General features: G+C 42.4%; 2 protein-coding genes and 1 pseudogene across 2 annotated transcripts; 2 read left to right on the top strand and 1 right to left on the bottom strand.

The window, feature by feature from the left end:
* Positions 1-32,369: 32,369 nt before the first annotated feature.
* BCL2A1 (BCL2 related protein A1) lies at positions 32,370-41,302 on the top strand. Its single transcript, XM_029236396.1, has 2 exons — positions 32,370-33,043; positions 41,018-41,302. Exons 1-2 carry the CDS (start codon positions 32,624-32,626, stop codon positions 41,123-41,125), a joined length of 528 nt encoding a protein of 175 aa, XP_029092229.1. The 5' UTR covers positions 32,370-32,623; the 3' UTR covers positions 41,126-41,302.
* A 5,479-nt stretch (positions 41,303-46,781) lies between these two features.
* Positions 46,782-97,744, top strand: MTHFS (methenyltetrahydrofolate synthetase). The gene is made up of 3 exons (XM_029237830.1): positions 46,782-46,937; positions 54,641-54,902; positions 97,352-97,744. The coding sequence occupies exons 1-3, from the start codon at positions 46,821-46,823 to the stop codon at positions 97,582-97,584; spliced, it is 612 nt and encodes a 203-aa protein (XP_029093663.1). The 5' UTR covers positions 46,782-46,820; the 3' UTR covers positions 97,585-97,744.
* An 8,377-nt stretch (positions 97,745-106,121) lies between these two features.
* LOC114903801 lies at positions 106,122-113,805 on the bottom strand (annotated as a pseudogene).
* Positions 113,806-144,179: the final 30,374 nt, after the last annotated feature.

Here is a 144,179-nt window from a genome sequence, read left to right as displayed (position 1 = left end):
TCAAAATCTTTTCCCATTTAGGTTGTTACGTAACATTGAGCAGAGTTCCCTGTGCTATACAGTAGGTCCTTGTTGGTTATCCATTTTAAATATAGCAGTGTGTACATGTCACTCCCAAACTCCGTAACTATCCCTTCCCCCCACCCTTCCCCCCTGGTAACCATAAGTTCATTCTCTAAGTCTGTTCCTGTTTTGTAAGTTCCTTTGTATCATTTCTTTTTAGATTCCACTTATAAGTGATATCATATGCTATTTCTCTTTCTCTGACTTACTTCACTCAGTATGACAATCTCTAGGTCCGTCCATGTTGCTGCAAATGGCATTATTTCATTCTTTTTAATGGCTGAGTCATATTCCATTGTATGTATGTACCACATCTTCTTTATCCATTCCTCTGTTGATGGACATTTAGGTTGCTTCCATGTCTTGGCTATTGTAAATAGTGCTGCAATGAACATAGGGGTGCATGTAACCTTTTGGACCATGTTTTTCTTTTTTGTTTCTTTTATTTCAGCCATTCTAGAGGATATTGAGAGGTAATCTCTCAATGTGTTTTATTTTCATTTTTCTTCTAATTTTATTGAGGTACAGTGGACAAATTAGTAATATATTTAAAGTGTACAATGTGATGATTTGATATACATATATCTTGTGAAATAAATGAGTCCCACAATCAAGTTGATTAGCACCTCCATCACCTCACAGAGTTGTCTTTTTTTTTTTTTCTTTTTTGGTGAGAATGCTTAAAATCTACTTTCAGCAACTTGCAAGTATAAAATATTGTAGTATTAACTGTAGTCACCTTGTTATACGTTAGATCCCCAGAACTTATTCTTCTTATAACTGGAAGTTTGTAACCTTTGACAAACAAGTTTATCTCCCTGTTTTCCCCAGCTCCTGGCAACCACCAATCTACTCTCTGTTTCTATGAATTTGATTTTTTTTTTTAGATTCCACATATAAGTGAGATCATACATTATTTGTTTTTCTCTGACTTATTTTACTTAGAATAATGCCCTCAAGACCTGTTCATGTGGTTGCAAAAGGCAGGATTTCCTTCCTTTTTTATGGCTGAATAACATTCGATTGTATGTATGTACCACATTTTCTTTATCTCTCAATGGACATTTCGATTGTTTCCGTGTCTTAGCGTTTGTGAATAAATAGTACAATGAACATGGGAGTGCGGATGTCTCTTCTACATAGTGATATCATTCCCTTTGGATATATACCCAGAAGTAGGATTGCTGGATCATATGGCAGTTCTATTTTTAAACTTTTTGAGGAACCTCCATACTGTTTTCCATAGTGGCTGCACTAGTTTACATTCCCAGCAACAGTGTATGAGGGTTCCCTTTTCTCTGCATCCTTGCCAACTCTCTCAATGTGGTTTTAATTTGCATTTCCATACCAATTAATGATGTTGAGCTTCTGTTCATGTGCTAATTGGCCATTTATCCATTGTGAAATGCCTTTTTAAATCTTGTGCTCATTTTTAAAAGTTGTGCTGTCATTTTATGAGTTCTTTGTATATTCTGGATACAAGTCCTTTGTCAGATACATGTATTCTGTTTACTTTTTCTCCCAGTCTGCTATTTGTCATCTCATTTTCTTAATAATGTCCTTTGAAAATTTTAATTTTGGTGAAGCCCAGTTTATCATTTTTTTTCTATGTTTATGTGACTGGACGGCTTCCTTGTGAAGCAATCAGGATCTGCCTGATAGGAACTCTAGGCCTCTTGTAAGAAAAAAATGAGAGAAAAAGGACTTTTGGTCTACAGGGATAAAGAAATGTGGGTGGGAATTCGGAGGATTCTGGGGGAGGAAGGAAGAATTATGAGGGAGGTTTCAGACGCCAGGACCTTGAACCAAGATAGAGGAAACAATAATAATAGTAGCTAGTATTTATTGAGTGTTTACTATGTTCCAGACCCTGTTGTAGGAACTTGTTTTAAAATTAATTTTGATTGGGGTATAGTTGCCTTACAATGTTGTGTTAGTTTCTGCTGTACAGCAAAGTGACTCAGCTCTATGTATACACATATATCCCCTCTTTTTTGGATTTCCTTCCCATTTAGGTCACCACAGAGCACTGAGTAGAGTTCCCTGTGCTATACAGCAGGTTCTCATTAGTTATCTGTTTTATACATATTAGTGTATGTATGTCAATCCCAATCTCCCAGTTCATCCCACCCCCTCTCCCGCCTTGGTATCCTTAAGTTTGTTCTCTACATCTGTGTCTCTGTTTCTGTTTTGCAAATAAGTTCACCTGTACAATTTTTCTAGATTCCACATATAAGCGATATTGTATGATATTTGTTTTTCTCTTTCTGACTTACTTCACATAATAATAGTACCTAGTATTTATTGAGTGCTTGCTGTGTTCCAGGCCCTGTTGTAAGATCTTCATGTGTATTAATCATGAAATCTTTACAACAACCCTGTAGAATACGTACTAGTATTATCCCTATTTTACAGATAGATAGGGAAATTGAGTCACAAGGTAATTAAGTAACTTGCCCAGGATCGTGCAGCTAATAAGTAGCAGAGCCAGGATTTGAACCCATCCAGACTGGCCCGTGGCTCTTAACCACCATGCTTTCCTATGACTGCTCAAGCAGGGCTGGTATAAGGCAAGTAGGCTGAAAAATTCTGCCACAGTGGTACTGTTTGAGTGTTCGTTGGTATCCTCACCAGAGTACCACCCAGGGTTCTGTATCAATGAGCTACTCAGTCATCACATAAGGGAGGGAGCTGACCTAAATTTCTGGTTCCCCCAGATTCAAGGCAACATTTGGTGCCACACAAAAATAGAGGGTGGGGAGACCAAAGCCCTCTGATCCTGCTTGTTGACCTGCCCCCCAGGAGTGTTCTTGTGGGATTTTACCTCTCACCTCCCACATTCCGAAGTCCATTCCCATCCTTGCTGGGGATCTCCCTCAGTCCCAGATATCCCCCCTCTGTTTGCATCTCCCATCTCTACCTTCACCTCCAGCCTTTTTATACCATTTGGTCCATTGGCCCCATTTGTTCTCCAGTTCTGAGGGACCTCCTCCAGAATCCCACTACCCCCTGCTCACCCCCCACTGACTGGGGGCTGGGAGGAGTGGGGGAATGCGGGATATATTCTGTGCTTCCACTTCTGCAGGTGGAGTTGCTGGCCACTCTTTATAAATATGTGAGAACATACAGTGTAAACATATTTTAAAAGATTACTTGAAGGACTTCCCTGGTGGCACAGTGGCTAAGAATCCGCCTGCCAACGCAGGGGACACGGGTTCAATCCGTGGTCTGGGAAGATCCCACATGCCGCGGAGCAACTAAGCCTGTGCACCGCAACTACTGAGCCTGCGTTCTAGAGCCCACGAGCCACAACTACTGAGCCCACATGCCGCAACTTCTGAAGCCTGCATACTCTAGGGCTTGTGCTCTGCAACAAGAGAAGCCACTGCAGTGAGAAGCCTGCGCACTGCAATGCAGAGTAGCCCCCGCTCGCCGCAACTAGAGGAAGCCTGTGTGCAGTAATGAAGACCCAAGGCAGCCAAAAAAAAAAGATTACTTGAAGAGACACAACTTTTTCCCCACACTTTTTTTTTTTTTTTTTTTTTTTTGCGGTACGCGGGCCGCTCACTGTTGTGGCCTCTCCCGTTGCGGAGCACAGGCTCCGGACGCGCAGGCTCAGCGGCCATGGCTCACGGGCCCAGCCACTCTACGGCATGTGGGATCTTCCCGGACCGGGGCGCGAACCCGTGTCCCCTGCATCGGCAGGTGGACTCTCAACCACTGCGCCACCAGGGAAGCCCTCCCCACACTTTTTTAAGCCGTGGGAAAAACCTGTATAGTTTGAGATTCTTATAGTATGAGGATAGTTTCTGGCTTCTTCAACCTAGAAAGAATAGCTGTGTCTAAGCATTTGCCGATAAATAGTTGACAATAACAGAGACTAGAAAATGGGAACTGAAAGATTATACTGTATAATTAAAATATGGCTCTGTCCAAAGACCTGGGTTTAAAAAAAAAAAGACTTTAAGAGGTCCAAATCCAGCAAACAGTTAGATATAATGGAGCCTGAAGGGCTTAAAATGAGAGAGATGAGCTATTGAAAATATTAATGAATTCAAGGCTTTGATAAAGTTTGAAGCTAAGATGAACTTTTAATTGAACTCACCTTTGGTGAGGTTTAAGCGGGACCCCTAGGCCACTATAAGCCGTATGTTTCATGAAGATTTATTCTTAATGGAAGAACTCTAACTCTCAATGCAGACACTTGTTTTTAATTTAATAGTTTTAAATTATATTCTTTTCATTACATGGTGATTATACATGACCGAGTTTCATTTTGAGCCACGTAACGCCTCATCTTCCTGTCATGCAAAAGGTATTAGTGCATCAAATTAGGATGGCCAGCTTTCGAACTATAGTTACCTCACCTCCGGGTTTTTTTTTTTTTTTGGTGACGTGGTTGAATATGGAGCAATTAACTCCAGCTAGATGAAGTAGGTCAAAAGGGCCAAGAACCTGCAACTAGATGTGCCCATTGGGCTCTTGGTGTGGAAACCAGAGAGCATGTTGTCAAGAAGTGTGGATGGGTCCAGGTGAATGGTTGGCCTCTAGGAACAAGGGTATAGCATGGATGGAGGGATTCATATCCCTGTGTACATAATAACATGCCTCTCTCCCAACATTTCAATATCATTTACTCATGTCACCCCAATATCCTGACTTTCCAGAGCACGGAAGGAATGTATTGGCAAAATAATATAATTGGACATAAAGCAAGATAGAGTATGTTATCGGCTATGAAGCTGGATTCCCATGTTTTCTTCTGCTATAAGGTGAACGTCCCATTTTTGCTATTCAATCAGTATAAAGACTAAAAGCAAAGATGCACTCGTGAGTATTAGCTTTTGCCCAGGAGGTCCTGCAAGAAGTGGCGGGAGGGGACTTCCCTGGTGGTCCAGTGGTTAAGACTACACACTCCCAATGCAGGGGGCCTGGGTTCCATCCCTAGTCAGGGAACTAGATCCCACCTGCATGCTGCAACTAAGAGCCCTCATGCTGCAACTAAATACCCCGTGTGCTGCAACTAAGACCTGGCGCAGCCTAAATAAATAAATAAAAGAAATGGCAGGACTCCTCACCTCAGCACAGGGAATGGGACAGGAATGGGAAAGTAGGAGACGGCACGAGCTGGAGACCCAGGCAGAATCCACAGCTTCTTGGAGAGCTGAGGCCCAGGCAGAGATTCAGGTCCCTGTGACACGGGGACTCTGGGTTATATGATCAGCAGCCAGACTGCCTTGTTGCTGAAGGCCCTCAATGCCCCTGGGGCCCCCTAAGTCTTGTCTAGGAGCCTGGGGCAGATGGGAGTCAGAGAGCCACAGAGAGGAAAGGAGGACAGCAGGGAGCATGACAGGTGCTGATGTGCTCACGAGGGACAGTCAACATGACATGGCTTCCTAGCCATCTTCCTTAGCTCACCTTCAGCTGGCTTGAAGAATGTTTGTTTATACTTAGTTTCCTTACCCGTCTAATGATGGGGAGAGGAGGCTTTCCAAGATTTCAGCCAATACAAGAACTTTGTAGCAAGGAGCTGGAAGTGCAAGAGAGTGCTGAGGGAGGAGGGATTGAGGAAGTTCACCTGCATGGCCGCAGGCCATGGGCACCTCTGTAAGACTCTTCACTGGTCCTTTTGACACCACCATCCACAGAGTAAAATCTCTGCAAACAGTCTGGCCTTCGCGTATTTTGTATTTTGTAGCAGCTGGGACCCGCCCCCCACCCCCACCCCGTGAGATCGCCTCATTCCACTAATGATTATGGTGGCTTAATTCTTCTGCCATCCTTGGGGCCCAGCCTCCGTAATGATGGGAAGTGGAGGCGTGGAGCCCTTCAGTCGGCGAAGTCTGCCGTGTTTGAGGAACACGTACCAGACGCAGAGTGCTCTCTAGGTTGTCGGGAACGGCAGGGGCCGGGGTGGCAAAGAAGCCAAAGTCTCCTCTTCGGGAGCCCCCTCCTTGGACCACAAAGCAAGCGTGGCACAGACTTGAGGTGTCTGATGTTGGTGCGTGGTGCACGTTATCATGCGCCGTGCCTCCTGAGTAAAGTTCCATGTCCTTACCATATTAAAAAAAATAGCTTCACACTTACAGGAGAAGATAATGGAAGGAGATACTGTGTCCTCCAGGAGGTGGAGCTTTGTGCAGAATAGAGTCCCCTCCTTCCGGCAGCACACGCCAGGCTGGACCCCTTGCCCTCTTGGGTGAGTGGAGCACAGCCTCACAGGCTTACGTGGCGGCAGTATTCAGGGTCCTTCATCGTCTGGTCTCGAATTGTCCTTCTGGCTTCATCTGCCATTGCTCCCTTCTTTGTTGTGGGACCACCAGACAACCCTATTGCCCCACTATGGCGTGGGCTCTGCGGGCCCGTATCTTTCCGATGCTCTTCTCCCTTCTCTGCCTGGTGAAGTCCTCTATACTCTTTTTTCCCCGCAGTAATTTTTGTCTCATCTTAAAAAATATTGTGAAATGTGGCACACACAGAAAAGTGTAAAAAACATAAATTCACAGCTCTGTGAATTATTATAAAGCAAATATCCAAGTAACAACACCCAGATCAAGAAAGAGAACGTTCTCAGTCCGCCAGCGTCGCCTCCTCCCACTTCTACTCCCCTCCGCCAAAGGCTCTTCTAATTACAATCCTCTCTCTCCATCATTCTGATGTTTATGCAAACGTCCCTGCGTTTTCTTTTTTTCTTTTCACCGCATAGGAATGCAACCCCAAATTCTACCGTTTAGTTTTGCCTTTTTTGAACGCTATATAAATGGAATCATACAGAATGTACTCTTGGTGTTTTGTTTCTTTGCCTCAATTTTGTCCTTGTGAAATTCATCCAGGTTGCTGTGTGTAGCTGTAGGTAGTTCACTTACAATGTTGTATAGATTTCCTTTGTATAAATACACCACAAATCATTTATCCACTGTGCTGTGATAGACATTTGGATTATTTCTAATTTTTGGTGATTATGAATAATGCTGCTGTGAACATTCTTTTGCATCTCTCCTGTTCTATATAGGCCTTCATTTCTGCTGGATACAAACCTTGGAGGGAATTTTTGGATCTTAGGCTATATGCATATTGTCAACTTTAACAAATCCAGCAAACTGGTGATTGTATCAATTTATGTTCCCATCAGCAGTGTATGAGAGCAGTGGCTGCTTCATATCTGTACCAACACTTGGTATTGTTGGTCTTTTAAACTTTAGCCATTCTGGTGGGGTAAATGGTTTTAATGTGCATTTCTCTGAAGATTAGTGAGATTGAACACCTTTATATCTATTTATTGGCCATTTAGTGTTTTCTATTGCAAAGTTCTTATTCAAGTCTTTCACTAATTTTTTTACTGTGTACTCTTTCTTTCCTTATTCTGGAGATATACATATATATATGTATATGTATGTATGTATACATATATATTTAAACTATACATGTATGTATATATGTGCCTTCATATACACATACATATACATAAAATAAACACATAATAGAATACATGTATATTTTATTCACATACGTATGTATATACGTACATATATAAATGTATATAGTACATATATAAATGTATGTTAAATTATCTCTATATAATATGTACACATATACATATATGTATATATAATCAGTTCTTTATGTAACGTGAATGTGATGCTTTTTGTCTGTTACATGTATTGCAAATCTCTCTACCACTCAGAGGCTTGTCATTCTCTTAACAGAATCCTTTGATAAAGAGAAGTTTTTAAATTTTATGTGGTCAAATTTATCAGTCTTTTCCTTACTGTTAGTGCTTTAAGTTTCTACTTAGGAAATACTTGTCATGAATATATTTTTTCTAGTATCTAGTAGGAACTTTAAACTATTTTAAATTGAGATATAACATGCATAAAGTGTATAAAGTACTGGAGCTTAAGTGTACAGCTCAATGAATTTTTACAGATGTATATACCCATGTAACCACCACTCAGATCAGGATAGAAATTTACAGCAAACCAAAAGACTTTCCAGCGCCTTTTCCAGTCACTTATAACCTCCTCCCTAAGAGAGCCACTGTTCTAAATCTGTTTATCTTTTCTCCTGTTGTTGGATATCTGAGTTGTTTCAGTTTTTGACTATTATAAATAAGTTGCTATGAACATTCTTATACACATTTTTTGTGGACATAGCACAGATTTCTCTTATATATAGATAGATAGATACACACACACACGCGCACACACACACTTAGGAAAAGAATAGTCAGGTCATGGTGTTGACATATGTGTAGATATCACCAGACCTCTTCCAAAGCGATACACCAGCTTACACCCACAAAAGCAATGTAAGAGAGTACCAGTTGCTCCACATCCTCACCAACACTTGGTATTGTCATTCATTTTAATTTTAGCCATTCTTCTTCATGGCTAGTAGTATCATATTATAGTTGAATTCACATTTCCTTAACAAGTAACGATGTGGAATGCCTTTTTATATATTTATTGGTCATTTGTATATCCTCTTTTATGAAGTTCCTTATCAAATCCTTTGTCTATTAAAAAAAATTGGGTTGATTTTTTTTCTTATTGATTTGTGGAAGTTCTTTATATACTGTAGTTACGAGTCCTCTGTTGGGTATATGCTTTGCAAATATTTTTTTCCAGTCCATGGTTTGTCTTTCACTCTCTTAATAGTGCCTTTTAATTCAGAGAAGTTTTAAATTTTAATGAAGTATAATTTATCAATTATTTATTATGAATAGAGCTTTTTGTGTCCTGTTTAAGAACTATTTGCCTACCCTGAGGTCTTGAAAATATTCTCCTGTGTTTTCTTCTAGAAGCTTTATTATTTTACCTTTCACACTTAGGTTCATGATTCAGCTCAAATTACTTTTGTGTGTGATATGAGGTAAGAGTTAAAATTCTCTTTTTCCCCCCCATGTACAGTATCCACTTTACCCACTACTATTTAATGAAAAGATCATCTGTTCCCTCATTGAATTGTAAGTCAAGAGATTATATGTATGGGTTAATTTTTTCCAACTTTATTGAGGCATAATTGACAAATAAAAATTGCATGTATTTACAGTGTTCAATGTGATGTCTTGATATATGTGTACATTGTGAAGTGATTACCACAATCAAGCTAATTAACATATCCATTACCTTCCATATTTAATCTTTTTTGTGGTAAGAACATTTAAGATCTACTCTCAGTAAATTTCAAGTATACAATACAATATTATTATTAACTATAGTCATTATGCCTACACTAGAACTTCAGAACTTAATCCTGCACATTGAAACTTCGTACACTTTGATGAGCGTCTCCCCATTTCCCCCACCTACCCCAGCCCCTGGCAACAATCATTCTACTCTTTGTTTCTTATCTAAAAGACAGAACATAGCAAGTGTTGGTAAGGATGTGGAGAAAAGGGAACTCTTGTACACTGTTGGTGGGAATGTAAATTGGTACAGCCATTATGGAAAACAGTATGGAGGCTCCTCAAAAAATTAAAAATAAAACTACCTTATGATCCAGCAATCCCACTTCTGGGGGGAATTTATATCCAAAGGAAATGAAATCAATATCTTGAAGAGATATCTGCACTCCCATGTTTATTGTAGCATTATTTACAATAGCCAAGACATGGAAACAACCTAAGTGTCCATCAGTGATGAATGGATAAGGAAAATATGGCATACGCATACAGTGGAATATTATTCAGCCTTATAAAAGTAGGAAATCCTGTCATTTGTGACAACATGGATGAACCTGGAGGACATTATGCTAAATGAAATAAGCCAAGCACACAGAGATAAATACTGCATGAACTCACTTATATGCAGAATCTAAAAAAGTCAAACTCATAGAAGCATATGGACCTACTTCTAGACTCTATTCTGTTCTGTTGGTCTATTTCCCTATCCTTGTCCTAAAATCACACTGTCCTAAACTAATGTAGCTTTATAGTAAGGGTTGAAATGTGGTGATTCAAGTTTTCCAGCTTTTCTTTTTCAACATTGTCTTGGCTATTTAGGTCCTTTACATGTCCATACAAACATTTTGGAATCAACTTGTCAATTACTACAATAACCAGTTGAAATTTTTTTTTCAAGATTACATGGAACAGACTCTTTAACAGATAGTCTTCCAATCCATAAACACATTGTATCTCTCCATTTATTTAAGTTTTCTTCAGTTTCTCCTAAAAATGTTTAATAGTTTTCTGCAGAGGTTTTGTACATCTTTGCTTAAATTATTGCTATATTGATATTTTTGAACGCTAATGCAGATCGTGTCTTTTTAAGTCTCTTATTATGGAAATAATTTCAACATATGCAAAATAAACAGCACAGTTTAATGAACTCCCATCATACAGCTTTAATGCGACTCAACATCCTGCCTTTCTTGTTTCAAGTATACCTCTGCTCACCACCCACCTCCACTCAATTATCATTTTATTATAGTTTTTTATTGCTGATGTAAAATGTATATACATTGAAATGCACATGTCTCAGCAGTACAAATTTTACAAATGGATATTCTTGTGTAAAACAGAGCCACGTCTAAATGTAGAACATTTCTACCCCAGAAAATTCCCTCATACCCCCTCCCAGTCAATCTTCCCCAGACTCCAGAGCAACCACTCTTGTGATATCTTTTTCACTTTAGAGTAGATCTGCCCATGTTAGAATCCCATATAAATGAAATTATACACTACAAACTCTTTTGTGTCCAGCTTCCTTCTCTCAGCAAATATCTGTTAAATTCCTCCACTTTGTTGCGTGTACCAGTAGTTCATTACTTATTGCTGATTAGTTTTACATTGTATGTACGGATAAACACTCTGTTTATACATTCTTCTGTTGATGGACATTTGGGTTGTTTCCCTTGTTTGGTTAGAATGGATAAAGCTGCTATGAACATTCTTGCACCAGCCTGTTATGTGGACATATGCTTTCATTTTTCTTGTGTCAATACCTGGGCGTGGAATTCCTGGGTCAAAGGGTTTCCCCTCCCTAACATTTTATTATGAAAAGTTTCAAGCATATGCAAAAATCAAAAGTCTTTTATAGTCAGTGAAAACTTGTGTACCCATCGAAACTTATATACCTATTCTACCATTAACTTTGTACTCTACCGGCTTTATCACATAACAATCCATCTTTTCATCACTCTATCCATTGATTAACCTATTTTATTTTAGTCAATTTTCAAGTTAACTGCAGACATCAGTACAGTCCTTCCGGATAGTTCAGCGTACACATTACTAACTAGAATTTAATATTTGCTTATAGTTTTTCATTTGGATGTAAAATTTACAGTCAGTTAAGGACACACGAGATTCTTCATGATGCATGTACACTTGCTCAATTTTGATAATGCATATGTCACCCGAACCCCTATCGAGATATAGAATATTGCCATCACCCCAGAATGTTCTCTTACAACCTTTGCATTCAGTCCCCACTTTTGTCCCTTAGAGACAACCACTTTTTTTTCCCACTGTACCTTAGTTTTGACTGTTCTAGAATTTCATATAAATGGGATGATACAGTATTTACTTTTTTGTAAGGTTTTTTTTCACTTAGCATAACGTTTCTGAAATCCATCCCTCTTGTTGCCCGTGTCAGTAGTTCATTCTTTTTTTTTTATTATTATTACTGAGTAGTATTCCATTTATGTATGTACTACAGTTCGTTTTTTCAGCGTTCTGTTGATGGGCAACTGATCTGTTTCCAGATTGGGGCTATTATGTAAAAATCTGCTAAGAATATTCTTTATAAAACTTTGTATAGAGCATGTATTTTCATTTTTCTTGAGTAAATTCCTGAGTAGAATTGGATGTCATATGGCAAGTGTACTTTTAACCCTAAAAGAAAATGCCAAACTGTTTTCCGAAGTGATTGTACCATTTTACATTTCTACCAGCAAGTCATGAGAATTCCGGTTGCTTCACCTCCTCACCAACATTTGGTAAATGCTATGGTGTGTGTGTGTGGTAAAATATACATAACATAAAATTTATTATGAGTTATATTTAATATATTCACAGTGCTGTGCAACCATCACTACTATTAAGTTCGAGAACATTTTCGTTACCCCAAAAGGAAATCCTGTACCCACGAAGCAGTCACTTTCCGTTCTCCCCTCCCTCCAGTCCCTGGCAATCGCTAAAATGGACATACAATACGTGGCCCTTTTGTGCCTGACTTCTTTCACTCAGCATAATGTCTTCAAGGTTCATCATGTTGTAGCCCGTATCAATGCTTCGTTCCTTTGTGTGACTGAATAATATTCCATTATATGGATATACCACACGTTGTTTATCCATTCATCAGCTGGTGGATGTTTGGATTGTTTCCACCCTTTGGCTATTGTGAATAGTGCTGCTATGTCCACATTTTTGTTTGCACACCTGTTTTCAGTTCTTTCAAGTATATACCTAGAAGTGGAATTGCTTGGTCATGTAATAATTCTGTGTCAGCTGCAGGTATTTTTTTGTAGATATTCTTTATTAGATCAAGGAAATTCTATTACTAGTGTGTTACCTTTTTAAAATTCAAAATACATATTGTGTTTTATCGAAAGTTTTTCTACACTTCCTGACTTGATCCTACCATTTCCCTTTTTAGGTCAATTTGGGAAATTATACTGAATAACTTTAAAAATACTAAACAACTTTGAATTCTGGAGTCAGCCCAACTTTGTCATGACGTGTATACATCAGAAGAGCTTGTAGCGTCTCAGCAGTACCACTGAGAATCAGTAGCTGGCCCTCTGGGAGAAATGGTCCCAAATGCTGTCTTCCTATCTCACTCCTGCCTCGCTCCTGGTGAGCAGGTGTTCAGGTCGGCCTCAGGAGAGCTGGTCTAAATCACTTAGTGCACCGTCACTGGACGTGGAGATCCTACTCCTATATATTCTTCAAAGTGTAGTGCAAATGCCATTGTAACAGGGAAGAGCCAAATCCCACTACATGTTGGATCTGTTTCTTCTACTTTAACCTTTGCTTTCTGCTGCTTTTGTTCACTAAAAGGATACATAATGGCCTGCCTCTGGGAACCCTGCCCCTCTGCCTGAATGTTAAACCAAAGTGCCTTTGTTCAGGGAAGCATCCTGACCCTGTCCACCTGTGGATGGCTGCAAGAAAGAAGAAATTAACACATCCTCTCCGGGAGGCTGGCCATTCCAGGGTATATTTCAAAAACTTATGGCCTTTTTACTTTACTTCCTCATCTCCTCCCACTCTCTTTGCTGTAAAAGAAACTGGCATCCAAACCCCGAATAAAGTCGTACTCCTTTGCCTCAACAGCTCGTCTCCGATTAATTGGGCTGTCATGCGGCGATCAGAGCGAGCTTGGACTGGGTAACACCATCTCCTCTTTAAAATCCTTCCCTACTTCATGTTCTGTGTGATCGCCCCTTCCCCTACTGTCTCCTTTGCCAGATTCTAGGCCCTTTGAACGGAGGGGCACATCGTGGTTATCTTCAGGTTTATAGTTCCTGTCATTATATAGTATGTGTTCCATGCATGTCTAGGGAATGAGTGAATAAATCTTTCAAGAGAAACATAAAGCAGAACAGAAAAAGCCCTAGAGGTCACTAGGTCTTGCAGTGAGCTTTTTTTTTTTTTTTTTAAAGCAACAGAACCCTTTTTCCAATTGAACTCCTATGCAGGGCCCACCACTAAGACATACAAATGGAGGTGCTCTGATGGAGGCGGGGGGCGTTGGGGGAAAGCATAGAGCTCAGATCCTTTATTTATTTATTTTTAAAATTTTATATTTTGGCTGTGCAGCATACGGGCTCTTAGTTCCCCGACCAGGGGGATTGAATCCGCCCCCACCCCCCCTCCTCGCACTGGAAGCATGGAGTCTTAACTACTGGACAGCCAGGGTAGTCCCAGAGCCCGGATCCTGTAACTCGCCCTCTCCCCACCAGGAGTCCTCCAGGCACATCTCTCCTGAGCTGTAGACCCGCTGGACCACCTCCCTTGAATATTCCGTCGGTGCCTCCAGCATGTCCTGGGCGGGTCTCATCCTTTCCACCGAACATGCCCTCCTTCTTGGGTTTCTTACCTCAGCAAGTGTGTCCTTGACCTCCTTAACGCCTCCAGCTTCCTCACTGTCTTGTTGCTAGTCACTGTGGGTCTGCTTCTTGAATGTCTCTCATTCATCTTTTCCTCTCCATCCTCATGATCTCTACCTTAATTTGGGTCCCAAGCATGTCTCTCCTAGTTACACAAGCATTGCAGAATTACAAAAGCATCCTCCCCAGCCTGTATCATTTCCAATCCTCTCCCAGCCAAACTCTCCTCTGTTCCTGAAATGTTCTTTCTCAAATGCAAATCTGACTGAGTCAGTGCCTTGCTTTAAGCCCCACTATCCACAGGGTAAGTACTACTCCTGTTAGCCCCTGACCACGGCTCACCTTTCTTCCCCTGGTTGTTGGGCTCTGGTTTATATTGAAGTTGCAGTTACCCCGAACTTCTGTTCCCTTTCCCGCCCCATCTCTCCATGCCTCCTTCTCAGCCTGGCAAACTCCTACACATGCCAAAGTGTCAGCTCTGTTGTCATCTCGTCGGGAGGCTTTCCTTCTTACCCTGTGTTCCCCTGTATCAGAGCACTTGGCCCAGGGGATTACGATCATCGTGCACTTGGCTGTATCCTTCACTAGACTGGGAACAGCTCAAGGGCCAACATCTTCCCTGCCAAATCTCCGGTGCCTACCAAAGGGCTGTCACAGACAAGGGATTTCTTAAAATACAAGGGACGTGTATTGCAAACAAAACAGACGTAGCCACACTGACTTGCAGGTGCTTCGCCATGAGGAGTTGCTATTGCCGCTTGCCAGGGGCCTCTGAGTTTTCTCAGTCCAGGCCAAACCTTTGGTAACAGGGACAGCAGCGCTTTCCACTCCGATATTAAACAGAGAGGCAAAGGCTTCTGTTCCTCTGCTGCAGTCCTACCTGGAAACACGAGGTGGCGCTCTGCGGAGGCCTACGGAGGTAGGTTCTGGGTGATCAGCCTGCCCAGCCCAGCAACAGGGGAGCCCTGATAATCCAGAATCAGTGGCAAGACTGACATTTCACCTGTTATGATGAATAGAGCTAACAGATGTTTGCATATATTCATCTATGTGCATATATGAATTTAAGAAAAACTTATAAGTAGCATTTTATCTACGTATGTTGGAATCAGTGCTGGGTTTTACTCCTGGCTCTGCTGCTTCTAGCTGGGTGAACTGTCAAGTTCTGGGTGTCAGATTCCTCCCCTGTGGAATAGAGATAATACTCTGTGAGCTTGAAACGAAATGACGTTTGCAAGGTTCCTGGCATCATTCCTGGCACATGCTAGATGGTTGAGGAATATTCATTTTCCCTTTTAAACGTTTTTGTATCACCTTCTATGCCTCCTTGACACTGATTGCTTTCTTTCTTTTTTTTTTTTTTAATAGCTTCTATACCTGTCTTGTTGCTACTTATTCTGGTCTGGGAACTCCCTGAGGGCAGGACTTGTCTGATTTTTCTTTAACTTCAGCACCCAGCTCAGAGCTAGGTACCTAGCGGGTATTCAGTAAATATTCCATGAAAGGACGATGACTAAATACAGCAGTCCTCTCCTCATGCCCCCACCCCAGGGTCCTCCTCCTGGGCCAGCTAAAAACTTAAGTTATTTAGGTCTAGGGTGGTGGCTGTTTTTGCATAAAACACACAATTGAGAAAATCTGGTAAAATCTGAGCTGGTACTTCTGCTGCCAGTGATCCCAGAGGCTTGTCTGCCGGCACGCGCCATCTGGAGAGTCTGGAAAGCCTGCCTGCAATCCTGTTAGAGAAGCGGCCCTCCTGGGCTGTGAAGGGGCGTGCAGCTCCTCAAGGTAGACACAGGATCACCTGTTGTGGGCAGAGCCAGCAGGCGGCACTTGCCACCCTGGCTTGGCAGGCAGAGAGGACACAGAGCCAGAGACGGTGGGTAGGCCCGGGTTCCTCTCCTTCTGTTTGGGGTTCTGTTTGAGTCCCAGTAATCCTGCCAGCCCTTCTATTCCTGGGGGAATAGGTCAGGCATCTCCCTGGGAGTCGTTTCCTAGGCCTGGGAGGAGCAGTACATTCCTTGGGGCTTGCCAGCCCAGCCAGGTTGGCAAAGGAGAGAGACCCCAAGTTCCTTCTGGCTGAGGGAAGAACTGAGCAGGTGACCCTGAACTACAAACAGTTGAGCAGGGAGGAGCTTCACTGGGAGCCTTCCTTAAAATCCCTAACTTGGCCAAGGATTTGAATTTTCCCCTGTTTGTGACTTTTTTCTTTATGTATGTGATGGTTCATCTCTTAAGAAATGGGAAGTGGGAATAGAAGATTCTGGAAATTCCCCAAGCTTTTCTAACCCTGGAGCAGTATGGCTGTTGAAGCTCTCTGTTGCAGGGATGGAGATGGGGACAACAAAGATGACAATGGGAGGGAGTTTCCTTTGGAAGGTACCTTTTGTTAGGAATGGTTACTTCTTGAGGGTGCCAGAAAATAAAGGTCATAAAGACCCTCAAATGCGACGGAGCTTCTATTAAAAAACAGAAAAACCCTTTTTTCAGCATGGAAAAAAAATGGTTTTTTTTTGTTTTTTAGGCCACACCATGTGGGATGCGGGATCTTAGTTCCCCATCCAGGGATTGAACCCGTGCCCCCTGCATTGGAAGCACAGAGTCTTAACCACTGGATCGCCAAGGAAGTTCCAGGATGGAAAAACTTTAACATACACAAGATAAAGAGAATAGAGACCCCCGACGTGCCCCTCACCCAGCTTCACAAATTTCCAACATTTTGCCCAGCTTGTTTCATCCTTTCCCAACTTTTTTTTCCTTTATGTTAGAGTAGAAGCTACTCAACTTATTTAAGGAGGCTAATAAGCCCTTATAAAGATCTAAGATAAGGATCGAAGGACTTATGGAGCTGGGAGGGAATCTGGAAATGTTTTGGGGACTTCCCTGGTGGTCCAGTGGTTAAGACTCCGTGCTTCCAGTGCAGGGGGCACGGGTTCTATCCCTGGTCACAGAACTAAGAGCCCGCAACCCGCATGCCGCATGGCATGGCCAAAAAAAAAAAAAAAAAGTTTTGGTCCAACTTTCTTAGGTTACAGGTGGAAAAACTGAAGCCGAATGAGGAAAATGGGACAAGAAACCAGGCCTCAGAACTCCCAGCATCATAGACTCTTCCAGCTCCAAGCAATGAAAGGCCACAGAACATTGCAGCAAAATCTCTTGTGTAGGAGGGAAAATGTTAGGAGAACTCCGAAAGACCCCACGCTCCTTAGAAGCGCAGTGAAGCGGCTCACACTGATATGGCGCTTCTGAGTTCGTGAAACACCTTCATTCTGGTTAGTGCATTTGATCCCCCCAACATCTATGACGGTAGGTATTATCATTGTAAACCCATAGGAAATTCTGGAAGGTAAAGGGATTTAAGTTAGTGGCAGAGCCAGGACTAGCACCCAGGTCTCAGAATGTCTTTTCCTGCCCAGGGCCTTTCTCTCAGCTGGGCTGTGTCCCCGCTGGAAGGGGGTGTGCTTTACTGCTGGGCCCCCTGCTCTCTGGACCCCGATGGCCTTGGGCCTCCAAGCGCTAATTACAGCCTCACCCTGAAGAAGAAAAACCACAGAGATGGTGGCTTTTGAAGGGAGGGATCTGTTCTCCTTTATAAGATCCGCTCATGGCTGGTGCCACTGTGGCTTCTGACTCAGACCAGGGTGCAGGGAGTTCCCCGTCAAGCAGGAGCATCTTCCTGCTTCCTGGTTTGCCTCAAGGTGATATAAGCAGAGCAAGGGGAAGAGCATTCCAGAAGGCTTTGGGCATGTGAGACTACAGGTTTGATCTGGAGTGAGTCTTCTCCCTCACTGCCAGTTGGGCAGCATCTTGAGGGGCAGGGGAGGGGTAGCGCCATAGCCCTTCAGGTAAAGGGAGGACCCTTTCTGGGGGCTGAAAAAGCCAAGCCAGCCCTGTCTATACTGTCCTGCAAAAATATTGGGCTGGCCAAAAAGTTCGTTCAGGTGTTTCCGTAACCTCTTAAGGAAAACCCGAACAAACTTTTAGGCCAAGCAAATACTATAGTACATTCACATGTGCTCTAAGCCCCAAATGCCTACCTTTCAAAGTCTTGGGGCACAAGCAGAGCCAGCAGAGGAGGACCTTTAGGGGGTGGAGGAGCCCTGTGCTGACTGAGGGCTTCCTGAGGGCAAAGTCCTGCGCAAAGTCCTTTCATGCTGCTCTTTGCAGACGGGGACGGCGAATGATCCTCAGAACACACCTGTCACTGCTAGTATTCAGTTAGGAGATGTCTCCGAGATCACAGAGTTGGAGAGTGGCCGAGCTGGGATCAGAGCTCTGTTCTCTCTGGCTCTTCCCACCCTTGCCACCTGGCCCCCGAAGGCAGAACGTAGATCCCCCTCCCTGTCTGCCTCAGCTCCCGGGGAACAAGGCTTTGCCACCACTGCTGCTTGAACATGTGCCCAGGGCTGCCGTCCTTGTCTGTCTCCTCCTGATGCTGTCTCCCGGGGCCCCGCCAGCACTCACACGGCCCTCTTGGCCCACCTGTCTCTACCTCTGACCTCCATCACCACTTCTCTTAGGACAGCTTCTTCTCTGTTTGTTTAGTGAGTTAGTTATTTTCTTTTGCAAAAGCTCTTTATGAACCACGTGGCTCTGATTAACCCACTGAGATTCTTTAGGCCTCATTCCCTCTCTCACCTGTAAAATGAGACGTTTGGACCTAAGGACACCTTCTCCAGTTCCCTTCCCTCTCTGCCATTCTGTGATTCTCAGAGAGAAGCCCCTCGCCTCTTCTCTGTTACTTTAGCCCAAAGTTTCACGTATATTTGCCAAGACTTTTAAATTACCAAGCGACAGATGCTCACTGAACGTGATAAATTGGATTATCGTTGCCAATTGTTCACTCCTTCCCTGTGATGAAGTCATAAATCCACACCTTTTTTCCAGAAGGCTTTACAAAACTTCCCACTAGAGTAGGCAGAGTATATTTCCCTGCCTCGTTGGGATTTGGCTAAGCTAACAGAACGTTAGCAGATGTGACATGAGTAGAGGTTTTATTTTATTTTATTTTTTAATTTTTATTGGAGTTTAGTTGCTTTACAATGTTGTGTTGGTTTCTGCTGTACAGCAAAAGTGAATGTCATACATATACATATATCCCCTTTTTTTAAGATTTCCTTCCCATTTAGGTCACCACAGAGCACTGAGTAGAGTTTCCTGTGCTATACAGCAGGTTCTCATTAGTTATCTATTTTATACATAGTAGTGTATATATGTCAATCCCATTCTCCCAATTCATTGCACTCCCCCTTACCCCCTCGGTATCCATACATTTCTTCTCTATACCTGTGACTCTATTTCTGCTTTGCTAATAAGTTCATCTGTACCATTTTTCTAGATTCCACATATATGTGTTAATATACAATATTTGTTTTTCTCTTTCTGACTTACTTCACTCTGTATGACAATCTCTAGGTCCATCCATGTCTCTGCAAATGAGACCGTTTCATTCCTTTTTATGCCTGAGTAATATTCCATTGTATATATGTACCACATCTTCATCCATTCATCTGTCAGTGGACATTTAGGTTGCTTCCATATCCTGGCCACAGCTATATAGAACACACTTTTCTCATGACAGATAGCAGAAGCCCAAGAGGCCACACCAAACTCCGAAGCACGTTTAAAACCTCTACTCGCTACAGCACTATTTACGATAGTATGTAGCTGCTGGTCCCAGAATAAGAGGCATGTGGAGCTAACGGGCATGTGAACTCCCCCCCCAACACCTTGATGACACCATTTGAGCCCCCGAATCCACCTATACCTGCACTAGATATATCAATAAAATTCTCTGTTTTGTTTAAGTCAGTGTTTAGTCAGCCATTGCTGTAATAATGCTGTGTAACAAACAATTCCCACATCTTAATGGCCAAAAAAGAGAATTCTGTTGGTTGATGTAACTGAAAAGTCCAGCAGGGTATCTGGCACAGGTCTGGCTGGATGCAGGGGCTGAAATGGTGTCATTGAGGCTCTGTCACTCTCCAGATCTCAAACAGGCTTTCTCCACTCATTCGTGGATTCAATCAACAAATACTGATGGAGTGCCCACTATGTTCCAGATGCTGAGGTTACAGTGGTGAAAAGAGAGGCCTCTGCCCTCGAGATGCTTATGTTTTAGTGGGAGAGACAGACAATAAAAACGGAAGCAAACAAATAAGTAATCTAGTGCCAGGTAGTGATAAGAGCTATAAAGTAAATAAGGTGAGGAAGAAAACCATGCAAATACCTGGAGGGGAGGATTCCAAGTAGCACGGGACCATGAGTGCAAGGGCCCTGAGGGGCAGGATGTGCACAGTGTGTACCAGGTGTGGTCGGAGTGAGCTGAGCAGTCGGAAGGGAGACAGGAACTAGGCAGGAAGGGGAGTGGCCAGATGGCCTGGACTATTGGAGGTATGGTACAGAGTTTGGAATCTTGTTCCGGTGTTAAAGGAAGCCATAACAGGGTTTCAAACAGGAGAGTGTCATAAATTATAATACATGTGTATTTTAAACCTTGACCCTACATAAAACGTGTTAAAGTGCCAGTTGTTTTTTTTTTTTTCAATACAAACTATTTAGTAAATAGACTTTAAAGTCTGCTTTGAAGTAATGAGGTCGATATCTTAAAATTCAATATGGTTTCATTTGCCTAATGGTAATCAGGTATTTAATCTTTAGTTTGGGGGTTAATCAAACTAGGTTATGGGTCTCCCCTTTTATAGCCAGGATTGCTGATGGTACAGTTACAGAAAAGTCATCAAAAGTCAGCCTGCTTGCAAAAGCCAAACACTGTCAACACTTTCCCAAAGTTTCATAACAATCTAGCTTTTGCCTTAGATACCTCACGTCCTAAGTGACACCACTAGTAACACCACAGGACTGGTTTCGAGGTAGTTTCAGAGATGCCAATAATGGACATTTTTCCCATTATGGTCAATTCATGGTCTAGCTTCTTAAAACATTTAAAGTAGCTCTGTGTATGTGTGTGTGTGCATGCATGTGAGAGGGAGCGGGGAAGGAAAAAGAGAGAGAATCAGTGAAATAAGAGCATGTCTTCTGTTATTTTATAAGGTAAAAGAATTATCTGTTGAACTTGACATCATTTTCACCTGCTCTTACTTTCCTACACCCCAAAAAGTTGGTCTTCTTTTCCAATGAACATATTCTTCATAAAATCAAATGACTATGATCCAGTAATTCCACTTATGGATATACTATATCCAAAAGATTTGAAAGCAAGGATTCAAACAAATATTTAAACACCAATATTCATAGCAGCATTATTGACAATAGCCAGAAAGTGGAAGCAACCTAACTGTCCATTGACAAGTGAATAAACAAAATGTGGTATGTACACGCAATGGCATACTGAGCCCTAAAAAGAAAAGACATTCTGACACATGCAACAACATGGGTGAAACTTGAGGACATTACAGTAAGTGAAATAAGCCAGTCACAAAAGGACAAATATTGCATGATTTCACTTAGATGAGGCACTTCAAATTCATAGAAACAGGAAGTAGAGTTGTGGTTGCCAGGGTCTGGGCGGGGAGGGAAGACGGGTGTGGGGTTTTAGTTGGGATGATGGAAACATTCTGGTAACAATTGCACAATAATGTGAATGTTGTTCATACCACTGAACTGGATTCTTAAATATGGTTAAGATGATAAATTTTACGTTATGCATGTTTTACCACACACACATACACACGAAAGTCAACCGGATTTTCTGCTCCAAAATCTTTCTAAAACCCAGGTCTACCATAAGTCTGTCTGCTACAGACGCCAGCTACTGCCTCATTAAAGTGCAGTTCATTCCAATAAACCTCAAGGCAAGGCCTCAGGAGCTCTCATTCCATCTTTTTTTTTCTTTTTTTTTGCGCTACGCGGGCCTCTCACTGTTGTGGCCTCTCCCGTTGCGGAGCACAGGCTCCGGACGCACAGGCTCAGCGGCCATGGCTCACGGGCCCAGCCGCTCCGCGGCATGTGGGATCTTCCCGGACCGGGGCACGAACCCGCGTCCCCTGCATCGGCAGGCGGACTCTCAACCACTGCGCCACCAGGGATGCCCCTCTCATTCCATCTTAATAGCGCTGACAATTATTTCTTTGTATAAACAAGTGTTTAAATATTAGGTAAGCAAAGTCACTTGTGTAAACCTCATTGCTGCTAGGAAATTCACTGGAAGATGTGATCGCAGGCATGGATCCTCATTTCTTGAGGCACAATGTTAGTGCAGAAGCTCCTCCACAGTCACAAAGGTACAACCCATTCTCCATGGCAGCTTCTTTGTCCCCAGCCAGGCCCAGACAGCCTTTTTACACAGGGCATCATTTCAGTAGCCTTGAAGAGCAAGGCCTCCTCTTTCCAATCTTTAATGCGAGTGTCAATAAGGAAAATCTACGTGTCAGAATGCAAGTTGTCCATGTCACTTTAAAAGCCATAGAAACACCACACTTCTGTAATTCATACTTTTGGTCTAAATCAGCACACCACATTTTTATATCCAGCTCCATCACTTGCTGCAATGAAAGCTGGGAACTCTGATACAAAAATCTCTCTCCACAGGCTTCAAGGTTTCTGGTGCTAAATGTCCTTGTAGAGAGCTACCTCCTCAAGGAGGTGTCTAAGAGGATGCCTCGGCCTTCTGGTACCCTTGCCAGGTGCCGTGCTATTCGATGGGAAAGATGGTGCACAGCTGTGATTTTCTCTCGGAAGAAGTTCATCTTCCACACAGGTGGCAGGCACTTTTGTTTCAGTGAACTCAAAAAACTCCTGGAAGATCTTCCTCTTGTTCTCACTTCTTATCTGCCAGGCTGAGCCTCTTCAAGGGAGAAAGGTGACCTGCTATAGCTGGTGGTTAAGTGATAGTGGCAAGCCTGGTGTGGACAGAGAGAGTGATGACTTGAGAGATGGTGGGGAGGGTGAGTGCAAAGTGAGTGAAGGGAACTGGTGGTCCTGAGAAGTATAGACTGCAGGGCAAGAGTGGAAGCAGAGACATCAGTTGGGGGACTGCTGTGCTTTTTAGGCAAGAAATGATGGAGGTTTGCACTAGGTTTTGTGGCAGTGGACGTGGTGAGACATGGTCAGATTGGGGAGATACTTTGAAGGTAGAGTTCTGAGGCTGTGCTGATACATTGGACGTGGCGTGTGTGGTTGAAAGAGAAGATAAGCATGGTCCCAAGTGTTCTGGACTGAGTGGATGGTGAGGCCGTTTGCTGAGATGAGGACTACAGCAGGAGGGGTAGGTTAGGGGGCATGTGGGAAACTCAAAACTTGATTCCAACATGATGATGTGAAATGCCTATTAGATATTCAAGGGCAGATGTTAGGTAGGCAGTTGGGTATATGAGCCTGCAGTTCAGAGGAAAGGCATGCTGGAGAGATAGACTGGGTGGGAAGAAGAAGTCCCAGAACTCTACTTTCTGGGTCAGACCACACCACTCCGCCCCTGCCACACCTACACTGAGAGGTGTGAAAGAGAGAGTCTGGAAGGCTCTTTGGTGCCCTCCACTTCCGCACTGGCCGGAGGGAAGACGGTCATGCCTCAACAAGGACAGTTGGGGTGGAATCGTGAGGATAAAGGGCTAGTTGGAGTGGGTTCAAGGGAGAACAGGATGGGAGGAAATGGAGACAGAAAGTATAGAAAATTCTTTTGAGGAGGAGAAAAATGTGGTAGTAATTGTAGGTAGACGGGAGTCAAGGGGGGCTTTTTTCTTTTTCCTTTAAGATGAGAGGAATTTCTAAATGTTGATCTTGCTGATGAGAATGATCCAGTAGGGAGGAACAGATTTGCCGGTTCAGGAGACTGTGGAGGTAACTGAGGGAGCAAATCCTAGGCAAGAAGGGGCAGGATCTAGTGCCTTCACTGTCAGGGGGCAGAGGAAACAGGAGGAGAAGGCCAAGGACAGTCCTACCCAGACCACATGGAATCGTACCTCCAGCAAAGTGCAGTCCCATGAACTTCAAGAATGGAGGTCATGAGACCACCGTCCCATGCTGGGAAGGGAGAAACCCCTGACACTCACTATGCATCCACCTCATGGCAGCCACTGTTCACCCCACTCTACTATGAACAGAGTTTCTCAGGAAACTTTAATCCTGACCGTTTTTCAAGAATGTTCTCAGTCGAGCCAAAGCCTGTTCTGCTCCTGATGGCACTGTGTTGGGGAAATACATTTGTTTTGAAGCCCTTCCATGAAACAACTCTAACTTTGACAAAAAGAGGAATTTACTGGAAGCATTCTGAGAGTCTCAGATACCTAAACATGGGATGGAACGATTGCAACCAAGGACTGGAAGGCACTAGGACCCTCTCCCCACTTGTCAGCTCCCCTCCTTTCTGCACAGGGACTTCATTCACTTTTACCAACTGCCTTTCCAAAGAGAGAAGCATGGCCACTTCCCAGCCTCCTCTGGGAAGTCCTTTCTTTCTTCTCCAGACTGAACTTTGATGTCATTTAGTCTTGTGGCACTTATTTTGCATTTGAATTTTCCGGTGGTTTGTGTCATATCCCCTTACACCTGTGTTAATGAAACAAAACCCCTGCATACGCATCCCCGGACCCAGCGCGGGGCCAGGCATGTGGTGGGCACTCAGTAAAGTTTGTTGAGCAGTTGGCCGAGTGAGCGGCTGTTGGCCGTCTGCACTTTGCTCTTTGGGGAAATCTGAATTCTTGCGTCTCCAACAGAGAATTGCCCTTAAGGGGCCCAGTTTCACTTGCTCTTATCGAGCACACTTCTGCTTCCTTCATTTGCCTTGTGTCTTATTGCCATTCCATTTAGGGCAGTGGAAAGTCCAAGGTCCTCTGCCCAAGTCACTTGAAGGTCCTATTCAAATAGGGTTTTCTCTTGTACTTCCCCCAAGATGACATTTGGGGAAAGAAGAGATAATTTTACTTTCGCTTTGCCAAGTAGAACTTAACTGAAATACTAATATAGCTTCAGCCACAGTATCAGTCTAATTGTGAAGTAGGCCATTTGTCAAGTACTCGACATTACTGGCCATGATAATAATAGGATCCAGTCCACATGTGTCTTGCATGTGTCAGTCCCTGTGCTGGGCCTTCTGAAGAAATCAAAGATGAATAGACAGCTCTCTTCCTAGGAGAGCTGCCAGCCAAGGGCACCAGACAGCACCATAGCCGCCGTATAAGACACGCCAGATGTGTTATTGCTCGGGCGCAGGGTCCTGTGGGAACACACACTGAGATCTCTCTCGGCTCAGGTGAGTAGGGAAGGTTTGGTCTGACTGGGCCTTGAAGATGGAGAAGGTTCGGCAACACACGGATGAAAGAGGAAAGCCGCTGCCGTTGGAGACAGCAGGAAGAACAAATTCCCGGAGCAAGGAGAGCACCCCACAGAGTCAGGGCAGGGGGTAGGACTGGGGTGAGGTGAGATCGAGTCAGAGAACGAAGACCCTTTGAGGAGTTTGGGCTCCTCTTCAGAGACAGCAGGAAGCCCTTGGAGGATCCTGATCTGGGGAGCGGAATGAGCAGTGGGTATTCAAGTGAGATCCAGAGAGGGTGAGGAAAGATGGTCTGAGCACACACCTGTCCACACAGGTGTGCAGAAGGGATGAGGGACAAATCAGTGCAGGAGGACATGTTGCACTCAGACATTCTGTCTTATGTGGGCCCATTTATAATTGCCACCTCCCCCTGGCTTCAGCCCCCCCTACTCTTATTCCTCCTCCATCTCCTTTGTGGCCTCTATAACCTTAGTCAAAACCCCACCCCACAAGCCGCATCTGGCGACACCTCTCATCTTCCCTTCCTGCCTCTCAGCTCCCTTGGTCCACCGCTGGTCGTTCTCTCCAGGGCCCGGTTTCAGCCTTGTTCCCAAAGACAACAGGAGAACTGGGGGAAGTCCCACCTGCTTATATTGCTCCTAGGACTTCCTGGAAATTCGTCTCCTCCGATAGGAACCAAGCTCCCACCCGGAGCCCTGTCGCGCTGGGCTACTGGCTTTTCGTGACAGGGAGGGGACTTGCCTCCACTGTGTTTTCTGATTATCGAGTCTTGGCTCCACCAGAGCAAGGGAGATGACGGGGCGGGGTGGGGGGGGCACCCAGGTGGCTTCTATTTTCCCCCCTCCCTTTTGTGTTACGATGGTGTTCCCACTGAAGACCATTGCTCTCTGCAGAGAATTTGCCCCGGCCGGAGCCTTGGAAAAGGGAAGCAGTCATGATAAGCTCAGAGGAGCTAAAGAGTAAACCACAGTGGGAGTTCCCCTGGGCCACCTCCTCTGAAGCAGCCAAAAGCCAAGCAAGTTTCCGCACAAGGTCTGCCTTTGGGGAAAAGAGAAGTTGACCTCGGCAGCCTCTCCCTGAGGTCATGCACGCAGGACCCTTAGTCCTCGAGCCAGTCATCAGCCAGGGTGGCCTCAGGCTTCTTGCCTCATATTCCCCATCAAAACTTAACCTTTGTCAGTCATTGCTTTCTGCTTCCTGGTCAGAGCAGGAGGTGGGCTCATGGCATGATGAGATCTCTGCCATCAGGAAGGAGATTAAATGAGGTCTTCTCCAGGCAATCGTGCCTCAACCCACTTAGAAGACTTCTGGCTTCCGAGGATCTAATCCAGAGGATTCTCAGCCCTGCAGTAACCTGATGGTTGTAGAGGTGGGCAGGATCACCCCAAAATTAGAATTGCCTCCCTGATTTTCCAATCCAAAGGACTGTGCGAGGATGATATTGGTTACGTTGTACACGAACATGATTGTGTCTATAAGTGACTTTGTGTGTGAGTTGCACATTGTGGCAGTTTTAAAACATGTCTGCAAATTCTTGACACTCTTCCTATCAATAAAAGTGTCTGTGTTTCCTTTCCTTGAATTTGAGCAGGCATGTAATGGCTTCTACCACTAGAATATGATAGAAATGATACTCTGTGAGTTCTAAACTGGGTCGTAAGAGACCACTCGGCTCCTACATTTGTCACTGGAATGCTTGCTCTTAGGATCTTCAGCCACCATGTGAGAAGTATGACCAATTTGAGATTGCCACACTGGAGAGACCACGCAGAGAGATCCTGAGACTACGCCAAGAGAGCTGCCCGGCCAAACCCAGCTGTTCTACCCGCAGCTGTTGAGACATTCCAGCTAAAGCCCAGACACCGTGGGGCAGAGACCGGCCATCCATCCTGAGCCCGGCCCACGTTTCACATTCATGAGCAAAAGAGATGATTACTGTTTGAAGCCACTAAGTGTTGGAAGCCGATTTGTTAGAAAGCATTTAGAAAGCAGTAGACAACATATGTGCATAGATGTGGCAATTCATGTAAACACCATGGCTAGATACGAGGTTGTAGTTCACATACATGTTGGTGATAATAATTGCAACATTGCAGCCCCCAGTACTTTACAACTGGAAGAAGTTGTTAATTAGTTATTAGGAGGCTTCATACTCTTCCTATTCTTATTTTCATGACAAACACTAGTAATTCCCTCAGCCCTAGCCAAGACGCCATGCTTCTTCAGTAGAAACTTCTGGCAAAATGAGTGCAGTATGGAGAACACTTTCATCAGGCCATAGGTGTGCACAGATTTGGGAAATCATATTCTACCGTCAAGCCCCCTCCCCCATCCATCTGCACCCCTCAGTCCACAGTAGATCAGTGTCATACATGTGTACTTCCAGACTCTCAGAAGCCTGGCTCCATGGCCTTAGGATGGGTTCCAGGAAGGATCCCCATATTTGAAGCTATACCTCTGCAACTTCCTCTAATTATTCACTCTGCAGTTCCTTTGATGCAGTTCCCTATAATGTGGCACAGTTTCTTCTAGATTAAAAACTCTTTAGGGGCAGAAAGTTTTCTCCGGCGTTTAACACAAACCCCGGTACTCAGGAGCAGCTTAGTGTGTGTTTATGGAATAATTAAGTACACATATGGTAGAGACATGGTTGGACACAGAGTCATGGTTGGACCTAGAGACTGTCATACAGAGTGAATTAACCCAGAAAGAGAAAAACAAATATCATATAATACCACTTATATGTGGAATGTAGAGAAATGGCACAGATGAACCGGTTTGCAAGGCAGAAACAGAGGCACAGATGTAGAGAACAAGCAGATGGACACCAAGGGGAGAAAGGGAGGGGGTGGGATGAATTGGGAGATTGGGACTGACATATATACACTAATATGTATAAAATAGATAACTAATGAGAACCTGCTGTATGCACAGGGAACTCCACTTTGCTGTACAGTAGAAACTAACACAACATTGTAAAACAACTATACCTCAAAAAAAAAAAAATGTACACATATGGTTTCCAGACCCCACCCATTCTGGCTGACTCCCTCAGACTGTACTCAGGTGAACCCCTGATTTCATACAAAGCTCCTCATGGGGACAGAGCTGCTCAGGAGATAGGGAACCATGTGCTGGTCCTTAATGGCCTAGATACAGGACCCTGGTGAACGCAGACTCAGGTGACAGTGGCATTGAGAAAGGATACCTCCCTTTGTCCCCCGCCTGGTTCCTGGTCAGCTACTTGTCTCTGTCCCACACTTTGCTCCACCGCAACACACCCCCACTCCAGTCTCTTTGCACTTTATATACAAATAATTCTTTCTGGAAAAGACTTTGTCTTCCACCTATCCTTGAAAAGTGAGTATTTGGAAATGCTCCAAGATAAAACTAAAGCAGGCTACCATACTTAAGAATTTTTTAAATAATTCCTTTTCAGATCCAGAAGGTCAGGAATATAGAGCCTTTAATGTAGTTGGCCCCAGTTGTGACATCAGTGCGTTTCATTTGTTCAACAAAGATCAACTACCTGGCTTCCCTGGGTCCAGGCTTCGACACTGGCAAGAGAGAGAAAAAAGGCAGACCCTGACCTTGGAAGGCTTAATTGCCGCTCTTAAACCACATGCTTATACTACTTTTCCGGAAATGCTCATCACCATGGGAATGTAATGGTGGGAGAAAATAAATTTTCCCATCCCTGTGGTGGTTCTTACGGTGCTTGGAGGAGAGAAAGCCGCCTGCCCTTGGCTTCCTGTGAACCCACAGGCATCCTCTAGGAGGGGAGGGGGCAACTTCCCCAGGGGACATCCTGGAGAAGTGGCTTGACCACGTGTCTGTACGCTCCCTTGTTCTATACAGGTCCCGTGTCAGTTTAGAACTCCATGGAGAAAATGCCAAGAGAGGATTAGATGTGTGAGAGATTTAGTGGGGGGAAATGCCTGTGCGGGGAAAGCGGGGAGGGAGGTGGAAGAGGCTGGGAGAGCTGTCAGACCACAGCGCAGGGCTGACCTGGCAGAAGAAGAGCCAGGAGGAAGGAAGATTGGGCAAGAAGAGCCTCAGGCTGGAGTGCAGTCTAAGCAAGGCTTCACAAAGCTGATGGCAAGTCACTGAATCAAAGTCACCTTTCGAAGGAGGCTGACCTACAGGAATCGCTCTTCCTATTCCTGCCTTGCCCAGTCATTGACCTGGGACAGCCTGTGGGTAGCGCGGCCTCAGTGCAGAGGCGGGTAGGCAGTAGATTCAGGGCCCGGCACCTGGGGCCCTTAGTCAATTACATTCTCGTGGTATGAGGTCTGAGAGGTGCGTTTTCATGGCCCACAAGTTCCTATGAACCAGTACCCTAAGCACCATCTCTCCCTTCCTTCTCTGGAGATAATTCAGAGCTACAAGTTAAATGGACTTTTTTTTTTCCTGTTTGCAGCTCTTCAGAGACACTGATGCAAAGAATCAAAGTTACTCCATAAGTGGATAGAAAACAAAAAAGTGAATTCCGTTTCTCAAGGGACCCTGCATTATCTCCTCTTTCTCCCACCCACTACTCCTGCCTACTAGCGAGACTGGCTCCTCAGTCGACAGTAAGACGCAGCCAGCAGACAGGGATATGGTTCCCTAACTGCCTTAATTGCCAGGTACTCTGGTGAAGAGACTTGAAATCCACCCCCAGTGCTCTTCTTAGCCAGTAATTTCACCACGTCTGCCAGCTGTTTCCCAGAATTGGTGCCAAAGCTAAATAAATGGCAGATTTGCATTTCACTTGAAACTGTGCACTTAGGGAGTAATGCCTTTCCCGGGAAGCCCGACTTCTCATTAGTCCGTAAAAGAATGATGGGGAACCAGGGCTGATTAGGTCCCCACATTGTACCAGGTGTGGTTGTAGGCGCTACAGGGGTCATCTGTTTCATACCTCACCCCTCTGAGGTCAATGTGTATGGTCGCATTTTACAAACCCGGGGCACATAGTAAGGGAGCAGGGATTTGGGGAGGACTGAGGCTGGGTCCTCTGACTCCAAGTCTAGTGTTCTTTCTGGCTCCTAATTTCTATCCATACATTGGACAATTTGGCTGACTTAAGAGGAATTAGAGGGGGACTTCCCTGGTGGTCCAGTGGGTAAGACTCTGAGCTCCCAATGCAGGGAGCCCAGGTTCGATCCCTGGTCCGGGAACTAGATCCTCCGTGCATTCCGCCAACTAAGAGTGTGCATGTCACAACTAAAGATCCCACGAGCCGCAGCTAAGAAGTCCACATGCCGCATCTAAGACCCAGTGCAGCCTAAATAAATAATTTTTTTTTAAAAAAAAGAGGAATTAGAGGTATTGGCTTATAGCAGGATTTTGTCTTCTATCAGAAGTTCTTGGGTTGTAAAGATTAACGTATTTGAATTACTGTGAGTAAAATGCTGTTAAGAGAGCTTGGAACACCGTGATCACACATTTAGGGGCTGTGACCACAACTGCCACGAGGATGATGATCCACCTGAAGGTCTAGATCAGGGAATCTATCCTAGGAAAATTCCTTTGGGTTAAGGAGTCCTTTCTAATCAACCTCTTTTATAATCCTGGTGCTCAGGAGTAAAATATCAAGCTACTAATTTCCTAGTGTGACTTTTTAGAGGCTCTCTTACATTTAGGGCAGCCATAGATACTAGACTGTTTTGACAGGAGACTGGACTTAGGAAATGAATAACAGAAAGGAAAGGGACGGAGAAGCTTGAACCCCTTTAGTTTTTTTTAATAAATTTATTTATTTTATTTATTCATTTTTGGCTGCGTTGGGTCTTCATTGCTGAGTGGGGGCTTTCTCTAGTTGTGGTGAGTGGAGTCTACTCTTTTTTGCGGTTCGCCGGCTCTAGGTGTGTGGGCTTCAGTAGTTGCAGCACGCGGGCTCAGCAGTTGTGGCTCGCAGGCTTGGTTGCTCTGTGGCATGTGGGATCTTCCCGGACCGGGGATCAAACCCCTGTCCCCTGCATTGGCAGGCGTATTCTTAACCACTGCACCACCAGGGAAGTCCCTAAAATGACCCATTTTAAAGTGAACAATTTAGTGACGTTTAGTATCTTCACAGTGGTGTGCAGCCACCACCTCTATGTGGTTCCAAAACGTTTTCATCACAAAATAAAAGCCTGTACCTACTACGCAGTTACTCCCCTCTCCCCTTAGCCTCCGGCAATCACCAAGTTGCTTTCTGTCTCTGGATTTACTTATTCTGGATATTTCACATAAATGGAATCATACAATATGTGACCTCTTACGTTTGGCTTCTTTCACTTGGCATCATGATTCTGAGGTTCATCCATGCTGTAACATGTATCCGCACTTCCTTTCTATGGCGGAATAATCTTCCACAATTTGTTTATCTCACCATCTGCAGATGGACATTTGGGTTGTTTCCACCTTTTGGCTATTTTAAGTGATGCTGCTGTGAACATTCGTGTGTAAGGATTTGTGTGAGCCCCTGTTTTCAGTTCTTTTGGGCATATACTTATAAGTGGAATTTCTGGGTCATAAGGTAATTCTACATTTACTTTTTTTTTTTTTTTTTTTGGCCGCGCTGCACAGCATGTGGGATCTTAGTTCCCCGGCCAGGGGTGGAACCCGTGCCCCCAGCAGTGGAAGCGGAATCCTAACCACTCGAGTGCCAGGAAAGTCCCTATAGTATTTAACTTCTTGAGGAACTGCTAAACTTTTCACAGGGGTTGCACTCTTTTACAATCCTGCTAGCAGTGTATAAGGGTTCTAATTTCTCCACATCCTTGAATTTAAAACTTTAAATACTGCATTAGGGCTTCCCTGGTGGCGCAGTGGTTGAGAGTCCGCCTGCCGATGCAGGGGATACGGGTTCGTGCCCCGGTCCGGGAAGATCCCACATGCCGCGGAGTGGCTGGGCCCGTGAGCCATGGCCGCTGAGCCTGCGCGTCCGGAGCCTGTGCTCCACGACGGGAGAGGCCACAACAGTGAGAGGCCCGCGTACCGCCCCCCCCCCCAAAAAAAAACCAACAAAAAAAAAAACTGCATTAATCACTTACAGGATGAGGAAGTGGCCTCTCTTTGAAACATTTTCTTCTTTCACATGTTAAACTTTCTCTTTCACACAGAGCCTACGTATGAAAGTGACAAGGAGGAAGGATACTATCAAGTGATGCAAGCAGAAATTCCACCAGCCTCCAGATACCATGTGTCATATTACGCCAAGCTGCGTGAGTTTGTGCTTCAGACTGCCTTGGTCACTTCCAGGTGAACAAGCTCAAGACTTTGCTCTCCAGCAGGAAGAAGATGACCGACAGCGAGTTTGGCTATATTCACATGCTGGCCCAGGACTACCTGAAGTACGTCTTGCAGATACCGCAACCTGGATCTGGTCCAAGCAAAACATCCAGGGTGTTACAAGACGTTGCCTTCTCAGTCCAAAACGAAGTTGAAAAGAATTTGAAACCATGCTTGGACAATATTGATGTTGTGTCCATAGACACCGCCAGAACAATATTCAACCAAGTGATGGAAAGGGAATTTGAAGATGGCATCGTTAACTGGGGAAGGATTGTGACCATATTTGCATTTGAAGGCATTCTCATCAAGAAACTTCTAGGAGGGCGAATTGCCCCAGATGTGGACACTTACAAGGAGATTTCCTACTTTGTTGCAGAGTTCATAACCAAAAACACAGGAGAATGGATAAGGCAGAATGGAGGCTGGGTATGTGTGATGGAAATATTCTTCGTTGTTCTTTACTTTGAAATAGGAATTGACAGTTTCCTTGCTGATTAAAAAAAAAAAGAAACTACGTAAGGATTATATTTTCCTTGGGTAGTTTGTTTTAAAAGTTTTAAATTTTTAAAATAAAATTTCTAGCTCATTTCCAATGAATCTTAAAACTTTATAGTTGGAAAACTCTTGTGGTTTCAGTTTTTATTCCTAACCGTGTAAATTGCAGGAGTGAGTTTTGGGGATTAATAAAAGATGCACCTCCCTAATGCATCTTTAGAGTCAGAGTCTAGTCTGAGACTTAGCTCTTGTTAGCGTTGTCATGACAATGTAGAATTAGTACAGAAAGAGTTGGTATTAGATGCGGTTATATTTAGATATTATGTTACAAAAGACAGGTGTAAATTTTTGCAGGTTCATTGCTTACACATTGATTTTTTTTTTCAGTTTTCTAATATGACAAATTCTGGCTGGTAAAGCTTGGTGACTAAAAAAAAAATAATGTACTGCACCACCAGCAAGAAACTGTTCAAGAATCTCCAAATAAAAATTCACTTTATTATCATTGTCTCAAAAAGCTAAGATCGTGCAGGGAGCCTATATTACGACTCATATTGATAAGGGGCCTTTCCCAGCTGGACCTATATGCTTTTCTTTATATCGCAATACACTGAATACTTACTTTTTTACAGCACTTATGTCCTCTCTTCAACACAAACCCTGGCCTCCCCTCTTCCCAGAGCTATCCACTGGTATCAGTTCTTTTACATGCAAAGCATGCCTGTTGAACGTATCCATAGAAAATATACTCAGCACTTCTTTGTAAAAACAATTGTTATAAATTATTAAATACTATGTAACAATACTAATATAATACTAAATAATTTATAGTATCTATAAATTATTTGTATAAATAGTACATGGTATTCTTTTTTTTTCATCCAAGGGCATTTTATTTTTTAAAATTTATTTATTTTTATTTATTTTTGGCTGTGTTAGGTCTCTGTTGCTGTGTGCAGGCCTTCTCTAGTTGGGGTGAGCGGGGGCTACTCTTCGTTGTGGTGTGTGGGCTTCTCATTGCAGTGGCTTCTCTTGTTTCAGAGCACGGACTCTAGGTGCATGGGCTTCACCAGTTGTGGCACACGGGTTCAGTAGTTGTGGCTCGCGGACTCTAGAGCGCAGGCTCAGTAGCTGTGGTGCATGGGCTTAGATGTTCCACGTTAATAAGTATTTAAAAGAGTACTACAGGGACTTCCCTGGCGGTCCAAGGGTTAATTAAGACTCCGAGCTTCCACTGCAGGGGGCTCAGTCGCAGCATATTCAAAAAAAAAAAAAAAAGTACTACATATACGCTGTTGTATGTAAATGCTGTTGAATGTTTGGTTATTTCTAGCTGATGGATATTTATTTATTTCCAGAGCTATCACAAACAATACTTCATTGAATATCTTTAATCATGTCTTCCCTTGTGTGTGTGTTTTTCTAGGATGGATATTGGGACATAGAATTGCTAGGTCATGGTGTAAACACTTTTTAAAATTTACTAGATTCTTGTCCTCCAAAGTGGTTCTACCAAGTCATGCTCCCGTCACAGCTTGTTCAAATATCCCACATTTCCTCCCATCCCGGCTGACTAACATTAGGTTATAGTAGTCTGTCATAGTTTCCTTATTCCGCTGGCTTAAATATATATACCTAATTTATCTTGTTTTAATTCTTGTTTCCTTGATTACTAGTGAGGTTAAACATCTTTTCATATTGAGCGTCTTTACATGTGTTTATTGACCATTTGTAATTCTTATTCAGAGAACTGCCTATTTATATCCTTTGCTGTTTTCCTATTATTTTGTCTTTTTCTCACTGATTTGTAGGAATTCTTGGAATATTCTGGACACAAATTATTTTTATATATGTGGTAGATATCTTCTAATTTGTTGTCTTTTAAAACTATAGATATCTTCGGTGCTTATGTCTTAAACGTTGATGAAATCTTTTACTTGATGTTTTTTGCATTTTGTTGAGGTCTTCCTGCATAACGTTAGGGCTTACTGCAGCCACTCCCCTTTCTCCATCACTTTTTCTTCCTGGAACTCAGCCTGACTTGGGGCTAGACAAAGCATGTGAGATATTTGGTCGTGTTTTTTTCTGGTTGCTGTGGAAAGCTATACTGAAGGATGGGTGGAAATTTCAGCTATTACGCTGTGTAGGTTTCAAGTGAAGGCAGGAGTTTGTTAGCACAGAGGCCCATGTATGAGCATACTAGTTTACAAGCTCTGCATGAGTTTGCACTGTATTTGGAACACCCAGAAAATGAATAAACGTTACTGAAAATTTTACCTTCTTAACAATAAATTTTGTAAGCTCCTGGAACTCATAATTAGTGGAGGGTGTGGAATTGTCTCTGAGAAAGTCTAGAAGTGTGCTCATCTTTTGGGGGTGGTACAGGTGTAAGTGTGAGTGAGTATGGCAGGATATAAACACACATGTGCGCCCCCCCACACACATCAGCCTTCACCAAGTCCTTATGTAGGTTTTAAGCTCTTGACTTTTACACTTGAACAGCTTAGACAGAATAGAAATGCCCTTTAAGATGTCATTTCAAAGCAACCTCAATATTCCTTTCCCAGCTCATAGGAGACACTGAATCTGTTCAAGACGGGCAGTGCTTTTTTGAATCAGTACAAACCAGCATGGCAAACCAGTATCTTCTTTGCATACTGATGTTTACAAATCTGCTCAAATGAATGAACCTACACTTGAATGACTCACTTCCAGGGAAAGGGTACAATCCCGTGCCTGTGCTAGTCGAGTCAGGTGGCCCATAGGAAGAGAGGAAGATGAGGCATTTTACAACTTCATCAAGAAGGAAGCACCAACTTCTGACTTTCTACCGTCCTGGAAAAATCTCCAAAAAAACCAACTGATCTCTTGTCCTGTCCACAGTCATTCATATGTGCTCGTCATTGGCTCCAGATTAAAGATGCATGCCTATAATGAGAGATGAGAGGGGCATTTCACCTACAACTAGAGAGTACCCATATTTAATTAAATTTTAAGTGTGCCCAGAGATTTTATGAAAACTTTTGGATCAAGAATGTGGTATGTGAGGACAGCAGAGATAATAAGAGCACCAACTCTGAATCAGACGGACCTGAGTTCATTTCATGCTTACTACCTGTGTGACATAAACAAGTTATTTAACTTCCCTAAACCTCATGTGTAAAATGGGGAGACTATTGCCGTCTATCTCCCAGGACTGGTGTAAGGATTAAATCAGTTAATATTATATATAAAGCACCCAGAACACAGTTTCTACAAATAAGAACTCAATACAAGCTTAGGGCTATTGTTATTATTAGTAGTAGTATTGCCTAACTTCCCTGAATAGATTTAATCTCCAGAAATTATATCAACTATAGTTAGATATTAGCCACCATCTAAAACAGACGCCCTAAAGGTTAAAAAATAAGACCAGTGTATGAAAAATGGGGTCATAATCTCATAAATTAGATTATTTATGAGATTAAGTGAGTTACTTTCCTTCCTTTCTTCCTCCCCTTTTTCCTTCCCTCCCTCCCTCTTTCTCCCTTCTTTTCTTTCTTTCCTTTTTTTCTTTGCTGCTTCTCATCTCGCTTTCTAGTCCTCTTCCACATTTACCGTTATTTCCTCCTTGTCCCTCTGCCAATTTGACGTGCTGAAAACGAATAGGCTCTCATAGATCTCACAGGAGAGCTAGTGCTGTTTGTTTTTATCAGTCTTTGGCATTCATGAGGAAAGGCTCGTTCTTAAAAACCATTAGAATGTGCCTGAGATGAAATTCATCTCACCCCTTGGGATTGCCTTTCCTTTGCAGCTAGGTGGCTTTCTTACTTTTGCCCTCTTCAGTTAAGCATTCTCCAGGGCCTGTGCTGGTTGAGTGGAAAGGACACTCAGCCCTCAGCTCCACACGGGAGGAATCATGTCTACCTAATGCACCACCGCATACTGCATGCTTGGCCCAGGGCCTATGGTATAGAAGGTAGCCAACAAATATTTGTTGATGGAGTGATTGAATGAACTAGCATAGAAACTGAGATTTGAACTCTGGTTTTCCCATTCACTAGAAGTGTGATCTTGAGTGAGTTTCAGAAGTAACTTGAAACTCAAATTCCTAATATAATAAATATAATAAATATTATATTATATGTAATATATAATGAAGACAGTAATACGTACCTTAGAAGGGAAGTTAAAAGATTAAAGGACATTTCTGTAAGAGTGCTTTGTAAACTGTCAGATATTAATACAACTATGAAGGTTATATGGGAAATTCCAGGAAGTTTAAATATGTAATTCTTAAAACTACTCTAATACCCAAAGAAAGCCCCTTTTGAAAGTAGGGATGTACAGGCAGAACTGGTGCTTTCCAAGCGACCAGTATATTAAAGCCTGAGTCATAAGAGTTAGGCAAAGTAGGTTGTATTTTTTTATGATCGTCTTGCTTTAAGTAATGGTCTGGTGAAGGCAAATAAAAGGACATACACAGGCATGTAGATGACTGACTAAGTATTCAATCCGGCAAAGGCATCTCCAAAAGGCGTAAAGATCTAGCAGCAATGTAATACAATCTCAAGAATTCTTACATATCCTTTGATTAAATAGATTTGGGGGCCAGATTCGTCTTGTATTTCAACTTGAGATTTAAAAATCATTTAATGAAAAGTAAGGTGAAACATAGTTCAAGTCTTCCTGTGGGTCCTTCAGGAAACCTAAGTTCAGCTCTCTAACTTTGGGAGTCACCCATGACCCCTTTCCCTCATACCCTCCGTTCAACTCGTCAGCAAATTCTGTTGGGGGCACCTTTGAAATACTGCGTATCCAGGGCCTCCAGGCAACTTTCCTCTCTCACTTGACTATGTCAAGAGCCTCCTACCGGTGTCCCTACTTCCATGCTTGCCCTGCGATGGTCTGTTCTCCACATAGCAGTCAGAGTGATTTTTTAAACAACTTGCCTCACTTATTCCATGTTAACACTTTCAGTGTCTACAGAAGATCCCTCCAGTTTTATGCATCATGATTTACTTAAGCCACTCCCAACTGTTAGACATTTGGGTTGGCTTCTGTGTTCCCTTCTTAGAAATAATGCTTCAATACTGAACATGAAGATGGTTTCCCCCCCACATTTTAGAAGACCACCTCATGATCACTTTCTAACACTAGAATGATTGGTTCACATATGAGTATAATTACACTACTTATACATATTGGAATACATATTGCTTTCAGAAGGTTTGTATCAATGGGACAATGTCACAACTTTACCAGCATTGGGCGGAACCATTAGATATAATTTTGAGGGTTTAATAGGCTTAAGATAACAAGGTCAATTTAATAGGTCTAAAAAACAATAACATATATTAAAATGTGAATTTATTTAACTGCTAGTAATGTGGAATTTTTCCCCATATACTTTTTTAAAGACAATTCTATTTTTTTATACAGCAGGTTCTTATTAGTTATCTATTTTATACACATTAGTGTATATATGGCAATCCCAACCTCCCAATTCATCCCACCCATTCTTCCCCCCATATACTTGTTAATCATTTATATTTCTCTATATTTCTCTTTTTAACAGCCTTTGCTTTATTTATTTATTTTTTTTTTGGTACGCGGGCCTCTCACCGCTGTGGCCTCTCCCGCTGCGGAGCACAGGCTCCGGACGCGCAGGCCCAGCGGCCACGGCCCACGGGCCCAGCCGCTCCGCAGCATGCGGGACCCTCCTGGACTGGGGCACGAACCCACGTCCCTTGCACCGGCAGGCGGACCCCCAACCACCGCGCCACCAGGGAAGCCCAGCCTTTGCCTTTTTTAACTATTAAGGGCTTGATGATTTTTCTCTTACATTTCAACGAACTCTTTCATGGCAAATGTAAATAGTCTCCTGGTCTGTTGTTCTTATTTTAGTTTCTTATCGTTTTAAAAAAACTTTCATCTTCGTATTGCTGAATTTGTCAGTTTTTTCCTTTGTTCACGCTTTAATATTTATTCATTTATTTATTTATTTTGGCTGCGCCCGGTCTTAGTTGTCGCATGCGGGTTTCTTAGTTGTGACATGCATGCGGGATCTAGTTCCCCGACCAGGGATCGAACCCGGGCCCCCTGCATTGAGAGCACGGAGTCTTACCACTGGACCACCAGGGAAGTCCCTCCTTTGTTCATGCTTTAGTTTAGAACTTTAATATATATGAGGATGACATATTAACTGCCTAATTGTAATAGATGGTGATCATTGTAACAATAATAAAAATCATTTTAGAGTGCCCCATTAACACGGGGTTTGTGAAAATTCTAGGAAGGCGAGCACTGAAGTGCATGCACACCTAGAATGTACGGGAAATGTGTGAGTGTGTAAGGGCAGGGGACAGAGGAAGAAGAGAAGGGGCAGTCTGTCTCCTCTGTTAGCATGTGACAGCATGCATCTCCCAGCATGACTCCACACTTCACACAGAGGGTTAGTGGACGCTGGCTTTCTTGCTCAGTCTTTTCAATGGAAAATCCACCTGACTGGTGTTTGTCTGCGCTGCCAGTGATGCTCAAAAAGACAATTCCAAGGCACTACAGGGTTCTCTGTCAAAGAAATATGCTTGGTTTACATTTTGATGTTAGTCACACTAGGCTGTGAACTACTTGAAGGCATTTGTAACCCCCAGAAATGGAACTTGCTGGAGGCAGAGCAAATGTTTACAGGACGAACATTAAAAAAATATTATTTTAACTATTTTCTAATCTTCTTGGTGGTGGTTTGAAAATTTACGGAGTGAAAAGAACGGTGTCTGCATCCCAGTAGAGGTCCAAGCACTAAGAAGTCAGGTAACCTTATGTAACTTATTTTTTTCTGGACCTCAGTTTCCCCATTTGTGAAAATAAGAGAGGGCATTAGGCCGGGTGATCTCAGAGGTACTTTTCAGTGAGGATGCTCTATAAGAATAGATTATAAATTAATTACATACAGTGTCCGGTTTATACTCTTATTTTTTTTTAAAAGAACATGTCTGATCAAAAAGAGAATGAACTGTAATGGAAACCACAACATTCTCACAGGCTCAGAGGCACTGATTTAATCTCGCTTTACTGTTGAGTCCTTATGACTCTCAGCACAATGGGGTTTACAAATATAAATGCATATTTCAATACCAGACATTTGAAAGAGAAAGAGGGGGAAAAAAAGATAGATTTTCTGTCCTCTAGAGCTATGCCATCCAATATAGCAGCCACTTGTCACTTGTGACCCTTGAACAGTTGCAGTGTGGCTGGTCTGAATTAAGAGATGCCCTAAGTACAAACACACATTGGGTTTTAAAGATTCAGTACAAAAAAAAGTAAAATATCTTGTTTCCATATTGAAATCATAACAGTTTATTTATTTACTCATTCATTCATTCATTTATTTTTGGCTGTGAGGCAGGCATGCGGGATCCTAGTTCAGCAAGCAGGGATCGAACCCACACCCCCTGCAGTGGAAGTGCAGAGTCTTAACCACTAGACTGCTAGGGAACTCCCAAAATCACAACATTTTAGATGAACTAAATATATTTGAAAAATTAATTTTGCCTCTTTTTACTTTTAAAAATGTGGCTACTGGGAATTCCCTGGCGACCCGGTGGTTAGGACTCTGCGCTTTCACTGCAGAAGGTGTGGGTTCAATCCCTGGTTGGGGAACTAAGATCCTGCAAAAAAAAAAAAAAATGTGGCTACTAAAAAAAATTACATAGCAAGCTCGCACTATATTTTTATTGGACAGCGCTGCTCTAGAGCAGTCTGCAATGGGAGATAGAGAATGATAATAGGATGAATAGAAAAGAACTGGTGAAAGTACAGAGAAGATTGACTACCTGCATTATTTAAATGAAAGTTTCTTTGCTTTTCATTCCAGAAAACTTAGTCTCCACTAATTGTTAAAATGTTAAATTTGTTCTCTCATAGGAAAATGGCTTTGTAAAGAAGTTTGAACCCAAGTCTGGCTGGCTGACTTTTCTGGAAGTTACAGGAAAGATCTGTGAAATATTATGTCTCCTGAAGCAGTACTATTGACCAAAAAGGACACTCCATATTGTGAAATCTGCATTATTTTCTTGAATTGTACAAGAAGCACTTGCCAACACTTACTTCTACTTCTAAACAAATAACTTTGATGATATAACTTGACATTCCAGAGTTATGGGAATTTTGTCCCCATTTTAATGAATAAATTGTATGTATTTGTTTCTATACGTAATTTGTGTCCTGCCTGCGGGTCCAACAAAAGGGTAAAGCTCAATACAGGGTACAGAGATTGAATTAAGAGAATGATGACCAGGAAGGTGATGTCTTTGGCAGATTTTCTTAAGGGTGTGTCCATTACCCCAAAATCATTTTTGGTGTCACCAGTCTAGACTGATGACGGGTGAGGTCTGCTTCCCATGTACCTCTGGGCTCCAAGCTTTCTGGAGTCCCCAGTGCCCCTAGATGCTTACGTAGGGTTTTCCACCAATGCCCTCTCTGCCACACTTTAGAGTTGCCATGTAAAGTTGATGAATATGGCAACCAGATATGGAGGAGACTCCGGGATAGTCTGAACAAAGACAGGTAAACGATTCAACATTGGGCCACTGTTAAACTCTCTATTTAAAAATTTCACAAAGTAGAAAATTATGTCATTTATTAGCCCCTGTGTTCTGATTTTTAGGTCAGCAAATCTGGTCGCGATATGGGAGCACGGTACCTTGTTCTCGACTTTCCCACTCTTCCTTTTCCTCCCTCAATACAACATCTGCCCCACTGGGGCTTGCTTTTCCTTTCCTAGGAAGTTGTTGATTGATCCAATAAAGAAACCAGAGCCTTCCCTCCCCAGCAACCCCCTTCAGGCTATGGGCATTTTCACAGGGGCTTTCAGTTAATTCATGCTTTACCTCTCATAGTGATTCTTAACGGTGGGGATTAGGACTTTGGGGCAAGTCAGCAGGGAAATATTTTTGACAAAAGTAGCTTTGGTTACTTATCAAATCACATCGGAGAGGCAACTACCTAGGCCACCTGGGCTTGTGTCTGCAGGAGACAGGGAGCATTTTCTTCTTCCTCCTTCAGCCAAGTGCCTCCCCTCCCCCTTCTGAAATGTGTTCCGTTTTAATTCTTTTTTGCATTAATCAGAGCTAAGTGGTGGGAATGAATAGTCATGAACGGACATAAACAGGAAGCATGTGTAAGGGTACTGCTACCTGGAATACACTTGCACAAGAAACCACAAACCCTGGCTTTTACACTGCCATGATCTATGTAACAAAGTGACACTGGGATATCACTGACCGTTTCTGGCTTGGTGGGTGACCTGGTCTTTCAAAGTGCAGCTCACTGTGTGTTCTGTTTAGCACTTTGCTTAAAAGAAAAAAGACTTTTATGAACCTCAACTCCTACCTCAAGCCAAACACAAAAATGAAAGTGAAAACAGATCACAGACCTAAATGTTAACTATAAAACTCCAAGAGGAAAACACAGGAGAAAATCTTCACAACCTTGGAGTAGGCAAAGATTTCTTAGCTACAACACACAAAACCTGAACCAGAAAAGAAAAAAAATGGTAATTTAGAAATCACCAAAATTTTAAAATTCTTTTAAAAAGACACAGTTAAGCACTCAAAGAGAGGGTATGTGAATTATATTTCAATAAAGCTGTTTAAAAAAAATCTCAAAGCAAGCCATGGAATGAGAGATAATATATGTCACATTATTATCTGACAAAGGACTTGTATCCAGAATGAATATAATACTCGTACAATTCGATAACAACAAGACCATCAACCTAATTCAAAAATTGGCAAAAGGGCTTCCCTGGTGGCGCAGTGGTTGAGAGTCCGCCTGCCGATGCAGGGGACACGGGTTCGTGCCCCGGTCCGGGAAGATCCCACATGCCGTGGAGTGGCTGGGCCCGTGAGCCATGGCCGCTGAGCCTGAGCGTCCGGAGCCTGTGCTCCGCAACGGGAGAGGCCACAACAGTGAGAGGCCCGTGTACCGCAAAAAAAAAATTGGCACAAAAGTAGATGGTCAACAGACATGGAAAAGATGCTGGACACCATTAATCATGAGGGAGATGCAAATTAAAACCACAATGAGACCACTGCACATCCTCCAGGATGGCTAAAATAAAAAAGACTAATAATACCACCCTTGAGGAAGATGTGGAATAACTGGAACTCTCATCCACCACTGGTGATAATGGTAAACTGTACAACTGCTTTGGAAAACAGATCGGCAACTTCTCATATAGTTAAACACATACTTGCTGTAGGACCCAGCAACTCCACTCTTAGGTATTTATTCAAAAGAAATAAAAACGTAGGGACTATGTGGTGGAGCAGTGGTTAAGAAGCCACCTGCCAATGCAGGGGACATGGGTTTGAGCCTTGGTCCAGGAAGATCCCACGTGCCACGGAGCAACTAAGCCCATGCACCACAACTACTGAGCCTGCGCTCCTGAGCCCGCGAGCCACAACTACTGAAGCCCGTGCGCCTAGAGCCTGTGCTCTGCAACAAGAGAAGCCACTGCAATGAGAAGCTAGCGCACCGCAACGAAGAGTAGCCCCTGTTCACTGCAATTAAAGAAAGCCCGCATGCAGCAATGAAGACCCAACACAGCCAAAAATAAATAAATTTATTTTTTAAAAAATCACTTCCTTACTCTATGGCCCTACAATTTGTTCCAGGCCCATCTTGTTCCTGCCTCAACTCTAGAATCAAGAAGCCCTGGTTGTTTATCAGAGAATATTTAGAAATCAAGATCTGGATGCTAGATTTCATTGCTACTGCAGTGTCACTGCTTCTGGCCCTCTCCCGAACAGAGCTAGGAAATATATGTGTGCTTTTAACATACATGTCTCTATTTATTTCTGTATCTATCCATTTGTTTATATATTTAAAATCATGGGTTCATACTGACACTTCATTTGTTTTTTGGAGTATAGTTGATTTACAATGTTGTGTTAGTTTCAATACTGACACTTCTAATTATCCAGCACCACAGGGTTCATTCCCCGATTCCCTCTTTCTTTACGTGTAACTTGTTTTTCCAACAAGGAGAAACCTGACTCATTATCCATAATATCTTTCCTTATTTGTTCAATTCTAGAATAAAGTCGCTTCACAATTGTTAATATACACCCCTGTGAAAAATAAACGTACTAACTAGAGTGCAATATCTGTATAAAGTTATTTTTGTCTTTGGCCTTACAGTATACAGTCAAAATACTGTTTTCCAAACTTACTTAACTTAGTTTTTTTTCTTCTCCACCCACTTGTTGTGGTTATGCTAATCACTGACAATACAGTTCAGTTTGTTCGTCCCTGCTTGTACTCTATTTTGGCTTCTCTCCACACCCTTCTTGTATGTATATGTAGAACATTATAAGGGTTCCCATTTCTCCACACCCTTGTCAACATTTATCTCTTGTTTTTTTGACTATAGCCACCCTAGTAAGAAGTGGTACCTCTCTGTGGTTTTGATTTGGATTTCTCTAATGACTAATGGTGATCTTTTTAAGTGCTTATTGGTCATTTGGATATCTGATGTGGAGAAATGTCTATTCAAGTCCTTTGCGCATTTTAAAATTGGATTATATATATATATTTTTTTAATTGTTGAGTTTGAGTTCTTTATATATTTTAGATACAAGTCCCTTGTCAGATATATGACTTGTGTGAATATTCTGTCCCAGTCTGTAGGCTGTCTTTTCATTTTCTTGATAGTGTCCTTTGATGCACAAATGTTTTTAATTTTGATGAAGTCCAATTTACTTTTCCTTTCTTGCTTGTGGTTTTGGTGTTATAAGAAACCACTGCCGAAGCCAAGGTGATGAAGATTTATGCCTATGTTTTCTTCCAAGAGTTTCATTTTAGCTCTTATATTTAGGTCTTTGATCTACTTAGAGTTAACTTTTGCATGTAGACATTTAGTTGTCCCAGCATCATTTGTTAGAAAAGACTATTCTTTACCTATAGAATTATCTTGGTACTTTTGTCAAAAAAAAAAAAATCGACTATAAATGTAAAGGCTTATTTCTGGACTCTCAATTCTATGACATTTTCCTATCTATCTTTAAGCAATTACCATACTGTCTTGATTACTGTAACTTTGTAGTAACTTTTGAAGTTGGGAAGTGTGAGTTTTCCAACTCTGTTCTTCTTTTTCAAGGTTGCTGTGAATATTCTGGGTTCCTTGCATTTCCATATGAATTTTAGGATTGGCTTATTGATTTCTGCAAAAAGGCCAAATTTGATAGGGGCTGCATTGATTCTATAATTTGTGGAGTACTGCATATCTTAAAAATACTAAGTCTTCCGATCTATAAACATGAGCTGTCCTTTCACTTATACAGGTTTTCTTTCTTTCAACAATGCTATGTTGCTTTCAGAAGTTTAACTCTCCCTTTGTTAAATTTATTCCTAAGTATTTTATTTTTCTAATGCTCTTGTAAATGGAATTGTTTTTTAAATGTCAGATTATTCATTGTTAGCGTATAGAAATCTGTATTAGAGTTCTTCAGAGAAACTGAACCAATAGGATATATATCTTATATCTTATTATATATACCTGATAATATATCTATTATTTCCTGATATATGTGTGTGTGTATATATATATATATATATGTATTGATACAGAATAGACAATATCTATCTATAAAGAGAATATAAAGAATTGGCTTATGTGATTATGGAGGCTAGGAAGTCTGTTCTATGTCTCCTTCTGTTCTTTCTATCCTATTCCACTGGTCCACTGTATATTCAAGTGGCAGTACCACACTGTTTATTTTCTCTAAATTTCCAACAATTTCAGTTTATTTTCTTTACCCACCGAATTATTAACTTTCTCACCTTTTCATCAGATTACTGAGCCTTTCTCCACGCCTAGTTATTCCCTTGAGCTACTATCCTCTCTCCTCCCAATCCAGGTCACATGCCCTGCAAGAGAAAAAAAATCTTGGTGTCTCCACTTCCTCAAGTCTTCAGTTTCTGAAGGAACAGAACTTTCTTTTTTTAAAAATTTCATTTTATTTTTTTGGCCATGCGGCATGTGGGGGGTCTCAGTTCCCCCACCAGGGATGAACCCGCACCCCCTGCTTTGGAAGCGTTGTCTTAACCACTGGACCGCCAGGGAAGTCCCGGAACAGAACTTTTATAGTAGGAGCAAGTTCCAGTTATTCTACAGTGAAAATATTGTTGGACCTTGAGCCTGTAATGAACTAAATTTCAGTCCTGAGTTCTCCAGAGGTGAACAGAAGAGACATGCTGATAGTAAAAAAAAATCACTTGCTTCATCAAGCATCTGTCCCGCCCATCGGCAGTAAACCAGCTCCCTCCCAGCTACCGGAAAAGAAAAAGAGGAAGGCGTTATTACAGACAAAAAAAAGTCATCTTCCCTTTAGCTAACAGGTCTGTGTATCATGCAGATTTCTCTATTCGGCCTGCCTTTGCCTTTTCAGGCCCCAGAGAGCCCCAGTACTACACGACACGTGGCACCCAGGGAATCCTGAGTCTTTATAGAACTCCTTCCAGTAGTACCGCCGGCCCAGGGAGGTCAGGCGTGCAGATCTGTCACGCCTGCCCTCGACTTGCTGGGGGAGGGGCGTACATTGACCGCGAAGGCTGCACGTAGTTCGGGTACCAAGGGCGGGAGGCGTGGTGCGCCCGGCGACCCGGAAGCGGGGGGCCAGCGGACCCAGCGGCCTGCGGACGGGACACGGATCGCACCCGCGAGATGGCGGCGGCGGCCGTGAGCAGCGCCAAGCGGAGCCTGCGGGCCGAGCTGAAGCGGCGTCTGCGGGCGCTGAGCGCCGAGGAGCGGCTGCGCCAGTCCCGCCTCTTGGCCCAGAAGGTGGGAGAACGCGACAACAGCCACCGTAACGCCGGACCCGGCAGCCTCCAGGCCTGCGGATCTGCGCAGGCGCAAGCCTCAGGCGCGCGCACGTCCGCCCGGCGCGCGCACGTCCTCTGAGGGCGCGCAGTGTTCCCCTCAGCGCGCGGAAGTCCTGTTGTGGGTGTTGGAACGCTGTTGGGCTCAGTGTTCGCGCCGTGGAGAGTTATGGGGTTTGTGAGGGAGAGGATGGAAGTGGGTGACAGAGTGCTGAGGTAAGAGCAGCGTGAGAGCAGAAAGATCTGGAGGGGGAGACGGGCGGACACCTGAGCGCCAGTGTGTCTTCAGTGAGTCTTAGAGTCTTAATGAATTACAGGGGACTTCCCCCCGGCGGTCCGGTGGTTAGGACTCAGCGCTCCCACTGCAGGGGGCGCGGGTTGGCTCCCTGGTCGGGGAACTAAGATCGCACATGCCACGCAGCGCGACCAAAAAAAAAAAAAATTAGAGTCCAGTCATAGCAGTAAAATGAACAGAGAAAGATGCAATTACTTCAGACGAGGGAGCCCAAAATGGGGTGCAGAGATGCTCAAGGATGGAAGCCTTTCACTGAGCCTGTGGAGGGCAGAGCCCTGTCTCCGTAGCCTCAGGGCCTAGCCTTCTCCTATCACTTAGTAGATGAACATTAAATGCTTTTTTGAATTAATGAAAGAACTGATTCTCATACTTAGGCTGCCCAAGAAGATAGGAAGCAGAAGAGAGAAATTAGGGGAATGCGTCCAGTTTTGTGCCTGTTGGTTATAATACCTCGATTTTGTTAACTTTCGCAGACTGACTTGTTATATACTACCTTGTAGTATAATACAAGTTCATGTAATGCCAGTTTTCGTATCAGTAAAATGGCGGACAGATCCTGTCCTGAAGGCACGTGTGTGGGAGACTGGTTTTTGTTGGACGCCCGAAGGAAAAAAAATTGATGTCCCGTGAATAAGTAAATGTTAGTAATTCTAAGTCAAACTAATGATCCCTCTTCCCCAGCATCCTGTCTCTGACATAGATACCAATGTTATATTCGGAAATTAGCATGGGAGTTCTTTTCCTTGATGTCCCTTGAAATTAGATATGCCGTAAGAATTTCTTAATTATCCTTCACTAGTCTATCATCCATTAGTTTCTCAAATTCAAGATTCCTATGGGTTAAAGCAGTAAAGCAAATACAAGCATTTCATTCCCCTCTCCATATACATAGGTGTGCAGGAGGGGATCTATGCAGATGTTAGCTTATTTATTCAAACTCAGTACTTTTAGCTATATGAGGAAGGCATTAGTTGCTTTAGTAGATGTAGAGAACTATAGGATCTTATCCTTACTCTCTAGGTGCTTAAAGTTTAGCTAATTAATTCACATATATTGAACTCATACTGTGGGCCATACTTGGCTATGTAGTGGGTTGTAGGAATGAAAAAGATAGGCTTGTTGGACTTCCCTCGTGGTCCAGTGGTTAAGACTCTGCGCTCCCAATGCAGGGGGCCCGGGTTCGATCACTGGTCAGGGAACTAGATCCTGCATGCTGCAACTAAGAGCCCGTATGCTGCAACTAAAAGATCCCACGTGCTGCAACTAAAGACCCAGCGCAGCCAAATAAATAAATATTAGGGTAGAATTGTTAACTCTGAGAGAGCAGAGAGTCTTCAAGAGGAAACAGACATGTGAATAAAGAATTGCAGTGCTTTGAGGTATAGGGTAAAGGTAAACACCAAAGCTGTAGAAACCTAGCTTAGGGGAGGGGGAATCAGAAGGCTTTCTTTCTATAGGGAGAAGTTTGAGAAATATTTTGTAATACAAGATGAATTTTGTCAGGTGAAGGGAAGATAGGGTGGGTGAACATGTGCAGGAATATTTTGGCAAGAGAAGGAAAGACAATTTAACATGGGTTTTGGAACTCTTTAGCTCTGGATTTAATCTGGCTCCACTGTGTTTTAGCTGCATATGGCCTTGGACAAGTCCTCTAATCTTTCTGAGCCTCTGGTTCCTTATCTGTAAAAGGATAATGTCATCCTTGAAGACCTATTGTGAAGGTTAAAGCAGTGTGTTAAGGGATGCATTGAGTGCTTCACATATTTTTGATATATCCTTTAGGAAGAGAATATTGGCAGCATTTTTGGAAAATGGGTTGGGGGTGGAAGAATGAGAAAAAAATACATGGAGACCAGTAAGGGGCTGTTGTGATAATTTGGGTGAGAGGTAATAAAGATGTAAACGAGGGCATGGGCAATGAAAGTGAGGGGGAAAAGCAGGTGAATGGGAGACTATGTAGTGAGAATCAGCGGGACTTGGCAATTAACTGGATGGAGATCAGAGAGTACTGGAAAAGGGGAGCCACCTATGATTCCAAACTTTAGAGCTGCGGATAAAGGGTTTTGAACGTTACTAGGCACAAGGAAGGTAAGAGTTGGAGCAGATTTTGGAGGGGCATGGGGACAATAAAGATGAGTTCAGTTTGGTTTGTCTATAGTAGATTAGAATTAAAAAAAACTCCAGGTGGGAATAGTAGCCATATAGAGACAGAACCACTGATATCAGTAGATTGACAACTGAGAGCTGGCATCAGAGAGAGAAAAATTCAAAAGCAGACCCATGACTCCCAGTAATAAACACATTTTACTCCATACAAATAAATGTACTTATATAAAAAATCTGTTTCACAACCAGGTGTTTGACAACTCTTACTATATACAACGAACTTTAATATTTTCTATTTCATTTGCTGATTGTAACCCACTGTTGACTTCATGACCAACCAATGGATCAAGGCCCAAAATATCAACATACTGGGACTAGAACAATGTTTTGCCATAGTACATGTTCAATACAGTAAAGGTATTAAATGATGCCTTTCTCCCAATAATTAAAAAAAAGGCAAATTTATTCTTATTGACACAGCACTTTTTTAATAATTTACAAGTTTATCAGAAAAGTAATGTATGGTAAAGAAATTATACTTTATGCCATATCTTGACTCCTCAACAAATAAGTTGAGGAAATTAGTGCCAAGTACTCATTTTGTTTTCCATTCTATCTGCCAATTTGTGACACCTTTATCGTTATATTTACATTGCCAAGTTTTTATAATATTTGTGCTCTGTTCTGTAACTGTAATGAGTCTACTGAGCATTTTCTGTGCCTTATTTCCAAACTTGAAATTCAAGTAAATAGTATTTACAGTATTGTGGTTATATATATAGTGTTCACTACAGAACCAAATTGTATCATTGAATGTGTAAGAAAAGGATATACAATTCAATGTCACTAGACGTGTGTGGCTAGGAGGGGAATATTTCAAGTGTTAATATCAAATACTTTCTTTTTTCTTATGCTTTATAATTGCTCGAAATTATGGCATTCTTAATTTTCCTATTTGGAGTATAAATTTCTAATTTAGCTCTCTGTTCAAGTTTCCGATTGCCTTTGTTTTTCCTTTTTGGCAAAATAAGAATATGCCTTATCAATAGATTCTTTTTCATTTTGTTTGTTAAAATAAATCCACTTTCTTCCGGAAAGCACTCTAGTCCACTGCTCCCTCTGGTCTGGTCGACTTTGAGTCTGTGCTATAGCCATTGCCCTGGGGTTCCTCTTTCTCTGCTTTTAAGTTAGGGCTGTTTTTTGAACCTAGTATCTTCTCTCTTAGACCTCGTCCTTCCTTCTTCTTTTTCTTTATTTTCTTTCTTTATTTTTGGCTGCGTTGGGTCTTCGTTGCTGTGTGCAGGCTTTATCTAGTTGTGGTGAGCGGGGGCTACTCTTTGTTGGGGTGCACGGGCTTCTCATTGTGGGGGCTTCTCTTGTTTCAGAGCACGGGCACTAGGCGCGTGGGCTTCAGTAGTTGTGGCTCGCGAGCTCTAGAGCGCAGGCTCAGTAGCTGTGCGCATGGGCTTAGTTGCTCTGTGGCATGTGGGATTTTCCCGGACCAGGGCTCGAACCTGTGTCCCCTGCTTTGGCAGGCAGATTCTTAACCACTGAGCCACCAGGGAAGCCCCTTTTGTTGTTGTTGTTATCTTATTAGATTGTATTCTCAAGTAACTTTTGGGGAGAAAATATCTATGAGGGTAAACTCTTTAATACTTTATACATTAGGAAATGTTTTTACCTGATTGAGAGTTTGAATTTCAAGTTTAAAATTATTTTTCCTTTTTCTGCTCAGCATCCATGACCTCCATTCAATCTGAAGACTGATATCTTTACCTATTATGTCTTTGATTACTTCTTTTCCTTTCTGCAATTCCTGTTAATCAAATAGTAAAAATCCTAGATTGATCTTCTATGTCTCTTAATATTTTTTCTTATTTTCCCCACGTCTTTGTCTTTTTCCCCTACTTGAGGCTTTCTCCTGAATTGTTTTAATTTTGGTAATGTTAATTTTAATTTCCAGGTATTTTTTAATTCTCCGATTGCTTTCTTTCCAAAGCAGCCTGTTGTTGTTTTATAGATGCATCTGTCTTCTTGAACTTGTCTGAGAAAACTAATTAGAATTTTTAAAAATCCATGTTCTCTGAATTATAATGATCTCACTTTCCTGCTGGATCACTCCACCCAACTTCTCTTTTATTTTCATTTATTTATTTATTTATTTCTATTGGAGTATAGTTGCTTTACACTGCTGTGTCAGTTTCTGCTGTACAGCAAAGTGAATCAGCCATGCTTATACATGTATCCTCTTTTTTGGATTTTCTTCCCATTTAGGTCACTACAGAGCACTGAGTAAAGTTCCCTGTGCTATATAGTAGGTTCTCCTTAGTTATCTGTTGCATACATAGTAGTGTATATATGTCAAACCCAATCTCCCAATTCCTCCCACCCCCTCCCCCTTTCCCCCTTGGTATCCATATGTTTGTTCTCTACATCTGTGTCTCTGTTTCTGCTTTGCAAATAGTTCATCTGTACCATTTTTATAGATTCCACATATATGCATTAATTTGTTTTTCTCTTTTTGCCTTACTTTGTATGATAGTCTCTAGGTCCATCCACGTCTCTGCAAATGGCACAATTTCGTTCCTTTTTACGGTTGAGTAATATTCCATTGTATATATGTACCACATCTTCTTTATCCATTCCTCTGTTGATGGACATTTAGGTTGCTTCCATGTCCTGGCTCTTGTAAATAGTGCTGCAATGAACATTGGGGTGCATGTGTCTTTTTGAATTATGGTTTTCTCTGGGTATATGCCCAGGAGTGGGATTGCTGGGTCATATGGTAGTTTTATTTTTAGTTTTTTAAGGTACTCTTCTCCATAGTGGCTGTATCAATTCCCCTTTTAAAAAATCCTTCTAATTTGTGTTTTGGCTTTCTAAAATGTTTGATGAACCATTACTGTCTGTACATATTTATGAAGGAAGGTGTGATAGCTAATGGGGATTTCCTTTGCTTTTTTAGTCACTTTGGAATTCCATGGGAAGAATGGATTCTGTCTGACCTACACCCATGTTCCCCAAGTGTTGTGATCTGCTACTCTTTTGTCTGTAAATACTGTCCCATCCACTCTGTCTTGCAGAAACTAGTCAAATCTCTATCCTCTTGTTATCAGGGCTATCATGGCTTTCTTTTTTGTGTGCTTTTTTACTGTCATATAAGTGCGATTTGAGGAAGAAAGAAAGATAAGTGTGTATACATAGTCTCACACTGAATTTTAACTGATGTTTATTACTGCTTATTCAGCTTCTGATTTACTGTGTTCTGCTTTAAACAGAACAAGATAGACATTTAACTTTCCCAGAAAGTACTTGGGTGCCAAAAGCCTCAGATCTGCCCAACATCTGGGTTTCACAGTTCCATTTGCTTTGCCCACTTCAGGCCTGATAATAGCTATGTAACTGCTTGGAAAGGTAGAGTTAACTTCCTTCATTAGCACTGGTTTGGTGTGCTCTGTTTACTTAACTTCTGTGTCCCTTTTTATTAGGAATAACTTGACTTTCTGTGCCTGTGTCTTTCTGGCACTCGTATTTATGTCACTTAAAAAAAATAAATTTATTTATTTACTTTTGGCTGCGTTGGGTCTTCATTGCTGCATGCGGGCTTTCTCTAGTTGTGGCGAGCTGGGACTACTCTTTGTTGTGGTGCGTCAGCTTCTCATTGTGGTGGCTTCTCTTATTGCAGAGCACAGGCTCTAGGCACACGGGCTTCAGTAGTTGTGGCACATGGGCTCAGTTGTTGTGGCTCGCGGGCTCTAGAGCGCAGGCTCAGTAGTTGTGGTGCACAGGCTTAGTTGCTCTGTGGCATGTGGGATCTTCCCGGACCAGGACTCGAACCCGTGTCCCCTGCATTGGCAGGTGGATTCTTAACCACTGCACCACCAGGAAAGCCCTATAAGTCACTTCTGCAGTAACTTTTCCTTCTTAGCTCGGAGAACGGGGAAGAACAGAAAAGGAAGAAAAAAAAAAAGGGAACTAAGAGCTAACTTCTGAGACTGGGGAAGTTCTGAGATTATTAAAATTTCTAATGTGAGCAAAGCTCAGCCCGTTTCTTCTGCCTCATGAATGATTAAACTGAGTACAAAGGGAGTACTTTCCCTGGCGGTCCAGTGGTTAAGACTCCGTGCTTCCACTGCAGGGGTCACGGGTCCAGTCCCTAGGCGGGGAACTAAGATCACGCACGCCAGCACAGCCAAAAAATTAATTAATTAATTAATTAAACTGAGTACAAAGGGATGCTTTCCCCCAGGTGCACCTTCTTTACAACATGGCACTTGCTTTTAGAGGGCCTTTGCCTCTCCAGGATCCCCCTACCTTCCATCTTTGTGAACATTTTAACATTCATTTGAACAGAAGAGCTTATAGCAGATGGGACGGAGGTGGGTAGAGCTAAGAGAACTGTATGGCATGTTGTCCGCCACAGGGAGTTTGCAGACTGGCCAGGATGCTACATTTAGGGCACACCAAACAATTAATAATCAAATTATGACAACACATAATTGTTAGGTTGTATAGTGACTCTAAACATAGTAAGGGTTCTCCAGGAGTCAGGAAAAGTTAGGCCTTGAGTTGGGCTTAAATGGGTAGAATTTGGCAGGAGAGAAGGCTGACCATCCAGGGAGTAAAGAAGCTTGTGAGAGCTTCAGAGTTAAAATAAAGAAGAGACTCTCGGGGAAGTGGGTGACAGGATTGAAGTCTGCTAGAACGGGTAGATGGGGTTCAAGCTTGGAATTCCTGATGTAGACAGCAGGGCCTCACAGTGAATTTTTTCTTTTTTTTTGCGGTACGCGGACCTCTCACTGCTGTGGCCTCTCCCGTTGCGGAGCACAGGCTCCAGACGTGCAGGCTCAGCGGCCATGGCTCACCGGGCCAGCTGCTCTGCGGCATGTGGGATCTTCCCGGACCGGGGCACGAACCGGCGTCCCATGCATCGGCAGGCGGACTCTCAACCACTGTGCCACCAGGGAAGCCCCTCACAGTGACTTTTTAATGAATTGTCACACCTGCCAGAGTAGGTGTGCCAGAGAAGTGTAAAGGGATCAGAGAAATAAGTGTTGTGTCCAGAAGTTCAAGTCAGCCTTCAGGATGCGTATTATTTGACCTATTATTATATACTAGTCTGCTGTTTTTGTTTGTTTGTTTTTGGATAAAGAGGTTGGAGAAGGCTGAGAGAAAAGGGAGAAAGCGTTAAAACTGTTAAGGGGAGCCACTAGTTTTTAAAAGTATAACCTTGGAAATTATAACTGCCATCATTTCCCATTTAGGTGTTTACCCATAGTCAATATCAAAAGTCCAAAAGAATCTCCATCTTTCTGAGCATGCAAGATGAAATTGAGACAGAAGAGATCATCAAGGACATTTTCCAACAAGGCAAAACCTGCTTTATCCCACGGTACCAGTTCCAGAGCAATCACATGGATATGGTGAAATTAGCATCGCCTGAGGAAATCTCTTCACTTCCCAAAACATCCTGGAATATTCATCAGCCCAGTGAGGTCGAGGTTCGGGAGGAGGCCTTGTCCACAGGTGAGTGTTATGGTATTAGAATCCGCACCTTAGGATGCTCTCAGGCTGTGATGGGTTGTTAGACCTCTGATCCGCTTGTTATGGTTGGGTCAGTGGGGGTCACTTTTCCTACAGGGATGAATTTGTATTTCACTTATATTCCAAGACACCGACCTAACCTAGTTCAGGGTGCGATGCTCTCTGTAAGCTGTGAAGTGTCAACTGTAATAGTAAGGTATTAAGGTATTGTTGCCTTTTCACAGACTCCTGCGCTGACCTTGTGTGTTGGATTATACATTTTCTCTGAATAATATTGCATTTCCCATGGTTTCAGTTATGGTCTGTATGGTAATGAGTACCTTATTATTAATGCTATAAGCATTTATATCTCCAGCTCAGACCTGTCAACTACTTGGGTATCACGTTGTCATCTCCAACACAACATGTTCCAGACTGAATCATATTCCCTCATGCCCACTATCCTGTGTTTCTCTTAGTGTATAGTACCATCACCACCCAATTCACCATGCCAGAAATCTCAAGATCATCCTTGACTCTTCTCTTTCCCTCATGTTCCATGTGTGCCCATTGCCGAGCCCTGGTGATTTTACTTACTGAGTTATTTATTGAACCTGTCCACTCCTCTCTAATTCCACTGCTACCACTGCAATCTAAGCCACCATCTTCCCTTGCTTGGGTTATTATAACAGCCTCCTAACTCTTCTTCCTCTCCTCCCTCTCAATCTATTATCTATGTAGTAATTGAAACAAGATGTCTTAAATGCAAAGCTGACCATTTCTCTCCCCTGTTTAAAGTCTTTCAGTGACTTTCTGCTGCCCTTAGTTTGAATCAAACATTCCTTAACAAGGCTCTTCCTGATTTGGCCTTGCTATTCTTTCCATTTTTACATCTTTCTACTCACTTTGTAGTCTGAGTTTCAGCCACTCTGAATCTCTCCCAGTTTCCCAACCCCATTTTTAAAAAATTGAAATATAGTTGATTGACAATACTGTGTTAGCTTCAGGTGTATAGCGAAATGATTCAATCATATATATATGTATATTTTCCATTATAGGTTATTATAAGATATTAAATATAGTTCCCTGTGCTGTACAGTAAGTCCTCGTTGCTTATCTATTTTATACATTGTAATTTGTGTCTGTTAATCCCATACTCCTAATTTATCCGCCTTGGTAACCGTAAGTTTGTTTTCTATGTCTGTGAGTCTGTTTCTGTTTTGTATATAGATTCATTTGTATTATTTTTTTAGATTCCACATACAAGTGACATCATATAATATTTGATATTATATCCATCCATGTTGCCACAAATAGCAATGTTTCATCCTTTTTTATGGCCAAGTAGTATTCCATTGTGTGTGTGTGTGTGTGTGTGTGTGTGTGTGTGTGTGTGTGTACACACACACATACACCACATCTTCTTAAACCAATCACCTGTTGATGGACCCTTGGGTTGTTTCTATGTCTTGGCTATTGCAGATAGCTTCTGTGAACACTGGAGTGTATGTATCTTTTCAAATTAGGCCAACCCCATTTTGCTTTTTCTACTGCTGGACCTTTATATGTGCTATTCCCTGGCCAACAGCCACTTGGGAGATTTAATGATTATCAAGCAGTCAAAGAGCTGGAAGCAAAACAAGCTGAGGTACTATTTTGTACTACAATGCCTCAAACCTGTCTTAGAGGTATGTATTTTTGATTAAGACTTAAACAGTTGCAAAGAAATCCCAGTGAAGCTTTATGCAATCTTCTCTCAATTTCTGTTCCTTTTCATTGTTACAACATAACCTATAAAATCAATATGACAGCATGGGAAGGGACAGAGTCAAGGTCTCATGGTAGTAGGGGGATTATTTACTTTGCTACTTTTTCTCCTATATTATACAGTCCTGTGCTTTGCTAGATGTTTAGACACCAAAAGTACACTCAGATCTACCTCCTAGACCAGATGAATGCCAGCATTACAAAAATTTTAAGACAATGAAACATAAGGGAATGTAGTGTATCTTGGGAGGTAGCCCAGGCTTATAGATAAGGAAAGATAGGAATTGTAGGCTCTGGCATTGCTCACACTTCATCAGCTACTTCTCCAGACTCACGGGCTTATGGGTGGAGCCCAGGGCACTTTCCTAATTCTGGTTGACCATATTAACATCTCTTTCCATGCTTGCATCACTCTGTGATGTCCCGGCTAATTGAAATGCTACTTGGTATCCTCCAGTAACCAGTTTCTCCAGAGGCAGCCCATTGTCTTTGTAGAACAGCTCTGCTCCTTGTAGAATATATTCCTTTGGTTGAGCTAAAATGTGTCACCCTGAACCTTCATGCATTAGTTCTATTTCTGTTTAAGTACGATAGTGGGGAAGAGTAAGGAAGAAGCATGATCTTTCCTCTTAATTTAGCTGTACTTCCTGGTTAGGATAAACTCAGTTCAAACAAGTGAGGTAAATCATTTATATATAGGTTTTAGCACATCATTTGGCACATAGGAGCTATTCAGTAAATGGTAACTATTATTAATTTTAAAAAAGGAAGGCAGGATTATTCATTATACAGTCAACTCAATGCTACCTGAGTGTTTAACATTTTAATAATTTCCAACAAACATTTTCTGAACATCTACTTTGTATCAGACACTGTATTAGCTCTGGAAAGATAAGGTCCTGGACTTCAAGGCGCTCACACTCTAGCTGGGGAGACAGAAAACATATGTAAGTAGAATGACTATCCCAACCTGTTGTATATATCAAATATAAGTCAAATGAAAAGAATATTAAGAACATAGAAGTTCAGGGCTTGGCCCTGAATGGAAAAACGTTCACTCACAAAACCGCTTGCTCATTTTCCCTCCTCCATGCCATTTATTCGCGCTGTATCGGTGGGACGGGTTGCTTTTCCCCCCATGTGCTTTTCTCTGCAGGTGCTTGCAGTTGGCATTGCAAAGGGTTAGGGAATTATACCTGTGGTTTCTTGCAATTGCAGCCTGGGAGCTAATGCTCTTTGCTGTTGTTTATAGAATGTTCGATTTGCAGTCTCTGCTGTTTGTTATCTCCCAGCATCACATTCTGCACCGTGGATTTTTGTTCACATCAGCAGTTTAGAATGTGGCATCTTCAGTGCGACAGCATAAATCTAGCTTCACCGTGTTTGTGACAAGCTGACTAGAGCTCAGGTTGTCCCCAGTATAGCTTATGTAGCCTGCTTATCTTTCTGGTTCGCTCACATTATGGCAGGTTAGAAAAAAGTGAGCTCTGGTGTCCTCAGTTGCAAATATAAGTTCGTAAGCAAAAATTTCACACGGGCTATTTTTGTATTATGTATATAGCAAAATAACAGAAGGGTAGAAGAATGACAGAAGCAAAATAACAGAAGGCTGCCTCTTTACCGCATTTGTTCTCAGAGTGAGGGCTGCTTGGGCAATTAGATTAGCCAGCAATCCTTCCACTGAAAGGACATAATCTAATTCAACATGGCTTAAGCAAAAGTAGGATTTTATTGGCCCAGAGACTGAAAAATCCACAGAAGGGCTAGCTTTAGATATGGCCAGATCAGAGTCATTAGGATCTACTCTATCTCTGCCTTTTCACTCCACTTTCATCTATACTGGCTTCATTTCTTGGTGCCACAGGTGGCCGTGGTAGTTCCAGGTTCCACAGCATCCTTACTGCTAGCAGTCCCAGCAGAAAAGAGCAAGTCTGTTTTCTAACGGTCCCAGTAAAGTCCTGGTCTTAACTCTTACTGACCCGAATTGGGTCAAGTGGCCATCCTGAAATCAATCACTGTGGCCAAGGACATGGACGAGGCTGAGTGACCTAGGCCTGGGTCTTACTTGTCCATCCCTGAGCCACGCACTGTAACCAGGGAGAAAGGATGTGTTGACTGACTGGACACGGTCCTGTGCCCACCTGTGCGGCCCTACCCAAACCACTGAGCTGAGAGTGGGCTGGGAGCGATTCACCACAGGAAAACGAAGTACTGTTTCCAGAACAAGGGCAATGGATACTGGACAATCCAAAATCAAATTCACCTATGCTGTCAATCATTTCTGAAATTCTATAGAATATAACAGGCTCTTTGCAGTCATAACTTTGTCAGAGCTGATTTTTTATTTTTGATCTTTCTGGAAGCTCTTTAGGAATTCATACCTATGTGTGGGTACCTGACACATAACTCAAATAAATAAATGATCATAATGAAGACTTTCTAGTCCTCAACCAAAACATTTTAAAGTGACTGAATGGGGCAGTGTCAAGGACAGAATCTTTGAACCTGACATGTGTAACATCCCTCTAGGTTGTTCATGATCAGTACTTTTGGGAGGGTTAGGATTGGTATATTGAAGTCATTCCCATTAAATTGAGCTCCTTTCTTTCTTCAGTAGGGTTGCATGGCACCTGCAAGAATATAGTAAAGAGAGTGGGTATGAATTTCATCAAGGCATTTGGCAGAGTCGTGATATCCTTGACCATAGGGTGGAGAAATTTGGGTTGGATAGTAATACTTTATTCAGAAGATATTTCGTGAGTGCTCGTCTGTGGGAGGAGTAATGGGGGATGCAGCGGGGAACAGGGTGGACCTGGTCCCTGCAGTTGTGGAGTTAACCAACCTGTTGTCCTCTGGAGGCAGGTTTGTGCCAGCATATCACAGGGCCCTCTCCTTTGTGCTGTCCTGTTCAGCTTTTTGTTGCCACTTAGATGTCCCACTGTCCCTGGATTTCAGCATGTCAGAATTCATTCTTATCGTTCTCTTTGTGTTTTTCACATTTCTGTTAGTAGCCAGTTTGTAAACATAGACTTATTCTTGTCTCTTTTCTACCCATCCAGTTATCAAGTATTACCAGATTTTTCTTTGTAATATTTTTATCACCTGTCTTTCTCTAATTCCAGTTTTAGAGGATCCTTTGTCTACAGTTTTGATTCTTCATATCTGTTCCATTGGAATACACTTCCAGTTGGTTTTCTGGCCATATTGCCTTTCCTAAAGTACCTCTTTTTGTACAGGCCATCTACCCTGTTCAAGCTTTTCCTGGTACCCAGCATAGATCTGTGTGCCTAAGCAGACTGAGGTCCCTGCTAGCTAACTGTTGCCAAGAGAAGGGATACTGGATAAAATGTAAACATTCAGGCCACTGTCTGGGCCGCTCTGTCTTTGTACCTTGACTCCTTCTTCCGCCTGGTGCAGTTCCTCTGCTTCAGCCAAAGTAGTCTGCTGGAAGGCAGTATTTCGTAGCAATCGAGAACCCAGACTTGGGAATCAGGTAAGCCTGGATGTGAGTTCTACTTTTGCTACTTTCTAACTATGTGACTTTGGGGAGGTTGTTGAACTCCTCTGAGTGTCAGTCTTGTCACCTGTGAGTGGATGAAGCTACCCCACAGGTCTGTTATGAAGCTTGAATGAAAGTGCTTGGCATATAGTAGGTGCCCAGTAAAGGGGCTCTTGTTGCTGATGTGGATTCTGTTGTTTTTGCAGTGGTTGAGTTGTCATCTGAGAACACACTATGTGCATTACTGTGAAATTTGGTTACACCTACTGTTTTTCAACAGAAATGTTTTTCAACAGAAACTGTTTTTCAACATTTAGAATGTCTTTGGTGTTCCTTCCAGGTGGTATCTTTTAGTCTAGCGCTTAATGTCATTGCCTTTTGAGTCAGACTGATCTGAATTTGAATCTAGGCTTTACCACTTGGGGAAATTACTCAACATCACAAAGTACACATTTTTCCCTGTGAAATCAGGGATAGTTGCAGTGGCCACTCATTGTGCTGTTTAGAGGATAAAGTAAGATGATGTAGGTGAAGTGCCTTGTAGTGAACTGGCTCATGTAGTGAGGGATCAAAAATGGCAGTTACTGTCAACAATAAGCTGTTCTCACCTTCTCTAACCCTTCCTTGACTGCCTCCAGTCCTCAAGTCCCTTTCTTCTCTAATTCTTACTCACCCAGCACTTAACATATATCCACCTGTTGTACAAATTCTCCTAGGGGGTATATTTCTTTTCTTTGCTGAGAGACTTTGTGGTATTGTGATTTATAATAAGAAATACATATTTGGTCTTCATCCCAGTTTCTGGCAGAACTCCTAAAATCTTTGGAATTTCCCAAGTAATAAGAGCCATAAAGGTGTCTTGATATTCATAGCACACCCCTTTCAACCAGACCTGAGTTTATGTGGATGTGGTGACTTTGGAAAGCAACCTGGGGAATCAACTTTTGATTAGAGGGTTGGAATTTTCAGTCTCCCCACCTCACTGACTTCTGGAGAGGGGAGAGGGGCTGGATGTTGAATCAGTCACCAGTGACCAATGATTTATTTAATCAATCATCCTTTGCAGTGAAGCCTCCATAAAAACCCAAAGGATGGGGTTTGGACAGCTTCCTGGCTGGCAAGCCTGTGGAGCTGCTGGATGCTGTGCTCCCTTTCCCTGTACCTTGCCTTGTATATCTCCTCCTGAGCTGTATCCTTGTACAGTCAACTGGTAATCTAGTTAGTAAAATGTTTCTCTGAGTCCTGTGAGCTGCTCTAGCAAATTAATCAAGTTAATCCAACCCAAGGAGGGAACCTCCGATGTATAGCCTGTAAGTCAGAAGTACAGGTAGCAACCTGGACTTGCCATCGGCATCTGGCATGGGAGTTGCAGGTAGGGCAGGCAGTCTTGTGGGACTGAGCCCTTACCCTGTAGGATCTGACACTGTCCCCAGGTAGATTGTGTCAGAATTGAGTTGAATTGTAGGACACCCAGCTGGATGTCAGAGAATTGCTTGGTGGCCCAGGAAAAAAGCATTGGAGACTTGGATTCTTTATTTATTTTTTCAATTAATTAATTAATTTTTATTTATTTATTTTTGGCTGCATTGGGTCTTCATTGCTGCACGCGGGCGCTCTCTAGTTGCAGCAAGCGGAGCACAGGGCTCTAGGCGCTCAGGCTTCAGCGGTTGTGGCTTATGGGCTCTAGAGCATAGGCTCAGTAGTTGTGGCTTGCGGGCTGTAGAGCACAGGCTCACTAGTTGTGGCGCATGGGCTTAGTTGCTCCACGGCATGTGGGATCCTCCTAGACTAGGGCTCGAACCCGTGTACCCTGCATTGGCAGGCAGATTCTTAACCACTGTGCCATCAGGGAAGCCCCGACTCGGACTCTTTAAGAGCAGAGCCCTTCTCTTAAATCACCTGTACTCTTGGTGCCAGCATCATGTTTTTTTTGTTTGTTTTCTTATTTTTTAAAAAATATTTTATTTATTTATTTATTTGGTTGCGCCAGGTCTCAGTTGCAGCCGGCGGGCTCTTTTGTTGTGGCTTCATGCAAACTCTTACTTGCGGCATGCATGTGGGATCTAGTTCCCTGACCAGGGATCAAACCCGGGCCCCCTGCATTGGGAGTGCAGAGTCTTAACCACTGCGCCACCAGGGAAGTCCCCCAGCATCATGTTGTTCACATCAGACTTTCAGTGAAAGTGTCTTGAGGTAAAGCCAACACTATTATGAATTCAAAGAATGCTTATATAAATTTATGGATGATCAATATTTTATAGTCATTAAAGGAAAGCTGGATTTAAAAAATAATAAGCATCTACCTAGGGGCACTTTAAAAAGTATATCAGAAGTAGTTGTTTTATAAGATGCTGTGACACTTTTATTTGGTATTTGGGAATAAAGGGTTCATGTTAGACCTGGGCTGGAATAACCTTGCAGTTGATCTTCTCCCAGCACTCACTTTGGGGAAGCTGTAGAGTTAAGATCCAGGTGAAATGTTGTACCTGCCGTGTCTGCTGTGTGCCGTTGCACCTGGGTTGGGAGCTATGAGTTGGTGCCTAGGCCTTGGGTCTCTGAGTCTTGATCCATGTAAAAACCTGGTAGGAACTCACAGGTCTCAAGGGGACCTGCACACACCTTGGCTCTTGATGCACCCCATGTGGATGAGGGAGCAAAAGAAGCTGCATGCTGGGGTAGCTCCTGGGCCCAGGAGGAGGTGGAGATGCTGCTCTGTGTCCTTCTATAATGCCAAGTATGCACAGTCATACCTAGACTGAAGTCTGTTGCGTCTCCTGAGTCAGAGTGCCCGGTGAAATGTGTAACAGCCTCTGGGTCCCTGCTGCGTTCATAATCCAGTCTGTGGGCATTAATGTACCATGTTCTTCTGCACACTCCACAGGCCTTCGCAGGAGTTTTGGGTGACCTCTCCCTCAGGACAGTTGAGAACGTTGCCTTCAGAGTTAGGCACTGGGGGAGGTGGAACAAACACTAATGGTCCTCGTTCCATCTTCCTTGTGTTCAGAGGGGATCATTGAAGCCCACGGAGGTCAAGTGACTTCCCCAAGTTCAATACAGGCAGTTAATAACAATGCAGTGGTCACCCAGTTCTCCTGTTTTCCACTCCAGTGCCCTTTGAAGTGCCATTTCTTTTCTTAACACCTCATTCATTAATGTTGCTTTACCACCTGGATTTTCCTTCTCTCCTGACAGTATACTGCACCAGAATGATTATTCACGGAACAGGTACTGTTGGTAATTGTATGCATGGCAACATCGTCATATTTTCCCAAGGAAGAACTTGCGCTAAGTCACATGTATCTAAAAGTACACTGGTTGTGAAGTTAAGCTTTTTTTTCAGTCATTTTATATTCAAGTAAATGCACAGGAAGAACAGCCTAGGCTTTCACTTGTAACAGGGCCTTTCATATGAATGATAAGTGTATACATGGTAGGCTTCCTTGGAGCTGTTCCAGGATTTTCTATTTTATCTTTTGCAGCAGCAACTTCAGACTATATTCTCATTTCCGAGAGTGGTGGTTTACTTTTTGTTAACTCCCAGCCCATTAAGATGAAAAGATACTTCCTTAGGGATTATGGCCTGTTATTCTTGCCAAGATGCGTTAGCCTGCCAAATGTTCTGTTCAAACATAGTGATGCATTGAATGTACTGTGGAACACTTAAGTGTCATTAAAAGGGCTAACCTATGTGACTTAAAACTCTCTACCTATAGAACTTCAGGTTTTTAAACTCCTTTTCCAATTCAGTTTTTATTTTATTACCTTTAATCAAGACATTAAAATGTCTATTAGGTTTATGTATGTTTCTGTATATGTTAAATTGAGAAAAGAGGCAGAATTTTAAAAATTATTTATTTATTTATTTGGTTATGCTAGGTCTTAGTTGCGGCACATGGGCTCCTTAGGTGTGGCAGGCGGGCTCCTCAGTTGCAGCTCACAGGCTCCTTAGTTGCAGCTCGTGGGCTCCTTAGTTGTGGCTCGCAGGCTCCTTAGTTGTAGCATGTGAACTCTCAGTTGCAGCATGCATGTGGGATCTAGTTCCCTGACCAGGGATCGAACCCGGGCCCCCTGCATTGAGAGCATGGAGTCTTATCCACTGTGCCACCAAGGAAGTCCCGAGGCAGAATTTTTAAGAGGAGTTTGAATTAGAAAAAAATAAGTTGTTTTTAGTTTCGTCTTCTGATCCTTAAACCTCAAGTCGGAGTGGTGAAAACTGGTTTGTAAATAAATACCACCACGGGTGTCCGTGCCCCACTCCTGCTCTCTTCATTGGCAAGTCCTCTCTCCTTTTCTCTCACTCCGTCCTCAAGGGTTAATGGAACAGTTTTGGGGCTGTTGATGTCCTTTTTTTTTTTTTTTAATATAAATTTATTTATTTATTTATTTATTTTTGGCTGTGTTGGGTCTTCATTGCAGCACACAGGCTTTCTCTAGTTGCGGCGAGCGGGTGAAAACAAAGTTTTCAAGTGCTGGAGTGATACAATCCAGGTGAGTTTTAAGGTCACTTTGGCAGGAGCGTGAGACAGAGAAGTCAAGCGTTTGGACAGGGGTGGCCACATAGGAGGTCACCACAATAACCTAAGATAGAGAATTCAGCCCTGACATTTGCCAAGTGGACAAAGGCAGAACTTCATTTCACTTTACTGGCCCAGCTTCCTTGAAATCATCTCTTGTCCTCATTTTTCAATGGAGAAAATTCCCTAAGTCACTTCCCTGGAAAGAAGAACAGGTTATAATTCATCATAAAGAAACATCCCAGTCTTGTGGCCTTTCAAAATGCTTTTTTATTTTTTTTGATGTGGACCATTTTTAAAGTCTTTATTGAATTTGTTACACTATTGCTTCTGTTTTATGTTTTGGTTTTTTTGGCCACAAGGCATGTGGGATCTTAGCTCCCCAACCAGGGATCAAACCCACAGCCCCTGCACTGGAAGGCGAAGTCTTAACCACTGGACCGCCAGGGAAGTCCCCTCAGAATGCTTTAATGAAGAATTTTAAAGGGCTGTTTTCACTGCTGAAGGCATTTGAGGAAATAGATCCTCTGGGCTCCTGCCCATAAAACGGATAAGATGGAGGCTATCCCTAACCTGTGGTTAGACATTCTCTAAGACATCAACAGCCCCACGCTTCCCTGGTGGCGCAGTGGTTAAGAATCCGCCTGCCAATGCAGGGGACACAGGTTCGATCCCTGGTCCGGGAAAATCCCACATGCTGCAGAGCAACTAAGCCCGTGCACCACAACCACTGGAGCCTGCCCGCTTTAAGGCCTGTGTGCCACAACTACTGAGCCTGTGTGCTGCCATTACTGAAGCCTGCACGCCTAGAGCCCGTGCTCCGCAACAAGAGAATCCACTGCAATGAGAAGCCCACATGCTGCAACGAAGAGTAGACCCTGCTCGTTGCAACTAGAGAAAGCCTGCGCGGAGCAACGAAGACCCAATGCAGCCAAAAAAAAAAAAAAAGAAAAAAAAATTCTATAAGCCTAATAATTGTATGTTGAATGAATGATTGATAGTAGCTGCAAAGAAATGCGAACATAATCTACCAATGTTTATTTTTTTATCCTCCTCATCATCTATAAAATCAGATATGTATTAACTAATTATCCACAAATAAGCAAGCAGAAAAAGCCAATATTACTATTGGATGAAGTGGGCAGGGAGCTATGAGATGGAAATTGAACAGAAACAAAAAATGTCTTCCTAACTGCCCATCTCATTACTTTGGTTTAAAGCAAATACACATAATAATTTAAGTGTTCTTTGGGTGTAGTGATGCTGGAAGCCAGAATCACTTGTAAGAAGTCCTGGGATGAATTAATTTATCCGATTGTCTAGACCAGTTGTTTTCACACTTCAAGCCTGACTCATTGGGGCTTTTAAATTCAGTTTAGTAGCATTAAAAAACAAACAAACAAGAAAGACATAGAAAAAAATCTTTTATTTAAGTAAAGATTTGCATGTGTGTATGTGTATCTGTGTATGTGTACATGCATGTGTATATGTCTGTGTCTATGTGTATATAAAATGGGTCACGGTGTTTTTCTTACTGTAGGTTCCAGAAAGTTTGAAAGCCACTGGTTTATGCATCTACTTCTCAAAAGGGCGTGTATCTTTTAGTTGGCCCCTGGTGGAATATCAGTGGACTCACTGAGCAATAGGACAAACAGTACATTTTCTTCAAGTGTTAATTTCACTTAAACATTTTGGTGAAAACAAATGCAAGGTTTGTTAATTTCTCTAACTTTTAACATGTTTTATATGCTTCAACACTGTGTTTCTTAGCACTGAAGATTTAACTATTGTGTTTAATTGTGGATTTTGCTAATGGATATAAACCAACCTTTTTCCATGTAAAGCTCTATGTCTCGAATTCTACCTTATTATCAATTTTGCTACCTCTTTGTGTTTGAATATGCCTTTGACTTTCTCCTGAATCTTTGGTGCCATTGTCTGTGGGCATGCCTCTTGTAAATAGCATACAATTGGATTTTTGTTTTTGCACCCAACTGGGAGTCGTCTTGTATCAGAAGGGTTCAGCCTGTCCTCTTTTTGGTGATAACTGGTGTGTTTGGCGTTCCCTTCTGTTACTTGTTATCTTGGTTTCTGTTTTTGGAAAAAGAATTTTTTTTGCCATTTCTTTTTCCTTTGTATCCTTTTTTCTCTTTAGTACTTCATAGTCAGGTATCCATTTCTTTTACTGGTTACATTAACATGTTTTTGAACCTCAAATTCTCATTAGCATTATCAATATAGTATTGATTGACTTTTTTACTCCTGTAAAAGATAAGAAAGTGAATGTGCTTTTTTGTCCTAGATTTTAATAAACATAAACTGGGATTTAAAATCAATAATAATAATTTTTAAATGTCTATTCTTTAAGGAATTTTTTGACATTTGATTATTTTCTTACTATATTTATAAGGAACAGTCATTTAAAGTCAACTCTAAATTTTCCTAGGTTCATGGTTCATTGCTTCTGCTTTTTAAATCATGTCTTCCTCATCCTTGACATGTATTTTTATTAATTTCTTGGTCAGATGGAGTATTCCTTTAAGTAATTTTTTTCAGTATGATCTGTGGGTGGCATATTTTTGGAATGCTTTTATTTTATTTATTTTATTTTTATTTATTTATTTATTTTGCGGTACGTGGGCCTCTCACTGTTGTGGCCTCTCCCATTGCGGAGCACAGGCTCCAGACGCGCAGGCTCAGCGGCCATGGCTCACGGGCCTAGCCGCTCTGCAGCATGTGGGATCTTCCCGGACTGGGGCACGAACCCGTGTCCCCTGCATCGGTAAGCGGACTCTCAACCACTGTGCCACCAGGGAAGCCCTGGAATGCTTTTATTTTTGAGCCTGTGTTTGTATATGCAGTGAATTCTTGAATGGAGTAAGAATTCTTGGGTCACACTTTGTTTTTTCACTCAAAATTCTAGACCAGGGGTTGGCAAACATTTTTTGTCAGGTGCCAGATAGTAAATATGTAGGCCGTGGGATCTCTGTAACAACAATTCAGCTGTGCTGTTGTAATATAAAACAGATGATATTTATATAGGGTATGGCAATGTTTCAGTAATACTTTATTTACAAAAACAGACAGCAGGCCAGATTTGGCCCTGGGGCTGTAATTTCTTGACCTGTTCCAGACAATTGATCCATTCTCTTCTGGCATTTAGCGCTGTAGATGAGAAGTCTTGTGTCATATCCATTTTTTCCTTAGTAAGAAACTTGCTTTTTTGTTGCTTGGGTTCTTTTAGGAATTTTTATTATCTTTGAAATTTACAAATTTCATACTCATTAATTTTATGAATTCATTGATACTTAGTGGAATTCCCTGGTGGTCCAGTAGTTAGGACTCAGTGCTTTGATATTTATATTACCAAATAAACCAGCAACACTCACCATTCTTTCATTTTTCATGAAAAGTTCTACATTTTGAAAAACATACCTAGAAATATCTCTCTCCAAAGCCTTCAAAATACAAGTTATATTTCACTTTGAATCTAAGAAGATTATCTTCTGTGAAGAAAGTGTCTGCTCTATTCAGAAACCCAATAAAGAGCTCCTTCAATGATGACTCATTTTCACATCATAAAATTATAACTGGCAGAAAATTTATTATAACATATTGAAATGGGAGAGAAAAAGTTAATATAAAGTACAAACTATTACATATTTTGCCTTCCTCTCTAATCTCTTTTATTCAATTGAATTGAATACAGTTTCAGTGGAAATTCCTATTTAAGTTTAGAGTGCTTAAAAACAAGCTAGATACTTCGTTCTGCATGCAGCGCCTTGCTTATTGCTTTTATGTCTCCTGGCACTGTGCTACAAATCACAAAGCATTTAGGGAACATTCAGACCTCACTGAAATCATAAATCAAAAATTCCAGAGCGCCCCGTACTGACCTTGGATAGCTGATTACTGGGGCAGCTCGGAACACACACACACACTCTGTCTCTCTGTCTCTCCTCTCCTCCCCTCTTCTCTGTCCTGCATACACTTATACCAAAGCTTCAACATGTCTTCTCCTATGTTCTCACTAAATTGTAGGTCTGTGTGTTAACTGGAGATACCTCTCCAAGTTGAAGAGTTTGAAGACTTCTATGGATTTAAAATTTTGCCTCTTTAGTGCTGGTTCTTAATCTTCTTATTTAGAAACATAATTTTTAGATTGGACAAGTTACAAGTTTCATAGTTGTGATAGAAGCTTTCATTAGAAAAAGTTCTTAGAACTTTCATTAGGTATGCCCCTCTCCCCACACTTGTTCTAGTTGCTCACTGGTAACTAGGTGTCTTTAATAAATGTGGTTGGAAAACTTCTGTTGGTTTTTCTGACCATCTTACTTTTTCCTACTCATACTTTTCACTAATCCGCATTAAAAAAACTAAAGAAATATTTCTGAATTTGATGGTTATAACAAGCTTCAAGGGAAAAAGAGACTTAGCTGCAGTATAAATGTAAAAAATTAATAAACAGAAGCCTCAGTTAAATAGTCAGGAGACCAGAAACGGGGAGCGCTCATGCCTTGGGGTGATAGCAGAGCCCATTGGGAAGAATAGACTCCTTTCCTGGCAAGGACTCAGCCAATGAAAGGCATGGACTCTTTGTTCCCTATAGTTCCCCACTTCCAGCTTCCTTTTCCCCTTCCATAAAAGTGTTCTCTTTCCCTTGCCGTGGGGAGACTTGCATGTGGCTCACCATGGTTGCAGACCCCTAATTGCAATTCTCTGCAGATCCTGAATAAACCCGCCTTTGCTGGAGAAATATCGCAGTCTATTTATTTTGGGTCACCATAAGAAAAATATCTATCAAAATAATGAATGAAAATGATATTATATATTTGGCATATGTGACATATGGAAATGTACATAAAGAGGCACACAGGAAACCTGTGTCCCTTCACCATTTTTAAAAACGTGGTTTTTTGCTATGCAATCTTATGTCTTTGGAAAGAGCATATTGATTTTACTCCATTGAGAATTTGGCTTTCTACAATCACCTCAACAGTTAATTGATGATGGGAATCAATCAAGAATTGTACTTCATTTGCATAGTTTGCTAACTTTTACGTTTCTATTGAGTTGGGAGAGTTAGTGAGGAGAGTGGTGATGATATACCTGCACTACCTTTAATAGAAATATTTAACATTGTCTTAAGCTGTTTCAGAGGAGAGGTGAATTAGACGGAGGCTGGGGAGTGGGGGAAACTGTGGGAAGTAAAATAAATAGTTGATGCACGTGGTTTTGCAGGTTTGCCTTTTTGATACTAAAGGAGTATGTTTTTTTTAAAATAAATAAATTTATTTATTTTTTGGCTGCGTTGGGTCTTTGTTGCTGCGCGCAGGCTTTCTCTAGTTGCGGCGAGCGGGGGCTACTCTTTGTTGTGGTGTGCGGGCTTCTTGTTGCTGTGGCTTCTCTTGTTGCGGAGCACGGGCTCTAGAGCGCAGGCTCAGTAGTTCTGGCACATGGGCTTAGTTGTTCTGTGGCATGTGGGATGTTCCTGGACCAGGGCTCAAACCCGTGTCCCCTGCATTGGCAGGTGGATTCTTAACCATTGCACCACCAGGGAAGTCCCAGGAGTATGTTTTTATTATTAGAAGTTCTTGCAGAAAAATGTCCTGGAGGTTGTATGTTTGCATTCACGCCCCTGTGTATGCACGCTCACTGAATAGATCACGTAGCCCCAGAGTGTTGCCACTGCATAGACCCTGCACACCTAGAGTGCAGTGCTTTATATGGCCTGCGTATCTGTTTTATCAAGCTGCTGTCTGTCACCCCACCACACTGTAGACATATCCACATCAGCTCCCCTTTTGTTTTTGGGTTCTGCCCAGATCCTAACTTCCGACAAGAGGTTTTTTCATTCTGCTGTATCCAGGACTCTTTCTCAGTGCTCTTTTTAAATGCCATTGGGTAACCTCTGGGAAGTGTAGATTCAGACTCTTCTGTCAAGGTAAATGTTTGGACAGTATACCTTACAGGTAAAGCTAATATTTACATAAAGAGGCAATCATGAGAGACAACGAAGGGAGAACTTAGAGGCTGAAAGGAAACTGTGGAACTCAAAGCAGTGGTCTTCTAGACCTATGATCAGGGCCTCCCTTGGACAAAAACACAAATCCTTTTATTCATGAGGTCTGCCTATATTCCTTCCACTGTATTTATCCTCAGGCATTAGCCTCTCAAAAGCCACCATAGCTGTCACACAGGCAAAAAGGTGTCCCTGTTCCTTCTCTTCTTTTTAATTAAACTTCCAAAACTTCAGACTGCAGTGATTTTTCCTTCTTCACTCCTCTGAAAGAAGTTTAGGTGTGTCCCATATTGGTACTTCTGATGGGCTCTGTTAGAGATTATGTGCCTGAATATTCAGGCCCAGATAGAGAAAGAAGGGAAAAGTTTAGATGTGCTAGTTTATTTTCCTTGATTAGAGATGTAATAAAGTGAGGGGAGCAGGGAGCAAGTGTGTTGTAGGCAACTGCTGGAGAGAACTTTGCCAGTGTATGAAGTTTGTTTTAATTTCCAGTTACAAAATGAATAAGTCACAGGGATGTGATATACAGCATGGTGATTATAGTTAATAATACTGAACTGTATATTCGAAAATAGGTAGGAGAATGGATCTTAGAAGTTCTCCACAAGAAAAAATATTTTGTAACTATGTATGGTAACAGATATTTTTATAATTAATTTTTATTGGAGTATAGTTGCTTTACAATGTTGTGTTAGTTTCTGCTGTACAGCAAAGTGAATCAGCTATAAGTATACATATATCCCCTCTTTTTTGGATTTCCTTTCCATTTAGGTCACCATAGAGCACTGAATAGAGTTCCCTGTGCTATACAGTAGGTTCTCATTAGTTATCTGTCTTATACATAATAGTGTATATATGTCAATCCCAATCTCCCAACTCATCCCACCCCTCCCTTCTCCCCCAGTATCCGTTCTCTACGTCTACGTCTCTTTTTCTGCTTTGCAAATAAGTTCATCTGTACCATTTTTCTAGATTCAATATATAAGCAATATTAAACGGTATTTGTTTTTCTCTTTCTGACTTACTTCACTCTGTATGACAGTCTCTAGGTCCATCCACATCTCTGCAAATGGCACAATTTCGTTCCTTTTTATGGCTGAGTAATGGTGACAGATATTCACTGGACTTATGGTGGTGACCATCTTGCAGTATATACGAGCATTGAATCATTACATTTTACATCTGAAACGAATACAATGCTATGCCAATTATACCTAAACTTAAAAAAAAAAGAGTTTGTTTTCTGCATTGTAGTGACAGCCCTAGATTTGAAGGGACAGAAACTCTATGTCTTGGAGCCTTTGTTAGGAGCTGTGGCTGTACCTACACTTCGCTCAGCACACTGCACCAAGTGTAAGCTGGGATGAGGACCCAGGCATCTTTCTTATTAAATTGACTTTGCACTGGGTGTCCAAGGCCCTAGAAGGGTCAAAGTTTGCTTCCTGGATGCTTGCTGCCCAGAGATCTACCATTACATAACATACCTGCTCTTCCTGGCCTGTGACTTGACTGAGGTTCTGCTGTGGTTTCTTCCAGCTGTTCCCAAGGCAGGCTTTTCTTTAATAGGTGATTCATTATCATCTTCTTTTTTTCCTAAATTTTACCTTGTAAAAATACCTCAAAGTTTCTGACATAGACATGGCATCATTTCCTGGTTTCTAATACTAATAGATATTTTCTCCCAAGTTTATTTTCCTTTGTTCATTTCACTGGAAGAATAGAAAGTCAGATAGGTGTGCTGAGGTCCTTATCTTGAATTTTAAGACTTATTTCTTAATAATGATAATTTGACAAGTTCAGATCCGTTTCTACTTTGTCTCCTTGTAGTAGAAATTGTGTATCTTTTGCAAATCAAGATTTTTCTTTGTGAACTGTGGCAGTTATATTACTGATAACATTTTGGATTTATCCATAAAAGTTGCTGCAGGATTTTTTTTTATGAACCCCTCCCTTGAAGCAAACAAAAACCATATCACAATATTTGGAAATCTGCGTGGACTGAACAAAATTTTTTTGTGTTTTTTTTTTAGCTCTAAGAAACTGTAAGTGCCAGCCATAAAGACATTCTCTGAATGTCCAAAAGAAGTCAGAATTAGGCAAGTAAAAATCACAAATGGAGCCCAGTGATCAATTATATAACTTTGCCCTTTTCTTTTTCTTTCTAAAATGTTTTATTTGCTCAATCATTTATGCAGCACATATTTTCTGCGCCTTCTATGTGCCAGGCTTTGTGCCAGGAATGAGAGTACTAAGTTGGCATAGCCCGAGGCCTGCTTATAAGAGTCAAGTATCTTAGACTCTACAGGAGGAAACACCATGAGGTGTGTAAAGGACTCTGAGAGCTCAGATTCTGGAGATTTAATCGTAGTGGGCACAGAAGGTGAGGCAGCAGTCTCGCAAGGAACTTGTTCAGAAGCAGAGATACTGGTAAATTATGAGTAGCTACCCTTTGAGTGTCTTCGTACATACTAAGCATTATGCTAACTGCTTTTATATATGGAACCTCATTATTCATCATGACCACAATATTGTCAGTTTCACAGATGAGGAAAATGAGTCTCAGAAAGGCCATTATTTATAGACACGCTGCAGTTAAGAGGCAGAGCCAGGAGTTCCTGCCAGGGCTGCTTTCCCCAAAGGCACCCTCTTTGTGACACAGCACAGTGCCCTTCCTTGCTGCCATTGTGTGCATGGCTGAGAATAAGAGGAGGGCATGTTGAACCTATCAGTTAGAATTAGGTTTGGCTGTATATGGCAGAAAACCCTAAAGTGACAGTGGGTTACTTGGAAAAGAAGTCTGGGAGTAGTGTTAGAAGTCTGTGGCTGCCGTGGAAGCCCCACAGTCATCAGGGACAAGTCTTGTTTCATCTGCCACATGGTCCAGCATGGCATCTCAAGCTTTTGCTGTCAACTCTGCATTCCAGGCACCAGGAGGAAAAAGAGGGTGGTGTGGGAAAAAGAGCACCCCTTGTGTCATCAACCCCATTTGTTAGAGCTTGGGCACGAGGCCGTATGTGGCTGCCAAGGAAGCTGAGAAATACAGTCTTACAGTGGGATTCATGGCCTCCTGAATAAAGTCCTAGTTCTGCCACTAAGGAGGAAGGGGAGAATGGATGTTTAGGTGGGCCCCCAGCAGCCTGTACCATGCTCAGCCCGAGGTGGGTTGTGACTCGGTTGGTGGTCGTGGGCTGACCCGAGGCTGGAGGAGCCTGGCAGGTCCACATCACAGAGGGTGTTGTATGTCATACCTAAGGGTTTGAACTTTATTCTGTCGGTGCTGGGGAGTTGTTGAAGGACTTCAGTCAGGGGAGTGACATGACCAGTTCTGTGTTTCGGAAAGATTGCTCTGCCAGCTGTAAGGAGGACAGGCTGGGGAGATGAAGGCCAAAGGAATGAGGCATCAGATGGAATCTGATGGAATAGAATGGATGAGAAATGATGACCACCTGATTGAAGAGGAGGGGTACATGCAGGTACAGGCGGGATGTAGAGCCTGCTGGCCTTGGTGACTGACCGTCTGAGGACATTGAGGGACAGTCTGGCTTTGCCATCTGCGTGTGAGGCTATTAACTGAGGCAGAGGGAATGCAGGAGGGAGAGCAGGTTTGGTGGGGTTCAGGTAGCAGAGAATGAATCCCAGTTGAGGTTTCTCTGGGGCCTCAGGGAGTTTCTGGGAGATAGCTAGTTGGATGTATAGATCTGGAGGTTAGGAAACAGGAGATACTGATTCAGGAGTCATCAGAGTATGGTTATGGGGTGAATCCTGAGATTACAGACAGGAGCCTGGTAGCTAGAAGATGAGGCTATGACAAATAGGGCCAGACTAATATTAATTCCTCATTCTAGATGAGGTTTCTAGGTCACATGATTTTGAAATTATTCCTTAGACTAGGATAATTGTAAAAGTGGAGAGAAACTGTAAATATAAATTTGGGAAGGGTTAGTTGAAAGGAGAAAACAGCAATCCTTAAGTATATGGAAATGGGTATGAATTATGGGCTAGAATTAAGAGACTACAGTTAAAGGTAGTTTTTTTTTGGTACCTCTGCTTTTGCTGTAGAAAGGGAAGGATAAAATGATAGAGGGATCAGGACTTTCCTGGTGGTGCAGTGGTTAGGAATCCGCCTGCCAATGCAGGGGACACGGGTTCGAGCCCTGGTCCGGGAAGATCCCACATGTCGCGGAGCAACTAAGCTCGTGCGCCACAACTACTGAGCCTGCGCTCTAGAGCCCGAGAGCCACAACTACTGAAGCCCAAGTTCTCTAGGGCCCATGTGACTCAACTACTGAAGCCCGTGTGCTCTAGGGCCCGTGCTCTGCAACAAGAGAAGCCACCACAGTGAGAAGCCTGCCCACCGCAACAAAGAGTAGCCCCTGCTCGCCACAACTAGAGAAAGCCCGTGTGCAGCAACAAAGACCCAACAGAGCCAAAAAAAAAAAAAAAAAAAAAAAAAGAGTGGGGTTTTGGTCTCAGATGGAGCTGGGTTTGTTTACTGGTCCTGTTGTGTGCTAGCCAAATGGACATGAGTAAACCCCCTCTTCTTTCTAAGTCTCTGTTCCTTCATTTGAAAATGGGTATCCGTTTCACTGCATTGTTATGAAGACGAAATAAAATTTGTATAAAGCTTTTAGTACAATGCCTAGTACATAGTTAGTGCTTGATGATGAGGAGGATCACTACTCTTTTACATGAAATAGCGATTTCAGTCCTGATTGTAAGGATCACTGGGGGTGGTATGCGCCCAGAGTGCTCTGGGGACCCAGGACAGGGTTCTCTTTGCCCGGAAGTGTTTGGGAAGAGAAGTACTATCGGAGCCGAGTCTTTAAGTGTGAATGGTAGTTTGTTATGAGGTTTTATTGGGAGGAAATATATCCTTTTTAATAAGTTTCTCAAAAAAGTGCATTGCCACAGGAAACCTGACTAGTATATTGAAAGTATACTCAATGTATAAATAGATTGAAAAAGTTGGTTAACAGTCTCTGAAGAAATTCATTTGGGTCATCTTATGAGCCCTACTGCTTGAGTTTTTTCAACCTTAGAAATATCTTAGTTTTGATTTATCAATGTTTCTGGTTTTGTTTTGAAGAATTAATCAAAAAAGTAATCCTCAATTTTATTTTAATTTCCTCCTTCAGAAAATTAACAGTGGTTAATATGTGTTCATTATGGAAAATGTCAAAATATATAATAAGCTTTTGTATGTTTTTTTATTGAAGTATAGTTGATTTACAATATTATATTAGTTTCAGGTATACAGCATTGTGAATCAGTATTTTTACAGATTATACTCTATGGAAAGTTATTACAAGATAATGTCTATAATCCCCTGTGTTATATAAAATATTCTGTTGCTTATCTATTTTATACATAGTGGTTGGTATGTCTTAATCCCATACCCCTAATTTGCCCCTCCCCCCTTTCCATTCCCCTTTGGTAACTACAAGTTTGTTCTCTATATCTGGAATCTGTTTCTGTTTTGCACATACATTCATTTGTATTATCTTTTGGATCCCATGTATGAGTGACATCATATAATATTTGTCTTTCTCTGACTTATTTCACTAAGCATAATGTTCTCTAGGTCCATCCACGTTGCTGCAAATGGCAGAATTTCATTCCTTTTTATGGCTGAGTAATATTCCATTATATATATATATATATATATAAATACACACACACACACACACACACACACACACCCCACATCTTCTTTATCCATTCATCTGTTGATGGGCACTTGGGTTGCTTCCATATCTTGGCTATTGTAAATGTGCTGCTATGAATATTGGTGTGCAAGTATCTTTTCGAATTAGTATTTTCATTTTTTCTGGATCTATACCCAGGAGTGGAGCTGGATCGTATGGTAGCTCTATTTTTAGTTTTTCGAGAAACCTCCATACTGTTTTCCCTAGTGGCTGTACCAATTTACATTCCCACTAACAGTGTACAAAAGTTCTCTTTTCTCTATATGTTCTTTAACCCTTCCTAATTAGTCTTTTATAAAGTGCTTTTTTGGCCCCATTTCTTTTGGAGAATTTATCTTTTTTTTTTTTTTGTATTCATCATTTTCTTTCTGGTTGGTAACAATTATTTATATATTAATTTTAATCATTAGTCTGTAATGTATGCTGCAAATATTTTTATCCATTTTATTATTTTCTTTTAAATTTTGTATATGTTTTTATTTTGGGGGGGATACAGATATTTTAAAATTTTATTAGTGAAATCTAATATTTACTATCTAAATTTACTATCTAAATATCTAAGTTTACTATCTTTACCTTTGGCTTCTTTTTAGGGAATCTTTATTCTTGAGAATCTGTAAATTTTCATTTTATCCTATTTCATGTTTTTTAATATTAAAGTCTTAATCCTTTTTGAATGTGCGTTAATGTATAGAGAAGGAACCTAACTTTTTATTTAAAAAATAGCCAGGTGTCCTAACACCATTTAGTGAATGATATACCCCTTTCTTGCTGGTATGAAATGGCACCATTTTCATGTATAAATTCTTGTATATGTTTGGGTCTGTTTTTGGACATTTTAGTTCTTTTCCAGTGATCTGTTTGCTTATTCTGGCACTAGTGCTATGGTGTTTTGATTAACATAGCTGTATAAAGGTTGTTTAATGTATTTTAATACCTGGTAGAATAGGTCCTAATTATTCTTATTTTTAAAAAACTTAGCTGACTATTCTTAACATTCATTTTTGAGATTAACTTTAAAATTACTTTGTCAGTTTCTCCCCTCAGATCCTCTAGAGACCTTGGTTGGAATTGTGTCAGATTTTTAGATTAGTTTGGAGAAAATGGATTTCTTTACATTAGCCTTCTCCTGGAATATGGCATGCTTCCCTAACCAAGACTTTTTCTTTGCTCCTTTATAGATGTTTTTGCTTTTAATCATGTTGTTTCTGCACATTTCTTCATAAGTGTATTCCTAATCAATTAATATTTGGTGTTGTGAATGGAATTTTTTTCCATTATATATTTTTTTAAATTTTTTTTTTTTTTTTTTTTGCGGTGCGCGGGCCTCTCACTGGTGTGGCCTCTCCCGCAGGCTCTGGACGCGCAGGCTCAGCGGCCATGGCTCACGGACCCAGCCGCTCTGCGGCATGTGGGATCTTCCCAGACCAGGGCATGAACCCGTGTCCCCTGCATTGGCAGGTGGACTCTCAACCACTGCGCCACCAGGGAAGCCGTATTTTTTTTAATTTTTGAATTTTATTTTATTTATTTTTTCATACAGCAGGTTCTTATTAGTCATCAGTTGTATACACATCAGTGTATACATGTCAATACCAATCACGCAATTCATCACACCACCACCACCACCCCCCTGCCACTTTCCCCCGTTGGTGTCCATATGTTTGTTCTCTACATCTGTGTCTCAATTTCTGCCCTGCAAACCAGTTCATCTGTACTATTTTTCTAGGTTCCACATATATGCGTTAATATACGATATTTGCTTTTCTCTTTCTGACTTACTTCACTCTGTAAGGCAGTCTCTAGATCCATCCACGTCTTTACAAATGACCCAATTTCATTCCTTTCTATGGCTGCGTAATATTCCATTGTGTATATGTACCATATCTTCTTTATCCATTCATCTGTCAGTGGGCATTTAGGTTGCTTCCATGCCCTGGCTATTGTAAATAGTGCTGCAGTGAACATTGGGGTGCATGTGTCTTTTTGAATTATAGTTTTCTCTGGGTATATGCCCAGGAGTGGGATTGCTGGGTCATATGGTAATTCTATTTTTAGTTTTTTAAGGAACCTCCATACTGTTCTCCATAGTGCCTGTATCAATTTACATTCCCACCAGAAGTGCAAGAGGGTTCCCTTTTCTCCACACGCTCTCCAGCATTTGTTGTTTATAGATTTTCTGATGAAGCCCATTCTAAGTGGTGTGAGGTGATACCTCATTGTAGTTTTGATTTGCAGTTCTCTAATAATTAGTGATGTTGATCAGCTTTTCATGTGCTTCTTGGCCATCTGTATGTTTTCTTTGGAGAAATGTCTATATAGATCTTCTGCCCATTTTTGGATTGGGTTGTTTTTTTTTTAATATTGAGCTGCATGAGCTGTTTATATATTTTGGAGCTTAATCTTTTGTCCGTTGATTCGTTTGCAAATATTTTCTCCCATTCTGAGGGTTGTCTTTTCGTCTTGTTTATGGTTTCCTTTGCTGTGCAAAAGCTCTGAAGTTTCACTAGGTCCCTTTTGTTTATTTTTGTTTTTATTTCCATTACTCTAGGAGGTGGATGAAAAAAGATCTTGCTGTGATTTATGTCAAAGAGTGTTCTTCCTATGTTTTCCTCTAAGAGTTTTAGAGTGTCTGGTCTTACATTTAGGTCTTTAATCCATTTTTGAGTTTATTTTTGTGTATGGTGTTAGGGAGTGTTCTGATTTCATTCTTTTACATGTAGCTGTCCAGTTTTCCCAGCACCACGTATCGAAGAGACTGTCTTTTCTCCATTGTATATCCTAGCCTCCTTTGTCATAGATTAGTTGACCAGAGGTACGTGGGTTTATCTCTGGGCTTTCTATCTTGTTCCATTGATCTATGTTTCTGTTTTTGTGCCAGTACCATATTGTCTTGATTACTGTAGCTTTGTAGTATAGTCTGAAGTCAGGGAGTCTGATTCCTCCAGCTCCGTTTTTTTCCCTAAAGACTGCTTTGGCTATTCAGGGTATTTTTTGTCTCCAATAAATTTTAAGATTTTTTGTTCTAGTTCTGTAAAAAATGCCATTGGTAATTTGATAGGGATTGCATTGAATCTGTAGATTGCTTTGGTCAGTACAGTCATTTTCACAATGTTGATTCTTCCAATCCAAGAGCATGGTATATCTCTCCATCTGTTGGTATCATCTTTAATTTCTTTCATCAGTGTCTTATAGTTTTCTGCATACAGGTCTTTTTTCTCCCTAGGTGGGTTTATTCCTAGGTTATTTTATTCTTTTTGTTGCAATGGTAAATGGAAGTGTTTCCTTAATTTCTCTTTCATATTTTTCATCATTAGTGTATAGGAATGCAAGAGATTTCTCTGCATTAATTTTGTATCCTGCAACTTTACCAAATTCATTGATTAGCTCTAGTAGTTTTCTGGTGGCATCTTTAGGATTCTCTATGTATAGTATCATGTCCTCTGCAAACAGTGACAGTTTTACTTATTCTTTTCCAATTTGTATTCCTTTTATTTCTTTTTCTTCCCTGATTGCCGTGGCTAGGACTTCCAAAACTATGTTGAATAATAGTGGTGAGAGTGGACATCCTTGTCTTGTTTCTGATCTTAGAGGAAATGCTTTCGGCTTTTCACCATTGAGAATGATGTTTGCTTTGGGTTTGTCGTATATGGCCTTTATTATGTTGAGGTAGGTTCCTTCTATGCCCACTTTCTGGAGAGTTTTTATCATAAATGGGTGTTGAATTTTGTCGAAAGCTTTTTCTGCATCTATTGAGATGATCATATGGTTTTTATTCTTCAATTTGTTAATATGGTGTATCACATTGATTTGCGTATATTGAAGAATCCTTGCATCCCTGGGATAAATCCCACTTGATCATGGTGTATGATCCTTTTAATGTGTTGTTGGATTCTGTTTGCTAGTATTTTGTTGAGGATTTTTGCATCTATATTTATCAGTGATATTGGTCTGTAATTTTCTTTTTTTGTAGTATCTTTGTCTGGTTTTGGTATCAGGGTGATGGTGGCCTCATAGAATGAGTTTGGGAGTGTTTCTTCCTCTGCAATTTTTTGGAACAGTTTGAGAAGGATGGTTTTAGCTCTTCTCTAAATGTATGATAGAATTCACCTGTGAAGCCATCTGGTCCTGGACTTTCGTTTGCTGGAAGATTTTTAATCACAGTTTCAATTTTATTACTTGTGACTGGTCTGTTCATATTTTCTGTTTCTTCCTGGTTCAGTCTTGGAAGGTTATACCTTTCTAAGAATTTGTCCATTTTATTGGCATAGAGTTGCTTGTAGTAGTCTCTTGGGATGCTTTGTATTTCTGCGGTGTCTGTTGTAACTTCTCCTTTTTCATTTCTAATTTTATTGATTTGCGTCCTCTCCCTCTTTTTCTTGATGAGTCTGGCTAATGGTTTATCAATTTTGTTTATCTTCTCAAAGAACCAGCTTTTAGTTTTATTTATCTTTGCTCTTGTTTTCTTTGTTTCTATTTCATTTATTTCTGCTCTGATCTTTATGATTTCTTTCCTTCTACTAACTTTGGGATTTGTTTGTTCTTCTTTCTCTAGTTCCTTTAGGTGTAAGGTTAGATTGTTGATTAGAGATTTTTCTTGTTTCTTGAGGTAGGCTTGTATAGCTATAAACTTCCCTCTTAGAACTGCTTTTGCTGCATCCCATAGGTTTTGGATCATCGTGTTTTCATTGTCATTTGTCTGTAGGTATTTTTTGATTTCCTCTTTGATTTCTTCAGTGATCTCTTGGTTATTTAGTAACGTATTGTTTATCTTCCATGTATTTGTGTTTTTTACGTTTTTTTTTTTTCCCTGTAATTGATTTCTAATTTCATAGCATTGGGGTCAGAAAAGATGCCTGATATGGTTTCAATTTTCTTAAATTTACTCAGGCTTGACTTGTCACCCAAGATGTGATCTATCCTGGAGAATGTTCCATGCGCACTTGAGAAGAAAGTGTAATCTGCTGTTCTTGGATGGAATGTCCTGTAAATATCAATTACATCTATCTGGTCTATTGTGTCATTTAAAGCTTGTGTTTCCTTATTAATTTTCATTTTGGATGATCTGTCCATTGGTGTAAGTGAGGTGTTAAAGTCCCCCACTATTATTGTGTTACTATTGATTTTGTCTTTTATAGCTGTTAGCAGTTGCCTTATGTATTGAGGTGCTCCTATGTTGGGTGCATATATATTTATAATTGTTATTTCTTTTTCTTGGATTGATCCCTTGATCATTTTGTAGTGTCCTTCCTTGACTCTTGTGACAGTCTTTATTTTAAAGTCTATTTTACCTGATATGAGTATTGCTATTCCAGCTTTCTTTTGATTTCCATTTGCATGGAATATTTTTTTCCATCCCCTCACTTTCAGTGTGTATGTGTCCCTAGGTCTGAAGTGGGTCTCTTGTAGACAGCATATATATGGGTCTTGTTTTTGTATCCATTCAGCAAGCCTATGTCTTTTGGTTGGAGCCTTTAATCCATTCACGTTTAAGGCAATTATCGATATGTATGTTCCTATGACCATTTTCTTAATTGTTTTGGGTTTGTTTTTGTAGGTCCTTTTCTTCTCTTGTGCTTCCCACTTAGAGGAGTTCCTTTAGCATTCATTGTAGAGCAGGTTTGGTGGTGCTGAATTCTCTTCGCTTTTGCTTGTCTGTAAAGCTTTTGATTTCTCCATCGAATCTGAATGAGATCCTTGCCAGGTAGAGTAATCTTGGTTGTAGGTTCTTCTCTTTCATCACTTTAAGTATATCATGCCACTCCCTTCTGGCTTGTAGAGTTTCTGCTGAGAAATCAGCTGTTAACCTTATGGGAGTTCGCTTGTATGTTATTTGTCGTTTTTCCCTTGCTGCTTTCAATAATTTTTCTTTGTCTTTAATTTTTGCCGATTTGATTACTATGTGTCTTGGTGTGTTTCTCCTTGGGTTTATCCTGTATGGGATTCTCTGCATTTTCTGGACTTGCGTGGCTATTTCCTTTCCCATGTTAGGAAAGTTTTCTACTATAATCTCTTCAAATATTTCCTCTGGTCCTTTCTGTCTCTCTTCTCCTTCTGGGACCCCTATAATGTGAATGTTGTTGCGTTTAATGTTGTACCAGAGGTCTCTTAGGCTGTCTTCATTTCTTTTCATTCTTTTTTCTTTATTCTGTTCTGCAGCAATGAATTCCACCATTCTGTCTTCCTGGTCACTTATCTGTTCTCCTGCCTCAGTTATTCTGCTATTGATTCCTTCTCGTGTAGTTTTCATTTCAGTTATTTTATTGTTCATCTCTCTTTGTTTGTTCTTTAATTCTTCTAGGTCTTTGTTAAACATTTCTTGTATCTTCTCGATCTTTGCCTCCATTCTTTTTCCGAGGTCCTGGACCATCTTCACTATGAATTTTCTGAATTCTTTTTCTGGAAGGTTGCCTATCTCCACTTCATTTAGCTGTTTTTCTGGGGTTTTATCTTGTTCCTTCATCTGGTACATAGCCCTCTGCCTTTTTATTTTGTCTATCTTTCTGTGAATGTGGTTTTTGTTCCACAGGCTGCAGGATTGTAGTTCTTCTTGCTTCTGCTCTCTGCCCTCTGGTGGATGAGGCTATCTAAGAGGCTTGTGCAAGTTCCCTGATGGGAGGGACTGGTGGTCGGTAGAGCTGACTGTTGCTCTGGTGGGCGGAGCTCAGTAAAACTTCAATCTGCTTGACTGCTGATGGGTGGGGCTGGCTTCCATCCCTGTTGGTTGTTTGGCCTGAGGCAACCCAACGCTGGAGCCTATGCGGGCTCTTTGGTGGGGCTAATGGTGGACTCTGGGACGGCTCACGCCAAGGAGTACTTCCCAGAACTTCTGCTGCCAGTGTCCTTGTCCCCACGGTGAGCCACAGCCACCCCCCGCCTCTGCAGGAGATCCTCCAACACTAGCAGGTAGGTCTGGTTCAGTCTCTTATGGGGTCACTGCTCCTGCCTCTGGGTCCCAGTGTGCACAGACTACTTTGTGTGTGCCCTTGAAGAGTGGAGTCTCTGTTTCCCCTAGTCCTGTCGAAGTCCTGCAATCAAATCCCACTAGACTTCAAAGTCTGTTTCTCTGGGAGTTCCTCCTCCCATTGCCGGACCCCCAGGTTGGGAAGCCTGACGTGGGGCTCAGAACCTTCACTCCAGTGGGTGGACTTCTGCGGTATAAGTGTTCTCCAGTCTGTGAGTCACCCACCCAGCAGTTATGGGCTTTGATTTTACTGTGATTGTGCCCCTCCTACCGTCTCACTGTGGCTTCTCCTTTGTCTTTGGATGTGGGGTGTCTTATTTGGTGAGTTCCAGTGTTTTCCTGTCAGTGATTGTCCAGCAGCTAGTTGTGATTCTGGTGTTCTTGCAAGAGGGAGGGAGAGCACGTCCTTCTACTCCGCCATCTTGGTTCAGGGCCCCCCATGATGAAACTTTTTAAAAAGACCTTTTGGGAAGTCTGAGTTCTTCTGCCAGCACTCAGTAGGTGTTCTGCAGGGGTTGTTCCACATGTAGATGTATTTCTGATGTATTTGTGGGGAGGAAGGTGATCTCCACGTCTTACTGTTCCGCCATCTTGAAGCTCCTCCTCCATTATATTTTCAAGTTGGTTATTTTTGTCATATAGGAAGGCTTAGGAACATAGGCTCAAATTTCCAAATGGTTCTATTTGAACCAGACTTCTGGTTCCAGAAGTCTCTGAAGTAATTTTAAAGTTATTTCCTTCAAAATTTTAAGTTCTATAAAATGAAATTTTAGAAAACTTAATTTCATAAGAAACTTGCATCTTTGATAACATGTTTTCAAAGTGAGTTATCTAAGACTAGGTTTTTAAAGGCTGCTATGTTTTGGATGGACTGAGTAGTTTCACCAGTTTCCAGCAGATGTCAGTGTTTTATAAATTTATTAGTCTGAGGTGGAGGTTTTGTCTCCAGTCTCCCACATTTATATATTCTTTAGTCATTTAATTAGCATACTGGGGATTATTTGAACTGGAAGAGATTTTGGAGATCATCTAAGTCTGTCCTTTGATTTTGCAGAAGAAAGAACAGGTGTAGTAGATGGGAAATGACCTGTCCAAGGTCACACAGTCACACAGAGTGAGGCTGAAACTCAGGTGTTCCTGTTTCTGAAACACCCTCTCTCTGAAAGACTGGTAAAAGATAGTCACCAAAACCACAGAGAAGAAAATGTGTAGAGTCCAGTATAGAAGCTGTATTTGGGAGAAAGGGAAGCAGATGCTCTTCCATTTGTTTGGGTAGGTAAATATTAACACATTTTTATGAACAAGCTGTTAGATTCTTAGATTATAATAACAATTGGGTGAAATGAACAGAAAACAGTTGGCTTTTGTTACCTGAGTGTAGAATTATTGGATGTGAAAGTGACCTTTGATAGAATGTCCTGTTCTTCATACTGTGGATATAACATCAGAACTTGTATACGGCCAGTGGAATAACTCCCTGCCCACTCTCTGCACAGCCTATTTGGTTATGTTTAAGAGAAATGATATAAATCATTCAGTACCCCCTGTGTCAGAAAATATTATCCAAGAATCTATAATCTTTTCCAGTAAATACAGCAAGTAATAGAAAAATTTTTTTTTATTCTGTCTTATGAGAATTCAGGGTAAAGAAACCAGGGTAACACTTAAGGGCAGCTTTAGACAAAGTTATGAAGTAGGCAGAGGAACAGTTTCAGAGAAATAGGCTTCCTTTAATCAGCTGACTCTTCCCTATCAATTTCTGCTTATAGGAAAAATACGGGCCGTTTAACCTTCATCACAGAGGTGGAAGCTTCCAGGGTACATACGCTAAGGACCTACCCCTCTGACATCAGCGCTCACTGGGTTTTGGAGGAGTGAGAGCCCGTGTGGATTGGTGTGAAGGTGAAGGAAGTACCCATGGGCTGAGTCTTAAAGATGGGGTGGGACTTCCACAAAGTACAGAGACTCAAAACAAGGGACAAGCCTGTGAAGGCTAGAAAGTGAATCTATCAGGACACCTGGTGAAAAGGTGATTATGTTTAGAGTTTAAGGTCAATGAAACGAAGGTAAGATTGAGGGTAGATTTGGGCTGGTTTGGCTTTAGACTTTTTTTTTTTTAATTTTATTGGAGTATAGTTGATTTACAATGTTGTGTTAGTTTCAGGTGTACAGCAAAGTGATTCAGTTATACGTATACATATATTCATTCTTTTTTAGATTCTTTTCTCATATAGGGTATCGCAGAATATTGAGTAGAGTTTCCTGTGCCATACAGTAGGTCTTTGTTGATTATCTGTCAGATATAGTAGTGTGTGTGTTCATTCCAAGCTTCTGATTTATCCCTTCCCCTCCAACGTTTCCCCTGTGGTAACCATAAGTGTGTTTTTGATATCTGTAAGTCTGTTTCTGTTTTGTAAATAAATTCATTTGTATCATTTAAAAAAATTAGATATCACATATGAGAGATAATCATATGCTATTTGTCTTTCTCTCTCTGACTTACTTCACTTAGCATGATAATCTCTAGGTCCATCCATGTTGCTGCAGATGGCATTATTTCATTCTTTTTCATGGCTGAGCAATATTCCATTGTATATAAGTACCACATCTTCTTTATGCATTCATCTGTCAATGGACACTTAGGTTGCTTCCATGTCTTGGCTACTGTAAATAGTGCTGCAGTGAGCATTGGGTGCATTTATCTCTTCGGATTATGGTTTTCTCCAGATACATGCCCAGGAGTGGGATCTCTGGATCATATGGTAGTTCTATTTTTAGTTTTTTAAGGAACCTCCATACTGTTCTCCATAGTGGTTGTATCATGGTTTTAGACTTTCTGAGGTGGAAGTCACAGTATGTGATGCTTTCCTAAAGGCTTATTGTTTTGAAATAATAAGTTGAAAAAAATAGTACAGAGAGGTCCTAAGTAGCCTTCACCCATTTTCCCTTGATAATAATCTCTTACACAAGTGTAGTACAAGGTCAAAAATGGGACATTGACTTTGTACCATCTACCAACCTTATTAAGGTTTCAACATCTACTCATTTATATGTATGTGTGTGCATATTTCTATGCAGTTTTGTCACATGTATAGATTTGTGTAACCACTACAACTATCAAAATACAGAACAGTTTCTTGACTACAAAGGAATGTATTTGTTTTACCCTTTCTAAAGATTTTTAAAAGCTTCGAAGGAAATCCAATTTTCTATGGCTAGGGAGGGGTAGAACTGTGGTGTCCAGAGTCCTGGGTCTCGTTTGCAGCCCAGAGATCTGGCTGACAAGGGCCCTCTCAGGAGTCCCTTCTGACATATCGTTAGTAGTGTGTAGGAAGAGTGGGCAGTTTTGTAATAAATTTTATAAGGAACGAAACCGCTTAACTAGGAATATTCTATGTCGAGTTTTTTTAAGTGGCAGAAAAGATCTATTTGCTTTCTCCCCTGTCTGTAATCTTGAAGATACTGCCTACTTGTTCTCCGTGATTTCCCCACCTGCCAGTGGAGTTCTGATTTTCCTGAAGACTCAGCCTGGCTCTCTGAAGCCGCTGATCTTTCCTTTGTTTTCCTCTTAACCATCTTTAAGTGTATAAGTTCAGTGGTGTTAAGTATATTCACATTGTTGTAAAACAGATCTCCAGAACCTTTTCATCTTGCAAAACTGAAATTGTGTCCATTAAACAATCCCCCTTTCCCCCTCCCACCTGCCGTTCTACTTTCTGTTTCTGTGAATTTGACTATTTTAGTTACCTCATATAAGTGGAATCATTTAGCATTTGCTTTTTTGTGACTGGCTTAATTTATTTATTGATTGTGTCACACAGATATACAGGGAATTGTCCTTAAAATTCTCAGAATCACTAAGCTTTGAATCTAAAGAGATCTGGGAAATTGAAGGTTTCCATCTATCCATTTTACAGATGAGAAAAATCAGACAACCAGAGGTTGCCTGAGGTTAGTGAAAAATCGTAGGAAGTTCTATAATTTCCTCTGAGTTTTGTTGAACTTTTTAAGGTCCATCTGATTATGAACAACGGTGAAAGTATCCCACACTCAGAGCCAAAGTAAACATTTAGAAAATGCCATTTGGTTAAAGCTACTGCTGCTGTTGATCTATTTCCTGCAAAGCATTTTTGCATATCTGCAATAAAGACAGTTTAATTCTTTTTTTCCAGTAAGATTTATTTGGTCGATATCTGTGAAGATAGGATAAGCTGAAATATAGTTTTGTTTTGTTTTCTTTTCTTTTTTAACCTATGGTAGATGCTCCAAATAAGGGCTTTGCAAACTTTTTCTGTAAAGGGCCAGATAGTAAATATTTGGGGCTTTATGTGCCAAACAATGTCTGTTGCAACCATTCAGCTCTGCTTTTTTAGTGTGAAAGTAGAGCATGGCTGTGTTCCGTTGAAACTTTATTTACAAAAGTAGGCAGCAGGCCAGATTTGGCCCATAGGTCATAGTTTTCCAGCCCCTATAGTAAAGTATTGGGACCTTCATTTTCACTTTTTTGGTCTTTAGCGTCTAACTTGCTCTCTCATATAGGAGACAGTTGTAGTTGTTTATGGTGATGGTGATGATTTAGAAAATAATGTGTATCAAATTATCATTTCCTATTGACATAATTTTAGAGTTATTTCCTATATATCTTGCTAGCCTTATGATAGAATAAAAAGCACTTAAGGAAATAACTAACTTTTTTTTTTTTTTTTTTTGCGGTACACGGGCCTGTCACTGTTGTGGCCTCTCCCGTTGCAGAGCACAGGCTCCGGACGCGCAGGCTCAGCGGCCATGGCTCACGGGCCTGGCCGCTCCGCGGCATGTGGGATCCTTGCGGACCGGGGCACGAACCCGTGTCCCCTGCATCGGCAGGCGGACTCTCAACCACTGCGCCACCAGGGAAGCCCCATAACTAACTTTTTTAAAAAAAATAAATTTATTTATTTTTGGCTGCATTGGGTCTTTGTTGCTGCGTGAGGGCTTTCACTGGTTGAGGCGAGCGGCGACTACTCTTCGTTGCGGAGCGTGGGCTTCTCATTGTGGTGGCTTCTCTTGTTGCGGAGCATGGGCTCTAGGCGCATGGGCTTCAGTAGTTGCAGCATGTGGGCTCAGTAGTTGTGGCAGATGGACTCTAGAGCGCAGGCTCAGTAGTTGTGGCACACAGGCTTAGTTGCTCCGCAGCATGTGGGATCTTCCCGGACCAGGGCTGGAACCCGTGTCCCCTGCATTGGCAGGCAGATTCCTAACCACTGCGCCACCAGGGAAGTCCCAACAGCTTCTTTTCAAAGGATCTCTGTAAAGGGAAAGGCCATTTGTAACAGGCGGGATCCTTTCCATGACATCTATTTCAGAGACTTCGTGTTTCAGAGAGTCCACGTGGCCCCCTGCTTTGCTCAGGGCTCGGGCACTCACCTGTGGATATCTCTGGCCTGCACACAGTTGGCAATAGTCTACCCACCATTACAGGTGGTTTGGGCTATGTACTGTAACTGTTGGAGTATTAGTGCTGGGACTGTTTTGATTATTCAACAAGAGCTAACTTTCAGAGTTCACAGAAAGAGAATAAGTATTATTCATACCCTAAGTATAATAACAGCTAACACTTATTGAACATTTACTAGAGCTTTTACATACCTGCCTTTATTTATTTATTTAGTCACTCTATCAAAGTAGCTAGTAGTATCATTTCCGTCTTAAGGAGAAGAAACTGAGAATTAAGAGAGAGTAAGTAACTTGATTAATGTTTCTTAGCTAGTAAGTGGTAGTTAGGGGATTCAAACCCAGGCAGTCTCTCTAGAAGCCGGCACACTCAATTGCTGTGCTATATAGCCTCCAAGGCTCTTGTCCTTGAAACACTAGAAGGCTCATGTTTTAGAAGGTTTTAGCAGAATTTGGTTATATAGGCACATGGTAAAAAATACAAACTGTCCAAAGGATAGAGTGAAAGTGTAAAGTGTCCTTCCCACCCAAGTAAGTCGTCCTGTTCCCTGATTCCTTTCTCCAGAGCCAACCACTGTTACTGTTTTTTTTTCGGATCCTTCCTGAGATATTCTTATAGGGGTTTACCAATATTTATTATAGGTAAAAGGGTGATCGGTCTTTATAATCCATCTTAGCTCAAATTCTGTCCTGTTGTCCTCGATATTTTTCAGGGCTCTCTGGGTTAGGAGGAGGAGGATGTTGTTGGTAAGATACTCAGCCGCTAAGTCACCAAATACTATTCATGTTTCTTATTTCTTTGCTCTCAGCTTTACCTAGAAGAATCTAAATTTCTGTCATCTCCTACTTCCTTCATTTAAACACATAGTCAGTGTTTGCAGGGTTTACAAGCTTGAACGTGGAAACACTTAGATTTTAAATATAAGACACACAGAGATTGTCTTACATTCTGAATCCCTCGTTAGCTGGTTAGTGGAGTGACCTGTCATACCTGGGGATCCTAGGGGAACAGATGCCTCACATGGTGTTGGGTGCTTGTCCCAGTGCTCTGTGACAAATACAGTCCCTGTATTTTGACATGAATGTTAGGACCTGTGCTAAAAGAAAGGATCTTATAATAACAACACAGAAATATCAATCATATGATAATCGTGTCTTTAATAGATGGTTTTTACTATAGTGTGTTTGATTCTATATGGAGATTCCCAAGTGGGTAGAATACATTGTGACCAAACATAGCAAAAAGAGTGGAGCTGCATTTACAATGAGATTTTTTAAAATAGCTGTCTGCGTTAGGTGGTTTCATTGAATACTCTTTAAGAGCATTATGGATTTGCAGGGAAAGACATTTTTTGAAAACCCAATTTTTATATATAATCAGAACTTGAGTATATTTTATGACTATGAGCACATAAATGGTTTTGTTTACTAGCTTGTATGCTCTCAACTGTTTTACTATGAAGAGTGTGTTGACTTAAAACAAAATGCACAATGTGAGAGTTGCGAGTTAGGTTGTATTTGGGGCAAAATGAGGACTGCAGCCCAGGAGGCAGCATCTCAGATAGCTCTTAGAAACTGCTCCGAGGGGGTGAGGGAGGAGCCAGGATATATAGGAATTTTTCAACAAAGGCGCAGGTAGTCGGGAATGTCAAAAGATTATTGTTAAACAAAGAAAGCCAGATATCTCAAATTAAGAAAATTAGCGCTTTTTTGTGTATGGGAAGATGCAAGAGTCTGGGCTCACTGAAATCATTCCTTTGATGTGCACCTCAGCTATCTGGGGGCTGTATCCTGTATTTTCACATCCTGAGTTTCCTCAGGGCTCACCGCAGGGAGTGGCTGCAGTCTGATGGCTGCTAGATGGCTTGTATTCTTTTCAGCCCTGGCTCACCAGCTCACGCTGGAGGGCTGCAATCATTGGTGACTGTGACATCCTTTGTTTATTGATATGGCAGGAAATATTCCATTTATAAATTTTCCATTTATCAAGTGATTCAAGGGGGTCGTGCTTCAATCTGTTCTTTCCGAGGCAGGCATTAATGAATTCAAAGCATATGGTATTGATTTTTGAGAGTTCTACCATAAGAGCTATTAAGAATGATTGATTCTGTATTTTATTTTCGGGTTTCAGCTTCTTCATGTTTGAGCAGCCTGTTTAACGGAAGCGCCCGTGTCTCCACATGGCCTAAGGAGTATGCATGCAGCAAGTGACTAAGTTGACATTTGGTATTAATAGCTTAGAGACTCTTTACAGCATAGTATGCTTATCCATTTTAGGTGAAGGCAATTTTGACTGATGTTTCATAGCTAATAAGTGGTAGTGCTGGGATTCAGACCCAGGTAGCCTGTCTCCAAGTCTGCACGCGCCACCCCTCTGCTCCACTGTCTCTGAGGCGCTTGCCCTGGTCATGTTTCCTCTGTGCCTTTGCCTAAGGCCACTTGTACTTTTGGCAGTAGGAGCACTGTGTGCTGTCAAATCGTGATCCACCTGGGCAGCCGGCCCTCAGCTTCATTTCTTATAAGCTGAATGCCTTTAAGGAGCAATTTGACCTCTCTGAGCACTGTGTATGTTTCTTCACCTGTGAAGTTTCAGGGGAGAGTAGTAACCCTTGCCCTCCTGCCTCACCAGGTAGATGTACTGAGCAGCTGATTTAATTCATCCTTCTATCCCTGGGGCATAGAATAGCGTCTGACAAATTGTAGACTTAACAAGTGTTAGCTTCTCTGCTTTCTTCTCCTCTTCCAGAAGCTGGATTTTGGATGAGAGTTAGATGCTGCGTAGGATGGTCTGAACAGGTAACTTCTTTTTTTCTTTTCATGCAAGGATATTTAATTGAAGTGCTCTCTTCTTGCATTTTTGCATTAAGCTCAATTAGTATTTTTATAGATTACTGCTCCTGCTCTGCCTTCATATAATCTATTTGTTCTTTTTTTTTTAACATCTTTATTGGAGTATAATTGCTTTACAGTGTTGTGTCAGTTTCTGCTGTACAACAAAGTGAATCAGCTATATGTATACATATATCCCCATATCCCCTCCCTCTTGCACCTCCCTCCTGCCCTCCCTATCCCACCCCTCTAGGTCGTCCCAGAGCATCAAGCTGATCTCCCTGTGCTATGCAGCAGCTTCCCACTAACATCTGTTTTACATTTGGTCGTGTATATATGTCAACGCTATTCTCTCACTTCGTCCCAGCTTCCCCTTCCCCTCCTGTGTCCTCAAGTCCGTCCTCTACGTCTGCATCTTTACTCTTGCCCTGCCACTAGGTTCATCAGTACCATTTTTTTAGATTCCATATACATGCATTAGCGTATGGTATTTGTTTTTCTCTTTCTGACTTACTTCACTCTGTATGACAGACTCCAGGTCCATCTACCTCACTACAAGTAACTCAGTTTCATTTCTTTTTATGGTTGAGTAATACTCCATTGTATATATGTGCCACATCTTCCTTATCCATTCATCTGTCGATGGACATTTAGGTTGCTTCCACATCCTGGCTATTGTAAATAGTGCTGCAGTGAACATTGTGGTACACGTATCTTTTTGAATTATGGTTTTCTCAGGGTATATGCCCAGTAGTGGGATTGGTAACTTATTATTTTTTAATAAATTTACTTATTTTATTTATTTTTTTGGTGCACTGGGTCTTCGTTGCTACACGCAGGCTTTCTCTAGTTGCGGTGAGTGGGGGCTACTCTTTTTTGTGGTGCGCGGTCTTCTCATTGTGGTGGGTTCTCTTGTTGCGGAGCATGAGCTCTAGGTGCATGGGCTTCAGTAGTTGCAGCACATGGGCTCAGTAGTTGTGGCTCTCGGGCTCTAGAGCGCAGGCTCAGTAGTTGTGGCGTACGGGCTTAGTTGCTCCACGGCATGTGGGATCTTCCCGGACCAGGGCTCGAACCCGTGTCCCCTGCACTGGCAGGCAGATTCTTAACCACTGTGCCACCAGGGAAGCCCTGGGATTGGTAACTTCTTGAATATAGTCAGGGAACTAAGATAAATATGGTCACAAGACATCTCATTCTGTCTTTTACTTTCATTCTTCCCTTCATAGTAAATAGAACTGAGCTCAGCATCTCTCTGGGGAAGCACAACAATTCTGCTCCCAGAGGTAGGGGAAAGGATTCGTCCTACTGAATGGACCATGGGCACCTCGCAGTGTAGGATAAGAGCTGGTCACACTGAACTGCATGGGCAGGGAGGACTAGATGGAAGTTTCACTGAGGTTTGTTAGGACTGTTGTGATTAGACAAATTAATAAAAAGATTAGAAGGATCTTACAGGCATGGAAAATAGCGTCACAAGAGCAAAAGCGGGAAGTTGGGGGTGGGCTTATGGGATAACGAGTCCATCCATTTAACTAGGATCTCCCAAGTATAACTGAACGGGAGGTACTGTTGGAGAGGTGACTGGGGTGAGAGTGTAGTGGGCTCCGCATACCCAGTTTGATGTTATCTTTAAGAGATCGTTAGTGACTAAAAGTTCTGGGGCATGGGGAGTCATGATAAAGGCCACGTTTTAGGATGGATTGGGACCGGCAGTGCCTGGAGGTGGGGTGAGTAGTTGGACTTCTGGGAGAAATGGCACCTTCAGAATCACAAGTGGAGCTGAGGACTCTGGCAATAGTGCAGAGAGGTGCCTGGAGAAGGAGGCCCTGAGTCATGAAGTTCCTGAGGAGGACTTTGTGGGAGACATGGCCATGACACCCGACTTAGAAAGAAGAGAAAGGAGAAAGAAATAGAAGGCTCTGCACAGGACATGTTGAAAGTAGGGTTAGAAAGCTCTGTTTAACTGCTGGGCTCTCACACTGACTGTTTTCAGCCTTGTCTTTAGTATTAGGGCAAAGATAGTCCACTGGCTGAGCTGATTATATTCTTCTGCAGAACCCAGGATGGGGAGTCTGAATTCAGAGCATCCTAAGAGGTGTCTGTGGCCCAGCTGCTGCCTCCTTGACCAGAGTTAAAAAGAATGTTTTGTGAAGGTGAACTGAATCCTCAGTGCCTAGCACAGACTTTCAGTCTCAAGAATAAATAAAGGCCTTTGTAGAATCCTCTTTCCTCATTTTTTTTTGGTCAGTGAAGATTCTGCAGCTCAGCGTCTGTCCCCATCTCCCCACTTAAAGTATCCTTGCCCTGCTTGATTCCCTTGTTGCTGAATCTAATGACATTGTCTTGTCCTTACCTTACTCCCTGGTTGGGGAGCTAAGATCCCACATGCCTCATGGCCAAAAAACCAAAAAAAACATAAAACAGAAGCAGTATTGTAACAAATTCAATAAAGACTTTAAAATGGTCCACATAAAAGAAAATCATTAAAAAAAAAATATATATATATATATATACACTCATCATTCAGGTTGGCCTAGAATTCTATTAAAATTCAAGCATGGAGGATGACTTAGAAAAAATTATGGTCCTCAAGGAAATTTTCGATCTGGTAGGGCAGCCAGAGACATATACAAACAGCTGTAGTACAAGGTAGACTTCCGGGAGAGCTATAATCGGAGTACAGAGAGGAGCAGGAATAGAGGGGGCAGCATTAATTCTAACGCGAGGGATTTGAGAACATTGTTTTCTTAGCTTTCTGTTTCCTTCCTTCATTCTCGTCTGCCAGCTGCCCACAGGTGAATGCTCTGAAATTCTACCTTCTTTTTCTCGTGTGTTGACTCTGATGGAAATTTTCCTGGCTGTCCTTTTGTTACCTTTGCCTTAAAAAAAAATTATGGTAAATAACACATAACATGAGATCCACCCTCTTAACAGATTTTAAAATATATGGTACAGGCTTGTTAATGTTGTACAGTAGATTTAACTCTTCATTTACTTCTTCCCCCAGCCCCTGGCAACCACCATTTTACTTTCTGCTTCTATGAGTTTGGCTCCTTTCGATACCTTCTGTAAGTGGAATCATGCAGTATTTGTCCTTCTGCAACTGGCTTAGTTTGCTTCACCTAATGTCCTCAAGGTACTTCTACGTTGTAGCGTATGACAGATTTTCCTTTTTTTCATGGTTGAATAATATTGCATTGTATGTACCACATTTTGTTTATCCAGTTATCTGTTGATGGACATTTATGTTATTAACAACTCTTGGCTATTGTGAATAATGCTGTAGTGAACATGGGAGTACAAGGATCTCTTCAATACCCTGACTTCAGTTCTTTTGGGTAAATACTCAGAGACGTGATTATATTCCCAGCAACAATGCACAAATATTCCAATTTCTCCACATCCTCGCCAACATTTATTGTTTTCTGTTTTTTAAAAATACAGCTGTCTTAACAGGTGTGAGGTGATGTCTCATGGAGGTGTTAACTTGCATTTCTCTGATGATTTAATGATGTTGAGCATCTTTTCATATACCTTTTGGTCATTTTTTGGTCTTCTTTGCATAAATGTCTATTCAAGTCTTTCATCCGTTTTTTTAATTGGGTTACTTGTTTTTGGGTTGTAGGGGTCTCTTTGCCTTTAACTCCTAAATCTTTTTGCCCCTACCTGATGAACTCCACATGCCTCTGCTACTCCTCAGCCTGGTCCTTCTGCCCTATTCCCTCCTCATCACTCTGCTCCTGCCATTCTTCCCTTGGTTTCTTTTTTTTTTTTTGCGGTATGCAGGCCTCTCACTGTTGTGGCCTCTCCCGTTGCGGAGCACAGGCTCCGGACGCGCAGGCTCAGCGGCCATGGTTCACGGGCCCAGCCGCTCCGCGGCATGTGGGATCTTCCCGGACTGGGGCACGAACCCGTGTCCCCTATTTGGCAGGCGGACTCTCAACCACTGTGCCACCGGGGAAGCCCCTTCGCTTGGTTTCTGAAATACACTCAGATCCAACTCTGGCACATTCTTAAAAACCTAGGTCAAGTCAAAGTTGCCCATGGATCCTTCCCTGACCACCCAGCCATGTCGCTGTCCCTCTGCTGAAGTCTCTAGGACTTCTTGTCCCTAACGCTTTCTGGGCAATTGGCAGGCACTGCTGCCTTACGTTGGAATGGATGTTACACGTGTGCATTTTTTATGTTAACTGAACTCCGTCTCCTGAAGGGCAGGGATGTATCTGTGTATCCCCCAGAGGACTTTACAAAGCACCTTTGCCGCACTGTAAAGACACAAGAAACCTAGGAAAAGCTGTGTGCGTGTGTGTTCTGGGTATAATGACGGAGCTGAACTTTAAGCCCAAGAGTGCTCTGGCAACATCAGGAGGACTTGGAGGAAGCAAAGTCAAGTGCACAAGCCACCATTATTCCCAAGAGAGATGAGCAGGGCAGGGGACAGGGAGGAAAGTTGAAAGTCAGAGACCAGGGCCTCTTAGCAAGTTGGGATTGGAGTAGGCGAGCAGGTTTCCATGAGAAGGTCAGGACTGTAATCTGAGGCGTGCTCTGCCAGATTTTTGCAGGCAAGGGATTACAGGTGTGTGCTGGGAGCCGGAGAGAAGCTGAGTTCACCTCACGGCTCTGCAGGGAGTCGTAACAGCTGCTACAGTGGGGGCCAGCCTAGCTGGCAGTCTGAATACCTCTACTCTGAACACCCTGTTCCAGAGAATTCATGGCTTCCAACCCTGGTATGTCCTTGCCAGCAATGCTGCATGAGTGGTTAGCCCTTGCTAAGCTGTAGGTCACCCAGAAGCCCCCAGGACAGCCCTCAAAAGGCCAAGGCTCAGTACAGGAAGGCTACAGACAGACTGCTGCGTCGCGTAAGCGATGTGCCTCTTGAGTAGTGCTGGTGCGTCATGCTCCCTGCCAGGGGCTGGAGGACCATTCCCTGGACCTCACAAAATCCATGGACATCCTCATGACCTTTATAGCATTCATCACACCTTTCACTGTGGTCAGCTTTTTAAAACTTTCAAGACCCTGCCTTCTACCTTGAGCCCCAGCAGCCAGCTCTGCCCTGATGATGCCATGGCCAGTTCTGGTCCCTGTGTTCCCTGGGAGAGTTCCAGCCAGAGGACCAATTATGGGTCCCCATCTTGTACCTTTGGAATGTTCCTGAGTGGGTCGAAAGTTGCTCTCACATGAATCCAGGGAAGCAGGACAACCCGGCCTTCCCTCTCCAGTAAGAGGGGAAATGAAGAGGGTAAGCTTGGTTCTCTTAACAGCTAACCCTCCTTCTGCTCATCGACTTTGAGAATAGCTCCGTCTTTTCTGGCTTCTTTCTGACCCTCTCCCACTCCTTCAGTTGTCAGTGTCCTGGGACAGTATGTAGGGTCAGCTGTATGCTTAAAGAAAGAAAATTAGAGAAAAAGGAATTCTTAGGCCCTATCCCTGGAGATTCTCTTTAACTAGGTGTGGACGGGGCCTGGGAATCTGGCATTTTTGTACAGGTATACATGAAAGAACGGCTAGGGGATGGATGACAGACTTACTAGTTGCTGAGTAATTTTTACTTCTTTCTTTGTCCAGCTCTTTACTGTTAGGATTTTTCTAGAGTGATCATGTATTTCTTTAAAAATCAGAGAAAATGATGTCATTAAAAAACAAAAACCAGATCTGGAAGCGATCAGTCTTTTCCAGACACCATTAACCTTCGTAACTTTATTCCTCGTTTCCGCAGGGGGACTTGATCTCATCTTCATGCCGGGTCTTGGGTTTGACAAACACGGCAACCGTTTGGGGCGGGGCAAGGGCTACTACGATGCCTACCTGAAGCGCTGTCTGCAGTCCCAGGATGTGAGGCCCTACACCCTGGCCTTGGCTTTCAAAGAGCAGATTTGCCTTCAGGTCCCCGTGGATGAAAATGACGTGAAGGTAGATGAAGTGCTTTACGAAGACTCCTCAGCATCTTAAATCCTGATGTGACCACAGCCAAATAATCAAGGTTTTGTGCCAGAGAAAAGCCAAACGTGTATGTTCCCTTGTCAGAAATTAGTGGAAATTGCACAATAATGTGAGTAAGGGCTGTAGTGTTTTCAGTGTAACTGTCAGATACCGAACATGAAACCATTTTAAAAAATCAATAGCAGTGTGTGTAGTAGAACATTAATTAAAACGGAGGCTATCACCATATGATTTTCAGCTTAACTTTCTGGTATTAATGTCCCAGGTTGATCTTTCTGTTTTATAGTTTAAGTTAAATATTTATGAGGCACTATGCTCCAACTCAGAGTGTGAGGGGAAAATAAACTCATCTGTAGTGGACACTTTCATTAAGTCCTGTCATGGGCCTGGGTCAGTCTGGCACGCATATGGAGATTCAGCAATTATTAAATGATTTATTGGTGTTTGCTTTGTGTACAAAGTTCTCCAAGAATATTATACCCTTTCATCATGGCTTCACTTACTCAACCTGAAATTTTATGTCTGACAGTTTGTAGCTTTTGATGGTTAAAGGACTGAAACCTTTTATGATTTAAATATTTTAATTTCGGCCGATTTGTTTCCATCTCTGCTGTTCTGTGTGTCAGTCACTTACGAGTTTAAGATCTGATATCCTGTAAGTTAGAAATTATTTCTGTTTATGGGTGGTATCTGCTTTGGAAATGAAATTTGGGCTGAAGTTTGGCAGATGCCATCACAGCCAGGGAAAGGGAATTTTGTGGGGGGAAGATTTGGTTATAACCAGAGACCCAGGGGGCTTCCTGGGTCCTGCTCTCTCACTCACACCCCACATCCTACCTCTCACCAGGTCCTGTTGATTCTGCTTCTGGAAACCCTCTTATATCTGTTCCCTTCTCTCCTCGCCCTGTCGTGCCTTTTGTCCAGTCTCTCAGCATCTCTAAGCTGAACTGGGCAAGAGCCTCAGCCGTGGCTTCCTTGCCTTCAGTCTGGTCCTCTTCATTTTATTTCTCAAACTACAGTCAAAGTGATCTTATCAAACATGAACCTGATCATGAAGGACCCCTACTTGTCTCTTTCTAGCCTCTCTTCTCCCCGTATTCTTCTTCTGTACAACTTATGCAAACGTTCACATAGCTCCCTAAACACTGCCAGCTTCTTCTGCCCTTTGTGCCTTGTAAGTGTGCTTTTCCTCTGGCTGCAGTGCTCTTTCCTGTTTTGTTCATTTGGAAGACTCCTGTTTATCCTTCAAGACTCAGCTCCAATGTCACCTCTTCTGTGACGTCTTCCTGTGTTCCTTCACTTGTTTAAGTGGCCCTGGTCATTGTCCTCCTTATCACATTGTCCTACATGTCAAATATTAATGGCCATGTCTACCCCTTCACCAGACTGTGAGTGCCAAAGAACAGGGATAATCTTTATACTTCCCACTTTCGGTAGACACACAGACAATGGTGGGTGTTAGATAATTTTTTTAAAAATCCAAGGTACTAGAATTTATTAGATTGCTAATTGTAATTTATATTGACATAAAATTATTTAGCTTAGAAATTAATACTTGTTAGTTTGGAGGAAAGACTTTACTTCTTCGGCGTTGTTTTCGACTCCAGAAACATATTTTCTAGTTTGTGAAGAAACAATTTATTTAATGACCTGTGTCTCTCCTCATTTGATACTCTCATCCACATGAACAAATCGGTTTTCTAGAACTGGCCAGCATAAGCACTACATGTGGCCGTTGAACTCTGGATGTGTGGCCAGTCTGAATGGAGAAGTGCTGATTCAGATTTTGACTATCTAGTATGACAATGAGAATTTTTTTTGAATGAGTTAGTTGAATACATTCAGATGTGTTTCATTTGAAACACGCATCCCTGTTCATAATACCATATGATTTGGTGTTTTATGCACAAAAGTAAAAACACTTAAAAAATGTCAATTGGGCTAAAATCAAACGTTCACAATATAGTATATACAGTGAGAAATGGGAGGGAGACAGAATTTCTACAAGCTGTGAAGCCACATTACTGTACTGGTGAGAAATCTTAAGGGTTACTTCAACCATAAGGTTAAGGTGAAAGTTAACATAGCTGACATGGCTGTTGGTCTGAAGTGGTTAAACAGTAAAATTCCTGGACGGCTGCAGGTCTGGAAACTTTAGAACTTTAACACGTTAGAACTTAATCTGTGTTGTTCTTCTGGCAAAGGAGAGCATTGAAAAGCCCCTCCCCAGCTCCTCAAGTGCAAACAGAACACAGAATCAACTGGCCAGAAGACCCAGGGGCTGAGATTCAGGAAAGCCCGAGGGCTGCAGGGTCCCTCGCCTGGAAAGAGGACCTTTCCCTAGTGACCATTAATGGGCAGTGGTCATTGCGCAGAGGGTATAGGAAAGGGGAAAAAGCCCCGACGGTGCAGGTGATGATGACCCAAGCAGAGGCTGAGAACAAGGCCTCGAACTCAGGAAGAGAGCCAACATGAAAGAAGAATGATGATGGTCTTAGGTGAGGGGACAGTCCAGGCAGAAGAGAAATAGCAACGAGATCTGAACAGAACAATCCTTAGTATTGGGGAATTGGAAATATATGTATGTCTATAATTGCCTATTCCATAGAACTGTGCTTAATTTAACCAGAAAGTAAACCATTAACTTTAGTTCATCTAACAGATATCAGTAAGAACAGTACACTAATTACAGAATTCTACTAAGTAAGAGATGGATAACTGTGTCTTATGTCTAGGTGTGGGTGACATGGTGCAGAAGCTTATTGGTTTCTGGTCCCAGTTCTCTTTTTGTTTTGTTTTTTTCCTTTCAGAGATCATTGAAATTCAGTTAATCACATTGCATTTAGTCATAAGTTAACATGCTTATTTCCTCCACTTGCCTGTCGCCTCCTCAAAGGAAGATTTTCTGCCAAGTTCATGGTTTACTCCAGTACCTGTCACAGTCCCTAGCACAAAATGAATGGCCAATAAATCCTTGATGAAGGAATGAACCAATGTGTTTGTTGCCCTGAGTGCGTGGTGACCTTGCCGGTTTTTACGTTGGTTGCTGTTTGCTGCTGAGATTCTCTCCTTTCAGCATCATCTCAGGGTTGGATTATTCTGGAACACATTTTCTATTACTGCAGTTGCAATTCCTTCCTTGGCCAGTCCATATGTGTGTGTTGCATTATCTGTGCTGTTTGGCCTTGTTAATACATTTCTTCTTTGCGTCTTTGTGGTCATCTTTCCTCCTATGTCCAGGCAGTCTTAGGCCTCCTGCCCTTTAAGGGTGATCTCTAATCCCTGCAAGCCCCTGCCCCAAATATGTGTTTGTTTATGTGCTTAAAAATAAGTGGAGAGATGTTCAAAATGGCGGAGGACTGAGATGTGGAGATCACCTTCCTCCTCATAAATACATCAAAAATACATCTACATGTGGAACAACTACAGAACAACTACTGAACGCTAGTAGAAGACATCAGACTTCCCAAAAGGCAAGAAAATCCCCACATACCTGGGTAGAGCAAAAGAAAAAAAACAGAGACAAAAGGATAGGGACAAGACCTGCACCAGTGGGAGGGAGCTGTGAAGGAGGAAAGGTTTCCACACACTAGGAAGCCCCTTCGCGGATGGAGACTGCGGGTGGCAGAGTGGGGAAGCTTCAGAGCCGCGGAGGAGAGCGCAGCAACAGGGGTGCAGAGGGCAAAGCGGAGAGATTCCTGCACAGAGGATCAGTGCCGGCCAGCACTCACCAGCCCGAGAGGCTTGTCGGCTCAGCCGCCGGGACGGGTGGGGCTGGGAGCTGAGGCTTGGGCTTTGGTGGATCCCAGGGAGAGGACTGGGGTTGGCTGCATGAACACAGCCTGAAGGGGGCTAGTGCGCCACAGCTAGCTGGGAGGGAGTCCGGGGAAAAAGTTTGGAACTGCCAGAGAGGCGAAAGACCTTTGTTTCGGCGTGCATGAGGAGAGGGGATTCCATCCCAGTGTGCCCACAGAAGGCAGAACACCACCTAAGCAAGCTCCAGAGATGGGCGATAGTAGAGGGAGATCAGCTCCGTGCTCTGTGACCACCTAGAGGGGTGGGATAGGGAGAGTGGGAGGGAGGCAGAAGAGGGAGGAGATATGGGGACATATGTATATGTATAGATGATTCACTTTGTTATACAGCAGAAACTAACACACCATTGTAAAGCAATTATACTCCAATAAAGATGTTAAAAAAATAAGTGGCAAATTTCTTTTTAAATAATAGTTATGTATGTTAGGAAACATACACATAAAAGGAAAAGATGAGATCATTGAAACAGTTAGATCTATAATTTATAATATAATGTACTCAATCTCTATAAAGGAGAGCAACGTGATGGACGTTTTTTGGAAATTTACTATATTTGAAAACCTTATTTTAACCCCTTTTGAATGATTCAAAAGTCTGGTTCTAATTTCAGTTTATTTTAGTATTTGGTTTTAAGGGCTTCTGTAGCTGAAAAAGATGCCTTCCAGAAATAAGCAGATCCACATGGAAGCAGTACTGCCCTTACACTAAAATTTGCAGTCCTGTCAGTTTTGCAAATTGTTTAAAAAGTTGAAATTGGGTGAGTAGGTATCCATATTCTTGAGGTGGATTATTCTTGCATGTTAATCAGAAGATGCTGCACATGTACTTTGTTAGTAAGTGGGTTTTAAACTTATTGAAACTCCTTGAAAGATTTTAAACTGAGTTAGAAAAATTCTGCCTCCAAGTTTTTCAGTTGTGCAGATACGAAAGTGTTTATAGGTGTCAAGCATAGTTTATTGCAACATAATCATATAATGATGAAAATATTTCCAAATAACCGTTTTCAGTATGCTCTCTCCATATCATGTTTCTTTCTGAAAAAAGCTCCTTTCTGTGTCTTAGATGATATATGACTTTTACCCTGAAGATTCAAATGAGATGTATTTGGTGTGGAGGTGTGGAATGCGGGGAGATATTTGCTTAGGTAGCAATTTACTGGTGGCCATTTATAATCATAGAAAAGTCAAAAAGTTTTGAACACTCAACCTTTGTGTAAAAAAAACGTGCAAAACTCATCTTTTTTTTTTTTTTAGTGTTTATTTATTTGGTTGCACCAGGTCTTAGTCCAAGCAGGCAGTCTCCTTAGTTGTCGCATCTGGGCTCCTTAGTTGTGGCTTCTGGGCTCCTTAGTTGTGGCTCGCCAGCTCCTTAGTTGTGGCACACGGGCTCCTTAGTTGTGGCATGCAAACTCTTAGTTACGGCATGCATGTGGGATCTAGTTCCCTGACCAGGAATCGAGCCCAGGCCCCCTGCAGTGGAAGTGCAGAGTCTTAACCACTGGACCACCAGGGAAGTCCCAGCAGTGCTTTCTACATGGTATCCAATAGTATATCTTGACAAATGTGCCCAGATATTTTTACCCCTAAATTGTTTTATGAGTACTTCATCCATATTTCCATGGCAGGAAGAACAAGTGTTTTCTACATGGTATGCTACATTTTGGGTTTTTACTATTAAGGAAGAAAAAAGACATAAACATTTAGGATTATATTTAGGGAACATTGTTTAAAGTATATTAGTTAGTAATTCATGATATTAAATATTACTGAAAACATTATGGAGGTTTGTCTTCATCTTCTGGACCCATAGCTTCTGCTAACCACGATGGCTTCACACTTTTCAATATATATTTGAAGAGTGAGGTTCATCATTACTATGATGAGCACAGATCCCTGATACAAAATATCTTTGTGATCATTTCAAGTTTGGCGGCTCACTTCCTGGCAAATCTCACTGTTCTTTTTCCTTGTCATATGGCTGATGAATAGCTTTTACCCGTAGCAGAAGTATATCGGCTGTTGTTGCTCACTTGTGTTTGCATTATTCGAATTATCTTTGTGCTACTGTTGCTTTGCAAGAATCTTTTAAAGCCACTTTTCCATTTTAAGAGGGTTGGTTTAGTAAAAACTACGTAATGTAACACATAAATCCATGTGCCTGGAAATATTAAAATAACACAGTACGTCTCAGTGTGCTGAAAGGAACGAAACACTTCCTTTCACAGTATCCAATAGCTATTTTCTGGCTTGCATACTAACTGGACATGGGGCCTTCTGATGTGCTGGCAGAGTGAGGGGCCGATGTCAGTCTATGTTTTAAGCTTCAGCAAAACTTAATTCCTTGTCTTTTAAAGATAAAAAATAAATATAACTAGAGATTCTAATTTCTTCCCAAGCCCCAGTTGTTCATCTTGCCCACTCCCTGGGGCGTGTCACCCTGTTTGGAGACCACTGCTCTAAGAACATGTCCTCCCAGCTGGATGGGTAGAGGGTTTGGTTCTCTGGTCCCTCCATTAAGAGGCGGCCTGAGCTGCAGGGCACTGACTTCATCCGCCCCTCCTCTCCTTGGCTCTTGTTGACCACATGTTTGTGTCTGACCTCCTATGACCCTTTCATCTCGCTGGTCCCCTGTGTCCCAATACTGGTCTCCTTGTCTTCTGAGTGCTCTTTTGGGGCTGTTCTCTTGCCCACAGTGTTTTGAGCACTAGGAGAAATAATTTCTCTAAGTTAGTCCTTGACAGAGTGCCTTAAAGAACCCTGTCACCTAGGAAACAGCAGATGCCTTTCTTTCGGTTCTTTTCCTCTCAGACTTCGCCTGGCTGACCAGTATCCACTGTTTGGGTGCATCAGAGGACTTCTGAGCCTAAATAAAAGACGAGGAGCACTTTTTAAGTCCCTCAATTCTCTTTGCATTTCATACCTCTGCCCACCCCCCAGTTGCAGCTGTTTTTCTTATATGTGTCCCGTAAATATCCTACCTATACTTTTTTTTTTCACTTGATCAAGATTTATTTCAAGGCCTGAAAACACTGACTAATCAAAAAGTGGCCCTACTGCAATTTCTTATAATATATAAACACTTAATATAAAACTTAAAAAATTGTAGACACTATTAACTAAGCCCTAAACCACACACTATAGGTTTTTCAAAAACAATAGTTATTTAACAAAATGTAAGGTGACAATATCAAAGAAATTTCACACTTAATGAGGATATAATCAGTCACAAGCTACTCAAAGAAACACATCTTTTTTACACCTTCCATGTTTGTTTTTAACTTTGTTTCATAGAACCACTGATAATTGGGGCTTCTTTCAAGTATAGGATTTCTAACGTGAAATTACATTTTCTAAGTATTTCTATAAATAAGAAATGAAAAAGACACATACTACATTGTTTGCCGTAAATTCATACACCAAAAAGTCAAAACAATCCAAATGAATTTATTCCTGCTTCCCCCTTCTCCAACATTAGCTTTAGATGTTTTTCTAAATATTATATAAACAGTTTTGTTAAAATCAGTTCTCTCATTTATGCAGATTAGGGGAAAATGGTTTTATAATGAGTTATCTTTAAAATTACCTTCTAGATAGCACTCTTTAGCCTTAAATTACATTGTGCACACACAGCTACAACAGTTTGCATTTGCTCAGGAACATATAATTACATTAAAAACAAATAACTTTGTATTTCATAGTTTAGTTGGCTCTTAAATAGTTTCCCTAGGGGGGAAACAAGTATTTTGTGTTGTTTAAGAAACTGGTATATATAAATGAACTGCTAGGTGTTCATTTAAACTTTGAGGAAACCTACAGATGAAGTTTTGGGTGTTTTTTCTAAAATGCAAGAGATATGCACTTAATCACTCTTCATATAGTGAAGGGATGGGATGGCAGATACAGACGCAGATGAAACTCTACATGTTGTAAATGTAGAGTTGGATATTCTAAATGGAAAAACTGGCACACAATTGTTTACAGAAAACAAAGGTTAAGAAAATGTTGAAGAATATCTACTCTTACAGAGGGAAGTGTTATACAACACAAAAATGAGACCTAGAGATTCGAAAAACACTCATTTTACTGTTTTAAAAGAAAAACAAAAAAACTAATAGGGAGAGAGTCTAGACCAATTAGAACTGAGGCAGCTGTAACAAAAATGGAACCCAGTACAATGATTTGAGCCCTTAAAGGAAATGACTAATTGAAATGAAATTTCACAAGTCTTTATGTCTATAATAATATATAAATGCACAAAATATCAAAAGTACGAAGTCTGGATTTTTCCCCTTAGGTTTGTAATAAACAACCCTCTGCTTAATATAGTTACTTTCATAAGCCTTCTGATTAGCAGAGCATGCTACACAGTACATGCATGCTAGAATTTTACCATGAGAATTATAGTTCTCATCTCAAACTAGTGAATTGCCTGTTACCCATATTTATATATATTTCATTTCCATTAAAAAACACTTAAGACCTTTCAAGTGTACATTTTAATCAGCATATTACATAAAAAAGAATCTTGATTTTTAAAATGAACCTTTTTAGTACTGTAACATGATGGGTTTAATTGAACAGTTGGAACATAATATGGTAACTACATTGTACTGTTTAATTCACAGCTGTAGGAAAATGTTTGATTTTTAAAATATAACCAGGATGAGGCTGTAGAGTTATGAGCAGTAAAATATTAGAAAACAGTGAATGAATAAATAAGATGCTTTTCCATCAGTGGCCATTCATTATTTTGCTTTTAGGAACCTGGAAGAAATTGTCTTCTTTGAGTTTCAAATGTTCTGGTAAATCTAGTCGTTTCTTAGCTTCCGCAGTATCACCTTGAATTGCTGAAATAAGTGACTCTAAAGAATCAAAGTTCTTTTCTGGTCTGAGGTAGCCGACGACGGCCACATTGAGAAGTTCCCCATAGAAGTCCTCTTTGAAAGTATGCATGATACGAGTTTCCATGGACTTTTTCGTATTCTTGTAGTATGGGTTCCATCCTATGCTCATCACCGTCTTATGGACGTCTCCACTTCCAACACTGACCCAACCATGGTAAATGCCAGTGGATACATCAGCTGGAAGATTATCTATTACTTGTTCAGGAAAGTTAGCTGTAGGGATGCCCAGCTGCTTGGAGCTGCGACCGAAGCCCCGCACCACCTGGCCGCGGCAGAAGTAGGGCAGGTGCCTCATGACGCCGTCAGCTCGGGGTGCGGGCTGCGGTCCAGTCTGCGCGTCCGGCGGAGCCGCCATCGAGGCGGTGCCAGGACTTCCCGGACCCGCTGGGGGACACGGGCGGGAGCTCCGCAGGCCGGCCGGCGGGGCGAGCGCACAGGCGTACGACGGGCCGAGCGGCACGGACGACATGCCCCGGCGAGACCCTCACGCAGCTGACCGAAAAGAAGGTGTTGGGCGACTCAGAGGCTGCGTCTGGGCTCCAGAACGCCGGCGACCTCGGAAGTCCCTACCTATACTTTTAGTCTTAAAATGATATGTTTAAAAAGTATACTTAAGAAGCAAACAATTGTTTCAGTGGTGAATCAGACCCCAAGGAGTTCACTATTAGAAATGGTGAACATCTGGTTTATCACTGAGAAATAATCTCTTTAGGATTGAAATGCAAAAAGTGTTTGTTATTTCCTCTCATGAAAAGAGAACGAGTACTATATTATTCTGAAGATCTGGGTTGGATATTTGTGGACGTTGATGCTGGAGAATAGATGAATCCTATAAGTCCTAAATATTTGCTGTTCCTCAAATCTAACAAGAAGGTAAGGTAGCCAATGCTACTCCCTGTAGTAATGCTTAATATTGATATAAGACCTAGTGGACAATGGAGATAGCGGTGTGGCGAGGCACATCCTCCACTCCATCCTCCATGCTTCCATGCGTTATCGTCGTAAAATATATAACTCTACTTATATCGCTTGCCTGCTTAACAGCTTTTGATGGTTCTCTGTTGCCCAAAGAATAAAATGTAAACCCCTGGCTAGCATCTAGGACCCTTTATAACTTTATTACAACCTCCCTTCTTATCTCTTTCTCCCTCTTTCTCTCTCAGCACACACACACACACACACACGCACACACACACACACACACACACACACCTCATTTCTTCTAGACCAATAATTCTAGTTACATCAGAATCCCATATTCTGGGTAAGAGCTAGATTAGATCATTATACAGTTGGCTATTAGAATGCATCTAGAATAAGAGAGCTGTGTTAACAGCACGTAGTACAGGAATGGGAGATCTCAATGAGGAACCAAACTGTTCTCGAAAGTGACTTATCGATTGCCTGTGGATCTTTTTTTTTTTTAAATTTATTTATTATTTATTTTTGGGGGCTGCACGGCGGGCAATGCGGGATCTTAGTTCCCCAACCAGGGATCGAACCTGTGCTTCATGCTATGGAAGCGTGGAGTCTTTTTTTTTTTTTTTAACATCTTTATTAGAGTATAATAGCTTTACAGTGGTGTGTCAGTTTCTGCTTTATAACAAAGTGAATCAGTTATACATATACATATGTCCCCATATCTCTTCCCTCTTGCATCTCCCTCCCTCCCACCCTCCCTATCCCACCACTCTAGGTGGTCACAAAACATCGAGCTGATCTCTCTGTGCTATGCAGCTGCTTCCCACTAGCTATCTATTTTACGTTTGGTAGTGTATATATGTCCATGCCACTCTCTCACTTTGTCCCAGCTTACCCTTCCCCCTCCCCGTGTCCTCAAGTCCATTCTCTAGCAGTTCTGCATCTTTATTCCCATCTTGCCCCTAGGTTCTTCTGACCATTTTTTTTTTAGATTCCATATATATGTGTTAGCATACGGTATTTGTTTTTCTCTTTCTGACTTACTTCACTCTGTATGACAGTCTCTAGGTCCATCCGCCTCACTACAAATAACTCAATTTCATTCCTTTATATGGCTGAGTAATATTCCATTGTATATATGTGCCACATCTTCTTTATGCATTCATCTGCTGATGGACACTTAGGTTGCTTCCGTGTCCTGGCTACTGTAAATAGAGCTGCAATGAACATTTTGGTACATGACTCTTTTTGAATTATGGTTTTCTCAGGGTATATGCCCAGTAGTGGGATTGCTGGGTCGTATGGTAGTTCTATTTTTAGTTTTTTAAGGAACCTCCATACTGTTCTCCATAGTGGCTGTATCAACTTTCATTCCCACCAACAGTGCAAGAGGGTTCCCTTTTCTCCACACCCTCTCCAGCATTTATTGTTTGTAGATTTTTTGATGATGGCCATCCTGACCGGTGTGAGATGATATCTCATTGTAGTTTTGATTTGCATTTCTCTAATGATTAATGATGTTGAGCATTCTTTTATGTGTTTGTTGGCAATCTGTATATATTCTTTGGAGAAATGTCTATTTAGGTCTTCTGCCAATTTATGGATTGGGTTGTTTGTTTGTTTTTGATATTGAGCTGCATGAGTTGCTTCTATGTTTTGGAGATTAATCCTTTGTCAGTTGCTTCATTTGCAAATATTTTCTCCCATTCTGAGGGTTGTCTTTTCGTCTTGTTTATGGTTTCCTTTTCTGTGCAAAAGCTTTTAAGTTTCATTAGGCCCCATTTGTTTATTTTTGTTTTTACTTCCATTTCTCTAGGAGGTGGGTCATAAAGGATCTTGCTGTGATTTATGTCATAGAGTGTTCTGCCTATGTTTTCCTCTAAGAGTTTGATGGTGTCTGGCCTTACATTTAGGTCTTTAATCCATTTTAGTTTATTTTTGTGTATGGTGTTAGGGAGTGTTCTGATTTCATTCCTTTACATGTAGCTGTCCAGTTTTCCCAGCACCACTTATTAAAGAGGCTGTCTTTTCTCCACTGTATATTCTTGCCTCCTTTATCAAAGATAAGGTGACCATATGTGCGTGGGTTTATCTCTGGGCTTTCTATCCTGTTCCATTGATCGATATTTCTGTTTTTGTGCCAGTACCATACTGTCTTGATTACTGTAGCTTTGTAGTATAGTGTGAAGTCAGGGAGCCTGATTCCTCCAGCTCTGTTTTTCTTTCTCAAGGTTGCTTTGGCTATTCGGGGTCTTCTGTGTTTCCATACAAACTGTGAAATTTTTTGTTCTAGATCTGTGAAAAATGCCCTTGGTAGTTTGATAGGGATTGCATTGAATCTGTAGATTGCTTTGGGTAGTAGAGTCATTTTCACAGTGTTGATTTTTCCAATCCAAGAACATGGTATATCTCTCCATCTATTTGTATCATCTTTAATTTCTTTCATCAGTGTCTTATAATTTTCTGCATACAGGTCTTTTGTCTCCTTAGGTAGGTTTATTCCTAGATATTTTATTCTTTTTGTTGCAATGGTAAATGGGATTGTTTTCTTAATTTCACTTTCAGATTTTTCATCATTAGTGTATAGGAATGCAAGAGATTTCTGTGCATTAATTTTGTATCCTGCAACTTTACCAAATTCATTGATTAGCTCTAGTAGTTTTCTGGTAGCATCTTTAGGATTTTCTATGTGTAGTATCATGTCATCTGCAAGCAGTGCCAGCTTTACTTCTTCTTTTCCAAGTTGGATTCCTTTTATTTCTTTTTCTTCTCTGATTGCTGTGGCTAAAACTTCCAAAACTATGTTGAATAATAGTGGTGAGAGTGGGCAACCCTGTCTTGTTCCTAATCTTAGTGGAAATGGTTTCAGTTTTTCACCACTGCGGACGATGTTAGCTGTGGGTTTGTCATATATGGCATTTATTATGTTGAGGAAAGTTCCCTCTATGCCTACTTTCCGGAGGGTTTTTGTCATAAATGGGTGTTGAATTTTGTTGAAAGCTTTCTCTAGATCTATTGAGATGATCATATGGTTTTTCTCCTTCAATTAATTAATATGGTGTATCACGTTGATTGATTTGCATATACTGAAGAATCCTTGCATTCTTGGGATAAACCCCACTTGATCATAGTGTATGATCCTTTTAATGTGCTGTTGGATTCTGTTTGCTAGTATTTCGTTGAGGATTTTTGCATCTATGTTCATCAGTGATATTGGCCTGTAGTTTTCTTTCTTTGTGACATCTTTGTCTGGTTTTGGTATCAGAGTGTGTGGCCTCGTAGAATGAGTTTGGGAGTATTCCTCCCTCTGCTATATTTTGGAAGTGTTTGAGAAGGATAGGTGTTAGCTCTTCTCTAAATTTTTGATAGAATTCACCTGTGAAGCCATCTGGTCCTGGGCTTTTGTTTGTTGGAAAATTTTTAATCACAGTTTCAATTTCAGTGCTTGTGATTGGTCTGTCCATATTTTCTATTTCTTCCTGGTTCAGTCTCGGAAGGTTGTGCATTTGTAAGAATTTGTCCATTTCTTCCAGGTTGTCCATTTTATTGGCATAGAGTTGCTTGTAGTGATCTCTCATGATCCTTTGTATTTCTGCAGTGTCAGTTGTTACTTCTCCTTTTTCATTTCTAATTCTATTGATTTCAGTCTTCTCCCTTTTTTTCTTGATAAGTCTGAGTAATGGTTTATCAATTTTGTTTATCTTCTCAAAGAACCAGCTTTTAGTTTTATTGATCTTTGCTATCGTTTCCTTCATTTCTTTTTCATTTATTTCTAATATGATCTTTATGATTTCTTTCCTTCTGCTAACTTTGGGCTTTTTTTGTTCTTCTTTCTCTAATTGCTTTAGGTGTAAGGTTAGGTTGTTTATTTGAGATGTTTCCTGTTTCTTAAGGTAGGCTTGTATAGCTATAAACTTCCCTCTTAGAACTGCTTTTGCTGCATCCCATAGGTTTTGGGTCACTGTGTTTTCATTGTCATTTATTTTTAGGTATTTTTTTATTTCCTCTTTCATTTCTTCAGTGATCTCTTGGTTATTAAGTAGTGTGTTGTTTAGCCTCCATGTGTTTGTATTTCTTACAGATCTTTTCCTGTAATTGATATCTAGTCTCATAGCATTGTGGTTGGAAAAGATACTTGATATGATTTCAATTTTCTTAAATTTACTGAGGCTTGATTTGTGACTCAAGATATGGTCTCTCCTGGAGAATGTTCCATGAGCACTTGTGAAGAATGTGTATTCTGTTGTTTTTGGATGGAATGTCCTATAAATATTATTTAAGTCCATCTTTTAAAATGTATCATTTAAAGCTTGTGTTTCTTTCTTTATTTTCATTTTGTGTGATTTGTCCATTGATGAAAGTGGGGTGTTAAAGTTCCCTACTATGATTGTGCTACTACTGTCGATTTCCCCTTTCATGGCTGTTAGTATTTGCCTTATGTATTGAGGTACTCCTATGTTGGGTGCATAAATATTTACAATTGTTTTACCTTCCTCTTGGATTGATCCCTTGATCATTATGTAGTGTCCTTCTTTGTTTCTTGTAATAGTCTGTGTTTTAAAGTCTATTTTGTCTAATATGAGAATTGCTACTCCAGCTTTCTTTTGATTTCCATTTGCATGGAATATCTTTTTCCATCCCCTCACTTTCAGTCTGTATGTGTCCCTAGGTCTGAAGTGGGTCTCTTGTAGACAGCATATATACAGGTCTTATTTTTGTATCCATTCAGCCAGTCTATGTCTTTTGGTTGGAGCATTTAATCCATTTACATTTAAGGTAATTATCGATATGTATGTTCCTATTGCTATTTTCTTAATTGTTTTAGGTTTATTATTGTAGGTCTTTTCCTTCTCTTATATTTCCTGCCTACAGAAGTTCCTTTAGCATTTGTTGTAAAGCTGGTTTGGTGGTGCTGAATTCTCTTAGCTTTCGCTTGTCTGTAAAGGTTTTAATTTCTCCATCAAATCTTAATGAGATCCTTGCTGGGTAAAGTAATCTTGGTTGTAGGTTTTTCTCTTTCATCACTTTAAATATGTCCTGCCACTCCCTTCTGGCTTGGAGAGTTTCTGCTGAAAGATCAGCTGTTAACCTATGGGGATTCCCTTATGTGTTACTTGTTGCTTTTCCCTTGCTCCTTTTAATATTGGTTCTTTGTATTTAATTTTTTTTTTTTTTTTGGTATGCAGGCCTTTCTCTGTTGTGGCCTCTCCCGTTGCGGAGCACAGGTTCTGGACGTGCAGGCTCAGCGGCCATGGCTCACGGGCCCAGCTGCTCCGCGGCTTGTGGGATTTTCTCAGACCGGGGCATGAACCTGTGTCCCCCACATTGGCAGGCGGACTCTCAACCACTGCGCCACCAGGGAAGCCCAGTATTTAATTTTTGATAGTTTGATTAATATATGTCTTGGTGTGTTTCTTCTTGGAGTTATCTTGTATGCGACTCTCTGTGCTTCCTGGACTTGATTAACTATTTCGTTTCCCATATTAGGGAAGTTTTCAACTATAATCTCTTCAAATATTTTCTCAGTCCCTTTCTTTTTCTCTTCTTCTTTGGGACCCCTATTATGCAGATGTTGGTGCCTTTAATGTTGTCCCAGAGGTCTCTGAGACTGTCCTCAGTTCTTTTCATTCTTTTTTCTTTATTCTCCTCTGCAATAGTTATTTCCACTATTTTATCTTCCAGGTCACTTATCTGTTCTTCTGCCTCAGTTATTCTGCTATTGATCCCTTCTGGAGAATTTTTAATTTCATTTATTGTGTTGTTCATCTCTGTTTGCTCTTTAGTTCTTCTAGGTCCTTGTTAAACGTTTCTTGTATTTTCTCCATTCTATTTCCAAGATTTTGGATCATTTTTACTATCATTATTCTGAATTCTTTTTCAGGTAGACTGTCTATTTCCTCTTCATTTGTTAGGTCTGGTGGGTTTTTGCCTTGCTCCTTTATCTGCTGTGTGTTTCTCTGTCTTCTCATTTTGCTTAATTTACTGTGTTTGGGGTCTCCTTTTCACAGGCTGCAGGTTCGTAGTTTCCATTGTTTTTGGTGTCTCTCCCCAGTGGCTAAGGTTGGTTCAGTGGGTTGTGTAGGCTTCCTGGTGGATGGGACTAGTGCCTGTGTTCTGGTGGATGAGGCTGGATCTTGTCTTTCTGGTGGGCAGGTCCATGTCTGGTGGTGTGTTTTGGGGTGTCTGTGTCCTTATGATTTTAGGCAGCCTCTGTGCTAATGGATGGGGTTGTGTTACTGTCTTGCTAGTTGTTTGGCATATGATGTCCTGTACTGTAGCTTGCTGATCATTGAGTGGAGCTGGGTCTTGGCGTTGAGATGGAGATCTCTGGGAGATTTTCGCCGTTTGATATTACGTGGAGCTGGGAGGTTTCTTGTGGACCAGTGTCCTGAACTTGGCTCTCCCACCTCAGTGGCACAGCTCTGACGCCTGGCTGGAGCACCAAGAGCGTGTCCTCCACGCAGCTTTCTGTCCTCTATTTCCACACAGGTATTGCAGCCTACTTTGATATCTGAATGTTGAGTCTGATCAAGGAAGCTGTAAGTTCCATTTGCATGAGTTCTTTGAGCAGTTTACTTACTCTGGAGCATCAATCCTTGGTGAGACAGGCAGAATCATTTGTCCATGAGCTGGAGATGGCGAAAGGGGGTGCTGGCTTCTCCCACGCTGTCCGCAACTTTGTTGGCAGGTCAGCCCTGCCCTGTGGGCAGCAGGCTGGGTGCAGCTGTGTGCGGTGCCAGTCAGCACCGCTGGGCCCGGACGGCCACCGCCAAGGGGTCTGGAGCGCAAGGTTCCTCGGTCCCGGGGTGCAGAGTCTGCTCCTCTGTGCTTTGCCTGGTGGGAGGCTCTGAGTTCTCTCGCTCCGGACGCAGGGACGGGGCGCGCGGCTGTCCCCTCCAGATGCGGGGTGCCCTGTTCACTCCTTCCTCCTCCTGCCCGGCAGGCACATGCCTGGGTCTGGTCGCGGCCGCCGCCTCTGCCGTTCGCGGGCTGGCAGAGCGTCCCCGCCCCACCGCGGGTGCAGCCGGGGGCTGGGGTGAAGCGAGATGGATTCCCCTCCGCGAGTTCGGGCTTCCCCACCCGGCGCGGACCCGGGAATCGGTCCGCTGCCGCCGCTGAGGGTGCAAGAAGCACTTAACGGCAGCGCAGCCTGTGCCACCGGCTCCGGCTGGAGGCGGTGGTGGCGACGCGGCTCGCACGGGGACTCGACGCGTGGAGTATTCACCACTGGACCGCTAGGGAAGTCCCGCCTGGGGAATCTTGTTACATGCAGATTCTGATTCAGTAGGTCCACAGTGGGACCTGAAATTCTGCGTTTCTAACAAACCTTCAGGTGTTGCTGCTGGTTTGCTGTGCACTCTGAATAGCAAAGCCCTAAGCTGTGCTGTTCAGGATGGCGGCCCTAGTCGCATGTAGTCTTTAAATTTACATTGTTTAAAACTGAATAAAATTTAAAATTCACTTCTTTGGTCACACTAGCCACATATCAAGTGTCTACTGTATTGAATAGCACAGGGATGAAACATTTCCAACCCCGTAGAATGTTCTATTAGACAGCACTGTTTTCTAGAGCACTGTTTTTCAGACTGTTTTCTACAGGTCACCTACTAAATCAGAATCTCTAGGGATAGGGGACTGGAAATTTGCATTGTAAACAAGCACCCCAGGGGGTTCTTATGCATGCTAAAGTTATAGGAAAACTTTTACAGAGTTGTAAAGTCTGATGTTTAGAGATAAGTTTAATGTGGGAATAGGTAAATATCAGAGACAGACATGGAGAAGCAGCTCAGCTTAAATTGGAATGCCCTTCTTGTCAGCCACGGGAAATATGTCCAGTTGTCTACAGGTGCAATAGGTTTCACCTGGTGGAGCTGACCTCTGACACCAAAGCCATGTAGGGTGGAAGAGGTATAAACCGCTCAAGCCAGGAGTGTTCTGCAGGTGTGCAGCCTGTCCCAGATGTGTTCTCTGATCCCACATGCCTCCTGGTCCACCGGGTGCTAACATCTGGTGCAGACTAGAGGCTGCATTCAGTTTCAGGGATGACTCTCAACCCAGGTTAGTACAATCCAGAAATAGTTCTCTTCTTTTTCTTTAGATCTTTTGGATCTCCCTTTTCTGTGCAGGAACATATTTTGGGCAGATCCTCTAGTTTTTGGATCACCTTCAGATATAAAAAGAAGTTCCATTCTCAGGTTTCAAAAAGTTCAGTCCAACCTTATATCAAAAGTTCACTTTCTCATCCAACTCCATGCTTGTGTTTCTTTCTTCCACTCGTGGGGAAGTGGGGAGAGGTCTCGGTGTGGTATTTCACTTCCCTTGCTCCTTTCTTCTGGCACAGAAAGTTCTGACAATGGAGGAAAAGGACAAAGCTCACCTGAGTGGGCGCTGGTGTAACCTGGCCATCAGTGCCTTCTGCATGCCAAATGCCCACTTACGGGCTATCTTTCATAGAGGCACTTTGTGAGAATCTCTGCTGGGACTGCGTGCACCGAACCACTCTCCCGCTGACCTCTGGTAGCCTCCTCCCAGCCCCAGCCCTCCAGAGGCACAGGGAGGGCAAGGAAAATGACACAGCCTTCTCTATAGCTGCAGAGTCCCTTATTTCAAAGAATCGTCTTAATCTCTTATCTTTTTTAATACAACCTGGAGATGGATGATTGTGGTGGCTAGTTGAAGAACCATGCTGGCTACCTTTTACCTGCTGGTAAAGCCGGCATGGATATGTGTGTTGGACACCTCTTGTGCTGCTCCTATGTCCTCTGGGGCTGTGTTTTTCTCCAGCCATTGCTGCAGCAAACTGGCTGCCTACAGGTGAAGACAGCATCTCTCCTCACCTGCAGGGCTTCCCACCCTGGAATGTCATGTCTGAGTAAGACGCTTGCAAGAGCCCTCTCAGTCACCCTGGCGCATGTGCACACCTTGCAGTGCGGGGAAGTCAGCATCCCAAGGGGCAGCGCTTGACCAGTGCAGGTCAGGAGCCCGTGGATGAACTCTCTCCACTTCCAACCTTTGGGCAGACAACTCTGAGTTCCCTTCTGCATTGCTCCTCAGAGGATCACCAGGCTAGTAGCGCTGAACTTCCGTGACCTTTCTCTGCTTCCTCTTCTCAGTCCCCCGTTCCTGTTTCTCGGGCCACTTCCCCCAATATACTTCTGCATGCATTTCCTTGTCCCAGGGTCTGATTTTCAGGGGACCAGGCTAAAACAACATGTCCATCACTTCTCTTTAGAATGTGTAGATACCTGTCACCATTGTCCCTGCCATGGAGACTGCAGAAATTCCAGGGACAAGGAAAAGCCCCATGGAACCACATTTTACACATGGTAATTGTACATGGGGAGCTGACAGGCACAGACTGATCACCGAAGCGGAACTCCATGGTGGTTAGCAGTCTGCACGGCATTCCTGTTGATAGAAGTTCACGTTCTTGTTCTCGTTTTTGAATGTGGGTGATGTACAGTGGACAGATAAACCTTGATTTAGTTGTTGAAGAGAGCTCTCCAAAGGCAGGAGGTAAATTGGAGTCTACTGTCTGAGGTTACTTTGTGTCTGACTATATCAGTTATGGTCCTTTACTTCAAGCAGAGACTGAACTTAAGTAAGAGAAAAAGAGATATTGGAAGGAGCAGTGGGTGCTGTGATGAGCTGCCTGATCCCCATTTAGGACTGAAATATGCTTTGCTCCAGCTGCCAGAATGTTGGCTGCTGGCAGCTCAGAGCTGAGGCCCTCGCCTGGAATTGCTCTTGGCTAAACAAAGTCATCTTTCCCAAGGTTAGCGCCCCTTCTTGGTGACAACCCATACCCAGTGTCTGGTCATTGTAGAGGTACGAAGGCCTGGCTCCTTGCTTCAAGGCAGGCCGCCACTGAAGGGCCATCCCAGCTGCAGCTCCCATGGGACTGGCTGAGGCCTGTGTGCTGTGCACAGCTGCATTGCAGTTCCAGTTCTCTCCCTGCCCAGTTCTGTTTCTTTCCCTCCCTCAAAGCCTTAGAGCATTCCTCGGTAAACTTCCAGCACACCAATCTCCAACTCACTTTGTTTCCTGGGAAATCTGATACTGGGAGGTCACAGAACTGAAGGAAGAACTAAACGCACGAAGGACAGAAAACAGGGCAGTCCTGGGGATCCTAGTGGCAGAAACTTGTAAATCCTTTAGAGGGATGTCAGGGCATCTCCGCTCAATATTCACATTCCTGGGAAGGAATATATGATGGGCTTGTTAAGGTCAGGAAGAAGGGCCCTGTGATTGCAGCCCCATCAGAACTGCATGAAGCAGCAGACAAGAAAGAAAAACAGTAAGTGTCTTCTGGACCACGGTATCTGGAGTTGCCTTGGAGGAAGAAGTTGAATATGTTGGCTGAGGACTGGAGCTCTAAGCAGAGGGTGCCACGGCTCACAGGTTGCCAAAGAACAGGATTGCCCCTGACCCTGGGGCAGGAGCAAGTGGAAATAAAGCCCTGGGAACTTTACCCAAAGTCCATCAGGGTGCATCACCGAAACGGGAGACAGGTTTGCTGACTGGTTCTTGCTTGCTGGGTGGCTTCTTATAGGAGGAACAGTGTCCCTCAGGTGGACTGAGAATCCTGGAAGTTCTGCCAGATTTGGTGGAGGGACCCTACCTCTGGGGGATGCATATGTAGCAGGCGTTTAAGGAGTGCTTTCTATGTACCAGGAACCACCAAACATTAACTTTCTTCTTCCTCTTGAGTTCAGAGCCAGCTGAGAGACAGACACAGGGCTCAGACAGAGGATAAGTCAAGTATCAGCTTTGTTTTTTTAAACTTTTATTGGAGTATAGATGATTTACAATGTTGCGTTAGTTTCAGGTATACAGCAAAGTGAATCAATTATACATATACATGTATCTACTCTTCTTTTTTCTTTTTTCTTTTTTTTAAAGATTCTTTTCCCATGTAGGCCATTACAGAGTATTGAGTAGAGTCTCCTGTGCTATACAGCAGGTTATTATTAGTTATCTATTTTATGTATATTAGTGTGTATATGTCAGTTCCAATCTCCCAATTTATCCACACCTCCCACACCCCCATTATCCTCTGGTAACTCTAAGTTTGTTTTCTACATCTGTGACTCAGCTTTGTTGATAGTGGGTGGAGGATGGGGCTTGGATGTAGGACTTCCTAAGACTTGGCTCCTGCCTGGCTGCTCCCGCACTCAGCCAGTCATGAGCACAACTGGCCAGACACCCACAGGCCCTCCGAGCAGGGCAAGAGCTCAGCGTGTGGCAGAGAGCACTTTTTCTGTGGGGAGACAGGTCCAAAACAAAGAAACCAGGGAAGGCTGAATCCTTCAAACTCAAAGGTCCTTCTGTGAATCCTAGCAGCCAGTGGGTGGAGGAGGAAAGGAGAGAGGGCAGGAGTATTACTCTGGCTGAAGTCTCCCACCTGAGCCAGGGACACGGAAGTGCAGGACAGCTACTCCCCATGTATGTACATACACTAACATATTCAGGGCCTTGTCACTCTAGGAGGTAGGACTGTGCCCAATTCACAGAAGAGGGAACTGAGACCAGGATCATATTCCAAATAAGTGGAGGCTCAGGATTTGAAACAAGGCTTCCCTGATTTTAAAGCCCATGTTCTTTTCACCACCCCGTGCCTCCATCTTCATTTAGAATGCTGGAGAAAGGAGGTACTCCTCGATCACTTCCTGAACGCTTACAGGGAGCTCTCATGGGTCCTGGGGCCACCAGCTCAGTTTGGGCTTGGTTGCTTGAGTTCCCTCAAGTACTTGGGTCCATGAAGTTGGGCATGCGGCAGATTGGAAGAGACAGTCACCTGGCATAAACGGGAAGACTGGGAGAGGGGTCCCTTCATGTGGAGCTGGACTTTGGTCTCCCCTTCAGGACCTACGCCCGGGGGCCAGGCCAGGCTGCCATCATAAGGCCAAAAAGGTGGCAATAGTGGTCTCACCGGGCCTCCCACTGGGGAGCCCTGGGCCCCGTGAGGGCAGCTGCTGTAGCTCAGCCCCTCCAGTTGGGTCTGTAGAAATCAGTTCGTGAAATCAGCTTTTTCCAGGACTGGGCCAGCTGGGGTTTCTCTATCAGCTCAGATATGCCTTTCTGTTTTGTTCATTTGTTTGTTTTTGCTTTTCTCTATTTTTTTGGCTGTGCCGCATGGCATGTGGGATCTTAGTTCCCCAACTAGGGATCGAACCCGCGCCCCCTGCAGTGGAACCTTGGAGTCTTAACCACCAGACTGCAGGGAAGTCCTACAGAAATGCCCTTTTGGCTTACTTCTCTCTGACCACGAAGTGCCAGCACTCAGCCAGTCCTCAGTGGGCTACTTCCCCCAAGTCTGCGTTTTCTCTCGATTTCCTTAGAAGCCTTTCTGTCATCCACCAAGTGGTTATGTTCCTTGCTTTCCAGTTTCTCTATAGATGGTCCAACCATTACACATCTGCATTCCCTCCCCTTATCTTTCTCTCCTTCCTTCCCATCTCCCTCCCCTCTCATCCCTTTGCTCCCTCTCTTTCCTTCTCTCTCTCCCTCTTTCTTTGTCTCCCTCCAAATCCGTCTCCCATCTCTATGTCTCTCCCTTCCCCTCTCTTCTTCCCCAACACCCTCACTTTGAACCCTAGGGGGACGGGGCTTTCTGCAAAGGAAGGGTCCCTTGTCACATGATTATGAGACCTCCAATGTTATCTAGCGGAAAGCAGTACCCTGGGTATGTTCTGCTAGGGACTAAGGGACCATAAAGGAGTCCTGAATATGATGGAAAATCACTGGAAGGTGCTGGATTTGGGGCAGATGCTGCAGGGGTGAAGGTGGGTATCTGTGTCCCCAGAATGAGAGAGCAGGTGACAAAAGGAGAGGGGTTCCATACCTCATTTTAACCTCTTGATAGTTTTGCCCAGACCTAGTCCTGCCAGTGTTATTATCACCTGTAAATGCATTGATTTCTACCATCGAATCCATCCATTTTTTAATTAAGGCTTAGATAAAGTTTAAAAAAAAAATCCCATCCACATCAGGCACTAGAAGGGAAATTTCAGAGAATGAGATGATCAGATTTCTAAGCTTATTGAAACACCTATAGATAACTGCATGGCTGCTCATGCCATTTAAAAAAAACAAGTGCGGCTAGGCGAGCCACTTAATAATGTGGGAATTGTCGGCGGTGCGGATTGTGGACAGAGGATGAGCTCACCCTGGGCAGCTGGCATTGGCTGTTGCGGAAATGAACCACTGTGGCATGCTGCAGGCCAGCTGCACGGGGTCACACTGCAGATGGAGCCTCACAGCTTCTTAGGACCTGCCACCGTGCAGCCAGCCACCCTGCAGGCAAAGTGTCCAGGTCTGTCCAAGAGCAGTAGAACCCAAACTCATTCCATCCGGTGTCAAGCCACACCCTGAAGCTCACTCTTGGATTAGCTATAGGTCTGCAGAGGCATTTAATCCTTACCACAATCCTGATATACATATTATTACCCCTATTTTCCAGGTGAAGAAAATTGGTGAGCACAGGAGGGAGGGAATTTAAATACAGAACCACAGGATGAAGCAGCAGAGCTAGGGCTGTAGCCCGGGTTTTCCAAGTCCTGGTCATGTGCACCTTCTGCTCTATCAGGCTACCCCACCACCAAAAACAGTCTAGAGGGGGAGCAGTTAAAGGAGCCATCTTTTGGCCTCCGTGGTAAATGTGTGAGAGTTGGTAGGTGAAAGGGGCATGTGGAACATAGGAGTTACGAGTATAGGCTCTAAAATCAAGCTCTGTGGGTTCAAACCCTGGCTCCCCCACTTAGGAGCTGTGTGACCTTGTATAAGGTACTTAACTTCTCTGTGCCTCTTTATAAAATGGGGAATGGTAATAATATCTACCTTGTAGGTTTGTGGTAAAGGTTAAAAAGATAATGGATAAAGCGTTGAATACAGTGCCTGGCACACAGTAAGTTGGGTAAATGGTATATATAGCTTGAGCCCACTTTTAGAATCAGAGGAAGTCTGTGAAAGTGCCTTGTATAGTGCCTGTCTCATCTAGGTGATCAGGAATTTCCAATACCTCCCTGCCATCTTTCCTCTGGTTTTGAGTCCTTATAGGCCCTCCCTGCAGTGGACTAGGATGCTGCAGGTACCAGGTTAGAAGAGCTGCTTCTCAGAATTGACCCCTGACTATGCAGTACCCTAACTGTGACCCTGCAGCTGGCCTGGGCTTCATTTTCCTCAGCTATAACATAAAGGGATAAGGACATAGCTAGGTTTGAGCAAGTGTGTTTCGTGAACTTCTACATCAGAATCACCTCAATGGATTGTTGAAAATGCACATTCGTGGGCCTTTCTCCATGTTGACCAAATCAGAATCTCTGATGGTGGGGCTCTAGAACCTACATATGTAAAAAGCACTCCCCACTCTGTGTCCTGGCCCAACTCTCAGGGATTCTGATATAATTGGTCATTAATAAAATAATGAAAGTAAATAATAAAATACATTAATAAATTAAAATTTAATTTAATTTTTATCTCTGGTTGTTGTACAGATTTTTTGTTTGTTTTTGGTTTTTAACAGTTTTGCTGGATGTGCCCAGATATGGTTTTCTTTGTACTTATTCTGTTTGGGGTTCATAACACTTCTTTCATCTATGGTTTGATGTCTTTGGTCAGTTTTGGAAAATTCTCAGTCATTATCTCTGTAAAAATTACTTCTGTTCATTTGCTCTTTCCTCTCCAGGACTCCAATTACATGTGTGTTGGACCTGTTTGCCATGTCCCATTTTGTCTTATATACTTGCCTCCCCATCCCTGTTCAATATTTTCCATCTATTTTTTTCTCTCCATTCTTTCAATCCAGATATTCTCTAGTGACCTTTGAAGTCTCTAATCCTTTCTTCAGTGTGCCTAATTCACTATTATACTCATCTATGGAGTTCTTAGTTTTAGTTATATATTTTCAGTTCTAGAATTTTTATTTGATTTTTAAAAATACATTTTAATCCTTTACTAATACTCTCCACCTTGTCCTTCATTTTCTTTTCTTTCTTTTTTTTTCTTTATTTATTAGGATTGCAAAATGGCTACATTCTATCCTATTCTCTATCATTCTATCTTCATTTATCATTAGCTGGAAAACATCTAAAAGGTGCAACTTCCACTCATCAACTATTTGATTAATTGAGGTATAGATTTTACAAGAGAGGCAGGATAAGTGCTTCAGTCAAACTTACAGATTGGAACTCATTATTAATCCTTATTGTGATGACTAGTACTTTTTAAAATTAATTTTTATTAGAGTATAGTTGCTTTACAATATTGTGTTAGTTTCTGCTGTACAGCAAAGTGAAATTTGGATTTCTTTATGTCCTTCATTTTCTTGGACATATTACTCACAGTTGTCTTGAAAGCCTATCTGATAATTCCAATATTGGCATCTCCTTGGATCTCTTTCTATGTCTATGTTTTCTCTTGGTTTTTGGCCCTTCACACCTCCTAGGATACTTTGTAATTTGCTTATCGAATGTCAGATATTATGTATGAAAAATTGTGAGATAATTTGAGACTCTGAGAGGATCTACTTTTGCTTTTGGAAGTTAAGGGAGGGGCAGATCATCATAATCCAGTCTGGGTTGAGCAGATTTGAAACTAGGCTTTAGTCTTTGTGAAAAAGGCTCTCTTTCTGGTTAGTCCTTATTCCTAGGTTTCAGATCCTAGCTGAAATCTTGGGGTGTGTACCAGGATACCCCGTCTTGCCCTGAGCCCCCATTTTTCTCCCCCAGTTTGCCGAGACGACAGAAACACTGTTTAGCTTCACGCCCTGTTGGCTGCTGGTTTCTACTTTGTTTCTCCTTCTCTTGGCTTCTTCACTGATCAGTTTCTACAAAACACAACTTCTCAGCTTTTAGGATTTTCTCAAGAATCAGCAAATGCTTCAAGGCCAAACGCTGTGCCCAATGTCAGGTTCACCTCCTGTGATTTCCTTCTCTGAGATCTCAGTGCCTTGAGATCTTGCCACATTTGCTAGCTCTCTGTTGTTTTGTAAACAGAATTTTTGAAAAACGTAATTTTGTTCATAGTTTCTATTTGTTTGCAGTAGAAATGTTGATCTGTATAAGTTAGTGTGCCATAGAACGAAACTCCTTGGTATTGTTTGTCTGATCTTCTCGGGGGTTTTAGTGGGAGAAGCACTGGACAGAATCAACTCCTTGCTAGATCATAAGAACCACCTGAGGCCCTCGTTTAAAAGTCTCATTTCCTGGTCCTGACTTAGGCATACTGAATCACAGTCTCCAGGGAAAAAGACTGGTAATTTGTAGTTCTAACAAGTACTTCTAACAAAGGCACAATTTGGAAACACTGAACAAGTGACTCTAGGGTCCTGAGCACTTTCCAATTGTATTCTGCTTGCCTAAGCTTATTCCAGTTACCCCAGTGACTCTACCTGCCTACCAATAACCCCTGTGTATACTGGTGACAAAGAGCCTGGCAGAGAGGGCAGGGTGCTGCCTTTTTACTACCCCCTCCAAATTACTTTTGCATTCTGCACCTTCAAGAATGGGAGCTTCCTTTTGCTGAATTATTTCCAATTTCTTCCTTAGACGTTTTAATCAGAGATGAAAAATGACTGGTCTTTTGCCAGCATTTCAGTCTAAGAGGAAGTTATTTGCCTCTTAGAAGTCCATTAATTTGCAATGGCTTTAGCGCAGAAGGCAGTGTGATAATGTAGAAAGGGACCTGCAATCTGGGGATCAGGGATGAGCCCAGGGTACTTTGGTGGCCTAGGAGTTGTGGGCGTCCCTACCACCACCTCTCCTCCCTGCGTTAATGTAAGCTCCCTTTGTCTGCTTGACTATATCTGTTTGTCATCCTCCAATTGCCAGTTGTAAGACTAGAGTACAGTGCTGAACTTCACCACTGACATCCTTTTTAACCCTTGCTGGCTCCTCTGCCATCTCCTTGCTGATTCCCTGCCGTTCTGCTGAGTCCCCCAATAACATTTTCCTGCATTAATGTCTTCCCCTTGTTTTCTCTTCCTTAGCTCCTTTTTCTCTCCTTCTTCCCTCCTCTCCTCCTTCTTCTCACACCACTCCCCCTCTTCTTCCTTCTCCCTATTCCAGAATCAGAACAGGGGCTGTAGTATCCTCTCATGTACCTTCCCTCTATCATTCCTCACCACAGCTCTCTCCAGAACCACCTCTCAGCAGATGGGAGCTCAGACAGGAGGATAAAGTTGTCAAATTCCTTTTCTCTGGACTGTATGGTAAGACCAGTTTCCCTAGTTCTCTCTGGCTCAGGAGGACACGTCCCACTTTGGAGGTCTCTCACTGTCCTAATGCATGGACTACGCAGTAAATGCTACCCACATCAATAGGAAAACAAGGAAATATGCCCAGTGGAAAAAGGGAAAAGGACATGAAAAGGTAATTCATAAAAGAAGAGACACACCATCAACAGATGAATGGATAAGGAAGACGTGGCACATACATACAATGGAATATTACTCAGCCATAAAGAGAAATGAAATTGAGTTATTTGTAGTGAGGTGGATGGACCTAGAGTCTGTCATACAGAGTGAAGCAAGTCAGAAGGAGAAAAACAAATACCATATGCTAACACATATATATGGAATCTAAAAAAAAAAAAAAGGTTCTGAAGAACCTAGGGGCAGAAAAGGAATAAAGACGCAGACGTAGAGAATGGACTTGAGGACACAGGGAGAGGGAAGGGTAAGCTGGGACGAAATGAGAGAGTGGCATGGACATATATACACTACCAAATGTAAAATAGATAGCTAGTGGGAAGCAGCCACATTGCACAGGGAGATCAGCTCTTGCTTTGTGACCACCTAGAGGGGTGGGATAGGGTGGGAGGGAGGGAGACGCAAGAGGGAGGGGATATGGGGATATATGTATATGTAGATCTGATTCACTTTGTTATAAAGCAGAAACTAACACACCATTATAAAGCAATTATACTCCAATAAAGATGTTTAAAAAAATAATTAAACAATGAGACACAAATAGCCACAAATATGTGAGAAATATTTAATTTCATATATCATCGTAGAGCTCCAAGTCAAACCATGGGAGTGCTAAAAACTAATCAGAACAATGATAGTGAGTTTTGGCTCTGTTGCAGGGAAATGGACACTCTTATATACTGCTGTGAGAGTATAAGTTTTTCAGTCTTTCTGGAAAGCAATTTGGCAAAATGTAACAGATATCTTGTAATGTTCCATGACTTTTGACCCTGTATTTTTACTTTCGGGAATTTATCCCAGTGAAATAATGTAAGCTATTTGCCCAGAGATATAAACAAAGATGTTCAGCATGGGGCTGTTTTCGTAGTGATAACTTGTGTTATCTGGTGAAATATAGCCACACAATGATGGGGGACTGGCACATTTATACCAATCATACACTGCATAGCCGTTTAAAATATTGTTGATGGGGCTTCCCTGGTGGCGCAGTGGTTGGGGGTCCTCCTGCCAATGCAGGGGACACGGGTTCGTGCCCCGGTCTGGGAGGATCCCACATGCCGCGGAGCGGCTGGGCCCGTGGGCCATGGCCGCTGAGCCTGCGCGTCCGGAGCCTGTGCTCCGCAACGGGAGAGGCCACAGCGGTGAGAGGCCCGCGTACTGCAAAAAAAAAAAAAAAAAAAAAAAAAAAAAAAAAAAAAAAATATATATATATATATATATATATAGTTGATGAATGTTTAAAGAGGAGGAATGTTCAAGTTCTCAGGTTTTAAAAAAAACAGGTTACAAAGCAATATGTCACAATAATTGCATTTTGTGGGGAAAAAACAGCAATTGCATTTTGTAGGAAAAAAAATCAATGGAAGAATATATATTAAAATGTTAAAATGGCTATATCTCTGCTTGTTTTATCATACACAAAAATCAAAGAAACATGATTTATTAAAGACAATAGAAAGAAAGCAGTAATACTGATCACTAGAGTGTAGGAAGAGTGGCTTGCATTCTAGTCCTGAATTTGCCTCCTGTGCTTTGAGAGGCTTAGAGCAGGTCACCTTTGTTCTTTCAGGGGCAGTTTCCTTATCTGTAAAATAGAGGCAGCCCTTGCTCCATGTAAGAGCATTCATGTGTGTTTAGGACTTTCCTGATTACAGATCCTTTTTTTAATCCACTGTTTGATTTTGTCCTCACAACTGTATCTTGCAGGATTGATCAAAGGGGATCAACAATTTGTAGGCCATTGGCTATTTTATTATCAGTTGATAAATGAGAAATCCATCATATTTTTATGTGCTGTATTGCAAAGAAAGGCTTCCTAAAGATCACGAAGGGCAAGGCTTTGAAGGAACTAGAATGGCCTGGTGTGGTAGCCGAGTTAAAGCTGGGCAGGATCTGGGTGGCAGATGGTCCACACTGTTGGGTCTGTGGTCAGTTACTAGTTGAGGATGGAGAGGTTGGTAGCAAGCCATGGCCAGGACTGGAGCAGGCCAAAGAGAAGTGTTGGAAAACCCAGAAAGTGATGATGGAGAAAGCTCCTCAGGGTGCAGGGAGTGACCCAGGAAAGGTGGTTTCACTGGAGGTCCAGCTCAGGGTCCAGATATAGGACTTGAAGGCCCTAAGAAAAGAGTTGGAGCCAGCCCAGCAGGACCCAGCTGGGCAGAGGAGAGGCTGGAGATTTTTAAGGCTGGGAGCAAGCATGGCAGGCCTCACTAGGGAGCCCAGAAACAAAGATTTGACACATGCAGACTTGTGTGCAAGTTGCAAGTCTGCACTTATGCAAAACCAGCAGCAGTGGAGAATGGGTAATAGATGAACCAATCTACAGATAACCTGGAAAAATGAACTCACTTAAGTAAAAATCGAGCGGTTAACCTCCTGCTCACTAACAGGTCGGAGCCTAATCTTTAAAACTGATGTCCCTGATCTCAAGGTGCCTTAGGTGGTAATATGAACCATGACTGACATGGTATATCTTCTCCATAAATACATTTTCCTCTAACAAAAAAGGGTAGCTTTCCTGCCCATGGGGCCACTTTTTGATGCTGAGTGTGTCCTGAACTGAACTCCTCTGTTTATGGAAGAGGCTCAATATGAAACTGCAAATTGACTCTTCTATCACAATCCTTTTAATTACTGCACATACCCAATTTTATTATCCAATTATGGGCAAGATTAAAGTTCATCAGACTACTTGTTTTATGTGAAATTCCTTCATCTCCAAAAGATCAGAGGAACATTAAAGAACAAATGAAACAGTCGGTTGCAGATTACACAGGTTGATTTATCATTGATCTTCCATGAACAGCAAAATGGCTCTGAGATTTCTCCCAGCCTAATAGGCCTATGTGTACAGTGTACTGTATATCTTTTCATTTCAGCCTTGAAGAAAATATGATATATCCCCGGTGGGAGTCATAATTTCACAGAATGTATACTGCTTAAGGCTCCACAGTGCCCAGCCAGTTTGTTACAGCAGATGGATGAGAGCTCACTGTTTCATGAAATTGCTTTTGAATATTTGCAGAATGACCTTTTCCCACTCTGTCCCACAGAAATGCATTAACTCATTCTACACGCCATGGAAAAATACGAACCACTCTCCTGCAAGGCCTGGTTGTACATCTTTTTCTATGAAACATTTCCTGAAGTGTTCCCCACCACGAAAAAATGTCATTTCCCTGAAGTTCCCTTCCAGAGAGAAAAGGGGAAGGAACAAAGGCATCTACTGGGTGATATTACCAAGGTCACACAGCTGGTAGGTGGTGGTACCAGGATTGTAATTCAGGTCTGGCCGTCTCCAAAGCTCTAGCTACTTCCACACCCCTGCAGCACATTATTTTTACCTGTTCTGTGGCCTTTATCCCCTTTTCCTTTTTATTTGAGCAATTGGAACACATTTTCCAATTCATCCCACTCCCCCCACCCCCTAGTGTCCATTGGGAGATTGGGATTGACATACATACACTACTACATATAAAACAGATAACTAATGAGAACCTACTGTGTAGCACAGGGAACTCTACTCAATGCTCTGTGGTGACCTAAATGGGAAGGAAATCCAAAAAAGAGGGGATATATGTATACGTAGAGCTGATTCACTTTGCTGTATAACAAGAAACTAACACAACATTGTAAAGCAACTATACCCCAATAAAAATTAATTTTAAAAAAGATAATTATATGAGGTTATGGAGGTGTTAACTAACCCAACTGTGGTCATCATTTCACAATATATACTTGTATCAAATCACCACTTTGTATAACTTAAACTTATACAATGTCCTACATCATTTACATCTCAATAAACCTAGGAGGGGAAAAGAAAATTAGAGTATCTATGTATTTCCCTTAAGAAATTAGTATTCATTGAAAATCTAATAATATGGATTTATGGTTGCATCTGAGGAGAAATTAAAGGAATGAATAATCTAAAAAAAAAATTGGAACCCATTTTCCTTCTGTCACAGTGGGAGCTCCAGGTATTGCTTTCTGTCCCCTCCTCTGCCAGCAGCTCCTCAAGCATATCTTGCATTTGGAAGATACTCAGTGTATCAGTCAGGGTTTAAACAGAGAAGCAGAAACCCTAGAAACTTGTATACATATATATTTGGTTCTGTGACAGGGTTAGTTACAGGAATTTCATGTGTTGCATTTGGTGTTGAAGCTTGAAGATCACGGGGTGGGCCGTAGGGAAGAGATGATGGATAGAGGAGGGAAAGAATATGCTGGAACCACAGGTACAAGCTGGGCCACAAGGATAGACTGAACCCGTGTCAGTTCTTTTGCCTCTGACCTGAATGGTGTGGGTGGTCTGCAGAAGCCAGGCTCTTTATCCTGGAGCTAACCATACACACCTGGCCCAGGATTTGGAGAAGCTGAAGGATTCAGAGGCAGGTGGGGCAGTTGCAGGCCTGACTTCCTGCATCACACCAATGGGCTGGGTCAGCAGAGCAGTGACCATACATGTGAGTAAAATGGCTACTGCTCCCCTCCCACTGCCCGGATCTCCCACAGTGATCCCCCCGTGCCCTGCCCTAACCAGAAGCCTACAGGAAAGGGGGCTCTGGGAAATGTAGTTCAGCCTAAGAAAGTCACTATGGTCCACTTCTGTCAGCTTGGTACCCACACACATCTCTTTAATCCATACTTAGTCTCCAAATAAAGACAACGACAAAGTCATGCTTCTGTGTCATGTGCTACAACTAACCTGCATTCAGCCAAAGAGGCACTAACCCTTTCCTCAGAACAGGATATAAAGTCCCTTTTTTTGGTCTTAGGGTAATGTTCGCTCTTTTCGTAGCCGATTCACACTCTCCTTTTGAGATATTAAATACTGACGTATAAGGCTAACTGCTATTAACACAGCTTATGCAGACGATCGGGGATGACAGAGGGAAAAGTACTTGGCTTATTTGTACAAATATTTATATCAAAATAAGAAAGAAATATTCATGAGTATTATAGTCTCATTTTCTACAACTGGTCATAGCTGGCATTTATAATTACCTTCTTTCATTACTCATTCAATATTTCCTTTGCCTTCAGCAGACGCCCTACGTGGTGGCTCTAGGCCAGGAATTGGCAAACTTTTGTAAAGTGTCAGATAGTAAACATTCAGGCTTTGAGGGTTATAGAATCTCTCTCTCAGCTACGCAACTCTGTGGCTACAATGCAAAACAGCCATAGACAACACATAAACAAATGGGTGTTACGATAAAACTTTATTTACAAAAATAGGTGGAGAGATGGATTTGGCCTGTGGGCTACATTTTGCTGATTACTGCTTAGGTCATTAGCAGTCCTGCCTGAATTGGGTTGTTGTAATAGTTTTCCAGTTAACAGAGGGGAACTCTTGCAAATTGGGATGATTTAGTTGGCTCTGCAAGTCCTGATAGCTAGAAATGTACATCATATAGGGCTTGCACTGGCTGCATGTCACAGAAAACTTATCTAACAATGGCTTAAACACACAGGAATTTCCTAAAGAAGCCTATTCAGGGCCGGCGTAGCTGCTTAAGGGAGAAACCAAGAGTCTAGGTTTCTTTTGGCTCTCTGCTTTGTCATTCTTAACCTGTGGGTTTTATCCTCATGGTTGCAAGATGGCTGCCTTTCCTCTAGGCATCACTTTCACATCCCAGGCAGGAAGAAGATAGAAAGGCACAGCCATATGCCAGGTGAGTTGGTTTTGTTATCCCTAAGGTCCCACACAGCAGACTACTGTTGACATATCACTGGCTAGTCAGATTCACCAGGTCACCTCTACCTGCAGTGGAGTTGGGGAGATGTTTTAAATTAGACACATTGACTTGCCGAACAAAATCAGGGTTCTATTATTGGAATAGAATATTGAGAGAAGGAGAGAATCAGTGTTGGATAAGCCGCTAGCAATGTCTATCACAGCTAGGAAGAAAGAGATGATGGGATGGTGGGGGTGGGGGGAGGGCATAAGGACGAGAGCTCAAGGCCACTGGTACCCCAGTTGTACTCATTATAAAGCTGAAATGTCATGTCAGGAGTTTCTAAACGGTGCTTGAACTATTTTCACCTCTTTCTAAATGGGTCTTCCTTGACTCAGCAAATACCCCAAATGTTTTCTGCTACTCTAATTTGTACCCTCATTTGAATCTCCTTCTTTACAAATACCCAACTCATGAGACCATAGCATTTTCCTTCATTTATAAACAATTCTTTCTGGCTGTTTAGGAAAGAAAAGGAGGATAGTTTAAAAATACATAATTACTCAAAGACTACATTAATTCTACTTGGATGTCCCAGCAGGGAACTCCATCCGGGAGAATTAATGAATGCCTGACCTACAGAACTGTAATGAAAAACATGTCACAGGGGACCAACGTTTTGATTTATTGATTAGAAGGGGGTTTTCCATGCTCTTTTGGTTTAATTACACACTCTACAAGAGGCAAAGCCGACAGAGAGAGACAGAAGAGGCAGAGACTTAAGGGAGCTGAGAGGTTGGAAACTGCTGTATTGCATTCCCCCTTTTGTAAAGCTGTAGCTATTGGAGCTTGTGGGCAGAGGCTCTAAGAAAAGGTGACTTGGGGGAGAAATCCAAGAAATACATAAAAAGAATCTCTGCTGGTGCTTTGACAAGGAGATTGGTGGATGTAAGCACCATGGTCCGTCCTGTTGAGTGAGCAGGCTGGGTGCCGGGGCAGGTAGGTGCAGAGCTCACCTTATGTGCACACCCATCCTGAGAATCCTGGGATCTTAGCCTGGCTCCCAGAAACCCTTGTCCTGAGCATGTGCTGGGCTTTCCAAGAGCAGTAGTAGAGAGGCCTTTTGGGACTAAGGCCCGATCTGGGGACAAAGGGATCAAGATTTCTCAATTCAGAGGCTTCTCAATCAAGAAACCTCAAAGATTTCTCAATCAAGGCTGCCCTGTGCTCTTGGGGGAATGTCTGAATAACTTGGAAACCATCCTGAGGTAGGTGCTGTGCTCTTTTGTGTGTAAGGCTGAGGGTTGCCCTCCTGATGGATGCTAAGCCAGACCTAGGAAGCTTGTCACAGCTTCCTGTTGGGGTGACAGTGCCCTCTGGGATCCTCTGGCTGCTTCTGTGACCTCCTCTCAGTCCCTCCAAAGTGCCAGGTCCTCCCACCCAAGCTGCCACACACACCCCTCTCCTGGCAGGTGCTCTTTTCCCCTCCCCACCCCTTTAATCCTAGGCTGTTGTTGATCTCCCTGCTCACCCATCAGAACTCTGATGTCATTTTCTCCAGGAGGACCCCAAAACTACACCAGGTCAAGGCCTACTGTTACCCACTCTCTAGCTTCTGATGGTTTTTTTTTCCAGTTGAAAAAATGCTATGTGTTAATATATATGAAACATAAAATTTACCATCTTAACCATTTTTTAAAAAAATATTTATTTATTTGGCTGCACGAGGCCTTAGTTGTGGCATGTGGGATCCTTAGTTGCAGCATGCCAACACTTAGTTGCAGCATGTGGGATCTAGTTCCCTGATCAGGGATCGAACCCTGGCCCCCTACATTGGGAGCGTGGAGCCTTAGCCACTGGGCCACCAGGGAAGTCCCCATCTTAAGCATTTTTAAGTGCACAGTTCAGTGGCATCAAGTACATTCACATTGCTGTGCAACCATCACCACCATCCGTCCCCAGAACTCTGTTCATCTTGCTAAATGAAACTCTGTCCCCATGAACACTAACTCCCCATCCCCCCTCCTCAGCCCCCGGTAACCACCCTTCTACTTTCTGTCTCTATGAATTTGACTCCTCTAGGGCCCTCATGTAAGTGGAATCATGCAGTATTTGTCCTTTTGTGACTGACATTTCACTTAATGTACTGTTTTCGAGGTGTTTCCATGTTTTAGCAGGTGTCAGAATTTCTTTCCTTTTTAAGGCTGAATAATATTCCCTTGTATATATACCATATTGTTTATCCATTTATCTATTGATGGACACTTGGGTTGATTCCACCTTTTGACTCTTGTGAATAATGCTGCTATGAACTTGGGTGTACAAATATCTATTTAAGATCCTGCTTTCATTTCTTTTGGGTGTATACCCCGGCATGGAAATGCTGGGTAATATGGTAATTCTGTGTTTAATGTTTTGAGGAACCCCCATACTGTTTTTCCATAGCAACTGTACCATTTCTACATTCTTACCAACAGTGGACAAAAGTTGCAATTATTCCACATCCTGGTCAACACTTGTTTCTTTCTGGTTTTTTTGATACTAGCCATCTGCATGGGTGTGAGAGGGTATCACATTGTAGTTTTGATTTGCATTTCCCTAATTATTAGAGATGTTGAGCTTTCTGATACATTTTATTTCTAGCGTTTACTGCAATTTGTGATGAAACATTTATTTGTGAGATAACTTGCTTCATGTCCATCTTTCCCATTAGGCCCCGAGTCCTATAAGAGCAGGAGCCATGCCTGGCTTTGCTCACAATTTCATCTACAGAGCCTTGCTCACTGCTTGGCACACAGTAAGCACTTTACCTAAATCTTTTCCTTAATCCTGTGAGGCAGTGTTTACAAATCCCATATAGATGAGGAGGCTCAGAGAAGTTAAGTGACTTACCTGAGGTCACACAGCTGGTAGGGGATGAGCTGGAATTCATACCCACATCTCCCCAGTTACAAGCCTTGCTCTTTCTACTAACATTCCTGAGGGAGTACCACACAGCAAGCCTGTTTCAGAGATGGCAGGTGGCCTTCATCTTAGCACCAAGGGCCTTGTCGCAGTTGAGCAGTACTGTGGATTTGCTGTTGGTGGCCTCTCTCCTGGTCTGGATGATGTTTCCTGCCTTCTCTTGTGCTGGTGTAGACCGGATCCTGACTCCAGCTGGTACACGAGGACACACATTAGCCCCTTGTGGAGAGTTTAGTTAAACGACTGCTTAACACTGTTGCCCCGGCATCCATGTTGTGGGCTGAGCCTCCTGCAGGGGCCGTGAGCTGACAAGAACCCCTCCCTTGAGAGCATGCCCCAGGTAACAGCCCACAGTCACACGTGAGTGTCAGTTCCTGACATGACTTCCCCAAAGGCCTTGGTGATGAACAGTCTCTTGTTCCTCCCAGCTCCTTCCCCTTCAGTGTCCCTTAGATCAGAACCCCACGGAGCTTGCCAAAGCCCTGCTCTCCTGCCTTAGCCTGGGAACCCCAGAAACACTCCACTCTGAACCCTAATAAAGGCACGTGCCCCCGGTCTTGCTGCTCACACTGTCTGCACCGTGCCTTGACCTCCCCTTGGGGTCCCTCCAGGTATGCCGCAGACCACCCCCAGGACCTGGGAGGAGTAGACTTCTCTACCTCACCTTCCCTTGTGGCCCTTTGAACCGTGGCTTACCATCCAGCACCCGACCCGGGGCTCTACTAATGGATGTTAACAAAGTCCCAACACCCCTTTTCTCCAGCCAGTCTGGCCTTTAGGGGTGTTGAGCCAGACTCCTCACCTTTTCCTGACTGCATTCTTTCTTTACTTTCACCCTCTGGATTCAGGGCACACCCAGTGCCAGCAGGACGCCATCCCTCATGGCTTGTGACAGTTTTCCCCCAGAGCCGGCCCATTCCACCATCCTGCCTTCCGTGGAGACCTTTGGCTCACCTCCCATGTCCTCCATGGGACTCAGCAGCTGGGACTGTGTCCCTGACCCCAGACCATTGTGTCCACCTTCTGCCCACCTACTCTGGTTGCTGGTTCCATGGTGGCCCAGGGACCGTTGTTGCCAACAGGGCCCTTCCTGCCAGGGGGAGCCTGACCTTCCGTGCCCAAGCAGATGGCACTGGAATGTGGTGAGCTCCCCTCAGGGCAGGGAGAGGAGAGGAGGGTTGGACACAGGGACTGGGTATTACTTGGAGCCACTTCTTCACTGAGATGTACCAGGTGCATCCTAAGAGCTCTGGGGAGAGTGATTGCCCTGCAGCCAGATGGGCTCTGAAGGGACCGGCATGGGCCTGTGTCTCGTGGCTGCGGAAGGACCAGGATAGGGATGGAGAGGCCCAGAGGGTGGGTGAAGGAGAGCCAAGGAGAGCATCTGTTCTCATTCTTGCTGTCGCTCTTCTGGCCCCTTCCCTTTCACGCTGTTATTTCAACCCCCTTTGTGTAAAGTCATGCAGCTAGCATTGCCAAGTGTCTACTATGCTGCAGACCAGGTGCTCAGCTCTGGGGCGCTGTGGTCGTGCCTCGTTGGAATTCCAGTCCACCTGGGGAGATGCACTAGGGGGACACACCATCCATCAGACAAGTTGAACGTTCACCCCACAGCGCCCTGAGGGAGCAGGACATGAAGCGGTGGTGAAGGTCCACTGCAGGGCGGTTTGACTCTCGGGGAGCTCAGGGAAGGCTTCCTGGGGAGACCACACCTAAGGAGCAGTCTGAGGGCCGAGCAAGAGTCAAATGGGAGGAGAGGGACGAAGGGTGTCCCAGGCTGGGGAACAGTGTGTGAGGTCTTATTGTCGGAGGGAGAAGAGCAAATTTGAAGGACTCGAGAAAGGTCAGGGTGGTGGAAGTGGAGAGATGGGGTGGTGTGGTGAAAAGTGAGGTGCTCAGTTGACTTCTAAGATAAACTCCAGGGCGGGCAGGGGTCGTAGGAGGCTGTTTCTTTTGTGGGCTGAGAGGATGCACAAACAGGAGAGGAAATCGGCCAGTAGTGGGGACCATCAGCATCCTGCTTGTAGTTCATGCTTTTATGGTGCTTACCTGTGCCAGGCATGGCTCTAAGGGTGCTGTGGATTCTCCTTAGGAAAGAATGAGCAAAGGGCAAGGCAGCAGGGTGGATTCACAAAGATCTGCACGGTTTTCTTTGGAGTCATCATAGAGAGAAGGCCAGCAACTTCATGGGCATGCTTTACATTCCTCCACACTAATTAACGGGGTCATTTTATAAGTCAGTTTGGAGAGTCAAAGGCTGGACTGAGGCTGAAATGATTTAATAGATGGGAAAGCCAAGGTGGCTTGAATGCTTTGCCTTTTACCTACAATTTTTTTTTTTTTTTTTTTGCGGTATGCGGGCCTCTCACTGTTGCGGCCTCTCCCGTTGCGGAGCACAGGCTCCGGACTCAGCGGCCATGGCTCAGCGGCCATGGCTCACGGGCCCAGCCGCTCTGCGGCATGTGGGATCTTCCCAGACCGGGGCACAAACCCGTGTCCCCTGCATCGGCAGGCGGACTCTCAACCACTGTGCCACCAGGGAAGCCCTACAATATTTTTTTTAATATGCTGGAAACCTAAAACCAATATTCATTATGAGCAGATTAAATTTTACTTGTTTGTTTTTAAAGAGTTATTACATCAGGTGGTGGATTTAGAACAGATGCTTTTGGAGATCAGATTCATGACTTGTTTTTTTGTTGTTGTTGTTTTTTTGCAGTACATGGGCCCCTCACTGTTGTGGCCTCTCCCGTTGCGGAGCACAGGCTCCGGACGCGCAGGCTCAGTGGCCATGGCTCACGGGCCCAGCCGCTCCACGGCATGTGGGATCTTCCCGGACCGGGGCACGAACCCATGTCCCCTGCATCGGCAGGAGGACTCTCAACCACTGCGCCACCAGGGAAGCCCCCATGACTTGTTTTATTAGAGAGCAGAGAAATCGTGAAACATGCCATTTTCTGCTACATTCTACCATGTTATTTTTCTTTTTCCTGGGTGGACTGCTTGCCTTTTCCTAATATTCTGGCAGACAACTACTAATAGACTACATGAAAAATGTTAGAGTTTTATTTCAGGTCCAATTTTTTCGAGTTTTTTGAAGGGCTTTACGGGAAAGAAGCATGGGTTGTTGTCTCTGTGCGTGACCTTGATGAAAGATGAAAAGCTCTCTCCTTCTAGGAGTCGATGTATGATTTAGGATTCTGGGAGCAAGAAAGCATTCTGCACACAGAGAGGTATCTGGCTAACATCCCACCTGAGTTTCCCAGTCTGTGAAGTGTGAATGACAATATTGTCTACTGCCCAGGGCCGCGGTGCGGATTAAATAAGGTGATTCAAGCGAGAACCTAGAGTGGTGGTGAGCGCTCTATGAACTTGAGCTGTTAATTACATGCATGTTGACATGGGGCACATTCATGGACACTTGCAGGTGCATGTTCATATTGACACAAATGTGCACATGTGTGCATGCACACGCACACACATGCAGGTTTGCTGAAATTCCCAAACTGAAAAGTAGTTTTAGGTGGTTATTCATTTGTTTGTGTGGGGCTTGAATGGAGCAAGGGTGAGTTTGACTAGAAATAATAAACCCACCATCCAGCCCATCCAACAGACGTCCAGCTATGACCTCAGGTGGCTTCCTACTGACTCCCAGGCATCTTTGATCTCCCACCCAGGCTTGAGTGACCATGTTGGCCCCTTGGGATCAGAGCAGCCACTCCAGACACTTGAACCATCACCATGACCTGCACTAGCAGTCAAGAGGCTTAATGTGGTGGCAAAAGGAGCAGAGGAGCTGTGCCCTCTCAGGCCCCCTCCTGCCCGGATGGACACCAAGGACAACTACCTGGTCTGCTTTGCCTTTGGTCTCTCTGGCCCCTCTGCCTGGGCACCCTCTCTACACCTACCCTCAGGTCCAACATCACCCATATTCCAAGGCCTGCCTCAAAATGCCATCTCCCCCTTCTCACCTCTTCTGAACCTTTTTATTTAGACCTGTCTTATAGATGTTGACATTTCTTTTGTGTGTTGTCCCCGCCAGAGCTCCCCTAGGAGGCTGGTCTTCCCTGAAGCCCCACATCAAGCTGGGCCCAGGTAACACAATGACTAGAGCTGCTCCGGGTGTCTTGTCTCCACACAGTAGCTCCCCAAATTCCAGCTGGATCCCGTCCCTCCCTTGCTTTAACCCTTCACTGATCTCCAGGGCACTCAGGATGGGATCCGTAGTCTTTCTTAGGCTGCCTGGTTTGACCCTCCATCCTTCTCCAGCCTCACTTCCCAGCAGGTTCCCTCCCACCAGGCCCCAGACATGTTCTCCAGCACGTGGAGAAAGCCAAGCTCTTCTCTGCCGCGGGGCCCTTGCACATGCTAAGCCATCTGCTTGGAGTTTCCCTCCCCTTCGCCTGGCCACCCCTATGCAGCCTTTAAGTCTGAGCTTAAGTGTCACTTACTCAGAGCAGCCTTCCCTGATGTCCCCTTGTCCCACACGCCGTTCAACTCAGATGACATGTACTTATCATTCATGAAATTCATGACTCTATGTAAGTGCATGTTTGTCTTTGTGATGGTTTAAGTCGGGCATCCGTAATAGAACTCCAGGAGGGCAGAGTCTGTCTTGTCTTTTGTTTTTTTTTAACATCTTTATTGGAGTATAATTGCTTTACAATGGTGTGTTAGTTTCTGCTTTATAACAAAGTGAACCAGTTATACATATACATATGTTCCCATATCTCTTCCCTCTTGCGTCTCCCTCCCTCCCACCCTCCTTATCCCACCCCACCAGGCGGTCACAAAGCACAGAGCTGATCTCCCTGTGCTATGTGGCTGCTTCCCACTAGCTATCTACCTTACGTTTGGTAGTGTATATATGTCCATGCCTCTCTCTTGCTTTGTCACAGCTCACCCTTCCCCCTCCCCATATCCTCAAGTCCATTCTCTAGTAGATCTGTGTCTTTATTCCTGTCTTACCCCTAGGTTCTTCATGACTTTTTTTTTTTTTTTAATTCCATATATATGTGTTAGCATACGGTATTTGTCTTTCTCTTTCTGACTTACTTCACTCTGTATGACAGGCTCTAGGTCTATCCACCTCATTACAAATAGCTCAATTTCGTTTCTTTTTATGGCTGAGTAATATTCCATTGTATATATGTGCCACATCTTCTTTATCCATTCATCCAATGATGGACACTTAGGTTGTTTCCATCTCCAGGCCACTGTAAATAGAGTTGCAATGAACATTTTGGTACATGAATCCTTTTGAATTATGGTTTTCTCAGGGTATATGCCCAGTAGTGGGATTGCTAGGTCATATGGTAGTTCTATTTGTAGTTTTTTAAGGAACCTCCATACTGTTCTCCACAGTGGCTGTATCAATTTACATTCCCACCAACAGTGCAAGAGGGTTCCCTTTTCTTCACACCCTCTCCAGCATTTATTGTTTCTAGATTTTTTGACGATGGCCGTTCTGACGGGTGTGAGATGATGTCTCATTGTAGTTTTGATTTGCATTTCTCTAATGATTAATGAAGTTGAGCATTCTTTCATGTGTTTGTTGGCCATCTGTATATCTTCTTTGGAGAAATGTCTATTTAGGCCTTCTGCCCATTTTTGGATTGGGTTTTTGTTTTTTTGTTATTGAGCTGCATGAGCTGCTTATAAATTTTGGAGATTAATCCTTTGTCAGTTACTTCGTTTGCAAATATTTTCTCCCATTCTGAGGGTTGTCTTTTAGTCTTGTTTATGGTTTCCCTTGCTGTGCAAAAGCTTTGAAGTTTCATTAGGCCCCATTTGTTTATTTTTGTTTTTATTTCCATTTCTCTAGGAGGTGGGTCAAAAAGGATCTTGCTGTGATTTATGTCATAGAGTGTTCTGCCTATGTTTTCCTCTAAGAGTTTGATGGTGTCTGGCCTTACATTTAGGTCTTTAATCCATTTTGAGTTTATTTTTGTGTATGGTGTTAGGGAGTGATCTAATGTCATATTTTTACATGTAGCTGTCCAGTTTTCCCAGCACCACTTATTGAAGAGGCTGTCCTTTCTCCACTGTACATTCCTGCCATCTTTATCAAAGATAAGGTGACCATATGTGTGTGGGTTTATCTCTGGGCTTTCTATCCTGTTCCATTGATCTATCTTTCTGTTTTTGTGCCAGTACCATACTGTCTTGATTACTGTAGCTTTGTAGTATAGTGTGAAGTCAGGGAGCCTGATTCCTCCAGCTCTGTTTTTTGTTCTCAAGATTGCTTTGGCTATTCGGGGTCTTTTGTGTTTCCATACAAATTGTGAAATTTTTTGTTCTAGTTCTGTGAAAAATACCAGTGGTAGTTTGATAGGGATTGCATTGAATCTGTAGATTGCTTTGGGTAGTAGAGTCATTTTCACAATGTTGATTCTGCCAATCCAAGAACATGGTATATCTCTCCATCTATTTGTATCATCTTTAATTTCTTTCATCAGTGTCTTATAATTTTCTGCATACAGGTCTTTTGTCTCCCTAGGTAGGCTTATTCCTAGATATTTTATTCTTTTTGTTGAATGGTAAATGGGAGTGTTTCCTTAATTTCTCTTTCATGTTTTTCATCATTAGTGTATAGGAATGCAAGAGATTTCTGTGCATTAATTTTGTATCCTGCTACTTTACCAAATTCATTGATTAGCTCTAGTAGTTTTCTGGTAGCATCTTTAGGATTCTCTATGTATAGTATCATGTCATCTGCAAACAGTGACAGCTTTACTTCTTCTTTTCCGACTTGGATTCCTTTTATTTCCTTTTCTTCTCTGATTGCTGTGGCTAAAACTTCCAAAACTATGTTGAATAAGAGTGGTGAGAGTGGGCAACCTTGTCTTGTTCCTGATCTTAGTGGAAATGCTTTCAATTTTTCACCACTGAGGATGATGTTGGCTGTGGGTTTGTCATATATGGCCTTTATTATGTTGAGGAAAGTTCCCTCTGTGCCTACTTTCTGCAGTGTTTTTATCATAAATGGGTGTTGAATTTTGTCGAAAGCTTTCTCTGCATCTATTGAGATGATCATATGGTTTTTCTCCTTCAATTTGTTAATATGGTTTATCACATTGATTGTTTTGCATATACTGAAGAATCCTTGCATTCCTGGAATAAACCCCACTTGATCATAGTGTATGGTCCTTTTAATGTGCTGCTGGATTCTGTTTACTAGTATTTTGCTGAGAATTTTTGCATCGATGTTCATCAGTGATATTGGTCTGTTGTTTTCTTTTGTTTTTTGACATCTTTGTCTGGTTTTGGTGTCAGGGTGTTGGTGGCTTCATAGAATGAGTTTGGGAGTATTCCTCCCTCTGCTATATTTTGGAATAGTTTGAGAAGGATAGGTGTTAGCTCTTCTCTAAATATTTGATAGATTTCGCCTGTAAAGCCATCTGGTCCTGGGCTTTTGTATTTTGGAGGATTTTTAGTCACAGTTTCAATTTCAGTGCTTGTGATTGGTCTATTTATATTTTCCATTTCTTCCTGGTTCAGTCTCGGAAGGTTGTGCTTTTCTAAGAAATTGTCCATTTCTTCCAGGTTGTCCATTTTATTGGCATATAGTTGCTTGTAGTAATCTCTCATGATCCTTTGTATTTCTGCAGTGTCAGTTGTTACTTCTCCTTTTTCATTTCTAATTCTGTTGATTTTAGTCTTCTCCCTTTTTTTCTTGGTGAATCTGGCTAATGGTTTATCAATTTTGTTCATCTTCTCAAAGAACCAGCTTTTAGTTTTATTGACCTTTGCTATTGTTTCCATCATTTCTCTTTCATTTATTTCTGAACTGATCTTCATGATTTCTTTCTTTCTGCTAACTTTGGGTTTTTTTTTTTTCTTTCTCTAATTGCTTTAGGTGTAAGGTTAGTTTGGTTATTTGAGATTATTCTTGTTTCTTGAGGTAGGATTGTATTGCTATGAACTTCCCTCTTAGAACTGGTTTTGCTGCATCCCATAGGTTTTGGGTCATCATGTTTTCATTGTCATTTATTTTTAGGTATTTTTTAATTTCCTCTTTGATTTCTTCAGTGATCTCTTGGTCATTTATTAGTGTATTGTTTATTGTATTTTTTTACAGTTTTTTTCCTGTAATTGATGTCTAGTCTCATAGTGTTGTGGTTGGAAAAAATACTTGATACAATGTCAGTTTTCTTAAATGTACTGATGCTTGATTTGTGACCCAAGATATGATCTATTCTGGAGAATGTTCCATTCGTACTTGAGAAGAAAGTATATTCTGTCATTTTGGATGGAACGTCCTATAAACATCAATTAAGTCTATCTGGTCTGTTGTGTCATTTAAAGCTTGTGTTTCCTTATTTATTTTCATTTTGGATGATCTGTCCATTGGTGAAAGTGGGGTGTTAAAGTCCCCTACTATTATTGTGTTACTGTCGATTTCCCCTTTTATGGCTGTTAGCATTTACCTCATGTATTGAGGTGCTCCTATGTTGGGGGCATAAATATTTGCAATTGTTATATCTTCTTCTTGGATTGATCCCTTGATCATTATGTAGTGTCCTTCTTTGTCTCTTGAAATAGTCTTTATTTTACAGTCTATTTTGTCTGATATGAGTCTTGCTACTCCAGCTTTCTTGTGATTTCCATTTGTATGGAATATCTTTTTCCATTCCCTCACTTTCAGTCCATATGTGTCCCTAGGTCTGAAGTGGGTTTCTTGTAGACAGCATATATACGGGTCTTGTTTTTGTATCCATTCAGCCAGTCTATGTCTTTTAGTTGGAGCATTTAATCCAGTTACATTTAAGGTAATTATCAATATGTATGTTCTTATTACCATTTTCTTAATTGTTTTGGGTTTGTTTTTGTAAGTCTTTTCCTTCTGTTGTATTTCCTGCCTAGAGAAGTTCCTTTAGCATTTGTTGTGAAGCTGGTTTGGTGGTGCTGAATTCTCTTAGGTTTTTCTTGTCTGTAAAGCTTTTAATTTCTCTGTCAAACCTGAATGAGATCCTTGCCGGGTAGAGTACTCTTTGTTGTAGGTTTTTCGCTTTCATCACTTTAAATATGTCCTGCCACTCCCTTCTGGCTTTCAGAGTTCTGCTGAAAGATCAGCTGTTAACCTTATGGGGTTTCCCTTGTATGTTATTTGTTGCTTTTCCCTTGCTGCTCTTAATATTTTTACTTTGTATTTAATTTTGATAGTTTGATTAACATGTGTCTACTTCTCAATTTGGGGACGATTCATTTTCTATTCAGGTATTCCGGAGCTGCAGGGTACATCAAGTTGATTGTGGGGATTTAATCCGCTGCTCCTGAGGCTGCACAGTGAAATTGCCCTTTCTCTTCTTTGTTCGCACAGCTCCTGGGGTTCCGCTTTGGTTCTGGCCCCGCCCCTGCGTGTAGAGGCACCTGTTCCCGCCCAGACAGGACGGGGTTAAAGCAGCAGCTGACTGGGGGCTCTTGCTCAACCAGGCTGGGGGGTGGAAGGGGTACAGTAGTTATAACTGGAATGTGGGGCGAGCCTGCGTGACGTTGCACCAGCCTGAGGCGTACAGTGTGTTCTCCTGGGGAAGTTGTCCCTGGATCACGGGACCCTGGCGGTGGCGTGCTGCACAGGCTCCTGGCAGGGGGTGTGGATAGTGACCTGTGCTTGCACACAGGATTCTTGGTGGCTGCAGCAGCAGCGTTAGCATTTCACTCCCGTCTCTGGGGTCCGAACTGGTAGCCGTGGCTTGCGCCCATCTCTGAAGCTCATTTAGGCGGTGCTCTGCCTTCTGTGGGCAGATGGGGAAGGACTCCCCTGAAACAGTGGTCTTTTGCCTCTCTGGTAGGTCCAGACTTTTTCCAGGACTCCCGGCTAGCTATGCCGCACTAGCCCCCTTCAGGCTGTGTTCACGCAGCCAACACCAGTCCTCTCCCTGGGATTTTACCTCCGAAACCCGAGCCTCAGCTCCCAGCCCCCAACCGCCCCAGCAGGTGAGCAGACAAGCCTCTCAGGCCAGTGAGTGCTGGTCGGCCCTGATCCTCTGTGCGGGAATCTCTCCGCTTTGCCCTCTATAGCCCTGTTGCTGTGCTCTCCTCCATGGCTCCGAAGCTTCCCCCCTGCCCACCCCCATCTCTGCCAATGAAGGGGCTCCCTAGTGTGTGGAAACTTTTCCTCCTTCACAGCTCCCTTCCAGAGGTGCAGGTCCCGTCCCTATTCTTTTGTCTCTGTTTTTCCTTTTTTCTTTTGCCCTACCCAGGTAAGTGGGGAGTTACTTGCCTTTTGGGAAGTCTGAAGTCTTTTGCCAGCGTTCAGTAGGTGTTCTGTAGGAGTTGTTCCACATGTAGTTGTATTTTTGATGTATTTGTGTAAGGTGATCTCCACATCTTACTCCTCCACCACCTCGAAGGTCTCCCCTTTCTTTCCTTTGTGCTTGGTACAGTTTAACGTGCTCACTGCATGTGAAGGCCTTGCACCTCTGTTCCACGTCTTCTTTATCCATTCCTCTGTTGATGGACTGCCACAGGTCGTAAGTCAGAATTTCTTTTTTTTTTGGAGTATTGTTTTAGTTTATACTTTACAGCAAAGTGAATCAGCTATACGTATACATATATCCCCTCTTTTTTGGATTTCCTTCTCATTTAGGTCACCAGAGCACTGAGTAGAGTTCCCTGTGCTATACAGTAGGCTCTCATTACCTATCTATTTTATACATAGCATCAATGGTGTATATATGTCAATCCCAATCTCCCAATTCATCCCACCCCCCCTTTCTGACTTTGTTTCCATATGTTTTTTCTCTACGTCTGTGTCTCTATTTCTGCTTTATAAATAAGATTGTCTATACCAATTTTTCAGATTCCACATATATGCTTTAATACACGTTATTTGTTTTTCTCTTTCTCACTTACTTCACTCTGTATGGCAGTCTCCATGTCCATCCACGTC

Source organism: Monodon monoceros, unplaced genomic scaffold (assembly GCF_005190385.1).
Source record: "Monodon monoceros isolate NGI ecotype Baffin Bay Population unplaced genomic scaffold, NGI_Narwhal_1 Super_Scaffold_21, whole genome shotgun sequence".
NCBI classification, from domain to species: domain Eukaryota; kingdom Metazoa; phylum Chordata; class Mammalia; order Artiodactyla; family Monodontidae; genus Monodon; species Monodon monoceros.
This window is presented reverse-complemented; position numbering and strand designations above follow the sequence as displayed.

Excerpts from the sequence above, each read along its gene's own strand:
- BCL2A1 (XM_029236396.1), top strand. The coding sequence starts at position 32,624 with ATGACCGACAGCGAGTTTGGCTATATTCACATGCTGGCCCAGGACTAC. Across the intron at positions 33,044-41,017 it reads TAAGGCAGAATGGAGGCTGG|GAAAATGGCTTTGTAAAGAA; the intron begins GTATGTGTGATG and ends GTTCTCTCATAG.
- MTHFS (XM_029237830.1), top strand. The coding sequence starts at position 46,821 with ATGGCGGCGGCGGCCGTGAGCAGCGCCAAGCGGAGCCTGCGGGCCGAG. Across the intron at positions 46,938-54,640 it reads CCCGCCTCTTGGCCCAGAAG|GTGTTTACCCATAGTCAATA; the intron begins GTGGGAGAACGC and ends TTTCCCATTTAG. Across the intron at positions 54,903-97,351 it reads GGAGGAGGCCTTGTCCACAG|GGGGACTTGATCTCATCTTC; the intron begins GTGAGTGTTATG and ends TCGTTTCCGCAG.